This window comes from Eleutherodactylus coqui, chromosome 2, assembly GCF_035609145.1.
Source record: "Eleutherodactylus coqui strain aEleCoq1 chromosome 2, aEleCoq1.hap1, whole genome shotgun sequence".
NCBI lineage: Eukaryota > Metazoa > Chordata > Amphibia > Anura > Eleutherodactylidae > Eleutherodactylus > Eleutherodactylus coqui.
In genome coordinates this window covers 282,875,827-283,020,005 of record NC_089838.1, presented here as the reverse complement: position 1 = coordinate 283,020,005, position 144,179 = coordinate 282,875,827, and the positions used below count along the sequence as shown (strand labels likewise).

General features: G+C 45.3%; 3 protein-coding genes across 4 annotated transcripts in view; 2 read left to right on the top strand and 1 right to left on the bottom strand.

Annotated features, from left to right (window-relative positions):
* NEURL3 (neuralized E3 ubiquitin protein ligase 3) overlaps positions 1-2,528 on the top strand; it is a 14,198-nt gene extending 11,670 nt beyond the window's left edge. The window contains exon 4 of the mRNA XM_066593093.1: positions 377-2,528. Coding sequence (XP_066449190.1) covers positions 377-717 — 341 coding nt within the window. The 3' untranslated portion in view covers positions 718-2,528. The remainder of the gene's footprint in view (positions 1-376) is intronic.
* A 43,681-nt stretch (positions 2,529-46,209) lies between these two features.
* LOC136612618 (STE20-like serine/threonine-protein kinase) lies at positions 46,210-93,904 on the top strand. 2 transcript variants are annotated; one of them, XM_066593091.1, is made up of 18 exons: positions 46,210-46,608; positions 63,913-64,077; positions 65,156-65,204; positions 65,297-65,446; positions 66,791-66,863; positions 67,085-67,279; positions 67,880-67,961; positions 68,425-68,520; positions 68,807-70,486; positions 72,906-73,069; positions 76,989-77,112; positions 77,420-77,599; positions 82,198-82,324; positions 82,938-83,062; positions 84,935-85,120; positions 91,974-92,099; positions 93,486-93,599; positions 93,683-93,904. In XM_066593091.1, exons 1-18 carry the CDS (start codon positions 46,462-46,464, stop codon positions 93,785-93,787), a joined length of 3,888 nt encoding a protein of 1,295 aa, XP_066449188.1. In that variant the 5' UTR covers positions 46,210-46,461; the 3' UTR covers positions 93,788-93,904. The 2 variants fall into 2 exon arrangements, with proteins under 2 accessions (XP_066449188.1, XP_066449187.1); XM_066593090.1 differs by having other exon boundaries at positions 68,407-68,520.
* NCAPH (non-SMC condensin I complex subunit H) lies at positions 93,504-132,183 on the bottom strand. Its single transcript, XM_066593092.1, has 18 exons — positions 132,129-132,183; positions 123,993-124,233; positions 119,513-119,603; positions 117,138-117,230; positions 116,915-117,053; positions 115,495-115,610; positions 113,045-113,234; positions 112,752-112,843; positions 112,324-112,520; positions 111,829-111,977; positions 111,631-111,734; positions 101,407-101,529; positions 101,214-101,318; positions 100,776-100,904; positions 100,584-100,694; positions 96,625-96,707; positions 96,479-96,554; positions 93,504-94,120 (listed from the first exon to the last, which is right to left on the bottom strand). Exons 1-18 carry the CDS (start codon positions 132,136-132,138, stop codon positions 94,061-94,063), a joined length of 2,109 nt encoding a protein of 702 aa, XP_066449189.1. The 5' UTR covers positions 132,139-132,183; the 3' UTR covers positions 93,504-94,060.
* Positions 132,184-144,179: the final 11,996 nt, after the last annotated feature.

Here is a 144,179-nt window from a genome sequence, read left to right as displayed (position 1 = left end):
TTTTCACATGAAAACGCCTTGTATCTTCTGGGCTTTCACATGGATGGCGAGGGCGATATTGGGCCGTGATTTCCAACCCGATATCGCCCTCGCCAGTGTGACGTTAGTGTGATAAGGATAAAATCCACATCGAACATTTGCAGCAGAGATTGACTTGTTTAAAACAACAGCCACCATGAGTCAATTGCTAAACTTTTCCACAGCACATGGATGCCATTTGTTAAAGTCCCTTCCTCATTGCTGTTACTGTATTCCACTGCTTATAATGTGCTTATTATGAGCTGACAGACTTTCTTGACCTGAAGAAGATATCTTGGTAGTTGATATATATCATATTATATGAAACTAATATTTCCCTAATGTATTTCTTCAACAGAACCTCAAAATTTGGGTTCAGGTCACCCTGAAACAACTGTGACAAAAGACAAAGCTTTGCACCCTCCTCAACCTGAACAACGTATGGAAGATTGTACAAAACTGGACCTAAGAACAGAAGCTATGGACATACAACTGTTCAAAGAAGAAAGGCCTGACTGTGTGATCTGTCAGGACAGAATAGCGGACACTTTGCTTCTACCCTGCAGACATTGCTCTTTCTGCAAACAATGTGTACTAAAAATCAGAGGACAGAACAATACCTGCCCGTTGTGCCGTCAACGTATCTTCATAACCCAAGGAGTTAGAGAAGGACGTCTGCTCACCAACTATGATAGCTGATACATGTTGCTGCTTTATGAGCCACAGTGTTCCTAATTATGCCTTATCATCTATGTACTTTCTTTCCATACCAGCCAAATTGTAGGAACCTTTATTACAGCCGACATAATGGTGGCTACCTGGCTATAATTTTGGCAACCATATTTTTGGAGGTTGTAGAGCACTTTGGATTTATTCATAAAAATTCAGCCATTATTCAAGAAACGGTACAAAATGAAGAAAAAAGTATAAGTAATAAGGCTCCTGGCATACTTTATTTGATTTTTATGTTGGAAATATATGCATATATGTCAGGAAGATTTCCTCACATATACATTTGACAGAAGGCTGCAACATATTCCAGTGTATGAGCATACAGTGGTATGTCACCCACAGGATCCAATAGTACAAAATGTATCTCACGCAGTATACAGTACGTTTTTGATTGTATGTCTCTGTAAAAGCATAGTCTACTATTGCACTGTGAAAAAAACGGTATGGTAATATATACTAGGTTGGCGTATGTCAAAAAGGAAATTCTACTAGCAAACGCCGGTTGAATGTCGCCCTATGAATACATTTAGATATGCAACAGAAGCTTTACGAAAGCATATGCTGAACATAGTTCACTAGCAAAGTGTGAACAGAGCACAAAGCCTTATGCACATGACCGTAAGTGGGATCCGTATCACACAGATCTAGAATACAAGATCGTAGTGTATTTCAATGAGATACTGTGTATCAGACCACACCAGTAAAATGCTATATAGAGTATAGAACCTCACAGAAAAACGCCCAAGTTCTGCATTGTACACCATATTATGGGCCAAAATATATAATGTTGCTTGAGGACTAACCAAGGGTAAGAACTTGACATACTTTATGGAATATATGTAATAGGGAACTAAATGTAGAATGTGATAAAAGGAAAACCAGAACATTACTTATACTTGTATACAGTGAACACTGGTAGCATCCACACACCTTGTGGTTCAGATTACGGGTTAAAAAATGTAAATATAGGTGGAATGACTCCGGAAGAGAACAAAGGGCACGCACGTAGGTTGCAAAGAAAGTTGTAAATAGTAAATCAGGGAAACAAAACTGAAAGGTATAGAAGAAAATCTGCTATTGAGCAAGAGGGTAAGAGATAAGTAGAGATGGCAGAAGGGCAGGCAAGTGATGAGAAGAAAGAAGGTCAGGGAAAGGAATCGAAACAAAAGAGAAGTAGGCAGTTATATGGGTGGCATAAAGAAGGACAGAGACATGTTGAATTGAGGAAAGTTAATCAGAGGCATAACATGAAGTTCCTGGGCCTCAATGCAAAATTTGTAACAGGCCCCACCAACCAGGTTTTTCATTTGTGATACTGGTCTTCTTATGCTGCAGACTGGCCTTGGGTCTCCTATGATACCAGGGTTCAAGTGTGATTGCTGCCCCTGTAGATAGACCCTGGACACAGTGGAAAGAAGGTCAGAGAAAAGTGAGCCAAGTGCAGGAGACATTAGAATATGAGTATGGTACAAGTAGATATGAAGATGGAAGAAAGGTGTGAAAAATTAGACAATGAAGGTAAATTAAGAAAGTTGCAGAATGGACAAAAAGTGAATAATCAAAACGGGTAATTAGGCAGGTATCTAAGCCGTGAATACAGAACCTATATTGTGGGGAATGTGCAAACCTGAAATATCCAGAATGTGATTTTTATATTTTTGTATTACTAAACTTTGTACTATAATAATTCCATGTTACCTTATTTTGTATTACAAAATAATCAGCTGCTGTGTAAATGTTCCTAGACATGATTTTTATAGACAGACAAATAAAGATTTTTATACAAAAAAATGTATATTATTTTAATAGAAAGCAAACTTTACATTAATATTGTTTTTGTATAAAATATCACTGATCTCCTCTAAAATCCTAATGCCAGTAACATATTTTCATTCTCAAAGCATTGGAAGTTGTAGACAATAGAGATGAGCGAACGTACTCGGTAAGGGCGATTTCGCAATCGAGCACCGCGATTTTCGAGTACTTCACTACTCAGGTGAAAAGTACTCAGGTGCGCTGTGGGTGAGCGGGGGGTTGCAGCGGGGAGTGGGGGAGCGAGAGGGAGAGAGAGAGGGCTCCCCCCTGTTCCCCGCTGCTACCCCCCACTCCCATCTGCAACCCCCCGCCCCACAGCGCACCCAAGTACTTTTCACCCGAGTAGTGAAGTACTCGAAAATCGCGGTGCTCGATCGTGAAATCGCCCTTACCGAGTACGTTCGCTCATCTCTAATAGACAACCTTTCTTTTATGTACCACACATCAGATGTGCAAATTAAGGTCTTGGACCTCAATGAAAAATCCATAACAGGTACCCACTTACATGTGCCACTTATAATACTGGTGCTTTCTTATGTGGTAGAGGTGCCTTTGTGGGTGCTTTGGCACCAGGGTTAGTGGCATTTCACGATTAAGTCAATAAGATTGGTCACTCAGCTATTAAGGAGTATCTGTCATTTCACATTTTTCCCATAAACCAATAGTTCGAGCTGTGATAAGAAATGCTGTAATATACAGTATCTTAGAAACACTTTTTTTTCTCCTTAGGGAGAGCACCTAGACTGTGAGTGAGGATACTTAAAAGGCCATTTATGCTCCTCTGGGTAATATGCAAATAAAGGAGATGGAACAGTACCCCCACAGTGCCACCTATTGGAAAGCAGCATTACTTCCAGTCAATGTTAGGCTCTTTATAAAAGCCTTGTAACAATGACCGGGAATTGAAAGCAAAGCCAGACTCCATGCACATACAGCTGTTTCGGGGTGTTTGCCCCTCATCAGTGTGCAGCAGGATTCTGGCTTTGTTAGAGAGAGGCCTGTGACATGGGTCAGAAACGCTATCTTTTCTCCTCAAGGAGAGCATCTAGACAGTGAGTGAGGAGACTTAAAAAGGCCATTCATACTCCTCTGGGTAATATGCAAATAAGGGAGATGGAACAGTACCACACAGTGCCTTATTACAGTATCTTATTACAGAATGCTGCTTTCTCTAGTTTTTTGATCCCCCTTCCTCACAGATGGACAGATCACTCACTTTTAAAATCTATCCCTGGAGAGGCAAATATGAATATATATGGTCAAATGACTGAGGGATCGGGTTACATACTGCCTAAAGAAGTCTATGAAGAATGAAGGGGGAGAAGGAAAAAGGAACTGCTGATTAGATAACTAGAGAAGAATAGACAAGCAGAAATGTTGCTGCATCTTCTAGTAAGTGTTTTTTCTCATCCTAGTGCTGGATTCATAGCTACATTAGTCTCATGAGCCAAGCCAGATACCTACTGCACACTGATGAGTTGCAAAAATCCTGAAATGGCTATATGCGTATGTTTGGTTTTTTTGGCTTTTGATTTCCATTCCCAATCATTGTTATAAAGAAAAGACTTGTATAAAGAGTCTGACAACAATTTGCAGGAATGCAGCCATCCAATAGGTGGCGCTGCAGTGTTAATGATCTATCTTTCTTATTTGCATATATTTCCCAGAACAGCTTGCATGGCCTTATAAGTCTTCTCATTCACGTCCTAGGAGCTTTCCTTAAGGAGAGATGATACCCTTTAGTCCCTCAGTACTGCTATATAATGTCTTCCAGGCTGCTGCTACTAGCACTGAGAAAACTAGGATTAATATTATTGTTAATCCCTTTTCCATGAGTCCATCATGACCTCACTTGGACAGAAAGAGGAGAGTTCAAAAGGCCACCTTCCACCACCATTCTCCAGTGACTTCAAATTACCACATTGGATATGTGGCCCAATCTTTTATTGTTGCTGAAAAAACAACATATTGTTATGTGAAGTGCATAGTATACAGTAATCTATAAGGGTTGGTAAGTATGTGCTGTCATGATGGACTCCTGGAAAAGGGAGTAACGGTAAGATTTATCCTGGTTTTACCATTCCGTCCATTCTGATAGCACACAGGGAGGCAATACCAGATTATAATGCTACCATCAGTGGGGAACACGGCCTGAAGGACCTTCTGCCCAAAGGCCAGCTTCCTACCAGAATGGAAATCCAAGCGATAATGCTTAGAAAATGTGTGGATACTAGGCCACGTTGTGACTTGCAGTTTGGTCTACTGAGGCTTTGCTGTGTTCGGCCCATAAAAAGGCGAGAGCCCTTGTGGAGTGGGCTTTCATCCCCTCAGGGGGAAGCAGGTCCTTATTTCAGCCCTGAAACTGGAGAAATAAGTTATTAAATCTTCTAAAGGTCTATGAGACCTGTAAGTAGGTTAAGACCGCACATCTGACGCCTAGTTTATGCAGGCGCTGTTCCCTGTCATTTTTATGGTCCTTATAGAAGGAAGGCCAAATTATTTCCCGTTCCCTGTGGAACAGTGATACCACTTTAGGAAAGAAGGAGGGATCTGGTCTCATGACTATTCTATCATCAAACACTTTTAAATAGGGTTCTCTATAGAATAATGCCTGTATCTCCCCAATCCATCTGGCAGTTGTAATTGCTATCAAAAGGGCATTTTGATGTTCAGGGTCTTTAGCGATACTGTGTTACGATCGTGTGGGCAAACTAAGCACGGGGCCCACACGATCGTGACCCAAGAGAGGCGGATATCCACAGGTTTCACATGGGTTTCAGACAACTGACCCTGTGCCACAAGGGAGGATGGCATGGCCCTACCTAAGTGGGGGATTCGCCCCAATAAAGGGCTGCCCAGTGGTCTTCGGATCTGGGCCCTAGCTGATCCTAGGAACCACGCACCAGAACAGGACAAACAAACATGCCACAGGCAGAGACAGAACAACAGGACACACAGAGCCAGCATACACAGAATACAGCAGCCAAAATGCAAACACTAATAGCAGATGATAAGTTGAATATAAATACCAGGTATTAGTTGACATTTGTACAAATCATGGAAGCTAGCAGGCCAACTTCACGGCTCCTGGTTATACCGCTAGTCCCTACACTAACCAGGAGTCCAGCAGAACCGGATACAGTTCACACCGCAAGCTGCAACAGGACAGGACACAGATCGCAGGTCATACAGCAAGCTAAGAAAAAAATGACAGAAAATAAACGTACATGAACCAGCAAGGCACAGATCACACCGCAAGCTGCATCAGGAACAGGACAAAGCACAGATCACATAGCCAGCTGCAACAGGAACAGGACAGACAACAGGATACCTGCTTACAGGCACAGGCTAACAGCAGACTACAACACATAAAGCAACCACACAGACTCCACCCAGAACTCACTTGCACACAGATAAAACTCACAGCAAGTCTATGTGTCCTTATACCGGGGGAATAGACAATCAACCACTGAGCTGACATAGGGAACTGTGTCAGGGATCCACCAACTGACATACAGAGAGAGACATAAGATGTTTGGAGGCCGCACCTGTAAAGGGGGAAGGAAAGGGGAGCTGCTTGAGTTGCAGACCAGGACTACACGTGTCCAAACCATCTTGAGGGAAGCAGAGAGACACAACCAGACCTACTTACAACCACAGATCTAAGTGGGAACATAACAGATACATCCGAACAGTACAAGACCAGCTTCAGACTGACAAGAGCTGGGTTTATATGTGCTGAAGGCTAAAGGCGATTGGCTGCTGGAGATTACCACACCCAGCCAGCTCAACTAACCCTCAACCACCTGTAGCTGTGCTGCTAGAAAGCTTAGAACTACACATCCTAGCAGCACACGTAAAAACTGATTGTATGGGCTCAAAAGGAGGTTCGCAGAGACTGTCTAACACTGGGCTAAGGTCCCAGGAGGGAACCAATTTACTAATCAAAGGTTAGAACTACAATGCTGATATATTTACTATGTATACAAATTTTAGGTTCTTAGTGCACATTTTGATCAAATTGTGAGAGCCCATCTTCCAGCAACAAGGTGGCCTATTTAGATGGGACCCTTTACTAACAGATTAACCTCTCTTTGGGCCTAGGGCCTCTAAACATGGGGTTTTATATAGGATCTAAGCTTCTAATGAAAATCAGCCTTGGACAAAAGGGAGAAGGTGCATGTCTTAAGCCCAAAAAAAGCCAGACTGTTATTATGGGGTTCTATCTGAAGAGGTCTCATTGTCACTAGCAAATCAGTAATTAGAATTTGATCACAATGTGCACTAAGAATCTCACGTTTATACACACAATAAATAGAGCTGCAATGCAGTTCTAAAAAATATCACAGAGGTGAGGGAAAAAAAACAAAACAAAAACACATTATTCACAGAAAAAGCCAAAAATACAATACCTGAAGGTCTGCAAAGCAGACACGGTCGCCATAGGCACGATCGCCATAAGGCAGGCACAATCGCCACCGGCACAATCGCCGTAGGGCAGGCGCAATGGCCATAAGCCCTGAAGATATGCAGTTAGCCAGACAATAATGTAGAGGAGCAGCTTGTTCCTGGCAGGCTAATATGCAGTCACCCACTCAACCCAGCCCAGATTGGGGAGGAGTGACTGCATATACTAATAGCCTGCACATGTGAACGATACCAAAGATGCCAGCCATAGATGGGTGGTGACCCACCATACAGGATATCAACCCTGGCTGATATAACAGCTGGTTGCCCTGTATCTCTAAAATGGGCCACACTGGCTGACATCTTGGGCTCCCCCACCAACTAGCAAACTACATACAAAAGTACTAATGCATACTAATAAAATGCGGGTGTTGGTACTGCATTTTGGCCAAAACGCATAGGCTGACGGGCCGCGCCGAGGCCACACCGCTTCCGTCAGTACCTACACTAACTCACGATAAATTACATAAAATCACAGAGGTGAGGAAAATTGTCTGGCTAACTGCATATCTTCAGGGCTTATGGCCATTGCGCCTGCCCTACGGCGATTGTGCCGGTGGCGATTGTACCTGCCTTATGGCGATCGTGCCCATGGCGACCGTGTCTGCTTTGCAGACCTTCAGGTATTGTATTTTTGGCTTTTTCTGTGTGCAATGCAGTTCTAAAATCATATTAAATGTTTGTATGTTTCTTTGCACTTGTGGTACGCCTTTTTCGTATGTTCGCTTTTTTTTATTGCATCCACATTATTATGCACCTACATACATTTATTTCATTTTGGATGTTCTGTCTAACTTTAGCTTTTTTTCTTTATCATAGCAGCTAGTTTCCACCCACTTGCTTGGGAATACCGACAATTAGATCAAGTATACATATGACAGCTTAAAAAGTCACCTGAAATTCTATTTATTTATTTAACACAGTATTAACAGACACAGTAAGTGTTTAAGGGAGTGTAAAGTTAAAGTAAGTGTGTAAAGAGAAGTGCTTACTGCTTCCTCCAGTGGAAAAATGATCGGCCCTTGTCACTCCAACAGGTTTCGGCAGTGAATACCTTTGTGATGCAGATGGAGAAAGCCCTGACCCCTGCTGTGATGTTGGCTTGATGCATCTAGCACTTCAGGGCTCAACAGCCTTGTCAGGGAAGCGCCTGCCTTACCTGGAGATGCAGCAGTGACATGCAAGAGTACAAGAGGCTTATATATAAAAAAAAACAGACAGGCGCCATTTTGCACAAAATGTGCAACAAATGATAAATGAGCATCTGCATCCATCTGCTGGAGAGAAGAAAAGGGCTCTTGGGGTGTTCTAGGCCAATGGTCCTGCAAAGGTCTTCTACAGGTGAAGATAAGAAGAGATGCCAAGTGACCAAAGGGCTAGAGTAAGGAGCCCTAGTGAAGAGTCAGAGTACAGTCAAGTGAGCCTGAGACCCCTCAGTGACCAGTGGAAAATCTAACCAAGTGGGGCTACGGTAAACTAGCAATAGCTGTGGGTGATCACGCAGCCAGGCCCAGCATGAGAGTACCAGCGCTTGGGAGGAGAGGGAGACTCCCTCTCCGCAATGACCTGGATGGCGATAACTGTGGTGATAACCAGGCTGTAACTGAGCATGTATGTAAGCGAGCCTGAAAGAAGATGGGTGAGACAAAGTGATGTGCTAGTCGGTGGCACAGCAAACCAGTCTGGCCTGAGACTGACACAGATGTTGGAGAGCCAGAATAGCTTTGTGTTGTCAACCCTGATAAGTGCCAGTCCATGAGGCAGAGAGCGAGAGTCTAGAGTTCCACCCACAAAAGAGAGTGCCTGGGAGACTAGAAGTAGCCACAAGCACCATACTATGTAAGCAAGGAATAAAGATTCAAGGAACCGTTGCCAGAGTGTCACCGCCATCGACCCTGTATCAGGGAGGTACCCTTATGGACTGAAGATTGATGAGGGACTGTCTTCTTTATAGTTGACCGCTGCAGGCCATAAGGTCTGTGTAAAAACTCTTTTGTATTTGCCAAGGAATACTAAGTATTGTGCCCTCCTTTGGAGTCATCAACTGCAAATAACATGTGCAGTAAATTTTTTGCTTAAATACACTCTTTGTAAAAAAAACAAAAACACCTAGGAGTTGTCATTTTATTGCAAAACTCTGCATGCATTTACGTCTCAGGCAGATATCCTAATGGTTAGACTTGTGGTGTGACTAGATGAACGGTATTGCCACCTGAGGTCCTAAAAGTGGTTTCACCCTTAGCCTATAAAAAGGCCTCAAAGGCTACTTGTGTGTAGGTTTAGTTTGGGCACTAACAATGGCCATGTTCCTATCTAGAGACCTACTGGTGAGCGCCTCAAACCTGCCTTTGCTGTGGAGCGGCCCACTGCCCCCACTGCTGATGTGGTGGTCTGGGGGACCATCGCATATGACCTAAAAGTAGTACAAAGGACAATGACAGCTCAGCAATATGATCAGGACATCCTGGAGCCACATGTGTTCCTCTCGTGATTTGCAATGGTTTCATTCACAATTGAGATGTTTTCACTCATGTGATGTTAAGGGAAAAAAAATTGCGACATGTCCTATCTTTGTGCATTTTCTGTTTTTTAATCTCCCATGTTTCTCTATGGAGCCTCCTTTTCTCCTTTTTATTGCATCGCAAAGTACGAACTTGCAATTTTTGCGCTATGTGATGCGGTTTTAACATCGGAAAGTCCTATTGACTTTTGCGCTAAAAGATAGCTGAAAAATCCTGCGAACAAAAAGGGGGTATTAAAAGCAAGTGTCAGTAATGTGATTGTGAAAAAAAGCAGTGCTGACCCTCAAAAATCGCAGGAAAAAAGACGTGATTTTGCCGCGATTGTCTTGCGGCAAAATTGCAATCGCTGATGTGAAACTAGCCTACGGGTAGTTCCACACTAAGGGCTAATGCCCATGGCCAGATTTCTGCCGCATAAAACGGAAATCCGCGGCGTTACTCCGCAGCTATCAGGTTCTATTGAACCTAATAGCTCAATGTTCACGCTGCGGAATTCTGCAGCGTGAAATAACCCGTGGCATGTCCTATTTGCTGCGGCAATACGCGCGGCAAAATTGTAGTCAATGGAAGCCGGCCGTCACGCTATACTTCTGCTGTAGCACAGAGAAAGTATCGAGTGAATACGCGGCCACGCGCACCACCAGCCGCGTCATCTGATGCTGCCGGCGCAGCATGCACTGTACTGCGCATGCGCGCCGGCCCTCCACACGGGACGCCGACGGAGGATCCAGAGTGGTAAGCATGGGGGATTGGGGGAGTGTAGTGGCAGACTCCGCTGCGATATTCCGCTGGCGAAGTCCGTCGCGGCCGTGGGCGCGAGCCCTAAATCGCAGCGAAATTGTGTCTTTGTTTCTGTGAGTTTTGAGCGTCAGCAATGCTTTTTTTTTAGAATAATCCTGCACTGCATCGCATCGCTGCCGCCCGCAGCCTTAAAATCATTACGCAACGCAAGTTTGTGCGTTGCAATACGATAAAAAGGAGGCTCTATAGGGAAACATGGGAGATTTAAAAAAAAAAAATCGCACATCGCAGAAATTGAAAATCATTGGTTTCATAAATCTGCTTTTTTTACTGACTCTATCATTTTATCCTCAATGTGAAACCACCCTTATATGGATACCCCACAGATGGCTTAGCAGACTTTTGACATCTCTTTGGAGCTTACCAGCCTCCTTGCAAGTGTCCTTCCCCCAGTCCCTTACAGCAAAACAACTGCTTTCTAGACGCATACACTCCCTGCCTGGCTCATATGCTCAGTGTGGTAACGCAGCATATTTTTGCAGGCTTATCTGGGCATGAAAAATGTGCTATCAGCGTGTAAGAACATCAGCTCTCATTCTGGTATGAAAGCTCTCCTGCATATGAAGCAGCAGATCGGGTTTCCCCAGGCGCTGCAGATGTGCACAGGATCTACATTCCCTTCTTTTATTTCCTTATGGCTTTATGGATAGTAATTTTTCATCAATAGAACCATTTAAGTGCTTCCAATGACAGCTGCAATGTCTGAGATCACACCAGAGATAGGTTTTCATTACCAAAAAAATCACATAAAGTAATGCATTCTGAAAAATCATACCATGTAAAGTTAGCCTTCAACACGTCCAAGCAGGTCGGGAGGCATAGCTGCTAAGACATCTGTCACATTGTGCTCCTGGGATCTGTAGTACTATGTATTTCCAGGAGCACACTGCTGCATGTGTGGTTGATTTGGTTGGCTGATGGTCCAGTCAATCACCTGGAGTCTGTATATATAAATACCAGCCCCTTTTAGTAGGATGGTGGTTATTTTCCATTCCTCATGCTTCCCTCTTAGAACTCTGGTGTATAGAGTGATACAAACTGTATGGCTCCCCTATTCTCCTTGTCATTCTCCCCTATTCTCCCTGAAGATGGTCTGGACACCTGATTTCCCTGTTTGCATGTTATGCAGGCCCTTGCTCCCTTACCCTTCTGTCAGGTGTGATTCCAGACATTGGATGTCCTTTATGCTGTCCGATGGGTGATGTCTGACATGTTGTCCCTTCTCCATCAGATGGTTGATGTCTGACGCTCTGCCCCTTACATGTGTGAAGTGGATGTTTAAACTATGTCTGTTTCAGTGTATGTATGCATAAGTTTCTGGGAGGGATTCCTCTGTGTCTGTAGGTGTGCAGACACCTAGTGTCAACAATATCTTGTTCAATGTATGTCTGTGTATTGTCCCAGAGTTGGGCACTACATAAGTAATGTCACTTTTATTCAAATATCTGTGTACTACTTTAAAAATGTTAAATGTTTGTTTTTCCACTCATATGCTGCTTGGTAATTGACTTTGTACCTTACTGGCTAGTCAGATAGCAAGAAAATAGTTGTTCTGTGATTGGAGGATGAGTTTTCCGCACAGGTTGGCTGAAAAAAGTCAGTTAAAAGAGAGAGTTAAGTGGCAGTAGTCAATGAACTGAGTCTAGAGTTGAGCTTTTGTAGAGAGAGGAAGCAAAAAGCAAGACCAGGAGAGAGATAAGCCAATTTTTTATTATTGATTTGTCTGGAACGAGTTTTAACCTTTATACAGACTGGCATCATGAACTTGACAACAGTTAATACTATCATACCCTGCCCAACTGACGGGTAGCACAAAACGTCATATGTAGTCTTTATTTTGCATTTGTTGGTTGCTGATGCCATCCGTGAGGGAAGCTGTGGAGCCACCGCCATCACAGCCACCAACCGCTTTGCGGTTCCGTGCACCACATCTGTTTGTAGGTGTGAAGACGCCTGTTGTGTTATGTCCTTGTCTGGTGTTCCTGATTAGTTTTTTCTAGGTTAAGACAGGTGGTCCCTAGGTTCCAATGTACGGCTATCCTAACATACCGAGATATTTGGGACGATCGCCCTGTTTGTAGGCAACGTTCACTTTCCTGGGTTTAGTTATCTTGTTAGTGTAGGGACTGAAAAGACAACGGGGACCCTTGATGTGGGCTTGTGAGCTTATGTACTTCAGCCGAGCTACTGATGCCTCATACTTATTTATATTCCATCTGTCTTGTTGTTGTAGAACTTTTGGTAAGTATTTGGCCAGCTGGTGTTGGTGTAGAGTCAATGTCCCTGTTTTCCCTTTGTTACTTGCACATTCGGTTGATGTTTGGTGTTAACGGTGTCTGACTTTCTATATATCTCTCCATTTCAGCCATACTTATATTGTTTTTGTGTAATACAATAAATATTAGCCTCCACGTTCAATGATACAAAGTACTAAGGGAGAACTATAGCTGCTCAAATGCTCATACACACAGGCAGAGATAAGAAGCAGATAGATATTAGAGAGTCGTGAGGGGCAGCACATGCTGACAGAAATAGGCCTGAAGGGGTATTGGTTCTTCTTTTGGACATGGCCAAGGATGACGTAGGAAGATGTATAGGTCATGCAGTGCTCCTGGGAAATAGGGCAAACAAATCAGGCATGAAAATCACGTCCGCAAAACGGGACAAAACCAAACCATTGATTTCAATGGTGTAGTTTTCACTGTCGGGATTCTTGCGCGTTAATACTACGCACGAGAAAACATAGGACTTGCCCTATCTTTCTCGCATGTAGTTTTTCTATGTGCACAAAAGATAGGGCAGGACCTATCTTCCCCTTTTTTTTTTTTGGAATACTCAAAAATAAAAACCTGGTTGATGCACTAATAGGCTCCATAGCGGTAAAAGTATTAGCGCATGCACTTATCTGTTTAAGCCCTAAGGGCTTAGTCACACATCAGTATTTTTATCAGTATTTTGTGAGCCAAAACCAGGAGTGGAGCGTTCAGAGAGAAAGTACTCTTCTGTATTTTGGACCGTTCCTAGTTTTGGCTCACAAAATGCTGATGAAAAGTACGCCCGTGTGAATAACCAATAAGATTGGAGATACGCAGGGAAGAAATTCCTGTATATGTGAAGAAACCATGGACCAGATGTCAAGGTTCACTCCTACAATTGATCATGTGGTTTAAACACTATTTGAGAATTGTCAAGAAAAAAAGTGTGGGTAAGAAAAGAAGTACAATCTATGAATGAAGTGCATCAGTCCTGAAGTGGCATGAGCAAAGGTATCATACATACCTAATAGGGATGAGCGAGTATACTCGCTAAGGCACTACTCGCTCGAGTAATGTGCCTTAGCCGAGTATCTCCCTGCTCGTCCCTAAAGATTCGGGGGCCACCGCAGCTGACAGGTGAGTTGCGGCGGGGAGCAGGGGAGAGCGGGCGGGAGAGAGGGAGAGAGAGATCTTCCCTCCGTTCCTGCCCGCTCTCCCCCGCAGCTCCCCGCCCCGCGCCAGCCCCCGAATCTTTAGGGATGAGCCGGGAGATACTCGGCTAAGGCACATTACTCGAGCGAGTAGTGCCTTAGCGAGTATACTCGCTCATCCCTAATACCTAACGTACATACAAATTTATTAGGGATGAGCGAGTATACTCGCTAAGGCACTACTCGCTCGAGTAATGTGCCTTAGCCGAGTATCTCCCCGCTCGTCCCTGAAGATTCGGGGGGCGGCGCGGGGCGGGGAGCTGCGGGGGAGAGCGGGCAGGAACGGAGGGGAGATCTCTTCCTCTCTCCCGCCTGCTCCCCCCCGCTCCCCGCTGCGACTCACCTGTCAGCTGCGGCGGCTCCCGAATCTTCAGGGACGAGCAGGGAGATACTCGGCTAAAGCACATAACTCGAGCGAGTAGTGCCTTAGCGAGTATACTTGCTCATCCCTAAAATTTATCATATTATGTGTACCATATTTCTGCATATTTTGGAACATTTTGTGCCATTTTCAGCATCTCTTAAGTGTACATTTCCACATTGCTTGCTTGGTCTTCTTATGGAATGAGCTCCTCATCTATTTGTTATAGGATATAAGTACTTATTAATATTTTTTTTAAAAACTGGCCTGAAAATCACTTTTACATTTTGGGTTTGTTTTGTTTCTTTTTACAATTTTCACAATTTTTCACCTGCAGCTCGCAGGTGTTACTGTACATAGCAAGCCACTTGATCTTATTCTATGCTCTTTTCATCAGGTAGGCTTTGTGATGGCTAGGTCTCCAGCCCCCTCCTGTGTTCTCCTGAACCATCATCTAAGCTCAGTTCTGATCCAATCAAAGTGGATCAACTTTAATTTGATCAAAACTGAAACTAGATGATGGAGCAACTTGTAATGTATTCTAAAAAATGCAAGCTGCAAGAGAAGAACAGTGCAAAATTTAAAAAAACAAAAAAAACGCAAAAGTGATTTTTAACCCATAATACAACCAATGCACTAGAATCAGCAGAGCTCAGTAGGTCGCACAGTGGCCTGGAATAGTATTACAAGCTCAGATTCCTTTACTTGAATGCGACTGAGCTTGCAGCACGGTTCACAGGCGCTACACAATGTGTGGAGCTGTGTGCGTTCTAGTGCTCAGTGGCTCTATGAAGAACTGATTATCAGATATCAGACCCCAGCCAATTTCGTGAAGATGACCTAAAAAAATTCCCAGAATACCCCTTTAACTTGTCATTTTCTCATTGAGTTACATTATGTCTGTAGTGTTGATTCACTTCATCATTGCTAAGTTGTAGAACTTGCTTCAATTTACAAATATCTCGGTATGTAGCAATTACAGGTTTGTCAGCATTGTTGATATTTTCATAACTTTTGGTTTCTAGACGTAAAATGTAATTAAGAATTAGTAACACTTAATTAACAAAGTGTGTTCACTGAACGTCATAAAATAGGGTCACCCATCCTATAATCTGCGATATCACTCTAGAAGGGAACTATATATATGAAGGCACTCTGGTTGGACAGTATTACATAGTATTAATAATACTGGCACAAAGTGGCTGCTTCTACTATGTAATGTAAGAACAATTGACCTTTCAGCAACAGTTCAGTCATTGTTGCCCTCTTATCCACAAGTTGTGTATAGAAGGTGGTGCCAAATCAGGCATACATAACTGTAAATGAGATCACTCTTGGCTAATCATAAAAAGCTAAGTATTTACTGTCATAGAGGCTGACTATGCGATTAACCCCTTAAAGGAGATGTCTCGAGGAAGCAGTGAATTTTTTTTTTTGCCCAGTCCCCCTAATTAAACATACATTACTAATTACCCCTGTAAATTACTTTCCTAGCTGGTTTCTACTTACCGTTCCAGCGTTTCAGCAACTTATAAAACTTTTTCCCAAGATGGCCGCCAGCTCTTTTCGCATCGCTTGCTGTAGCCCGACGTGCGCGCTCCCGAGACGCTACCAGCTGTGTCTCCATGGCAACCAGACGCCCCGCAGCCGCCGACCGGACCCCTGGAGTGAACACGGCCGACCTGTCACCCACCGCCAGGCAGAAGGTAACCGGCGCAGCCCCCCCCCATCACAGCGGCAGCCCCCCCGGCCCAGCGACAGCCCCCCCCCCCCCCCGGCCCAGCGCTAGTTCCCCCCCCATCACAGCGGCAGCCCCCCCGGCGCAGCGACAGCCCCCCCCATCACAGCGGCAGCCCCCCCGGCCTAGCGCTAGTTCCCCCATCACAGCGGCAGCCCCCCCGGCGCAGCGACAGCCCCCCCCCCCCGGCCTAGCGCTAGTTCCCCCATCACAGCGGCAGCCCCCCCGGCGCAGCGGCAGCCCCCCTGGCCTAGCGCTAGTTCCCCCATCACAGCGACAGCCCCCCCCGACCCAGCGACAGCCCCCCCCGGCGCAGCGACAGCCCCCCCCCGGCGCAGCCCGGCGCAGCGGCAGCCCCCCCGGCCCATCACTTACCAGGACAGCTGGACGGCGGGACAGCTGGGCGGCTTCTCCTCTAACAGAGGAAGGTACAGAATGGCCGCTCCAGCGCGCTCCCGAGCAGTGACAGCTCGTCTGCGCATGCGCAGAAGAGCTGTAGCGGGGAGCACACTGAAGCAGCTCGTGCTGAATGGAGAAGACCGGACTGCGCAAGCGCGTCTAAAAAAGCAAGCTGCCGGCGAATTTAGACGGAACCATGGAGACGAGGACGCTAGCAACGGAGCAGGTAAGTGAATAACTTCTGTATGGCTCATATTTAATGCACGATGTATATTACAAAGTGCTTTAATATGGCCATACGGAAGTGTATAACCCCACTTTGTTTCGCGAGACCACCCCTTTAAGGACCAGTCATTTTTTGATTTGTAATTGTTGAATCACACAGCCATTGTTTCAAGTGCCATAGCTTTGTTTATTTTTCCTTCAACATATCAATATTTGGGCTTTTTTTTGCAAGATAGATTGTATTTTTCATTGCTACCATTTAATATACCATATAATGTACTGAAAAGCTTTTAAAAATGTTTAAAGGGGTTGTCCCGCGAAAGCAAGTGGGTCTATACACTTCTGTATGGCCATATTAATGCACTTTGTAATATACATTGTGCATTAATTATGAGCCATACAGAAGTTATAAGAAATTTTTCACTTACCTGTTCCGTTGCTGGCGTCCTCGTTTCCATGGAGCCGTCTAATTTTCAGCGTCTAATCGCCAGATTAGACGCGCTTGCGCAGTCCAGGTCTTCTTCTTTTATGAATAGGGTCGCTCGTGCCGGAGAGCAGCTCCATGTAGCTCCGCCCCGTCACGTGCCGATTCCAGCCAATCAGGAGGCTGGAATCGGCAATGGACCGCACAGAAGCCCTGCGGTCCACCGAGGGAGAAGATCCCGGCGGCCATCTTCAGCAGGTAAGTAAGAAGTCACCGGAGCGCGGGGATTCAGGTAAGCGCTGTCCGGTGTTCTTGTTTAACCCCTGCATCGGGGTTGTCTCGCGCCGAACGGGGGGGGGGGTTGAAAAAAAAAAAAACCGTTTCGGCGCGGGACAACCCCTTTAAGGCTTGATTCACACCATTGTAAGCGTATTTACGTGCACATTAACGGAATGGGCATAATGTACTTGCACTTGCAAGTGCGTTTTTTCTGTAGGAGAGAAGAGGACACGGCCGCCCTCTTTCGGGATTGGTGGGAGTCCCAGTCTATTTTTCAATCTTAAGCCACCACCATAGCGGTTTGGGGCACATTTAAGAAATTGTAGACATATGTGTGTAAAAACTAAAGTGTGAACAGGCACACAAATATAATGTTTGTGTGCCCGTTCAGTCGGAATGGGACCGGCGCATATGCGCCGAGCCCGCAATGCGGTCGGGCAGGGGAAGAGTTTTGATCTGCTAAGCTGTCTCCCCCTTCCCTCACCCTTGCGAGCTTTCTGCAAGAGAAGGGAGTGCGACAGGGTGGGAGCTAGTGTGCTCCCGGCAACCAGCAATGGGAAGGGGCGGGATGGGTGGAGCTTAGAAACTAGCTCTCGCCCCCATCCCGCCCCCTCCCATTGCAAACAGCTAGCAAGGGGCTGCTAAACTCCCTGCCACCTCCCTTCTCTGGCAGCTGCCATAGGCTCTCATAGGAGTCTGTGCAGCCGCCGGCCAGGCACTTTTACACCTTGGAAATACGCCCATGTGAACTGATGCATTGTAAACCAATGCATCAGAGGGGCAGTGTATATCAGTCTTAGTGCAAAAACTTCATTTTAGTTCATGGGGCTCTGTATGCAAATTGACCCGCCTTGAGTCACAAAGGCGGGCCGCTGGAGCTCTAAGTTACTTCGTCCTCTAATTATGCATGCCCCTCCCTGTGCACGTAATACGCAGAAAATAGAACCCAGTAGAACCCTCATTACTCTTTTTTGCGCACGCATTTCGCATGCAGAAAAAAAAGCATGCTCTATTTTTGCAGGCATTTGCACACCAAAGGTTCCTATAGAAGTCTATGTGAGGTGCACAAATGCACACTCAATGCCAGCGCAATTGCGGAATACATTGTGCAATTCCATGATGGGGGGGGGGAACACATCTGGAAATCATTAGGCTAAATAGCCTTTAAAATCACAGCTGGTGGGTGTCTTGCGCCCATGTGAACTGGCCCTGCAAGCACATGACATATGTGCAGAAACATGCACAAAAGTGTATCGTTCATTCAGTAAACAGGCTGCGCTTACGCAAGTGACTTTGCCCATACACTCATTTGAAGGGGTCCTAAGACCCTCTGATGTGTTTTCTAGCCCCGTTGAAAACAATGGGCGAGGCGGTCTGAGGGAAGGCCCAAAGATAGGACATGCCGCTCATGTATATGACCCCATTCAAATGAATGGGGTTCATATTCGTGTGAGATTTGTGTATCTCGCATCGCACAAATCTTGCGCTGTTTTCACGTCCGTGTGAAAGCGGCCTTAGGCATTAGCTATAGTTTGATAAGGCCAGCTTCACAATGCATTTGGGCTCTATTTTTAGTGTATACATCAGGGAATTCTAACTTATATGTCTTAGGCCTCATGTCAATGGGCGGATTGCATTCCGCATGCAGGAGCCCGCAGCAGAATCCGACCCTGTCCGTGACCGAGGTATATACAAACACAATAGTTCAGACAGCGCCAACGGATATTGAGCAGGCTTCCCAATGTGCTTTTTTCCTATCCTCCGTGAAGGAGGAGAGCTGCAATGACAGTAAGGGGGGACTCTCACCAGGAGAGTGGACCCCTAATAAGAAAACAAACAGTAGGTTTTAAGTAAAAAGGTTATGCGCTCGTGGAAAAAGCAGTTAGGTCGAGCAGAATGTAGAAAGAATCCGTCCTGTGAGGGACAGAAGAAATATAAAGTAGAATGGCACTTACTCGGAAGGAGGGGGGTGTATAAAACAAGAAGCCCCCTCCTTTGTGTGCTGACTCCTCTAAGTCCTCTCAGTCGCCGATGGTAATTGCAGAAAGCAAGTTGATTTGTCCAGTTTTATTTATATAAAATCAAGTTTACAGGAAGGCAACGCGTTTCGGTGCGACATGCACCTTTCTCAAGCCTATGCGTACATATACAGAAAGGCAGATTTACTCACATTTATAGGTATCAGAGTATCACTTTCATTCTGTGTGTAGCGCCATTCTGTGGGTGGAGCTATGTAATTCCAGAGGGAGGAATCTATGGTGATAGGTTGGTGTATGTCACATGGTTCGTTTGGTGACGTGGCCGCACAATCCGGATGTATTACGTGGCATTGTATGCTTTAGTTTCACTTTGGAGTTGCGTGGTCACGCTACTTGTGCGTGCCACGTCATCACGGAGGGTCCTTGGTCATGTGACCTGATGATGCGATCGCGCTGTCAGTGCGTGCCGCGTCATACTAGAAGAACTAGTGGATAGATGATGCGGCCACGTTGGGCGTGCGTGCCGCTCGTAATGTGAGTCACATGGTTATAAGTTGCAATTGCTTTGTCTAAGCATCATGCGTTACTATGGAGAGCGGCGTGCGTGTTACGTCATGTACTCGGTCACGTGGTTGTTGGATGTAGTGACGCTATTCAAGCGTTCTCTGTCTCTATGGAGACTGTGTAGTTCAGTCATATGGTCATTGGAGAAAGTATATGAGTCTTTTGTGAGGCAAATAGGTATTATTTGCATAACAGAATAAAACCATTAAACTTAGGTCTAATGGTTTTATTCTGTTATGTTTTAACTCCTGCTTTCCTGCGGAATCCGCAGCCCATCCACAATTAAATTGCGGATCGGCTGTAGATTGGATGGCTTCCACTGATTTCAATGGAATCCGTCCGTGCAAGAACTGCACTGAAATGGAGCATGCTGTGATTTGTTTTCCGGACCAAAAGGTCCAGATAAGAAATCCACATGCTTTAATTCAGCTGCGGAAGCCCATGTTTCTCTATAGGCGGCTTGAACTGTAGATCGTTTCGCGCGGGGGCCCCACGCGGTTTCCGCATTTCGAGTCGGCCTGTGGACATTGGGCCTAACATGCTCATAAGCATCATTATTCCATCATATGTCAATAAAGTGTGCTTTTGGCTTATAATTGGGTGGCATATGTCAGGATGCCTTTGTCTCAACTGTTTCTCTCTGTGTTTAGGGTTCATTGGTGTGAACGAGGCCATGTAAATGTTTCTGGTAAAAGCTCTACTGTGTTCACGCTCTGTAATAGTAGTGGAGTCTATTGTAACACTTCCATTACCTCACTTTATTTTCCACTAAATATGGAGGTATTAGCTGGAAATTTCCATTTCCTTTCCAGGAGTTTCCTACTGAATCATTTGCATTGATCCTATTGAATCATTACCATCAAATATACTCTAATAGTTTGTATGTTCACATGTAGCATATGCATAGCATACTTTCTGCAACAGATTTACGTATAGAATATATGCAAAGCATTCAATGTGAAAAACATTTTAAAAAATCATATCCCTATGCTATAGAAAAAAAAAATCTGCAGCGTGAATTGACCTGCAGTGCAAATTTTACATATCTCATGAAAACTAATAGTCTCTATGTGATTTCTTTTCTCCTATCAGACAAAGGACCCTGTTCTAGTGAATAATGGAGGTCCTAACAGACAAATTGCTGCTGTTCAGTGGGTAGCTGTCAACATTAGCTCATAGAATAATTTGCATAGGCGCACTCTAATGATTGATAGAGCGCCTTCACCCTAAAGCAATTAGTGAGGGCCAGAGGGCACAGGAAACCTACCAATACAAATATATGATGTTTCACAGATATGCAGAAGTTTTAAAAAAATCTTAGGATGCACTAACAGGTATATTCCTGGTGGTCCAAGGTAGTGAAGGAGTTGGCGGCACATCAGTGGTAATCTTCAATAGCAAAGATGTTAATAGTAACATCCCTGGCAGTCCATGGAAGTGAAGGCCTAAATGGGCTCCTACCTAGTGATCTAGGACATTAGAGGTATGAATGATACATCCCTGGTGGTCTAGAGCAGTGAAGAGGATAATGGGCACATTCCCAGTGGACAAGGCAATGAGGAAGGTAATTGGCAAATCTCTAGTGCTCTAGAGCAGTGAGGAGGTTAGTAGATCCCTGCTGATCTAAGACATCACAGGTGCAGCGTCCCGTAGGGTGACTCTGGAAACAGGGCATACATTAAGGAGCTGGGAGGGTAGAGTGGTCACCTGTCACCGTGGCACATACCAGGCTCCCTCCCGGAGGGACACACGTAGCCTCGGCCAGAGCAGTGCTGGGCCTCTTCCGGACTCCCCTTGGAGAGGGATGGCCAATAAACATAGGGACAGGAGATAACGTTGTCACAGGTGATGCCACCGTTCTGTTACCCACCAGAGTGACCCTCAGCGATAAATAAAGGAGCCGCAGACTGTGTAATGTACCTCAGGTCCCTGGGAATGGTCAGGGCCTGGCAAAACTTTACTTGATAAATGTGATACACGGCACAAATGCAAAAGATGGCCGTGCAGGCAAAACAGCAGATTTGAGGTCAGGGAGGAAACACAGGATGACACCGGTCCAGCAGTCTCAGTTATCTGACAGGAACCGTTCCTGGCAGGGGAATTCTCCAGAGGAGGATAGGGGTAGGGTCACTCTACAGACACTCTTAAAGTACAGTACCTCTGAATAGGAATCTCTGTCTTTTCTGGACACACTCACTCTCAAACTCTCTCTCTCTCTCTTACTTCTCTTGCTCTCTATTGGCCCCTAGCATTGGGGTCCTCAGAATACCTTTCTTTCTCTTCTATTCTTCACCACATGAGGGTTGAAGGTACCCCCATGTGGCTGGCACTCTCTAACAGGAACCCAGAAGAACCCAACTGAACTCTCACTCACATTTATAATCTCTCACATACCATGTGACAGGACATAAATTGATACATTTGCAGGCATCCCAGTCTTATGCAAACATTAACCTCTCATTTGCTGCACCTGTACAATACACTTAACAAGATGACTAGACAACTTTGCACAGCGCATCTACAAAATACATGATATGTATGACATTTATGGAGGGGCCAGGAATATATATTGTGGGCCACTACACAAGCTCATTCCTGGTAGTCTATGACATTGAATATGATAATGCACAATCCTCAGTGGTCAAGTCAATGAAGAAGCAAATGGGCATATCCCATTTGTGCTGCGGAATAAGTTGGCGCTATACAAATAAAGATTATTATTATATTATTATTATATCCCTAGTGCTCTACAGTTGTATAGAGCTTAATGGGCAGATCTGTGGTGATCTAAGGCAGTGAAGAGATTAATAGACACATTCCTGGGTTACATATCTTAAGTTCAGGGGTCCTCTCCCCTTTACAAACTCTAATATATCTTCTAATGAGATATGAATGACCCACAGTGAAAACAGTAGAAATCGTATGCCGTGAACGGAGTTAAGAAAACGGCATGTGACTGGGGACAGGCATAGGAGGGGTTAAGAAAAGCGAGCTTAGAGGGGGTGGAGCTAGGACAGGAAGCGAAGAGGGAGGGGGAGCGGAAGTAGACCAGAGAGGAGACACACGAGGAGAAGAAGGAAGATAGGAGCCGAGAAGACAGCAGCAGAAGAACAGCAGAGAAAAGTCAGCGTTAGAGGACATTAAGGTGGAGAAGAACAGCAAAGAACAGGACAGGAAGAAAAGCGAATTGTCGCCGCAAGTGGAGACAACAAGCGGGAAGAAGGAGAGAGCGTCGGAGGGTCCGCGGAAGCCAGAAGCCCCAAGACGGAGGTTGGAAGACCTACGGTCGCAGATCCAGGCAGCGATCCAGCGGGATGGCGCCGAGTGGCTTGAGGATCTTATCGCCAGCTGCAGGTCGGGATCGGAGTCAGGGAGGCCCCTCGGGCCGGCAGCAGGGGAACTGGAAGCCAGAGGAGGAGCGGCGCACCTGGGGGATGCCGGGCGAGGACGCCCGAAGCGAAGTAAGAACCCCCCAGTGCGACTCAGTCCGAGTCCCGCCGCAAAGAGAGGCAGCCGCAGGAGCAGTCGCGGCAGCGAGAGTCCGCAAGGAGCGGGACGCGTCACGAGGCTTTCGGCGGGAAATTCAAACCGCGCGGCGGCGAGAGCGCCCGCAGAGGAGCAGCGGGTACAGCCGGCCGGCAGTCCGCAAAACAGCAGGAGCAAAGCGGCAGCATCGAGTGGATGCTCCGCCACACGGAGCCAGCGCACAGCAGGGCGCACGGTAATGGATCCAAGCCGCGGCACCGAGCTGCCAGGAAGGCGCGAAGCGCGGAGGTGCGCGGCGGGAACGGAGGCCCTCTCAAGATGGCGGCAACCTACAGCAGCAGCGTCAGGTAGCGGGTAGAAGGGTGGGAGGAAAAGCGCTGGCGAGGCAGGTGGCTGGGGACTTAAATCCCTTTTCTGGTAGTGCAAACGCAGCTGGGGGGGAGGGAGAGGGGGTACAGCCCGGCCACCAGCTCTGTGAGTAGCGCAGGCTCTAGGGCAGGGAGCGCACAGGGCAGTATAGATAGCGGGGAGATGTCAGGAGGGAGTAGGAGCCCGTTGTCGGTCCACACACCGGAGGGACCCTTGACAAAAGACTATTCCGGTCACCCCACACCCAGTCAGGGTCATAGCCAATATGCCCCTATCTTCCACCTGCTGGCACCGGGTACTCATACAGCCCCCAGGGACGCGAGCATAGCAGTCACGCGGCTCGCAGACAACCCTACCCGCAGCAGCAAGTGATCGCGGGCCCAAGCACCCATAGACGCTGCTATGTCAATCCACGTTTTGTGGGGGCCCCCTCGTCCGGGGGTTGCGAATCTTCACAAGTGTATGCCAGTCGCACAAGCAGCAATGGACAAGGCTTGGGCGCAAAACGTAGACAGAGAGAGAGAGATAGGAGAGAGAGATACCAGCGAAAGCGCGACAGCGAGCTCGCTAGGCTAGTGGCGGATGCAAGCGAAAGCAGGAGGAGGTCAAGTAGAGAGAATGAGGGCGACGGGTTTAGTGGTCCAGGGTAACGGTACCACCGGGAAACCTACCGCCAGGCAGCACTTCCGCCAACTCCCCCTGCAAACAGGGACAGTATACGCCACACACGGCGGGATACACCGCAAGAACGGCCAGAGCTGGGCCACCTTGGAATAGTGAAGGGAACAAAGGCGCGAGTGGCTCCGCATGAGAGTGCGCGGCAGCCACTGCTCGGCAGGGGCAGGAGCCCGGGAGGAAGACTGGCAGGGACCTTGCCCTTGGCAACGCTGGAGGTCGTTCAGGCCGGTGAGTCCGATTGTTTAAGTGCGTGGAAAAATGTGATGGATCTGGTGGTGGTGTTAAAAATCGCTGTTGAGCAAGGTGGATCAAAAAGAGGTTTTGTCAGTGTCCTGTGGACCCCAAGGGGGCGCAGGCCCGCCTGCGGGGCAGGAAGGTGGTTGCTCAACAGCCGGTGGTGACGTGTGATGGATCCCGCTAAGGCGGCGGAAAGAAATGATTTGGTGTTGGTGTTGAAATCGCTGTTGAGCAAGGTGGATCAAAAAGATGCGTGGTCAGTGTCCTGTGGATCCCCAGGGGGCTCGGGCCCGCCTGTGGGGCAGGAGGGTGGTTGCTCAACAGCCGATGGTGATGCGGACTCGCTTGGTGATGTGGACCCTCTAGAAGGGTTACGACATGCAGACTCATTGTTCTGCGGTGTTGCCCCGTTAGGGGTCGGTGTGTCAGAGGAGTTATTGGATAAGATTCGCAAAGGTGGTATGTGGATAGTTGGTCCTTGCTATCGGCGGACCACGTGATGGTGGATAAGGAGCGAATATCAGAGCGCGAAGAGATGCTAGTGTATCTTGATACGATATTCAGCGCATATAAATTGCACGGAGGCACCGCATGGCGCTATGATGAATACTTTTTCGGGTATTGGTCATATAAGTTGGGCGTCAAAAGCTACTGACGTTTTGTTACAACTTATTTTAGCGTAGCGTCCGCAAAAAACGACTTTTTAGCCCCTGCGGCTTCACCAAGATCGAATGGCTCCGGTTGGCTCTACAACGAGGGCCATTGCAGGTTTTACTCCACATGCAAGTTTCAGACATGAGTGTTCTGTCTGTGGGGGCCAGCGTGGCACAGTACGGTGTTTGTTTGTTTTTTAGGAAGCAAGGCAAAAATCCTTAGACTAGGTTTTTTCGGTTTCGTTATCCCGTTTACGTGTCAGCCCGTCTCCACGATGTGCCCAAATGTAAAATCAGCGACGGGCAACATAGATTTAGTGAAAAGAAAAGTTCAGAAAAAGGTAGCAGCGGGTCGCATGGCGGGCCCTTTTCGAGGAACCGCCCTTTGTTAATTTTGTGGGTCCCCCCATTGGGGCTAGTCCCAAGAAGGAAGTAGTGTCGCCTGATACATCATTTATCCTTCCCAAAAGGGGAGCCGGTTAATGACGGTATTTTCAAAGGGGCAAGCGTCAGTAGTTTACGCTTCTTTGGACCAGGCAGTGTCACTAGTTAGAATGGCTGGTAAGCGACTGAGTTAGCATAAGCGGATATCGAGTCTGCCTCCCGGCTGCTGCCAATTCACCCTGAGTGTTTTCATCTGCTGGGGTGTAAAATAGACAACCAATTTTTCCTCGATATGTTGCTTACCGATGGGTTGTTCTATTTCATGTTATTACTTTGAGCGGGTCAGCTCCTTCCTGGAAGGGATGCTCAGGTACGAGACGGGCATCACATCGGTTACGCATTATCTTGATGATTTTCTGTTCACGGGAACGGAGACATCAGGCTCGGCGGTTTTTGTTGCACACTTTCCGGACAATGATATATAAAAAAAAAAAAGCGGGAGTCCCATTGTCTGAAGAGAAGACTATGGGACCTGTAAGCAGGCTGACATTTCTGGGGATCGAGATTGACACCGAGGAAATGGTATTCAGGTTGCCGGCAGATAAAATAGCTCGCCTGCGAAAAAGGGTTAAAGACGTTGCGAGTCGGTAGAAGGCCACGCTGCGCCATGTCCAGGTTCTGATGAGTTTGTGAAACTTCGCCTGCAAAGTGATACCCATAGGCCGCGTTTTGCCAGAAGGCTATCGCTGGCAATGGCGGGAGTAAAGGAGCCCCACCATTTTGTGAGGATCACGCAAGGAATTCGTGGTGCTCTGCATATCTGGAGAATCTTTCTGGAATTTTTCAATGGGCAAGTGGTGTGCCACAAGGAGGAATGGTCGGGACCCGAGCTCTGCTTGTTTGCTGACGCAACAGGGTCGGCCGGTTTTGGTGTAATTTTCCGGAACCACTGGTGCAGGGAACCCTGGCCAGTATCCTGGATGCAAAAACAATGGAATAAAAACATTACGCTTTTGGAGTTTTTCCCACTGGTGGCTGCTCGGAAGTTATGGGGTGCAGAGCTCCAGGACCATAAGTTGTGTTTTTTGGTCCAATAATGTTTCGGTGGTGCAAATTATTAACGGGCAGCCTTCTGCTTCCCCGACGGTGTTGGCGTTGCCGAGGCACGTGGTGTTACGATGTTTGCAACGGAATATATATCTGCGTGCAAAACACGTACCGGGTTATGGAAATCTGGCAGCCGATGCACTCTCTCGTTCGCAGATGGAGCGGTTCAGGGAGCGGCACCCGCAGGCGGACGGCGAGGGGGTACGCTGCCCGCATTTCTTGTGGAATCTGGCAGAGCAGAGCTGCTGAAGCTAGTCGAGACATCTGTGGCGGTTGGCACGTGAAAAAGAAAAAATTACAATGTGGTTTGGCGGAAATGGTTGATTTTTGCCGGGGGTTTGCATGGATAGGGTCGATAAGGCCCGTTCAGCAACGCTGGATATGTTAGCGTCTTTGCGGAAAAAACGGTCATCGGTTGATGCAGTTAAAAGCAACCGGCGGGTGTAGCATTCAGGATTGAAATGGCATGGTTTCGAGGATATTACAAAAGTATTCGTTTTTCGCCAGATCGTGCGGGGTTGGAAGATAGAGAAGGTCCGGGGGACAATCGATGCCCGATCACCTATCCAGTGCTGAGCAAGTTATTAGATACGTTAGAAAACACGTGTTTTGAACAGTTCGGAAACTTTGTTGTTTAGGTTGGCCCCCTTTTTTGCTCGCGTTCGTTTTTTGCGGCCTTGTGGATTGCAAAGCTTGTTCCCGCCAGTAAGTTTAGGGTGGGCGGGCTACTTTGGAAGGATGTGATCATGGTAGACGGGTCGGCACATGTTAGGATAAGGAAATCGAAACGGCGTTAAGGTCAGCGGGTTTTTGAACCGGCGGAATTCGGGACTCACTCCTTTAGAATTGGGGCTGCCACATCGACAGATGCGGGAGGTATGAACGAAGATGGCTTAAAAAGACTGGGTAGATGGAAATCCCAAGCATATAAAATGTACGTGAGACCCGACCGGATAGTGGGGTGAGGTTAGTTTGTAGTTTCCTCAGCGTTTTTGTTTTCCTCAGCGGTTTTTGTTGGGTATGTTTGTGCTAGTGCGGGTTTTTTTCCCTCGTATTTCCCCTTTTGTTTTTTCTCAGCCGCGGAGCCAGGGAAGGTGTGCATCGTGGGTCACTCTTACGTTTATTGGGCACATAGGAGGGCAGCGGTGCGCCCATCGGGAGTGGACTTAGGCCTGTCCGGAACATCCGTAACCTGGCATGGAGTACGGGGGCTAGTATGGTGCAACATGTGGAAGCTCGTAACGGACATATCCAGGCGTAACCCCCGGAGAGTGGTTTTGGTCGTTCACGCTGGGGAGGAACGACCTGGGGTGGATGAAGACGCGCGACCTGTTGGTTATTATGAAGCAGGACATTTGGCGTGTCCGCGAGTGCTTTCAAGGATTTATTATCGTTTGATTGGACATAGTCGCGCAAAGACACTGGAGAGGGGCGAGAAATTTGGAAGCCATAGATAGAGCTAGGAGGTTAGTCAATATGAAGATGTCTCAGTTCGTTCGGTCCATTGGGGGGGGTGACGGTTCGTCACTGGGAGCTAGAAGATAGGGATGAGAGGGGCGTTGAGTGAGGACGGGGTCCACCTCCATGACGTAGGGTTGGATACTTTTTATCCGGCTTGCAGGATAGTGTAGAGGCAGCTCTTTCTTGGGTCGGTGGGGTGGGACGGAATGAGTCGCAGTAACGCGGCACATCCCGTGTGGCCCGGAATTTGTCCATGCTGGTTAGGGAATAGAGGAAGATTTGCAAGGCGAAGGACCGGAGCTTACGAACATCCTCGGAGGACGGTTTACGGACTGATAAAGTTGATCTGCGGACAGCATGGATAGGTCTTGATCGTTAAAAGTTATTATTAATGTTGTTTTAATTAATAAAGCTGTGGCCTACCCCACGTTTATACAGCAAGAAGTGGTAGACATTCGTTTATTTATTAGGTAAGTGAGCTGGTAAGTAAGGTAATGTCCCCAGTCTCGTATGCCGTGAACTGAGTTAAGAAAACGGCATGTGACTGGGGACAGGCATAGGAGGGGTTAAGAAAAGCGAGCTTAGAGGGGGTGGAGCTAGGACAGGAAGCGAAGAGGGAGCGGAAGTAGACCAGAGAGGAGACACACGAGGAGAAGAAGGAAGATAAGAGCCGAGAAGACACCCGCCCGGAAGGTCTGGGTAGGAGAGGAGAAAGGACTGTAACAAATGGCAGTTGTTGGAAGTTGTCACAGCTTGTGTTTGGCCCGGAATTTGTCCATGCTGGTTAGGGAATAGAGGAAGGTTTGCAAGCCGAAGGACCGGGGCTTACGAACGTCCTCGGGGGACGGTTTACGGACTGATAAAGTTGATCTGCGGACAGCATGGATAGGTCTTGATCGTTAAAAGTTATTATTAATGTTGTTTTAATTAATAAAGCTGTGGCCTACCCCACGTTTATACAGCAAGAAGTGGTAGACATTCGTTTATTTATTAGGTAAGTGAGCTGGTAAGTAAGGTAATGTCCCCAGTCAAGGGTGTGCAGGTAGCTTTTCACTGTTTGAGAGAACATCCTGAACACCACACAACACCACAGGACAGCTGTATTATAAGTCAATTGCTGTGAAAAGACTTCCTGCTTTAAGCAATGCATAGTATAAGGCTGACAGCATCATTCCAATTTGCCTTTGAAAACTGCAGACAGGGAAGAGCACCACCTAGGTGCAGGTTCTCACTTGACATCATGAATGGTGCACCTTGTTGTCTGTGTCATGCCCTTTTACCCTGTTTCCTCGAAAATAAGACAGGGTCTTATATTAATTTTTGCTCCAAAAGATTTTACTTTTTTACATGTATAGCTGCCTGGACACTGTTTACATTGACTTACTTACAATTAACTTTAATTAGGCCTTATTTTTGGAGTAGGACTTATAGTTCAGGCATCCTCAGAAATCCTGAAAAATCATTCAGCATCCTTAAAGATCCTGAAGGATCATGCTAGGGCTTATTTTTAGGGTAGGTCTTATTTTCAGGGAAACAGGGTACTCATGTGTATATGTGTGTATGTATATATGTGTGTGTGTGTGTGTAAATCTGCTCTAGTTTATTAGTGCAGTGTTTCTTAAAACTATGTGTGTGTGATTAGAATAAAAGAACTGTGTCTTTTCCAGCAGCGCTGCCACTCTTTTTCCACGGGTGTTTTCTGGTATTGCATCACAACCTAATTTACCTGATAGAGGGGCTACACAGTAAAACATCGATATTTGCATACGATACAAAACTATACAAGGTAATTAATATAACGGAGGACAAGTGCGGCTACAAACAGACTTAAATAAGCTGGGGGCTTGGGTAGAAAAATGTCAAATGAAGTTCAATATTGATAAATGTAAGGTTATGCACATGAGCAGGAGAAACGGATGTCACCAATATACACTAAATGGGGTACTGATAGGGAAAAGGGATATGGAAAAAGACCTGGGGGTACTAGTGGACTGTAGACTTAACTGCAGCAATCAATGCCAGTCAGCTGCTGCAAAAGCTAATAGAATCTTGGGGTGCACTAAAAGAGGTTTAGGGGCGAGGGGCGAGAACATTATTCTTCCACTATATAAGGCACTTGTCAGGCCTCACATGGAATTCTGCGTACAGTTCTGGATACCGCTGCTCAGGAAAGATGTTGCAGTGCTTGAGGGGGTTCAAAGACAGGCAACCAAAGTATTAAAGGGGTTGTCCCGCAGCGAAATCAAAATTTTTTTTTCTACCTACCCCCACATTGTGCCCTGTTAAAAACAATCCCTTTGTTTTTTTGTTTTTTTTTAATCGCTTACCTGCATCTTCGTTTGGGCAGTTTCTTCTTTTCTTCTTTTAAAGATGGCCGCCGGTCCTTTCCCAATGATGCACCGCGGTTTTCTCCCATGGTGCACCGCGGGTCTTCTCCCATGGTGCACCGTGGATGTCTGGCGTTCCACTGCCGATTACAGCCACCTAATTGGCTGATCGGCACCACATGACGGAGGCGGAGCTACGATGACGCGGAGAAGACCAGCTCTCCGGCGCGAGCACGCCGGAGCGGCCCCATTCAACAGAGCAGAAGACCCGACAGCGCAAGCGCGTCTAAAGAAGCCAGAAGATGCAGAAATTAGTCGGAGCCATGGAGACGGGGACGCCAGCAATGGAGTGGGTAAGTAAATAACTTCTGTATGGCTCATATTTAATGCACGATGTATATTACAAAGTGCATTAATATGGCCATACAGAAGTGTATAACCCCACTTGATTTCACGGGACAACCCCTTTAAGGAGAATGGGAGGACTGGAATACCCAGAGAGGCTATCAAAATTGGGATTATTCACCCTGGAAAAAAGATAGTTAAGGGGCGACCAAATAGCTATGTATAAATACCTTAGGGGACAATACAAGGATCTCTGCCATGATCTGTTTATACCCAGGACTGCGAAGGTAACAAGAGGACATCCGCTACGACTAGAGGAAAGAAACTTTCATCACCAACACTGAAGGAGGTTTTTTTACTGTAAGAGCAGTGAGACTGTGGAACTCTCTGCCTGAGGACGTGGTGATGGCAAAATCAACAGAAGACTTTAAGAGGGGACTAGATGCCTTCCTAGAGCACAATGGTATTAGAGGATATAGACATTAGGTGATCAGCTGGGTTGTTGGTCCGGGTCTTGGAGTGAGGTTTGAACTTTCAAAACGTTGATACAGGGATCATTCTGACTGCCATTATGGAGTCAGGGAGGAATTTTCTTGACCCCCCAAATGAGCTAATTTGGCTTCTGCCTCATTGGGTTTTTTTTTTGCCTTCCTCTGGATCAACAAGAGGGGTGGAAACAGGCTGAACTGGATGGACATACTTACAGCTTAACATACTATGTTACTATGTGCAAATGCGCATGCCTAAATGCAATGTATTCGCACTGTGAACGAGGATGATTTGTGCGTGCATTTAAATGTATTTTTGCGCATGCAGAGCCTGTTCATTTGCACCCAGCAGATGAACATGCTTTGATTTAAATGGCTATTAAGCCTAATGAGGTCCAGATGTGTTTCATGGAATTGTGCAGCGTATTGTGAATTTGCATGCTGAATCACAGGGAGCCCAGCAAGGACAGTGTCAGCAGGGCTGCAGTTAGAGCTGTGTTGGTGGCAGTGGTGGGCGGGAGCGGAGATGCGAGCGCAGTTGCATGAGAGGGAGGCAAGCAAGGACAGTGACAGGGGGGACAAGAGTGGAGATGCGAGACCGGCTGGGACATGTGTGGTATCCCAATGACAACCAAGACACGAGGCCCACACTAAGGAGCTGGCGGGGTAGAGTTGGCACATGTCACGGTGACTCTACCAGACTCCTCCCCAGAAGAAAACACAGAACCTCGGACAAGGCACCGCTAGGCCTCATCTAGGCAATGCTGGGACAGCGGTTACCTGTATAAGTGTTGTGGACGTGAAGTTGTCACATGTGACGCCACCGTTCCTTTCTCACCGTAGATTATCCGGCGGATGAATAAAGAGAGCCCACACACTGATAAGCTTGAATATCTCAGTCACTGGGAACGGAGAATGACTGGAAACTTAACTTTAGAAGATTCAGTAGAATACAGCTTACTTGCACGTGCAGGAAAGACAAGTTGCTAGTGCTAGGTCAGGGAGGAGAACTCAGGATGATACTGTTACGGTATCCTACTCGATGATACACCCTAGAACTTACCCGCAGCCCCTGTCCCTGCCTACTTGCCTCCACTCCTGGCTAACCCGAGGCGGGCAACTGGGCGGCTGTACTTACACTCACTAGGGACAGAGAGGGAGGACGGGCTTACCAAGATGGAACAGGGTAGAGTACCGACAAGACGGGCAGATGAACTAACCCAACATAAAATAACTGCAGACCAAGGCAGATGGGATGACCTGGCAGAACTAGAAAAAAAGCTGAAAACCAGGAGACTGCCAGAGGCAGGATGCAAGCACGCTGACAGAAACAAATAACTGGCAGTGAATGCACCTCACTGTCAGCCTTATAAACAGAAGCATCCGCCCGGGGCAGAGAGAGGGAGGTGCTACCTCCCAGCAGGATCTGATATACAGGAGCTAGTGCACAGATCCTGCATTCACAGGCGCGCACTGCGCGACCAGCCACCCGTGCCCCCGACAGCTGGACAACCAGCCGGGGGGACCCGCAGCCGCTGCATGGTAACAGATACCAGGCCTGTAGTCTCGGTTATCTGCAGTGCTCTGCTCCTGGACAGGGAGCACTCCGGAGAAGGACTGGGGAAGGGAACGCTCTACTGACACTCACTCTGTACTCTTGTAGACAGCTCTGCATGGCGGACTCCTTACTCCATTCTCTCTTCAGAGGTGGTTCCTAGCATAGCAGGCCTAAGGTTACCTTTCCTCCTCTTCCATCACTTCACGACATGATGATTGAATACACATAACAGCAGACAGGACACTTTGCACAGTGCATCCACATAAAAGACATCACATGTATGACATTTATGGAGGGGCCAGAAATAGGTGTTTTGGGCTACTACACGTGTGTCAGCTGTCATGGGGATGGTCAGTACATTTGTGTCTGGGGAGGTGTATGTAAGGCAGCCAATCCGCAGCTGTGGCCATCACCTGGGTGTTCCGTGTAACTGAGCCCAGCCAACCCATGTCTCCACCCATAATTCCAGTGGAGACATATGACACCAGTACTATTAACAGACTGTGTTGAAGTGTAATTTTTACTTATTGCAAGTATGTGTTGATAACGTTGTGATTATCTAACCCGAAGGGTGAGCAACTATCATTTATTGGTGTGCATAGCATAGCAGTTGCAGGCCATAGTTAGAGCCGTTTTACAGCAGTCGATAAATTCTTGTTCATTGTAAATACATACCTCGACTGAACGACAAACAATAATTCGTTCATTTCTCGCTCATTATTCAGTTTCTGCATGCATAAAGCTGAACGACGGATCAGCTTGTGTAAACAGGCAGCCATTCATTTTTGAACAACTGCCTGTTTACTGCGAATGGAGGCAGGCGGGCCAAATCCAGCTCCCTTTACTCAGCAACGCGTAAAAGCAAAGAAAGGATTATCGCTGTGAGGACATGTCAGGCATCTGCGACCGACAGGTCATTCTGTATAAAAGGGTTCTTAGTCGCAGTCAGGATTACGTATGCTGCTAGGATAGTTATTGGTTTTCTCTCCATTGTTCCCTAAGTTGCATAGCAACGATTTTTAAGTTATTTGTTTCTAATACAAGCTCCTATATTTGTAACTTTGTCGTTTGCATCGTATCCTGTAACCTATGTCGCATACATCACCCACAGCACCTTAATGCTTCCACTTCACAATAATAGAACCTACAGTTTAGGGCTCATGTCCACAAACGTATCGGTAAAACATATCGGTTTTACTGATTTTGTAAACAGCGGCTCTGCCTGCAGAGATGCGTGTGGCCGTGTAACACATGCACATGGACATGCGCAGTGTGACTTTTTTATTAATTCCCCGCTCTTTTTTAGAGTATAGATGGATATTAAAATGCAGCCCATATGCAATGTTTTGTGTATGCATCACATTTCATATGCTGCCTATAGCAGTATATAGGGCTCCCGTTGCCTGGTACACAAAGAAGTAGAGCATGCTGCGATCTATTTCTCATGCATATCAATGCACAGTGTATATCCCTGAAAATAAGACCTACCCTGACAATAAGCCCTATCCTGATTTTAGGGGGGTTGAAATATAAGACATACCCCAAAAATAAGCCCTAGCTGCATTATATAAAAATAAAAAAATGTATACTTACGTAGCAGGTTGGGTCCGGTTCCCCCCGCTGCTCTTTGGAGCTCCACCATGTGTCCTGCAGTCCTCGTTCGCCCACAGAAGATCACTTCCTGGTTATGGGATTCATAAATCCTACCTACAAGAAGCGATGGCTCTGATTGGTTCTCGAGCGTTGCATTGATTGGCTGAGCAGTGGTCAAAGAACGAATCACAGCCATCGTGTTGTGGAAGGGGGATTTATGAATTGGCCATTCAATGAGACTCAGCCTGCTAGGCAAGTATAATAAGAAATCCCCCGAAAACAAGACCTAGTGTCTCTTTTGGGGCAAAAATTATTATAAGACAGGATCTTATTTTTGGGGAAACACAGTATGTGCACATCTGCATTGACTCCATTCACCACATATCACACGTCAATGCAACGCACATATAATACATTGTGAAAACACGGTTGTGGACTTGAGCCCTTACCTGGGCTAAGTTAATCGGTCAGAAATTTCATAAACTGATTTCAAACAAAGGTGAAATCTTTAAAACCTTTGCGCTGCAGCCCTTTTAGTTTATATTTTTTTCTTTTCTCTTTCAAAAAATTACAACTTTTTTTTATTTTTCCAGTGACATTGCTATAGGAGGGCTAACAGTTTTTTGCAGGAACAAGTTATACTTTTCAGTGGTACCATTTAATATACTATATAATGTATTGGAAAATGTTTAAAAATTTCTAAGTCTGGCAGGCAAAATGGAAAAAACGCAATTCTACCATTTTTGGGGTAGGTTGTTTCTACACCTTTCAGGTTGCAGTAAACATAGTAACATAGTATGTAAGGCTGAATGAAGACATTGTCCATCTAGTCCAGCCTGTCTATCCTACTTTGTTGATCCAGAGGAAGGCAAAAAACCCCAAGGCCAGAAACCAATTAGCCCTTTCGGGGAAAAAATTCCTTCCCGACTCCCTAATGGCAATCAGACTGTTCCCTGGATCAACCCCTAATAGTTCCTACCTGCCTATATACCCGGATTAACAATTAACCTAAGATTTATATCCTGTAATATCCTTCTTCTCCAGAAAGACATCAAGTCCCCTTTTAAACGCCTCTGTGGATTTTGCCATCACCACTTCCTCCGGTAGAGAGTTCCATAGTCTCACTGCTCTTACAGTAAAGAATCCCCTTCTATGTTGGTGATGAAACCTACTTTCCTCTAATCGTAGCGGATGTCCTCTTGTTACCGTCGTGGTCCTGGGTGTAAACAGATCGCGGGAGAGATCCATGTGTTGTCCCCTCATGTACTTATACATAGTTAATTGGTCCCCTCTTAACCTTCTTTTTTTTAGAGTAAATAGACCCAATTTGGATAGCCTCTCTGGGTATTCCAGTCCCGTCATTCCATGTATTAGTTTAGTTGCCCTTCTTTGAACCCCCTCCAGTACCGCAACATCCCTCCTGAGCACCGGTGTCCAGAATTGTACGCAGTATTCCATGTGAGGCCTGACAAGTGCCTTATATAATGGAAGGATAATGTTCTCATCCTTCGCCCCTATACCTCTTTTAATGCACCCCAAGACTTTATTTGCCTTTGCAGCAGCTGACTGGCATTGGTTACTCCAGTTTAGTCTATTATCCACTAATACCCCCAGATCCTTTTCCATATCACTTTTCCCTAGTGGTACCCCAATAAGTGAATATTGGTTTCTCCTGCCCATGTGCATAGTCTTACATTTTTCAACATTGAACTTCATTTGCCATTTTTCTGCCCAAGCCCCCAGCTTGTCCAGGTCCGTTTGCAGCCGCACATTGTCCTCCGTTGTATTAATTATATTGTATAATTTTGTGTCATCTGCAAATATTGATATTTTGCTGTGCAGCCCCTCTACCAGTTCATTGATAAATATGTTGAACAGAGTGGGGCCCAAAACTGAACCCTGTGGCACCCCACTAGCGACTATGGTCCAATCAGAGTATGCACCATTTATTACCACCCTCTGCTTTCTATCGTTGAGCCAATTTTTTACCCACTTACACACGTTTTCGCCCAGTCCGAGCTGCCTCATTTTGTATATTAGCCTATTATGTGGCACGGTGTCAAAGGCTTTAGAGAAGTCCAGATATACAAGATCAATAGATTCTCCTTTTTCTGTGTGTCAGTTCGATTACGGTAATACCAAATTTAGATATTTTTTAAAATTATACTACTGTAAATAAAGAAAATAATATATATATATATATATATATATATATATATATATATATATATATATATATATATATATATATATTAATTAATTGCTTTCTGTCACTACCTTTAGGCCCCCATTGGTAGAATTTGGGCATACATACAACTTTTTCTTGGTGGAAGGGTGTGCAAAAAAAGAGCTATTCTGGCATTGCATAATTTATTTGCTGGTGGCATCCACCATGCGAGATTGTTAACATGATATTTGAATAAACGTTTCCAGATGCAGCTATACCAACTTTAATTCATTTTTATTTTTTTGATGCAATAACTTCTGTTTTTAACTTTAATATTTTTATTCTATTCTAATAAATAAAACATCTTTATTTTACTTATTTTTATATTTTTTTAGCCTTCATAGAGAACTTGAACTTGTAATCGTTTGATTATTCATACAGAATACTGCAATACCACAGTATTGCGTTATAATGTATTTTTATTGGCAACCATTAATGACAGTCCTGAGGGCCTTCAAAAATCCCCTGGCTGTCATGGGACACTGACAGCAACCTGCAATCTCATTGAGGGGGGGATGAACGTTTGGGACATTTCAGTACCAATCAAGGCATTTAACGGGTTAACAGCTGTGATCACAGTTATCTCCCATCACAGCTGTTGTGGGCCGATGTTGACTGTCAAAGATGGCTGACACCTGCTGTGTATGGAGTGGACTAAGCTCCCAATCTGCTCCATATAATAACACCTGTCGTGCACTGGACAAGGAACTGCCGGAGCCGAAAAACCCAGGGTGTAGGCGGGAGGCAGGCATGACGGGGTTAACGGGGAGTGAAAGGGTTAATTGTAGAAAGCTGGGAGTAAGAGAAGGAGGGGTGAGTGGGGAGAGAAAAGAGCGGCAAGAAAGAGGAAGGGGAGGGGTTAAAATTCAAAGAGGAGCAGTTGGAGCCGAGACGTGGAAGAGTGAAGAAGCAAGAAGAACAGCGACGACCAGACCAAGAGGGAAGAAAAAGGTAAAAAGGTGAAGAGGGAAGACCGGGAAGGGAAGACCAGGAAGAAAAGGAGAAGACTAGGAAGGGAGAAGAGGGAAGACCAAGAAAGGTGAAGAGGGAAGACCAAGAAAGGTGAAGAGAGAAGACCAGGAGCCGGGAAGAGGCAGCGGGAAGTGAGAAGAGAAGCCATAGAAGAGGAGCGGAATATCGGCGGGGAGAGAAGAAAGGCAGCGGGGCGAAGATTGTAGAAGAGAGTCCCGACGTCCACTTACCGGGTGAAGAAATGGAAGAGATGCTGAGGAGGATCCGGGCTGAAGCGGAGGAGAGGGACCTCACCTGGCTGGTGAGGCTGATTGACGGACCCGCGGGAGAGGCTGCGCCGGCCCCGGCTGCAGCTCCGATGTTTCCAATGCCGGAGGAATGCGGGAGAAGACCGAGGAGGGCTCGGGTGCCGGTCAGGTTGAGCCCGGAGCAGGCGCCTGCTCGGCGGCGCCGCGTGCGGAGCCCCTCCCCCGCCCCACCACGAGATGTTCCTCCTGCAACCCCTACGGGCAGGGGAAGGAGGCCGGGGGGGGCGGCTGCACGCCGGAACATCAGAGCAGCTCCGGATGTAAGGGAGCAGGAGAGGGCGACTGAGCAGCAAACAGCGGCAGCATCGGAGAGGAGGCAGGGAGCGGGGGGAGGTGCACCCGGACATGTGCCGGTCGGGGCACCCACCAGACGCAGCAACAGGCCAGACAATGGGGGCAGCAGACAGCGCCCCATCAGGCAACAGCAGGCCGAAGATGGGGGCAGCAGGCAGCGCCCCAGCATCACAGAGGCGGCCAAGCGCGCATCGGCGCCACGAAAAGCGGCTGGGCCCAGAACAGAGCGGTTTCAGCCAGGAGGAGAGCTACCAACAGCAAGGATCGACGACCCGGAGGACAATGAGAGTCAGCAGCAGGACGTGGGAGCAGCGGCTGGTGGGTACACAGCCCCCTCGCAGCCAGGTGAGAGATCTATGTCGGTATTGTCCAATGCGTTCAGCCATGTGGCGCGTACGGGAGTTAGGTCAGGGGCGCAAGCAGGCGGTGGCGCAGCGACGGTTAACGTGCCGGGCGGAGGCGATATGGGAGCGTTGCTGGGTGTGTTGTGTGGGTTACTTATGCGTCGGGGGGGAGGGAGTAGGGCAAGCCACGCCGCCTGTGGCGGCGGACATAGCGCCGTGTAGAGCGTCATCCAGCGTCACGAGCGGCCCAAGCGGGAGCTCGTCTGGGGGGACTGGGGGTGAACAGGCGGTGTGGGGAGCCATAGAACAGCCCTCCCCTTCAGTGGTGTCAGCATGGAGCTCGGACATAGGCTCGCAGGGGGACAGGAGACAGGCAGCAAGCGGGGGTGCGGGCGTTAACCAGTCAGTAACGGTAGCGGTGCAGACGGAAAAAGATGGGGACGGGGTTAGATTGGATGATAGAGCCAGGGGGGAGGTGTACGTCTGCTTCGAGGGCCCCCTGGGGGCCCATCTGAAGAAAGAAGTTAGAGAGAAAATATGGAGGGACGAATATGTCGAAATATTCTCCCTCCTCCCCTTGGAGAAATTTAACCTTGACAAGGGGAAGAGAACCGAATTCAAAAAGGAGGAAGAGGAGAAGCGGAGGTGGCGTCTGATCCCACAGACGTTCACTAACTGGCTCCAAGCGTTCGCCATTCTGGCAAGCGTGATTGGGGAAAAAGCGCCGGAAAATTGTTCCGGCCTTTTTTGCTACCTAGACTCGATTGGCGAAGCCTATCGGGTTTACGGTGGACAGACCTGGCTGCGATACGACGAGCAGTTCAGGCAACGTAAGGCGGTGCGTCCCTCCATTCGGTGGGACCAAAAAGATATCGGGCTGTGGCTGAGGGTGATGGCCCCGGCACGGCTAGGACATCCCTTTCAAGGAGGCGCCGGGTCTTCGGGCTCGGCCTCTACTTCCGGATCAGGACAAGGAGGGCAGGCTGGAGGGAATCGGCCCAGATTTTGTTGGCAATTCAATGAAGGCCAATGTAAATTCGGGGCGACATGCAAGTTCAAACATGCATGTTCCCATTGTAGCGCCCAGTCCCACGGGGCGGTCAGATGTTTCAAAAAAGGTCGGGGTAGAGGTGCAGGGGGTGTTCCAAAAAGGGATGACCCCAGTGAGGGTGGCAGAGATGGCACCCTTTCTAAATAAATATCTAGATAGGGAAAAGGCGGAATTACTGTTGAACGGTTTTTTAGACGGTTTTGTTATCCCACCCCCGGCTCACGCGGTCCCCTTTTCGGTTAAAAATTTGCGTTCGGCGCGGGAGCACCCGGGGGTGGTGGGGAAGAAGCTCGCGAAGGAAGTGAGGCTAGGCCGCATGGCCGGCCCCTTTTCCGAACCCCCTGTTCCAGATTTGGTGGTGTCGCCACTTGGCGTGGTGCCGAAAAAAGAGCCGAATGAGTTTCGGCTAATTCACCACCTATCCTATCCAAAAGGGTCCTCGGTGAATGACGGAATTGACCATGACATTTGTTCAGTAGTTTATACGTCATTCGATGCGGCCGTTCGGTGGGTTAGAAAATACGGTAGGGGGGCTTTGTTGGCAAAGGTCGATATCGAATCGGCTTTTCGCCTACTGCCAGTGGCGCCTGAGAGCATTAGACTACTGGGGTGTTTTTGGGAGGGAGAATTCTTCGCGGATCGCTGTTTGCCTATGGGATGTTCCATCTCATGCGCATACTTCGAGGCCTTTAGCACATTCCTCGAATGGGTGGTAAGGGATACCGCGGCAGTACAATCGGTCATCCATTATCTGGATGACTTCTTGTGCGTTGGTCCCGGGGGGTCGCCACTTTGTGCGACCCTACTGGGTACGGTCCAGTGGGTGGCAGAGCGGTTTGGTGTACCGCTGGCCCCGGAAAAAACGGAGGGCCCCACAACCTGCCTTAGTTTTTTGGGCATTTCCATCGATACAGATGCAATGGAGTGCCGACTGCCGGAAAATAAATTGCGCGATTTGCAGGGGGAGGTGCAGTTTGCGCGTTCCGCCAAAAAAGTCACGTTGCGACGTTTGCAATCCTTGCTGGGCAAGCTTAACTTTGCCTGCAGAATCATGCCTATGGGCCGGGTCTTCTGCAGGCGGATGGCGGCAGCGACGGCAGGGGTGAGCGCTCCCCATCATTTTATTAGGTTAGGATCAGGACACAAAAACGATCTGGCGGTTTGGGACGCTTTTTTGAAGCGTTACAACGGCAGGTCGGTTATGATGGCCGAAGTCAGCGAAAACGCAGACTGGGAGCTGTTCACGGACGCAGCTGGGGGGGCAGGTTTTGGGGCCTATTTTCAGGGCAAGTGGTGTGTTGGCGAATGGCCAGAACAGTGGAAGCGAGAGGGCCTGGTTCGGAACCTGGTGCTATTGGAGCTATTTCCAATAGTTGTAGCGGTGGCGCTTTGGGGGGCTCACTTTCGGGATCGAAAGGTGAGGTTTCACTGCGACAACTTGGGGGTTGTGCAGGTCATCAATAATATGACGGCCTCATCTCCCCCAGTTGTTAATTTATTGCGGCACTTAGTACTTGAAGCGCTGGCACTGAACATCTGGATAGTAGCGGTTCACGTTCCAGGAGTCCATAATTCAATTGCGGATGCTCTCTCTCGCTTTCAGTGGGAGCGGTTCCGGACGCTGGCGCCAGGAGCGGAGCAGACGGGGAGGCGGTGCCCTCAACAGCTCTGGAACGTGGTAAGCGAGCAGTGGGGGACTTGATTTCACAATCACTGGCTCGGGGGACGAGAGCGGCGTATAGCGCTGCGTGGACGGAGTGGGAGGATTGGATGGATCAATGTGGGGGGGCTTATTCGACGGATGATAGGGTAGGAATGTTATTGAGTTGGTTGGGAAGGGGTTCCAGGGAAGGGTGGACACTGGGGCGGGTTAACAGGTTTATGGCCGGGGTAGCATTTGGGTGTAAACTAAAAGGGGTAGTAGACGTGACAAAAAACTTTATTGTAAGACAGGCGTTAAAGGGTTTTAGGAGAGGGAAGGGGCGGCCAGATACGAGAAGGCCAGTGTCTTTTGGCATCTTAGAAAGGTTGGGGGGGGGGCCATAGACTCGGTTTGCGGGGAAAATTTTGAGCGTTTGTTGTTTAAAGCGTTTTTTTCCCTGGCATTTTTTGGGGCTTTTCGGGTGGGAGAATTAGTTTCACCAAGCAAGGCGGTAGGGGGAGGAGTGCAGAGGGAGGACGTTAGGTTGGTGAAGGATCGACTGGAAATTTTTGTGCGACGGTCTAAGACAGATCAGGAGGGGAGGGGACAACTGGTACGGTTGGGAAAGGTCGCAGGGGCTGTTATGTGCCCGATTAGAGCTTTCAATAACTATAGTCAAGTTGCAGGGGGGGGTAGCGGTCCATTGTTTCGACACCGGGACGGGCAATTTTTGTCGCGTTTCCAATTCACGGCGGTTTTTAAGAGAGCGTTAGAGGAGGCGGGTTTTGATAGCTCGCAGTTTGGGTCCCATTCCTTCAGAATCGGGGCAGCGACGGAGGCCACGGTTCAGGGTATGGATGAGCAGGCGGTGAGAAGGATAGGGCGTTGGGACTCGGCACGATTTAGGTCATATGTATGACCACACCTGTTATAATTAAGAGTTGTAAGGTATTTAACCCCTTAATGACATGGCCTATTTTGGCGTTGAGGACCAAGCGATTTTTTGGTATTTTTCCATCTCCATTTTTCAAAAGCCATAACTTTTTTATTTTTCCGTGGACGCGGCCGTGTAAGGGCTTGTTTTTTGCGTGGCGATCTGTAGTTTTTATCGGTGCCACTTTTGGGTATATAGACAATATCGTAAATTTTTTTTTTTTTTTTTTTAATGATAACAGGGAGAGAAAACGCATCAATTCTGCCATAGATTTTTTTTTTTTTTTTACAGCGTTAATCATGCAGCATAAATGACACACTAAAATTTTTCTGCGGGTCGGTACGGTAACAACGATACCAAAATGGTTATATTTTTTTTAGGTTTTTACACTTTTTTGCAATAAAACCCCCTTTTTTTGGAAATCTTTTTTTTTTCTCTATAGCTGCATTCAAAGTCCTGTAACTTTTTTATTTTTCTATGTACGGAGCTCTATGAGGGCTTATTTTTTGCGAGACGAGCTGTAGTTTTTATTGGTACCATTTTGGGAAATGTACGGCTTTTTTGATCACTTTTATTGCATTTTTTGTGAGGCAAAATGCTAAATATTAGCATTTTGCCTCTGTTTTTTAGCGTTTTTTTTTACGCTTTTTGTCGTACAAAATAAAAAGCGTGTTCAACTTTTTGTACACGTCGTTACGGACGCGTCAATACCCAATATGTGGGGTTTTAGTTTTTTTTCCCTTTTTTTATGCTAATATTAGAAAAAGCATAAAAAAGGGGTTTTTTACATTTTTTTTTTTACATTTTTTTTTTTTTTACACTTTTCTTTTCTTTTTTTTAATACTATTTGAGTCCCTCTGAGGGACTTACATCACTGTGCCTATGATCGCTGTCATAAGGCATGGCAGAGCTACTGCTCTGCCATGCCTTATCGCTTGTACAGCGATAATAGGCACAGGCAATACAGGACGCCAGTGTCTGGCGTCCTGTTGCCATGGTGACAGGCCGGGCTCTCGCGATAACATCGCGAGTTCCGGCCGGAGACACACAGGGATCGCGATCCCTCTGTGAACTCTTTCCCTGCCGCGATCTACTTAGATCGCGGCAGGGAAGGGGTTAACAGCGGCGGGCGCATCTCCGATGCCCCCCCGCTGTTGGAGCGGGACGCCGGCTGTGACTGACAGCCGGCTCCCGCTGCGGGATAGCGCGGGATCACATGTGATCCCGTGCTATCTCCAGGACGTACCAGGTACGTCATGTTGCGGGAAGTACCAGGCTGCCATGACGTACCAGGTACGTCCAGGAGCGGGAAGGGGTTAAAGAAATTAATATTTAAAAAAAAATAAATAAATAAAAAAATAAATAAATAAAAATTAAAAAAAAAATTAAAAAAAATAAATTTTTGTTTATTAATAAAAAAGTGGATTTATTTTGTCTGTGATTGGTTCTGTTTTGTTTTCTTTCAGGTTGTCCTCAAGCTTTAGTGTGGATATTAGGACATTCTTTTGTTTTTTGGGGGGCTGAGCGGGCTAGGGTTAGGTCTAACGGGAGACAGCTTCGGTTTGCTAGGAGTGAGGCGTTACTCAGGTGGATTGGGATTAGGGGGATGCTGTGGGGTAGGGTGATAGAAGAAGTGGAAAGAGGAATAGAGTTGGATAGAGTGCCGGACGTACTGGTCCTGCACGCCGGGGGGAATGATTTGGGGCAGAGACCGTTTAGAGACTTATCTAGGGACATTAGGTATGACATACTTAGATTGATGTCGTCATACCCGGGATTAAAAATAGTCTGGTCGGAGATAGTCCCCAGAAAAACGTGGAGGGGGGTGAGATCAATTAAGGGGTTAGACAAAGCCAGAATCAAATTGAACAGGGAAGTTTCACACTTCGTTGGGCAGCGAGGGGGTTTGGCCATTAGGCATATTGATTTGGAACGGGGTATAGGCAACTACTGGAGGTCGGATGGGGTCCATCTGAACGCGATAGGGACAGATTTATGGATGGAGGGGATTCAGGAAGGAATCGAGCGAGCGTTGTTGTTGTAGCGGGCGGCGCAGGCTTGAGGGGGTCAAGCCGTGCTGGCTGTGGAGGGGTCCCGTGGAGTCAGAAAGTGGGGGTAGTAGGGGGTAACAGGGAGCTGGATAGCTTCCGTTCCCCTCGGTAAACTGTTTGTTAGAACTGTCGCCTATGGGAGTAGCAAGGCGGTGCCTTGCAGTGGTTTTGGGATGGGTTAGCCAGGTTATGGCTAGCCGTCCTCAGGGTCCGGATGAGGCGACCTGAGACGAAGTGGAGAGTGCCGGGCCCCCGTGTCTGTCGACTTGCGGCCGGGGCACTTGTAGGGAAGTAGTGTTGCCCGAGTCCGCCATGCGACGGGTGACAGGCACAACTACTTCCAGTTTTTCTGGTAAGGCGACAGTCCGGGGGTAGGGCTCCATGGGATCCCTTCCCAGGTTATCTGCGGTTAAAATTGGTTATTTTACTGTTGATGTTTGTTGTTTAAATAAATGTGGCTGCTGTGGCCATTAATTAATCCAATATTGGTGTTGCGTGGTTTGTAAGGTATGGAGGTAAAGGGAGGTGGGGATAGGTCACAGTGCCCGGCGACTCCGTAATACCCTAGTCAAGGAACTGCCGGAGCCGAAAAACCCAGGGTGTAGGCGGGAGGCAGGCATGACGGGGTTAACGGGGAGTGAAAGGGTTAATTGTAGAAAGCTGGGAGTAAGAGAAGGAGGGGTGAGTGGGGAGAGAAAAGAGCGGCAAGAAAGAGGAAGGGGAGGGGTTAAAATTCAAAGAGGAGCAGTTGGAGCCGAGACGTGGAAGAGTCCCACCCGCCCGCCCTGGAAGATAGGGGTTGGGGAAGGGGGGGGGGGGGCAAACTGTCATGGCAGCAGGGGGATGGAGGGGTCCCGTGGAGTCAGAAAGTGGGGGTAGTAGGGGGTAACAGGGAGCTGGATAGCTTCCGTTCCCCTCGGTAAACTGTTTGTTAGAACTGTCGCCTATGGGAGTAGCAAGGCGGTGCCTTGCAGTGGTTTTGGGATGGGTTAGCCAGGTTATGGCTAGCCGTCCTCAGGGTCCGGATGAGGCGACCTGAGACGAAGTGGAGAGTGCCGGGCCCCCGTGTCTGTCGACTTGCGGCCGGGGCACTTGTAGGGAAGTAGTGTTGCCCGAGTCCGCCATGCGACGGGTGACAGGCACAACTACTTCCAGTTTTTCTGGTAAGGCGACAGTCCGGGGGTAGGGCTCCATGGGATCCCTTCCCAGGTTATCTGCGGTTAAAATTGGTTATTTTACTGTTGATGTTTGTTGTTTAAATAAATGTGGCTGCTGTGGCCATTAATTAATCCAATATTGGTGTTGCGTGGTTTGTAAGGTATGGAGGTAAAGGGAGGTGGGGATAGGTCACAGTGCCCGGCGACTCCGTAATACCCTAGTCATGTACAGCACACGTTGGGAAGGAGTTATGTCGCCAAGCTCGTCAAGATGAGCTCAATTAGGAGGGGTGTCTACATACATTTGGCCATATAGTGTAAGTAATGATTTGGTCACGTATGACCCAGGTAAATCAATGTTTTTGTTTATTCACTTTTATTACATAATTTTACTTTATTTAATTGAGGAGATTTGTTTGGATAGCAGAGCATCTCATTTTATATAAAACTATTTTCCAAGTATAGCAATAAAGTTATGTTTGGTGATCTCGCATGTAACCAGGTCCATCTGTGTCGGTAACCATGCAAAAACAGAAGAAATTTGCGTACTGCATACTACACCTGCATAATCCGTCGGTTTTATCACCCTAAAATGTCAGAGCAGCTGTGTATCTCAGTAATAAATGTGTGGTTAGGAGGAGGAGGTAGCATTTAGTTTCCTTCGTGCAGCGCTCTACTTCCTGTTCATCATATTCTAGTGAGATGTTGAGCATCCTCCATTATCAGTTCATTCTCTCCTCTACTAAACGTTACTTATGGTGCTGACTGAAATATTACTTGATGATGAACACATCTCACTTCTCTCTGTATTTTATCTCATCCCTGTCACACTCTGTACTATATAGACAGTTGTAATTATCTGTCAGTACATTGCTCTTCAACTTTCTTTCCATTCCCTCAGCTAATTTTTTTTTGCCTATATTTCGCCTACTGTCGGGCATCAATTAATCCATCGTGAACCATAAGGGCCAATAATTGCTTCTCAAATGTTCAGCAATTTCAATCATGGCCTTTATCTTGAAGCTCCTTGGGTATGGAGGGGAAAAGAAGCACTTGGTGGAATGTCGGTGGCTCCATCGAGATATTAACCCTGAAGAGAACTGGGAAATCTTAACTGAGCTTGGAGATGGAGCATTTGGAAAAGTCTACAAGGTAAATAATACAACATAATGAATACCAGAAGAATATATGGGTCTCGATGATCCTGTGTAAAGTCGTTTTTATCCAGGGCTGGTTTGAAGATTTATTAACTAGGCACTTTTAAAGGTCCTCTATTTTCTAGAGGGAACCACTTAAGATGGAACCCCGAAGAGCAATCTGACGATGGAGTACTTAGTCATTGAATGGCAGTATTGTGCAGCCAATATATGGTAGTGTTATGTAGGCATTGTCTGCTAGTATTATTTGAATACTTTATGGTTGTATTATTTTGGTATTGGATAGCTGTATTATGTGGACACTGTGGAGAAGCACTATGTGGCATCATATGACAGTATTTGGATATAAACATTTAGGTAAATAGTGCATATATATGTCTGTGAAAGATTGGTCTTGACAGTTTGTCTCTTGTTCCCAACCATATACTGATTTAAACTACACAACATTACGCTTTGCATGGTAGATTGGTTGCTTAACTAAAGGGTCAATTGACCAGGATCCGTGTTATCACTGATGCTGGCCATTGCAGCAGGATGTCAGGTGTATAATACAGCCAACACCGACTACTGTTGGAAAGGGTACAGCTCTTCTGTTGGGGCTGCCCCCATGGTGCACATGTTCAGCACATTGCAAAAAACTACCCCCAAGTATATAACAAGTGAGAGAACAAATAAAATAGCATTTTCTAAGATACATTGTACAGTAAAAGTCCTTACATCAACCTTTTAGTCATGTTGATAAAATTATATTCAGCCATTTTCGTTTCTACGCTCAACATTTGTGTAAAACAGTAGCAACAGATGATGGCTTCCATTTTAGCTCCCATGGGGGTTTTGAAGATTCATGAAAAGTATATTTGCTTATTTATTAGTATCAGAGTACTGAAATGTGTAAACTTTAATTACGAGTTCTTGTATAGAGAACCAAAGAAACTAATACCCTAGTATTTTTAGAGTATTTTGAACTAATAGAGAGGTCCTCCATCAAGAAATACTCTGTAGAACCATCAGAAGCAGAGACATAACTATAGAGGATGCAGGGGATGCGGTTGCACCCGGGCCCAGGAGCCTTGGGGGGCCCATAAGGTCTCTCTTTTCCATATAGGGAGCCCAGTACTATGAATAAAGCATTATAGTTGGGGGCCCCATTCCAGGTTTTGCATTGGGGCCCTGGAGCTTCAAGTTACGCCTCTGATCAGAAGACATTTAAAGAGGATGGGTTCAGCTCTTATAACATGTCTAGAAAATGCATTCTTGGGACTCTGCTTTGTGATGTTCCTCTGCTTTTCCTGCTAGAAATGTACTAATATATCCATAGGATAGGGGATAATTTGCTGATCGGTGGGGGTCTCACTGGTGAGACCCTCACTGATCTTGAGAACAGGGTCCCGTGTCCACCTTCCTCCTCACTGCGGGGTGTACCCTGCCTGCAGTGAGAAGGAGACTGAATATAGTGTTGCTTGCGCAAGCGCACCAGCACTCCATTCACTTTTATTGGGACTGCCGAGATACCCAAGCAGCACCAGCCAGTGCTCCATTCAGAGTGACGTCACTGTGGGGGAAGAAGTGACCCCTGCATTAATTAGAGAGCGGGACACTGGAGTCCTATTCTTGAGAAAGAAGGGAGTGTTAGTAGTGAGACCCCCACTGATCAGCAAGTTACTCTCTATCCTGTGGATAAAGCATAACTTGAAGTACAACCCCTTTAAATGATGAATCATATTTCCTCATTGTCGATGTATTTAGACACTTACACAAGGAACTATTCAATTCAAAGTTTTAGGAAAAGATGCTCCAGAATTGTTATTTTATGGGGAATGCATGCAAGTATCTAATAAAGCAGACATGGGAGATAAGAGTCAGGAGAGCTAGCAGGTCCCTTTTAAAGGGTTATCCTCATCTGGGATGTTTATGGAAAATCCATGGTATATGTCATAAAAGTCCAAAACATGAGGATCTAATCTTTGGAATCCGCACCTATCTTGAGTTTGGGCCCCTACCTCTCTTAGGCCGCCTGCAGACGGCCAAATCAGATCCCCTGTGAGAAATCTTGCAGCGGGACCTGAGCTGCACCCCTGCAGGGACCAGTGCAGCTCTCGCCTTCTCCTGCGGCTCCGGCTCTGTGATGTGCCAGCTGCTGGCCAGCCGGTGCATGCGCAGAGCAGAGGCGGGGCGCCAGAAATGACATTTCTGTGAGGGCCTCTGCGAGACCCGCACAAATATAGAACACGCCACGATTTGTTTTCCGCGTGTGTTTTCATGCGGACAAATCGCGGCTGTGTACATAGGATTTCGTTTTTCAATGCAATCCTATACAGGCGGGCACAGGCGGAAATTCTGTGGGAAATCCCACCGTGGAATTTTTGCCCATGTGCAGTGGGCCTTACCCAGGCTGAATTCAGTAGCTGGTAGTTCTTGGTATTTATGGAAACAACCAAGCAGGCATTGCTACATTGTTTCCAAGGCTCCCATCGACGTGAATGGAAGTTACAGAAAAAAGTCTAGCACGCGGCACAGCACTGCTTCCTTAACTGGGGAGCTGTGGAAACAGTGCAGTTCCCTGTGCTATGCTGTTTCCATAACTTTTATTGACTTCTATGGTAGGTGGGACCCACATCTATCAGACTTTTATTTATCCCTTGGATATTCCATAACAGTCCTAGATGGGAATACCCCTTTAAATGGATGGTGGGTGCCATTTAATTCTTCAGATTGGTATGCCTAGCAATAAGAGCTAATCATAGGGGTCACAGCAGCAGGATGAAGTGGGCAACTTTCCCTTAGTGAACTTGCAATATGAAAAAGTTTTATGATTTTTCAAACAGGATTACTGTTTTAAGCAAACGTTAATGAATTTTTCTTTAAAAAAGAATTAAGGATGACGAAATCTAGAATAAAGCTGATGTCTCACATTTTATTCATTAAATCTTCTACTTGAATTTTTACAGTGTCACACTATTGCACTCACGTGTCATCTTTATGTGTAACCGGTGGGTAATCTCAGGAGATTTAGTTTCCTCTTTCTTGCTCACATTACTGTGATTTAAAATTAGACAACTGAGATCATTTAAGTGTATCATGTACATTTTTTACTAATTTAAACCAGGTAATTGTACATACTCGTTTTCTAAGCCATCATTTAGAATTCATTTACTTTTCATTTGTCGCTTACTTTCAACCAGCCTAAAAATCATTAGTGGTTCGCTCACCTCTCGCTGCATCTAAACACTCCTCACTCAGCGCTTAACATTCTGTATGCAGCGCTGAGCGGGAAGTCATTGAGGAGTGAGCGATACTCAGAGGTGATCTGCCTGTCTAAACACACTGCACGAGCGCTAACAACTAGTGATGACGTCATCAGATCTTACAAATTGCTTTGCTGACAGTCGTTCCGTGTAAACCTACCATTAGCAGGCAGAGTGAAAACTGCAAGATAGTAGTAGTTATACTTCAAACTGACATGGGAAATATAAAAAAAAAAATCACCAAAAATTCTAAAAAACTTAATATAAACGATAGATCATTTTCCGATGACACATTCCCTTTAGGGACACAGCTATTTTGAAGTTCTCCCACCAAGCAAGTTGTTCCTTGGGTTTCGTAGTGTCCTATAATGAAGGCAGCGACAGTCTCAAATGCACACCACTTTACAAGCCATGTCAAAATGCCGCATCGCTATCATCCAACCTCATGATCTCCACCACAAGGAGTTAATCTTCAAATGCAATTGATTCATATAATACACAACCATTTAAAGATTCCCAGCTGGTTACCAATCCCATCATATTACTCTTCTTTTTCTAGGACAGTCTGCAATACAGCTATGCAGTAGGGACATGGTAGGTTGTACTCAGAAATAGACTATTTGAATGATTCAGAGGATAAATTTAGAATTTGTCACCCCCTCTTTCATTACTTTTAGTGATATACAGGTGTTAGTCCTGAGCAAAGGGTTGTACTTTGTTCCCACCTGCCCTTGATCACTTTGAAATTCTTGAAGACCTCTTAGAGGAGAACAAAACTGGTATTCCTAACATGTAAGCCCCCTTTACTTCTTTAAGGCCTAGATCAAGGATGACACTGTGGTTTTCCCAGTTTACGAATATTGATGCTTTTGTCAAGTTGGTTTGTAATTAGAGATGAGTGAACCTACTCGGCCACGCCCCTTTTTCGCCTGAGCGCCGCGATTTTCGAGTACTTCCGTACTCCGGCGAAAAGATTCGGGGGGCGCTGTGGGTGAGTGAGGGGGTTGCAGCGCGGAGTGGGGGGGAGAGGGAGAGAGAGAGGACTCCCCCCTGTTCCCCGCTGCTACCCCCCGCTTCGCCACGCCTCCCCCCGCCCCCCGGCGCCCCCCGAATCTTTTCATCCGAGTACGGAAGTACTCGAAAATCGCGGTGCTCGATCGAGTAATTACTCGAAACAAGTAGGTTCGCTCATCTCTATTTGTAATGATATCAAGAAAATCTATCCACACAAAAGTAAGATTTTTTCCAACCTTAGTTTGAGCTGGAAGCCTTGAAAGAGTTACATGAGAATAAAGACATAGTAATAAAACCGTCAGATAAAAGTGTTAATGTAGTCATCATAGATAAGCTGTACGATGTCGCTATAGTTGAAAGGTTTCTTTAAGATGTGAGCACATATGAATTGCTTTTGTGAGATCCAGCGGTGTTATATTTGGCAGAATTATATACAGTATTATCACAGACGAAGGAAGAGGGGTTACACTCAATAGAGGAGTTTGATTTTATCTTTTATTCATTAGTGGTTGATCCAGTAGTCAGAAACTTCTATGCTCTTCCTAAGATTCATAACAGAACCATTCACATTCCTGGGAGACCTACATATACGTTGATAAGATTTTAGCCCCATTTGTGGAAACAATTCCATCTTCCCTCAACAACACCAAAGGCACTATGAAAAAAAATTACAAAATCCAAGTTTCCAATAATATTCTTTTAGCAAACATCAATGTTAAGAGCCTTTATAGTAATAGAACATGAACTCTCTTCTTCACCCCCTACAGTTCAACTTCCACTCTCTACAGTCGATAGAAACCGCCCTGACTAAAGTGTCAAATGACCTCCTCATGGCCAAGTCGAGAGTCGATTACTCCCTACTGATCCTCCACGACCTCTTCACAGTGCTTGACACTGTTGACCACAAACTCCTCCTTAATATGCTTTGCTCCATCGGCCTAAAGGATACTGCTCTTTCCTGGTTCTCCTCCTACCTATCTGATCGCTCATTCAGCATATCCTTTACAGGCTCTAGCTCCTTTCGTTTTCCCCTTGCTGTTGAGGTCCCCCAGGGCTCGGTCCTACCTAAAACTAAACCTCTCAACAAGTGACCTACTGGTGTTCCCGCCCTATACTAACCAACCTCATACTGACATCTCCATCTCAGTGTGTGGCACCACCATAACTCCCAGACAGCACGCCCACTGTCTTGGGGTTATATATTTGACTCTGATCTCTCCTTCACCCCCTACATCCAATCTCTTGCCCTAACATGTCAGTTGCACTTCAAGAACCTCGCAAGAATCCACCCTTTTCTCACTGTGGACATGGACACGCTAAAAATGCTCACTGTTACCCTCATCCACTCTCAGTTCGATTATTGGAACTCACTGTTGATCGGCCTCCCCCACCCCAGACTCTCCCTTCTCCAATCCATCTTGAATGCAGCAGCCAGGGTCATCTTCCTGTCCAGCCGCTATACGGATGCCTCTGCCCTGTGCCAGTCACTGCACTGGCTGCCCGTCAAATACAGAATTCAATTTAAACTCATCACCCTCATCCACAAAACTCTCCACAGCACTGCGGCACACTATATTGGTTCCCGCATCTCAATCCAGCACTCAGCCCGTGCCCTCCACTGCGCTAACAACATCAGATTAAGCACCCCTTTTACCTGAACCTCTCATTTCTGCCTCCAAGACTTCTCCAGAGCAGCACCAGTCCTCTGGAATGCACTACCACAAACTATCCAAGCAATATCCGACACACAGATCTTTAGGCATACTCTAAAAACGCACCTCTTCAGGGAGACATACCATATCCTCTAAACCAAACCTCTCTTTACTCTGCCTGATAACATGCTCTCTGTACTACTAATAGCAATCTCTGCCAGCTGCAATCAACCACCGCCTGCAGTCATACCAATTCAGCCACTATACGGCTCCATTCTAACCGTTGTCTGTGTATAGCATCCCTCACTCTCCACCTCGCCATACCGTGCGCATCTCCAGCCCTTTACCTTCTGTATCAACCCATTATTTGTAGTATGTAAGCTTATTGGAGCAGGACCCTCACCCCTACTGCTTCCATCAATTGATTACTACATGTAACCGTGGTTTTGTTTCTGTTCCCCCTGTTTTGTAGGCACTGCAGAATATGTTGGCGCTATATAAATAAAGATTATTATTATTAGGATTTAGAGCTTTAGGCAGTTGAATATTATTTAAGCAGGACGGGAACTAAATTTCAGTTTATACAATAATTGTTTCCTTGTACTACTTTGTTCTACCTTTACACAAAATTATTTTTTATTTAACATTTCACCAAATATGTGGTACCGCAATAGGTACAACCCATGTGCCATTGTATGCAAATCTAATTTAGGGGTGTTGGGAGGCAACAACTGTTTTTTCAGAAACCACACCACACCAACCACATGTTATTTGGGGGCAGATTTATAGATGACAACTTGATTTTTAGGATGGTGATAGGGACTGCAATTCATTTCCTGTGGATAGAAGATAACTTGTTTTCACGGGACAACCCCTTTAGGCTGGCTTCACACTTGCAAGGGCGATATCGGACCGTGATTCACAGCCCGATATCGCCCTCGCAATCCATGTGAAACCCCTAAATGCAAGGCGTTTCATGTGAAAACAGCCTCACATCATTGCAGAGAATCCATAAATCTTTCAAATCCATATAAATGGCAGCAGAATAGCTTTGGTGCATAAAACAGGCTTCTTTATTTCACCCTTGAAAAGATACACGCAACGTTTCGACCAGTACAACTGGTCTTTATCAAGCATACATTACCTTTAAACTACCCCCCTTGACTGGAGCAAAATATGGGCCCTTACACATAAGATCTCCACAGCAGGCAAAGTACAGGACCTTAACTACAAGATAGTCTCAAGGTGGTATAGGACCCCAGACCAATTACAGAGAATTTTCCCCCAGTCCTCCCCGGCATGCTGGCGATGCAGAGGGAGCAGAGGTACAATGATACACATCTGGTGGGAATGCCACCTAGTGGCCGACCTCTGGAAGGAAGTGACAACCCTGTATAATCATATCAGTCGCTCAGACGTGACTACGACCCCTAAACTTGCCCTGCTCTCCCTGTTCCCAGGTGCTACGAGAATAGCTAAGACAAGTTTACTAAAACACTTTATTATCGCAGTGAGAAGACTCATCCCAAGACTCTGGCGCACCACGACTGCCCTGACTAGAGGTATGTGGGTGGAAGAGCTCCACACTCTCATGAGATTTGACGAGCTGGGGGCTGATGAGCCGAAACTGTGGGAAACCTACTATAAGACGTGGCAGTCGTGGGTCGCCTTTAGGGGATCAGACGCCCTGAAATATTGGATTGAACAAGGAACGATTGATTGATCGGCCACTACCCTGACGAGTACCGAGACAACAATCGCTACAGTCTCGCTTGTCTATAAGTACCGAGTCTCCACCCCTCCACTTCCCCCACCCACCCCCCTTTTCCCCCCCTCACCCCCCCTTCTCCTATGTACGTCTTAGAATAAGAAAAGTTAAGTTAAGTAATTACAATTGGAAGAAAGGAAAAGGTTTATCGAGTATTTAGATTAGGTCCGGGTTGATTACCCAATCCCTAACCTTAGTCACCATCACAGGGAGGGAGCGGCCGGGAACAAACCACCAAGAGCAGGGCCACCAGGCAGCCCCCGAACAATCTACATGATTCAACGTCTCATCCGCTCAGTCTTCCCCCCTCTCCATTTCCTCTCTATCCCCCATATTTACAACTGTCTAAGTAGAAGTTAACAGAACTGCATTGCTAAAAGTTTCCCTCTTTTCTGTTAATTGATCAAGATATAAGCAAATAACCATGACAAAGTTGTATTCAATAAAATTTATTTGAACCTAAACTACCCCCCTTAAATAGTAAAACATAAGTGCTTCTAAGCAGCCATTGGTCACAATCAAACTTCCCCTTCATTGGTTATACATACAGCTGTAACAGATACCTGTTTAATCAGATCTTAACATATGGGGCGGTACACTTCCTCCAATTCCTCGTGCTCTGTGCGGGCATCCAAGACATCCAAGACATCCTTAGGGACGCCAGGAATGATAATGGATGTCTTGGATGCCCGCACAGAGCACGAGGAATTGGAGGAAGTGTACTGCCCCATATGTTAAGATCTGATTAAACAGATATTTGTTACAGCTGTATGTATAACCAATGAAGGGGAAGTTTGATTGTGACCAATGGCTGCTTAGAAGCACTTATGTTTTACTATTTAAGGGGGGGAGTTTAAAGGTAATGTATGCTTGATAAAGACCAGTTGTACTGGTCGAAACGTCGTGTGTATCTTTTCAAGGGTGAAATAAAGAAGCCTGTTTTATGCACCAAAGCTATTCTGCTGCCATTTATATGGATTTGGAAGATTTATGGTGATTGGAAAAGTGGAGTTCGTTTTCTGGAAGTGGCTGTGCAGTTTTATGCCTCCCCCAAATAGTGGTACATCACTTGTGCTGCGGGTATCTTCATTTATTTGGGATATTGCAGAGAATCCATTCATCCCCACAGGGAATCCCTTCACCCCTGCCACAGGCACGGCAGAGGATCGTGTAGTGTGGCATTTATATGCAACATGGCTAAGTGACAAAGCGGGAAATGTAAAAAAAAATTAAGCCAGTAAGACTGTGCATTACATAACAGCAATAATATAGACAAGAAACCCCTATATATGGCCGTGTGAATCCAGGTTTTACTGCTGTGATGAACTAAGATAAACTGTATACAGCCAAAAACACAATGATTGAATTCCTTTCAACAAACAAACAAGTTAATAGGGCACACAGGCCCCTAGGCAGAGAAAACAGGAATCAACATTCCATAAAAAATATAAAACTTCAATTGTTATCCGCATGAATTGGCACATTAGGATTATTTAATTTAATTTACCTTTAAATTAATTCACCCAGAATACCTTTCATATCCTCTACCATTCCTGAGAGTAAAGCGTATCCTTAATTGCCTTATCTCCTCACCATTAAAAAAAGTATTATAAGGGTTTTCCACTTATTAAAGAAATGTTTTGTGTGTCTGTCTTTACTGCACATCGTCTGTATCTACTCTAGTTGCTGCAATTTCTTGAGGTAATCTATTGCCACTGGAAGAGAAGGCATTCTAGGCTGCAACCATAGCTGTAAAATACACATTTTGGCAACAGGACAGATAGAATGGAAGAGCATCTGAATCTTCTCCCTTTCACCAACCTCATTCCCATCACAGTAATGGAAAATTCAGGTTATTGGGATAAGTGACGCTATAAGACCCCACAATTGACAAATCATTTGTTAGATTTGGTCCCAAAATCACCTAGCCATACTACAGCAATAAAGCAAAAGCCATAAAGCAAATCAGTTTTATATTCCTGGCGTTTCACACAATTTACCAGTCTGTCTGAGCTTCTGAGGGCACTCTGGTTGTTTAAACCTAAGATCGCCCTATGCATGATTCCAAAGTAGGTATCCCTCAACACCTCTTACAGTATATGTCAACGTATTACCCCCCCCCCCCAACCCTACACACACACACACACACACCCTTGTCTTGCTATATTATCCTCCAATTGCTTAGCCTAAATGGTGAAAAATTGTTCAGGAGAACCAGGTAACAGGGAGTCTCTCTACTGGATAGTGTTGTTATGGAGGTAGCACCCGGCGCTATGAGCAAAACTTTATCTAAATTGTTTGTCACTGTTGCCTTTCTCATGTCATGTAGGTGTATCATAAACACATTCTTAATTTGGACATATTGTATGGTCTGGAAAGGTCCCAGGTTATATTTAGCAATTAACTCCATCATGGTCATCCAATGGGCTTCAGTATCATGCAAGAGTTGTTTGACCATTCTAGTCCTCTTCATTTTGCATTCCTCAAAAGGTTTGACCTCTCTACCTTGTAGAAACCCTGCAGAGTTGGAGGGGAGGGGGTTGTGATATGGACATATTGATAAAGTGTCCCTCAACTACCCATAGCAATTTGCTGCTCAGGCTACTGGTAAAGATAAATTCAATATTTTAATCTCCCCTTCCTCCCTCACATCTGAGAGGCCTCTGATATGCATTGGGCTTCAGGAAGTCTTTTGATCATAATGGCAATAAAATTAGCCAGTGACAGGTAGATGTTAATTGACCCCTCCTGCCAGTGAGGAGCGACACCTCTGTTATTTCCCATAGACCAGTCGACTCCGAGGCAGATTAATGGGAAAATCTTTTAATAAGGGTTATTAGTCATCTGAAGTTCCTATCCCGATATTAGGGGCACCAAGATAGGGGATTGGCGGCACGCAGCAAGCATGCATGTCATTGTCATCCGGTCGTGTGAGCCCAGGCTTGTATGATTTATTCAATTAAATTAGATTTTATATTTTTGTTAATTTTTGGCATACAGGCCTTCTTATATCTTGGTTTATTGTATTTTAGAAGGTTATGGTTTTATGGGGTTTTTTTGAGGTTTTGTGTACGTGTGTTATATTTTTTGGATTGGGTGGGCCAGCTGAATGAAACGCAACTACCCAAGTTGCAATACGAGCACAGTATGCTTCTCTGAATGGTGTAGCCGCGTATCTGGTTATAACTGACGTGTCATGCTTGATGTCGCTGAATAGATAGAATCATGACCAGAAATATGCCGGGCCTATATTCCTGATTGAAGGGCCTCCTGCCGAGACATGGGAAAAATGGGGAATCATGATTTTTCCACAAAGGATGCATTCCCCACCCCAACCTCCTGAATGACATCAGAGGGGTAGGGAAGGTTTGTTCTGAGGAATCCTTTATAATTTGGGGCTCCACAGACCCCTGTTGTCAGACTTCAGAGATACGCCTTGGCATAAGGCTGCTCCGATTACTTCAGCGACTCTGAAAGGATCAGAATCTTGGGCATGACAAATCCCAAATCTGGTATCTTTTGTCCGTTTTAAAATGAACCATAAACTTTGAAGATAATGTTCATAATTCATAGTCTGGGTCCCAGCTTCCCTGAACAACTGGTGGTGGCAGCGTGTGTATGTGTGCGGCATCGTAGAGCGCTGGAGTTCGTTAGGCCGGATCAGGGGGTGATTTGTGCTTTCAGTATGAATGTGGCAGAACCCCGTGAAATACACCTGTAGTCTGGCGACTCCACACTCGCAATCTTGCCAGAGTGATCGATCGAGGCTCATCCGTAACACGTGGTCCCAGCGGCGAGGCATTTGGAACAGTAGATCTATGACAAATCGGTGATAAAAGCAGGATCTATCAGATCTATCCATCCATGACAGGGTCCATAGGGAGACATGTTAGATATGGAGAGAGAAAGTGTAAACTTTTTCTATAGAGCTTTCCAGGTCATTTTCGTGTCCCTAAATAGGATTATCAAATTTTATTGAATTAAATTTTATTCATTTTATTGAATTTTGTGCCAGACACACCATGAAATGTAATGCTTTTTCTGTTTGTGTGTGTGCTTGGCATCTTGAGAATCACCATTATAAGTCAGGGTAGGCATGCAGTTTTGGCTGTAGTGATTGATCTACAGCTTCTACTTTTGGAAATTCCGTGAGTCTTTTTCTAAGGGGTGATTTACATATGATAGAGTCCATGTTGTGATGATTACTAGATGTACCACACTGATGTTTTATATGTTTGATTTATTGCATAATTGTCTAATTATTAGCAGTGATTCTCGTGTCAAGAAATTATTGATTGGTGATTATTCCTCATTTACGTGTCCACACGGCTTCCTGCTGCTTGTGCTTACATCATGTACTGTCTTAGGCCACTCTCACCAGGGCGTACTGTCATTGCATATTTTACCGCGCAGGACACACAATGCCAATAGCCCATTGATTTGTTTGGGACACTCCCGCACCAGCTTTTTTTTTTTTTTGCGCGCGTATTACTCATGTGAAAAAAATCACAGCACGCTCGATCTTGGCACATATTCTGTGCGCATATACACCAAGATAGGGGATTGGCGGCACGCATGTCATTGTCATCCGATCGTGTGAGCCGAGCCTTGTATGTATGATTTATTCAATTAAATTTTATTTTGGTATTTTTGTTAACTTTGTTGGCCATACAGTCCTTCTTATATCTTGGTTTATTGTATTTTAGGAGGTTATGGTTTTATGTATTTTTCTTTGAGGTTTTGTGTAGGTGTAACTCACTGCTACAATAGTAGATTTTAAAAAGTGTAATCTCTAAATTTAAGTTTCTTTGACCATAGTGAAAATTATTATACATAAATCTACTTCCATTTATGTGACTTTCAATATGTAACTGCTAGATATAGCATAAAAATGTCAATATATTAACACAGAGTGTTGTACAACCTTTTAAAATATGTGTAATATGATCACCGTTATCTGTACAGAGCATGCATATCACACAGCACTTTACATCACTTGATACTGCATTCTGTCCCCATTGGGGTTCGCAAACTATATTCACCTATCTGTGTGTTTTTGAATTATGGGAGGAAAAAAGTACCCAGAGAAAGAGAACATACAAACTCCGTGCAGATGATGTCCTTTGTGGGATTTCAATCCAGGACCCTAGTGCTGCAGGGCAACGGGCCCCGGAGCTGCCCGGTAAATGGCCAAACCCAATGAACAACACAATAATCCTTGAATTGTCAGGCCAACTGGTACTGTCGTTTTTACCTGTAAAGGGGGCCAGTGATTGATGCAGAAAACTTAAGTAACTTAACTTAAGATAATTACATGTGTACTGAGTCTGAGTGGATTATTTGGGCATTTCCTTTCAGAATATACTTATGAGGTAGAAGAAAAACCACACAGACTTCCGACATCAGATGAGAGGTGAAGATATGTCTGCCCTTTTGTGTTCATTCTGACACATAGTATCTGTACAAGAGGAGCTGCACATTCAAATGTATACATGGTAGTTAAAAAAGGCTTAAAGTTAAAGGGTTGTCCAAGAATATTTTTAGAAATACCACCAGACTTGTCTACGGGATGTGCCTGGTCTAGCCAATGAGCCCCATTTATTTAAACAGACATCTTCATACTAGTCCATTATAGTTAAGTTATAAAGCCTATCAAGACAGTCTATATCAGGTTCTAATGAACTTCTGAGTCTATAAAAGGTCTACTTTAAAAGATCTTTTGTATAGACTAATGGCCCATTTAGACAACGGTTATCGCTCAAAATTTGCTCAAAAGCCGTCTTTTGAGCGATTATCGTTGTGTGTAACTGCACTTACATTGTACAGTTTTCGTTAAGCCGTTGCTCATCGTTGTCTTTCAGCGTGCTGAAAGACGACGATGAGCCTTATCAGGGATTCACAGCGGGATACAGCGGATACTATTGTTTCAGTTGTATCCCGTCCCTGATAACAGGCTGAGTATGAAGAACAGAGCGGTCCAGCTGCATTCTCCATACCTGGCACGGAGCGCTCGGCTGTATAACAGCTGGACGCTCCATGCAGAAAACATCTGGATGCAGAAGACAAGCGGGCACACTCCGCTTGTCTTCTGCATCCTCCGCTCTGAGCGCTCGGCTGTATAACACCTGGGCGCTGGAGTGGGAGAACAGCTGTATGCAGAATACAAGCGAGGACACCCCGCTTATCTTCTGCATCCTCCACTGGCAGCGCAAGGTGATCGCTCATCTTGAGCGATCATCTTGCGCTGTAAATGACACAGCGATGATCGCTCAAAAGTCACTTGAGCAACATCTATTGAGCAATTATCGTTGTGTCTAAATGGGCCTTAAGGCAATCCTTGTGCCTTTCTAAACAAGCGCCGATTGACAATGTATTGAAAATGCATGCCGAGCTGTACTTGTTTATGCTGTTCATACATGGCGGATGAACTGTATGGATACCTACAATCATTAATGGGATCGTTCACCCTAACACAGCAGTCAGTGGTTATTGACTCATCTATGTAAGCATTAAAATGCTTGCTTGTTGGCTGCACATCTTCCCTATTTACATGTGGAGATGTGCAGCCAACGAGTGGGCATTTTCATGCTCGCGTAGATGAGCCAATCACGCGATGAATGAGCGTTTGCCCATTTGTTGGCATATTGTTAGTCCTTTTACATGAGCAGATGTTTATGCTCGATCGTTGGCCCCTGTAGAGGAGCTCTAAGAAGGCAAATCTGCTATCATTACTGTGAATACTATGAAAAATGGCACTTTTTAATTTATCACAAGATTTTACCCAGCAACATACAGGACAGAACTGAATCAAGCAAAGCACCCGGCATTTTTTTAATTTGAGAAACTGCACTTTTCTCCCACATGCCATAAAAATACTGACTGATTAACTGGCTGTGAGGCTGTGTGAGACTGCGATTAGAAAAATAGATTGTGATGACTGAGGACAGGAAATGATATGAGTCATAACACTCTATGAGCAATGCTACAGAATACAATGGTGCACTGCTAGATAAGCTATGTGAGGTAAAAAAAAATCATAATATACCAATTGTTAATGCCAAGATAAGTGTTGGGACGGACGGCTACAAGTGTGTTCAGGCTGTGATTGACACGTTGCAGGCAGATGTCAATGAAGAATGAAGTTATGTGGCAATATAGTTTGGGTTTGCCTTGCTTTTTAAATATACACTATCCTATCAAAAGTAATTGAACACCTGAACAAGAATCAATACTTAGCAGAGCTTTCTCTGATACTCCCCATGGCATACTTTTTGCTAACCTCCGATTCATTTCAGCTGGTATTACCCTATATTCATCCTGAAAATGTCTGGCAAGTTCTCAAAGAAGATGGACTGTTCATATTTCCTGACCTGACGTCCCAGTTCATCCCAAAGAGGTTCAGTAGAGCTCAGGTCAGGACTCCGTGCAGGCCAGTGCAATGATGGAACATCCCTATCCTCAAACCAACATAAAACAGTGTTGGATTTGTGACAAGGCGCGTTGTCTTGTTGGACGTATTGCTGACCATTTCCAGAGTATTGTTACATTGTCGGCAGCATATTATTGGCTAGAGCGGGGGTGACAAACTCATTTTTACTGAGGGCCACATCAGCCTTATGGTTGTCGTCGAAGGGTCGATTGTAATTGCAAGACTGTATGATAATAGTGACCCCTATAATGGCCGCAGTAGTAATAATGTACTCCTAGTGCTCCCAGTAGTAATAATGTACTCATAGTGGCCCCAGTAGTAACATTGCTCCCATTGGGGTGCACTAAAAGAGGTATACGGGCGAGGGACGAGAACATTATTCTTCCCCTATATAAAGCACTTGTCAGGCCTCACATGGAATACTGCGTACAGTTCTGGACACCGGTGCTCAGGAAAAATGTTGCAGTGCTTGAAGGGGTTCAAAGAAGGGCAACTAAATTAATAAATGGAATGAGAGGACTGGAATACCCAGAGAGGCTAACAAAATTGGGATTATTCACCCTGGAAAAAAACAGCTAAGGGGCGATCAAATACCTATGTATAAATACATTAGGGGACAATACAGAGATCTCTCCGATGATCTGTTTATACCCAAGACTGCAACGGTAACAAGAGGGCATCCTCTACGTCTAGAAGAAAGCAGGTTTTATAAGTAACACAGAAGGGGGTTCTTTACTGTAAGAGCAGTGAGACTGTGAAACTCTCTGCCTGAGGACGTGGTGATGGCAAAATCCATAGAGGAGTTTAGGAGGGGACTAGATGCCTTCCTAGAGCGCTATGATATTACAGGATATAGACATTAGGTGACCAGTGGGGTTGTTGATCTCAAATGTTGATCCAGGGATTACTCTGGCTGCCATTATGGAGTCAGGAGGAATTTTTTTTCCTCCAAATGAGCTAAATTGACACTTTTTTTTTTACCTTCCTCTGGACCAAGAAAGGGGGGCTAAAACAGGCTGAACTAGATGGACATTGTCTTCATTCTGCCTAACATACTATGTTACTATGTTTTGACTGCAGCCATTCTTTCACATATAGCATGCCCAGACATTCAAATCGTCCCAAAAGGATTTTTTAAAATGATGACCGTGATACTTTGTGGGAACCACAATCAAGTCTCTTTATAGATAGGGAAGTGACTGTCCTGGGCACTTTTCTAGTCTACAGGCTGTTAATTAATTACAATGCAGGTTAAGGCTAGTTTAGGCACAACGATTATCGCTCAAAAAATCTTTTGAGCGATAATCGTCGGGGGCTTTTTTACAGCGCAAGGTGATTGCTCAAACATTCAAGCACCTTGCGCTCCAAGTGGGGGGTGCAGAAGACAAGCGAGGCTGCTTGTCTTCTGCCTTCAGCTGTTCTCTGCTCGGAGCGCCCAGCTATTATACAGCTGAGCACTCCAAGTGGGGGATGAAGAACACAGCTGGACAACTGTGTTCTTCATACCCCTTATGTCTTCAGGGAGCGGGATACAGCTGAAACAATAGTATCAGCTGTATCCCCCTGTGAATTCCTGATAACTGATCACTGATCTTAAAAAGATCAGCGATGAGCGACGGCTTAACGAAAACTGCAAGATGTCAGTGCAGTTAGACACGATTATCGCTCAAAAGATGGCTTTGAGTGATCTTTCAGCGAAAATCGTTGTGTCTAAAGGGGCCTTTAGGTCCTGATACTATGCAGCACCATGCTTCAATATGGTACTGTGTGGTACTCTATTACAGTCATTCTGCTCTAAAGGCAGCGATTTTAGGAGAGAATAACTCCATAATACAGCATCAGATGAATCATGCCACCATTTTTCAAGTAGAATCCTACAGAAATAAATCTTAATAAGATGCCGTATTCCAGCATATGGATGCCATATTTCAGCTGTGAAGTCAGAATATGGCCATATACATACGGCCTGTAGCTTACATTGATCAGAAATACCTTAAAATAAGGGGATTGTAACTGCCTGACTCAGAAGGTTTTGTAACACTAAGATGTAAATGTTGTGGTCGAAACTAATCGTCTAAGTCTGCTGGCTTCTGTCACATAAGGCAACTACATTTTGTACCAGTCTCATGGGAACGTCAGGCTACGCTTCTGCAGAATGTTAATTTATCATTACATAATTCTATTTTTTCAGACACATCATAAGAAGAGACAGGAGCTGGCTGCAGTAAAGATTCTTGAAATTTCATCTGAAGAAGACTTGGAGGATCATGTGTCTGAGATTAATATCCTGGGGAAATGCCAGCATCCCAACATCCTAAAACTCCTAGAGGCAATTTTTTGGGATAGACAGCTCTGGGTAAGACAATATGATGATGAACGCAGTGCTCGCCTAAAGTTAGATTGCACCCTGCGTAAAATTTAATTTGTCCCCACACCCCCCTATCATAAAAAACAATATATATTGCATTGACAGGCAACCTGCCTGTATTCGTTTTGTGCAGAAAGCAGCATGGTAGTAGCATAGAACAGATCAGTGAATAAAAACAGCACCAGGACCAAGCTAATAACATAAATACAGAACCAAGGTCATGCAATAAATACAGCACCAGAACCAAGCTCAGTACCTAATTATAGGATAACCAACCTCAGTACATAGATCCAAGGCCATAACCAAGCATATAACGCAAATACAGCCCCAGAACCAAGGTTATAACATAAATACAGTAGGAGATCTAAGCAATTGTGTTGCAGGGATGCCAATAGGTTGGCAGTGGCACCTCAGAACATCAGAGGGAGGAAGATAGAGCCAGAAGGATGATGATTCATGTAGCACCATAAGACACTGCAGCACGGAGAAAGATCATCTGACCAGGTGGACTTAAGGGGGCAATTGCTCCTAGCCTACATCTGCCTGGTGCAGGGGCGTAACTAAAGGCTCAGGGGCCCTGATGCAAAATGTGAGCTGGGGCCCCCCCTCTATCTGTATTTGTACCCGTACCCATACCTAAACCATGCTGCACAGAGAAAAAACTTGAAGCTTCTGGGCCCCAATGCAAAACCTGTAACAGAGCCCCCAACTATAATGCTTTATTCATAGTACTGGGCTCCCTATATGGAGAAGAGAGGCCTTATGGGCCCCCTAAGGCTCCTGGGCCTGGGTGCAACCGCATCCCTCGCACCCTCTATAGTTACGCCCCTGGCCTGGTGCCCTTCCCACAAGCTGGTTGCCGGTGCCCTGTGCGACCATACAGGTCGCATGTAGCTGAGAGCGACCATGGATAAATGTACAGTACTTTTCTTTTTAAATGCATTTTTGGGTATAGTACAATCAGCAGAGAGTAGGGGGGAGTATATAGTAGAACTCACAAAATGCTGGTCACTGTTGGGTAGAAAGGATGTTATACATGTATAACTAGTGGCTCTCTCTTTCTCAGATCGTATTGGAGTTCTGTCCTGGAGGAGCACTTGATGGGGTTATGCTGGGTCAGTAAATAAAAGCTATTTTTTTTTCCATGTAACTCTTAATATGTTTAAAATGGAAGTCTGATTTCTATATGACCACCTTTTCTATGCAGAGCTGGGACATGGCCTGGCTGAGGGCCAGATCCGGGTGGTCTGTTACCAAACTCTTCTTGGTCTGCAGCATTTACATTCACAGAAAATCATCCATAGAGACTTGAAGGCTGGAAATATCCTGCTTACACAACCAGGAGACATCCGCCTGGGTAAGAGTTGTTCTGTATTTCCAGGAAGTCAAAAATATGTATATTGATTAGTTTACTAACCAATATGTACATAAAAATATTATTCTATTGCAGTAATGAAGATCACCAAAAGTGTAGGCCTTAGGCGTCATGTAAACACTGTTATATTACGGATTCATAGTGTACAGTTCTGTAATACAACAGTTATGGGGCCATATTGTATCTGGACTACTACCAAGGTTTCAGAAAAACTGTAGCGTGTTCCAATTTTCTATGATGGCAGTATTCTGGGCTAGAAGTATCGTTTCTAAAGGTGAATATGGTGCCATAAAGTGGTGCGCAGAAATTCTACGTGACGTCCTTAACGCCCTAAAGAGCCGCCATTTATGACCCCTTAGTAAATGGTCTTTGATGCATTTCTCCATCTCTAGACAACTTGAGAAACGTAACTTCAGAGGCTATTGTAGTTAGCACCATTGCATCTATGTGTTGTAGCAATGGAGCTGCATGACATGCAACCACAGACAGAATATGATTGAAGAGTTTGGCTACTGTTCATATTCACTGGATGACACAATGCAAAAGATACAAAGATAAACCCCTTGAAAAAAGATGAATGCAAAATTTGATTAACCATGAACAGTAGCAAACATTTTTTAAAGATGTAGTCAGAGTTTAGAGAAAGTATTTGCAACCTACTACTGCTAAGAATTAGGACAATAGAAACTTTCAAGTTAGCTTTATTAGAGATGGTAGATAATGTATTTTCATGCCACCTACTGGTCTGGCAAATGAATTGTGACCATTGGTTTGTTGCCTCCTTACTTGGTCTACATGGGAGGAGTTGTGAGGGCTATAAATGAGTCTATTTAGTATGAAATTGGGTTTGCTGTTGTGAGAACTGTTGGCAAAAGGTGGACTGTGTCAGAAGGCATGGAGAAGTTGGGTGTGTTGAGAAATAAGGTGGTGGAACAACTGTAAGTGGACCTTGGAACTTCCCAGTTGGGGAGAGGGGGTGCTTTGGATCAGTATGATCTAACTGGACAACCAAGAGAGCACTTGGATGCCTCATAGTGTTAAACTGATTGGATGTTGAATGCTAGTGTACAAGTACCACTTCCGGACTCAATCTTCTGTTGTTAGAACTGTTTTCTGATGCCAGTAGGCCATGAGGTCATATTCACAAATTCTGTGTACCCCCAACAAACAACCACCTGCTCAAAAAGAATGAAGTCCTTTCTAGTCATAGTTTCTTATATTGACACTAAGTGTATCAAGGCACGATATTTTACCTTCTTGCTTAGTGACTTGAATGTTGGCTATATATGTATAAAACTCATTATCATCTACTGTCGTCTCTGTTAGCGGATTTTGGTGTCTCTGCGGTGAACAGTCAGACCCTGCAACGTCGGAGCTCGTTCATTGGAACTCCTTATTGGTGAGAGAGTGAGGTTTTCTTTTTGCTCCTTATTAATATTAACTATTATAGTACTGGAAATGGCAGATGAGCTATGCTGACTTACATTTGTGCATAAGACTGGAGTAAAACTTATGCTATAAGAAGAAAATGCAATTGACCAATTCAGTATGTAGTTCAAGTACAATTTAATGTTTTCCTTACTCTGAATTACAACATATGTTCTCCATGAATGCTTGTAGGATGGCCCCTGAAGTTGTAATGTGTGAAACATGCAAAGAGGCCCCATATGACTACAAAGCTGATGTCTGGTCTCTAGGCATTACTCTTATTGAGCTAGCTGAAGCTCAACCTCCAAACCATGAAATGAATCCCACTCGTGTCTTGCTCAAGGTTCTTAAGTCTCAACCACCAAATCTGAAGTATCGGCAGTTGTGGTAAGTCAGGTTTTCTGCAATTCTATTTATTATGCCACTTAACATGAAGATAGCTACACATGCATTGAGAGAAAATTGAACCAAACTCATGACAAATATTTTCTTAAGGCCCATATACATGCAAAAACAATCTTTCAAACGATTGAAAGGTTGAGAGTTTTAGTGCTCATTTTGCATAAAGTGTTAATGGACACTAATGTCCATTAACACTTTATTAGCTTCATTTGCATGTAAAAGGGCCTCTGGAAGCTGTTTGGTCTGAGCTCTGCATACAGCTTGTTTGTTCCTGCACAGGCTGTCAGCAGAATACAATGTAATCTCCTACTCCTGTGGAGAACACAGCATGCGGTCCCTGTTATTTTTTCTCAAGCTGAACAATGGATTTTAAGCTCACCTTAAAATCATCGCTCAGCCGAAAAGTAAACGATGGCAGCGTATATATGCAATGATGATTGCTCATCTGCGGTCATTTGACCGAAATTTGAGTGATAATCGTTGCATGTATATGGGCCTATTAGCTGTATACTTCTAATCTTGGTCAATTATCATTTAACATATTTACTGCAATGTGACTTCTTTTCCATTCTATATCTTAATTAGGTCTCAAGACTTTAATGACTTTCTAAACAAATGTTTACAAAGGAATCCCCAAGAGAGATTCTCAACCAGCGAGCTTCTTGAGGTTTGTAACACTAAAGACCCTGGAAAAGGCTTAAGTATGACACAAGACAGCTGTCTTAAAGGGGTTAACCTAAAATGTAAAGTTATCCCCTATCCACGGGGCTATAATGTTATGATCTGTGCAGGCCTTAACGCTGAGACTCCCACTGATCCTGAGAAAGGGGGATCCCATGTCCTTTGTGTCCCTTCCCCTACTGACTGCAGGCTCATCCCCCTCAGTGGGGAGGGGACTGAATGAAGCCGCAGCCATGCATGTGTGGCCACCGCTCCATTCACTTTCAATGATTGCAGATGGGAAAAGTGACCCCACAATGACCCCACATTCTCAATATTAGTAGGATTCTCAACCGTGAGACCCCCACTAATCATTAAGTTATCCCCTATCCTGTGGACAGGGATAACTTTAGATTTTCAGATAACCTTTTTAGCTTATCTTTTTTATCTAGCAACCCTTTGTGTCCAAGGATATTGATAATACTCCACTACGAGAACTAGTGGCTGAAGTTTTGGCAGAAATTACAGAAGAAGAAGACGGGAGTCTAAAAGAATGTGACTTTGTGGTAAAAAAAAAATAATAATTTCTTCCATTTACCTTTATCTTGAAGAATTTAAGTAGTAGGATTGCAACTGTGAGATAGCATACAGTTTCACATGATATAGCACACGTAAACAACACATAGGCGATATGGCCAGTGGTAAGTGCTCCATGTTGCACTTAAATGTTTTGAGTGCTCTATTAGTTCAACGTTTTTCTCACTTAAAGTATATTGAAACACAACCTGCTCTTTTCCAGATATTCAATGTTTAAATCAAAACCTAATTAGAGAAAATTACTTTGAATTTCAGAACGATGCTCCATGCAGTGGGCAAAGCCAAGAGGTCATGCTCAGAGACACTCAGTCTCCTGAACATAATTGCTCTGTAAAAACAGAAAATGGCCTGCAAGAAACGCAGAAAAGGAATTCTATTAAAAACACAGACCAAAAACCAACAATGAGACTGCAAAAAAGAACAAGTTTCTTGAAAGAGATGCGTAGACGTTCTGCTCCTTCATTTTCAAGGGAAGCCAGAGCATCTGTTAAATGGAGGGTTGACAATGCGTACCTTGAAACAAAGAATAGTGAACATGTCAAAAAGCAACACCTTCTTCCAATGGATGTTCCTGCTAACATACAAAACTCGAAATTAGGATTATGTCAGTCTTCTGGACGTTCAGAAGAAACAGAGGACACAGCTAAGGTCATTGGCTTATTTGATATGCACCATATGAATTCAGATACAGCCAGTCTTCGGCTTGCTAATGAAGATTCTAAAAAGAAGGTTAATATAGAACTTCAGCAGACTCCAAAATTAGTCCCAGAAAATCAGTGTGATGCCATAACTACTGTAAATCAATCACCTAACATCTGCCAAGCTGTGGACTTCCATAGTTCTCTAACAACTGCTCCTCAGAGGTGGAGAAGTAATGAAAGTCTTAGTTCTTCAACCAGGATATTATCTAAGACATGGTCAGTGCCATGCACTAATAAGAGACATTCCACTGTTGTTTGGAGAACCTTGGAAGCAGAATTACCTGAAGGACAAAAAAACATAATAAAAAACTTTAATGAAACGTCACATTCTGACAGAAATGATAAACAACCAATGCAAATCGAGCCAGACTGTAAGGAGGATGAAGAGCAAAGGACTAAAGACCGAAGAATCTCTCGACCTATGAATGATGGACTCCAGGTCACTTTTAGATGTTCTTGGTCTGTACCTCAAAAGGAGAAACATATTGGAATACAGAAACATTCACGCTCATTTTCACATGGGAATAAAGCATCAGTAAAATGGGTTGCTGGAAAACAGCAGGATGGAACCAAAGAAAACGTTCTTACAGGGCAGAAGAAAACGGCATCTTTAGAACTGATTGTAAGTGCTACTTCTGGAAACACGGTAGGACTTGGTAGACATGGAGTATGTCATTTTGACAAGGAGAGAGACCACACAAATGTGGTTGGACATCTACCAAATTCCAAAGAAACTATCTGTAAGAACAGTGAAGACTTTCATATGGAGCAATACAGCAACCATACATCAGAAAATTCTAAACATGCATACAGACCTATCTCACCAGTTATGGGTACTGTAAGTAATAATCATTCTGCCAGGAGATTGTCAAGACGATGGACAATGATAAGTTCAGGGAAAGAAATACTCTTAGAATCACAGTTCAGTTTAACAGAAACAGAGCTGAAATCCAAAGTAAGAGAGCGGACTGAACACTTCAAAACACATTTACTCAATAACGAAGATAGGAAAAAATCTGATGAAGATGCTAAAGCTGATCACATCAGTGACAGAAGTGTGCCCATAGGTGAGAGTAATAGGAAAAATGATGCTTCTCAGGATATTGGAGCCAAAAAGAGGTTGAACTTTGCCCGATGCTCATGGAGTGTTGATCCTACTGAAGTCAATGGTGAATTCAATATACAAAATGAAAGCATGACAAGCATAATGGAGGATGAAACTCCAACAGAGGAGGTAAGAAGCCTAATATACATACTCAGCATAGCAAAAGGTATTGCTTGCGGTGTCAGGGCAGCATAAAATATCCTATGTGAATTATACTTGAAAAGTCCCAAGGACGGGGTCATCCTGACGCCAAGTAACAATTTGAGTAATATAATATACATACACATGGTTTCTCTTGAAACTGATTCAATGCAATATTGCGACATTAACAATGTATCTTTAATCCAGTATTCCCTGTTTAAAGGGGTTGTCTGATTGCCAGACGAATTTTTAAGCATAGCTGCTGATGTGTTACAATAACAGAAGCAGCAGTTCTTACCCAACCTCTCCCACGGTGATCCAGTGCTGCAGCCCTGCGGTCCTCTCGGTCTTTGTTTAGAAATGACTACCAGGTGACCGCTGCAACCAATCACAGACTGCAGCGGTCAGGTGCTGTTCTACTTCCATCTTGGGTGCCCCTCATCCTCTTTTTAATTATCAGGTCTGAGCAGTTTTTTTATACTTTGTCCTATGTGCCCCTTGTCTGCAGCTTGGGGTTTCCTTGGATATTGTGGATCTGATATATGTAATCCAATATATGCTCAAAGGAATTCATATCTATATATTTGTGAATAGGACACACTTCTCTGTGTCAATATGTTTAATAGCGCAGCTCAGTAGACCAGGGTGTTTAATTCAGGCCCTGTGAGTTTAAAGTGATATCAATAAAGTTTATTATGGTGGGAGAGATCAGGAGGACAAGGAGCAGTGCAGAGAATACTATTATTACAGAGGACTGCAATTAACTCTGGGTGAATTTTCTGCACTTAGCAGTGATGAGGAACAGACCAGCAGCTACTCAGACAGAGGATGAGACAGCTGTGCAGTATTGAGTGGGTGTGGTTATGCTACACAACCTCTAAAAGAGGAGAGAGAAAGGGGAGCTGAGCTTATGCACATTCATGAGAGAGACCAGCTGATTAGTGCTGGGAACAACCCAGAGCCAAAAACTTGAATGTAGGAGAGGCTGCAAACCAGGTATGAGGCTTTCTAAATGCATGAGATGAAAAATAAAATGCAAAAAGCAGATAAGTGCATAATTTTTTCTGCAGTGAGATATGCATGTACCAATTTTTCATGCACAAATATTTTCACAGCCTTTGGGCTTATTCAGATGGGCATATATCAGTCAGATTTCACGCCCAGATGATATACGCTGCCCTTCTCTGCAAGGGGAAGAGGTGGGACGGGACAGGAGCTAGTGCACTGAGTACCTGCCCTCTCTCTGCCCCTCGCCACTGTTTGCAATGGGAGGGGGCGGAGCTTAGCTCCGCCCCATCTCTCCTATTGCAAACAGTGGTGAGGGGCAGAGAGAGGGCGGGTGCTCAGTGCACTAGCTCACATCCAGTACTGCCTCCTCCCCTTGCAGAGAGGGGCAGCGTATATCAGCCAGGCGTGAAAACCCGACTGATATACACCTGTCTAAATAAGCCCTTTAAGTGATATTCCTATCAACTTCAATGGGGTATTCTGGCAAAGGAATTTTTTTTTTCAGTTTTCACCCATCCACTGGATGGGTGAAAACTGATAGATCAGTGGGGGTCTGACCGCTAGGACCCCCACTGATCTTGAGAATGGGGACCCTACATTCCATTGATTTCAACGGGGCAGATAGATGGCCAAGCACAGTGCCTGGATATCTGTCTTCGCCATTGGCACTATTGAGAGAAATGGAGCCACTGCTGTGCATGAGCTACCAGTGGCTCCATTCCTCACTAACCTACAGAAATGGGAGACTGTAACTTGAACTGTAAAATATGGGGACACAATTCTTGAGATTGTTGAGGGTCCCTGTGGTCAGACCCATACCAATCTACCAGTTTTCACCTATTCCATTGCCGAAATACCCCTTTCAACACACAAGGACTTCCATCTATACTGGGTGTAATTTCTAAAGATTACTTTGAGAGCTACGCATTTTGAGTCATTTACTGGAATATGCCTCAAACACAGTAATAGCTTATATCATTGTAGGTAGATAATATAGTCACCTGAAAATAATTAAATCATCTGCAAAAGAGGGAAGCTTTGGCTACTGAAATTACCAATAGATTTACCTTGAAGGATATAATGTCCTCCAGGTATCTGGCTAGGGGATGGAGGGCAATATGGAAAGTAGGGGTATCAATGATCAAACCTGCCTTGTGGTCTTTTGTAAGGGGAATTCGAGGAGAGGATTCCCAGTAAAAACTCTCACCCTATCCCAATCATGACTAGTGCTACTCCACTGCAACCAGCGCCAAAGAATGTTATTAGATGTTTTTTAACATCCCTAAGCTAGGTTTTTTTTTACGTTTATGGTACCTTGATAAATATGTATGACTTCTATCTAGCATCTACAAACTTTTATATATGGGATAACGTACCTCAGTGAACTCCCCTTTACAAGGTACAATGTGAAGATTCAAAAGCAGATGACGAGGACATTGGTTCTCTGGAAACCCAAAGAACTGTTCGTATCACCAGAAGATTCATAGTGGATGGAAAAGAAGTATCCTCATGTAAACGCAAACCTCAGCCAAGCAATAAAGATATCAAAGAACGTACAGTTAGGTAAGAATGGCAGAAGTGTGCGACTTCCTATGTATGATTTGGGCTAACATTGATAAATATGCTAATTTTTGTACTAAGCAGATATTCAGATAAAAGAGGATAGAACGTAGTGTGGTCAGCATTCTCAGTTGTCTCTTGTTCTTGTCTACAATCTGAGATCTCTGTGTATTTCCTTTGCGTTTTGTAGCGCTCATATACTTTTTAGCACTTAATAAATTCTGTCACATATGAACAAAGCAAGAAGATGTTTTACATACTAAGCTAATATATTAATGTGAATGCAGTTTTTCAATTTCTAGTTACTTAGTTTTCTTGAAAGAAAACCCACATGTCCATCAAGTTCAACCAGAAAACTACAAAAAAAACATGAAGTAACCCTGAATGATCTAGAAGGCAATATATCCTTACAAACTATGGTCTAAACTGTCCTAACCATCAAAACAACTCCTTTCCAAGTGCCATAGTACAATATACTAGCACCATTGTATCTGGTGGCGCAATGCGCCACTTACTAGTATAATGTAGTGAAATGGATTGGAGGTCACAGGTCCTAAACCAAAAGAGACGGACAGCAGCCATGTGCTTACAGGAGCTGTGATAATGTCACCGTCATGTGATCAATCACCAGGGCTCTGAGCTCTGCCCCTGATCACATGACAGTGACATCATCCCAGGTCCTAAACCAGCAGAGTTGTTCAGAAGCCTTGTGCTTACAGGATGCATATATCTATATTACTCCCTAAATCTGCACCATTTGCAACCTGATTGGTTGTTTGAATTTACTCATTCCTGGTGATTGGTTATTTGGGTTGGCTGATTCACAGTGATTGGTTATTTGAGTTGGCTGATTCACAGTGATTGGTTATTTGGTTTGGCTGATTCATGGTGATTGATTGTTTAGGTTGGCTCTTGTAGATGTGGGGAGTAAAAGGTTAATATGCGGCTCGCATATTAGCCTTTTACTTCCCACGTCTACACGAGCCAACCTAAACAACCAATCACCGTGAATCAGCCAAACCAAATAACCAATCACCGTGAATCAGACAACTCAAATAACCAATCACCGGCAATGAGTAAATCCAAACAACCAATCAGGTTGGGAATGGTGTGGATTTGGGGAGTATTAAAGATATATGCGTCAGGCTCTGCATGTTTTAGGACCTGTGATGATGTCACAGTCATGTGATCAGGGCGCTCAGAGCCCCCATGACTGATCACACAATGGTGACATCATCACATGTAACTCACAGACAGGTGGTCATTAGTATTTTGATAAACATCATAAAGGGGTCCCGACTTGGAATTCATATCATAAATTACGACGGAGAGCTGCTACAAAGAGTGTAACACATGCTGGTAGGCTTGGCATGATTATGCATTACACGATTGTGCATTCATTTAAATAGTAACCATGTAATATCTCATTTCTCTGTGGGTTTTAGTTGTAGAATATACACTGAATGGCCACTTTATTAGTGACCCCCATCTAGTAGTGGGTTGGCCCTCCTTTGGCCTTCAGAAGCACAGCAATTCTTTGTGACATAAATTCCACTGGCACATGTGGACAGGAAGCTTCTTGCAGTGGCTCCAAATAAGATGGAGGTGCTGACATGTTCTGAACAGCTGACAGGAAGGGTTCATCGACTCATGCTACTTGCGCTAAATTCTGAATCTCCAATCAGATTGATGCAACAGAAATCTGCATTCATCTGAGCAGACAATGTTTTTCCACTGCTCAGTGTTCTACGTTATGTGCCACTGGAGTCTTGTCTTTCGGTTTCTCTTAAGGTACGTTCACATGTAGCAGAATTGGTGCAAAATTTCCACAGCAGAAAATCTGCATCAAAATGTGCACCACTTGTACAGCTTTTGATGCAGATCCACAGCAGACTTCACCTCTTCAGTTGAAAGGGTGAAATCTGCTACAGATATTCACCACCTTCCACTTCAATACCCAACCCAAATGGAGCTGATTTTGATGTGGTTTTTGGTAAAAGCACCAAAATTTGCAGCACTAAATATGTTGCGAATTTTGGAGTGGATCCGCACCAAATTCCACTACATGTGCATGTAATCTTAGACAGCAATGAGACTGGAACTGTTATAGCCCATCCATGCTAAGGAATGACAAGCTGTGCATTCAGGCACATTAGTTGGAGCACCAGTGTTGTATTTGGCTGCAGTTTGCTTGACTGTGCATCAACAGTTCATAAGAATGATTCTTGACATCCTCCTCTGACCCCTTTCTTTGGCGAGTTGTTTACTCCCACAGGATCCCCTTTTGCTGAATATTTTTCCTTAATCGCTCCATTCTCAGTATATTCTCAACATGATTGCATAAGAAAACCCCCACAAGTTTGTCAGTGTATGAAATACTAGCCCCGATGACCAGACCTTGTTGCTCAGATCACTCAATTTTCCCTTACTAATGTGTATTCACACTGAAACTGACCAATAGAAAACTTGCTCCTTTTATTTTATGCTGTACTCTTGTCTAATTTCCATACAAGAAAGCTCCAATCATGAAAGAGTCGGTGTGTCTAATAAAGTGACCAGTGTACCTTTGCAAACAATGTTGATTAGGGGCTCCTTCCACAACCATATGCACAAATGCGCACACTTTGGTGCATTTGCTTGTGCATCGGCCCATTGGAATGTACTTTTTGCGCACAGACAAAGAAGAGCCCATTTAAATGGCCAATTAGCCTAATAAGGTCTAGATGTGTTCTTTTTCCAGCCGAATTGGTCAGCGCATTGTGCATTTGCGCACCTCCTACAGACTTCTATGGGAACCTTTGCTGCGCTCCTGCAGAAATAGCAGAGGTCTTGCAACGCACAAAACCGTCCTTACAGGGGTTTTAGTTGTTTTCCACATTTCGGATAACCCCTTTAAAGCATGCCACCCTCCGCTCCTAGACAGACAAAAACGGCCGCGCCGCTTCTCTACTTGAGGCACACTGTGTATGAGCATGCATCATTAGTCTAAGACACTACACCTGCTTTGATTGGTCACTGCTGCCCATATGAGCAGCGCTGGCCAATAAGAGTAGCATGCAATATCTTAGACTACCCATGCTTACATGTAGTCAGAGAAGCGATGCGGCCATTTTGTTTGCCCAGGGTCGCTTTAAGTTGTTTTCGCTATTCCTCCATATCATCCAAACCTTTTTTCAAGCCCTCTGCTATTTCTACTAAAACCATTTTCCATGAAAAAAAGCCTCTGCCTTTCAGTTGACCTTCAAGAACAATTCAGTAAGAGAATGTATTTGTACTCCCCCTCCGGTTGTGATGACGGAGGATGCCCTGCTATCCTTAAGGGTAAACTTGAACTTAAGAAGATACGTTTTTCCACTTCGTCCACTGAATTGGTCATTCATATATATGTAAATTGATGCCTCCCTTCCTGCCTTCACACTAAAGTTAAAAATTCCCAAGATGGCCATTTATATTAACAAATCAACATTTAATAATGAAATGACATATAGCATTTTTTTTTATAGTGTTCCGGACCATAAAATGGCTGACTTCATTGTATGTAAGCGACAGGTGCATTGTTTAATGCACTTGGCAATTAAATAGTAAAGCCGTCGGCTAAATGAATATTCATGAGATTGCAGTCTATAAATTCTTTAGAAACTAATGACGTCACAGATGTTTCCTTTAACGGTAACGTTTCCAAGGGAATTATTAATCTGCACTTGTCGGGAAAAAAAATTGGTTTAGTCCACAAAATGGCTGCTTCCACTGTGTAGGGGTACACGCTCATCACGATTAGACGCGTCGAACCTGTAGATCTATAGGTATTGTCTGATTGCAGCTCATCACATGCTGCCTGATGCCAGCCTGTAGCATTTCTGCACTAGTTGGCAGCAGAATGTTAACCCAGCACATGAACTGTTCTCGTTAATGTATTCCGCAGGCGCCAGGAGCTACAGCAGCTGAGAGTGCTGCAGAAGGAAGAGATGAAAGCACAGAGCCAGCTGGAGCAGCGAATGCAAAGAGAGAGGGAGATCATGTTCCGACACATTGAACAGGAGATTATAGTAAGTGGGGTGACAAGACAAAGCTGTGGGGTGGGGTGGGCTGGGTCACTCCGGAGGACAAGCACAAACTGTTGACATGCACCTTCTACTGGAGGCCATGCATCTACTGTTCCCCGGCATCGCCTCTATTACTTATTGATAGCAGCAGAGATCTAATATGGATGACAAGGGATACATGCTTGCAATGTTAATGTCTAATGCATGTCCTATTTGCTAGGGACAAATTGCTCAGGATACATTATAGATGTTCTTTCATCAAGGCTTGACCTAGCATGTATCCACGTCGAGGTTCTTCTATGTTTTTCAGAGTAAAAAGCAGTATTATGAGCGAGAGATCGAGGCCTTCGAAAGACAGATGGAACAGGGACGAGTAAGAAGAGAGCAGGAGCACACCAACCGCCTGCAGCAAGATGCCCTTCGTATCAAGGCTCAGCACCAGAAAGAGAGGAACAAGAAGAAACTCGAGTTGAGGGACAAAAGGCAAGAGGTAAGTAAATGAGCTTTATCTACTCGGCCATAGCTTAAAACTAAATAATGACATATATTATACTTTCGTGTAGTAGTTTAAGATCACGAGGCGTTGATACACGCTATCTGTCAATTCACGTCAGTCAACTCTTGTAGAGTATAATACAAATTGGCTGTTAGAAAGGGGTGTGGGTGGATAATGTCAACTTCCCAGAAGGCACCATATGGAGAGAAGAAGAAAATGTGTCAATGTATTAGAAGTATAAAATATCTGAATATTAATTGACATGGTTCAGGCTTTCCCTTCATGCTGTTACATGATTCTTTGAAGATGGGGTTGCACTGTGATTTATTATGCATAAATCTCCTATGCCATACTACTGGGAAAATCAGTGGTAAGGAATGATAAGGCAGGAAGAGAGATTGGGCGGGGTGGTGAGGAATGGGTTCATCCGTAAACCATCATAATATGTGCAATAGGGATTTAGGCTGGGGAAGGTGCAGTACTTGCCCAAAATATGTGGATATCCAACATCACATCGCATATTGGCCCCCATCTGTAATTGGAGACAGAACCTGGAGATCCACAGATATTTAGGCACAAGAACATTAGTGAGCTTGACCTCTAAGGTTGTATGATAAGGACAGGATCACTGTTGGCACTCAGAAGGATGAAAAATGTATTTATTGGGTCGGGGCTTTTTGTCAATCCTGCTTTTCCACACAGGGACTTGTCACTCCAAAACATGGAAAGGACTTCTATAAATTGTTGTCACAAAGTTGGAGGTACATACTTCCTTTTTTGTACTGTATCAAGTCAATGGGAGATTTATCAAAACTGGTGCAAATTAAAAATGAAGCATTTGCTCCGCAGCAAACAAACAGATCGCAGCTCTCAACTTTCAGAAAGCTTATGGAGATGCAAGGGTGACTGTGATTGGTTTTCTCTGGGCAACTGCTGCACTTTTCGTTGCACCAGTCTGGATACATCTGCCCCAAGGAGCTGTCTCTTTTTGCCAAGTTTACCCTGTGTCCATGGCCGCCATCAGATAATTAAGGCCATATGCAGTTAAATAGTTTGAGGTCAGAGACTCCTATCAGTCTCGAACGGGGGTCCTATGTCCCACTGGGGGTCCACAGTGAAGTCAGAATAAATGGAGCTTATGGAAAGACACGGATCTCAGGCAGTCCCCCTTGAAAGTGAAGAGAGCTGCAGCACACAGGCAACCATCACTCCATTTATTCTTTTCTTCACTGCAGGGGGTGCAGTAAGCCAACAGTGAAGTGGGCACAGGACAACGCATCTTGGTATTGGTGGGGGTCTCAGCAGTGAGACCCCAGCAATCAGCAAGGTTTTCTCTATCGTGGGGTAGGAGATAATTTGTGATCCTAGTACAACCCCTGTAGTTGAGCTCTTCTACATCTCTCATATTTATCCCCAACTATGATGATGTACAGAACAAATAGGTAATAAATTCAGCTTTTCTACATCTCTTCATAACCTGTATATCTAATATTATATCAATTTTAGATGCAAGAAACTATACTCATCCAGCCCATATGTTCAAACATGAATGGAATCCAATACCATACTATGGACCTTTTGGCCAAAAACTTGGCCCTTGTAAATGTAATGATCCTTTTACACAGATCCGAGGGTTCGCCCAAATATCAAGCTATGTAAAGAACTAATGATTAGCTGACAAGCAAATACTCATTCATTCATCGGCTGATTGGCGGTACTTCTCCCCATGTGAACAGGGAACTGTACAGCCGGCCTATCGGGACAAACAGTCATAGTAACAAACATTCGTCCCATGAGCCAATTCCCAGCCCATGTAAAAGAGAATTAAATGAGCACTGTTCGATATGCATGTCAACCGGTGTTCGTTAGATTGGGGCAAGAATTTGGCCCATGTCAAAGGGTCATGACAAGCGCCAATCAACACACGTTTTTTACACGGGTTGAGAAGCAGGTTATGAAAACAAAAAATTACTACTTCCATCATTCATCCCCATAGGCCAGCTGTACATCTCCCTGTTCACAATGCAAGATGTACCGCCGACTAGTAGGCGAGCTGATCGGCCAATGAGCGAGTGCTTGTTTGTTGGCTGATCTTTGGTCCATTCACATAGCCTGATTGTGGGGGGAAGGAGCATTTGGAGGACCGTTCAAGCCGATAATTGCCAGTATATAAGGAGCATTAGTTTTGTGGTTGGATGGATGCTGGCTTCAATGGTAGCAATCAGGATAAGAGAAGGAAATTCCAGCACAGGAAGGCAAAATCCATAAGTTTATTCGTGTTGTCAATTTCAGTTCTTTTTCATGGCACCATGGATCTCTTGTCATACACATTCAGCTGGAATTTCCACCCCTTACATTATATACTGTATATAAAGCTACCATAGATGTAAAAACTAAGGGAACATTCACAGTGTAACAATCTGGGACTCCGCTCATGACAGCTGCTGAAAACAGCGCAGTGACGGAATCCCCGCAAAGAAAAGGAACCATTCACTTCTATTGTGAAACGGACACTTGTTGGGAGTCTGTTTTATAAGATTTACATTTGTTTCAACTTTACTTGGAGTACAGAACAACATCGTTGACTAAGCTAGACTATACTCCAAATAAAAGTAGAAACAAATGGGAACCATGTAAAACAGATAACAAAGAGCTGTCCGTTTCACAATAGAAGTGAATGGTTCCTCTTCTTACCGTTCGGGGATTGCCATTTACTGATGAGTGTACATTCACGACTGTAAAAACTGTGTTGTCATTACTGAGCATGCCTGACCAGTGGAGCATAAGGGTCGTAACCATTGTTCAAGTGAATGGGATTGAGCTGCAATTTTAACCACAGCCACTATAGAATGCACTTCGCTGTGCCTGGTATGGAATGGTAACATTGGGGCTCACTCAAGCACCGCTGTCACTTCAAATCAGCTGATCGTCGGGGATCCCAAGCGGCAGATGCCTGTCAATCAACTATTGATGACCCAACCTGATCATCAATAGCTTAGTTCTAGAAAATCCCTTTAAATCAGGAGTGTCCAACCCATGGCCCGCATGTGTTCTAGGATGGCTATGAATGTGGCCAAAAGTTGAGGGGGAGGGCATGCAGGTTGAAGCTGTAGGAGGCAAGGCCGCAGCTGATACATGGCAGCGGCAGGCTATGAGCTTCTGCTCACAGACAGGCCATATAAATGATGGGCAGCAAGTGGCACTTGCAGCTCTGTGACTGTCTTACTCGCTGACAGCGTGTGGCGGTGATTCTCCTTGCTGTCCTCTCGAATCCAGTATCAAGGTGAGAGCAAGAGACAGTGGTCTCATCTTGGTCAGCTGACACGGTATGCCCTTTCCCTGGTGTCAGAAACAGGCCCATGGCCCGAAGTGCATGTGAACCCGGACAGGTTTGTGTGTCCAGGCTTGCATACAGAAAAAGGCACCGACTCCAGACTAGAATTCATATTGCTTGGTGGGAATTGTTTGGTGAGTTGTGGGCTGGACAGACTTCTGTCTGGGAGGATTATTGATCCTGCTTTGAGCAGGGGGTTGGACCCGATGACCCTGGAGGTCCCTTCCAACTCTACCATTCTATGAGGATTCTTCTTCCAATGTGGCCCAAGGATACCAAAAGGTTGGATACAGCTGCTTTAAATTTACAACTCTGGCTGCAGAAAGCCACCACTAGGGGGTGCTTCCTGCATATGGATTTATACAGCTCTTCCTTTTCTACTGCAACAGTATTGGACTGTAGTTCCTTAGGGCGAACCGTTAATTCCGAGGGCCCATCCTCCATCTATACAGAACATACGCACGCTGTTAACTTGCAAGTCGAAAAGTTGTCTGCATTTTCTGTCCTCTGGGAGGAATAAAGAGGACTTTTAAACGGAACCATTGAAACAGTCACACCTGCTTCCCATGTTATTTTTAGTCTATGTCTTACCTGCAAATTTCAGAAAGGTTTCCGTACTCTTCTGCACTAGGATCCTTTCTTATGTAGACATAGATCTTAGAGGGTACAGTTTCTCCTTGTGGAGATCCACTGATGTTGGGAGTCTTAGGCCCAATGTCCACATGCGGATTTGATTTATTAAATCCACGTGGGAGATCCAAAGTTCTGGCCCCTGCATAGGAAACAATGGAGCTTCCGCAGCTGAATTAAACCCTGCGGATTTGATTTCTAGGTGCTTTGCGGATGCCCTGTGCGGATCTAAAAAAATTGCAGAATGCTCCATTTTATCGCGAATCCCGTGCGGATGTTGCTCCATTCATCTCTATGGGAGATGAAAACACAGGATCCGCGATCATCCGCAAGCCATTGAAAAAAAATAAAAAACTTTTAAGATGACCCGCTGCGGATATCCACATTGAAAATCCACACATGCCCTGGACATTGGGCCTTACAGGCAATGGCCCCTGGGAAACAAATATGCTAAAGAGAATTGTCTCTCTAGCGCTACCCACCGGTAAAGTATTAACATAGAACATGGATAAAACACACCGTAGTGGATGCATAATGAGAAGCAGATTATAAGCATTACTCTCAGTTTCTTACTGACCCTCTTCAATAAAACATGCATTGCACTACAGAAAGGTTCCTCTCATTACAGGAGAAATTTCTTCTAGAGCAACAGCAGGAGCTGAACTCGGCGTTACAGAAAGTAGTAAATGAACATAAGAAGAAGGTCTTGAGCATAGAGAAAGAAAACCTCTGCAAAATCCACAGCCTCAAGAGTGGTAAGTGCCCGCTAGTGAGGCCAGAGAGCCTCTTCTCTAGTGGCTACATATAGGATTAAATAGAGTACAAGATGTGTCAAAATCTGGGCTCCAATAGTGGAAGGACCTTGGTTCTGGAAAATGGGCTTGGTTCTCATTTAGATGCTTTTGAGAGTCAATTCATACAGTATAGGAGCGTCTAAACAATCAGCTTCTTTATGCATAGCTGGAGCTTCACAAGGCGTCCGTTGAGACCTCATGTTACAATGTTTGAGTGTATTTACCCCTTTAACTCTATATGTTGAATGCATCGATAAGGGTATTTGCAAATGACAATTTTTCTGTCCAAGAATCAGACAGGAACAGCACCCCTTAATTTGAAGGGGTGTATGCACATGGACTTTTTTTTTTTTTTTTTTTTACAGGAATGGATAGTCCAAGTAAAAATAAACAAAAAACACAGCATGTCCTGTCCCTGTGTAATTTTCGGATGAGGATAGCACATGACAATGTGCAGGGCTCAGCACACAGACGGGATGGCTTAGTGCTGTCTGATGCAAGTTGTGCCCACAAATCTCGGGCACAACTTTTAAATCCCTCATGTGCATGTACTCTAAATGTGTTTTTTCCGCAGCTCGTGATTCAGTGCTTCTCAGGCTCGAAGAGCGACACCTACAGGAGAAATATCAACTCTTTCGACATCAGGTGATAGAACAATACGCTCTGCAGAAGCATCAGCTGCGCAAAAGGCATGAGAAGGTAAAAAATTAATTATTGCTCACGGACTGATAAAAATGACTGCTGCTACTTTGTGTTGTGCTGATGCCAGGCTGGCATGATTTACAGTCTTCTAACAAATGGGTTTGCACAGGGACTCCGATGTCAGTCACAGACAAGAGGAGACTTTAACGTGTAGCCGATTAGGTTCTGCCTGGTAAGCATATAGCTATGTGGTCCATGTGAAAAGCACTCATGGGTATAGCCTATGGTTCAAGGTTCAGTCTGTGAGATACATAGCACACGGACAGAAAAACCATCCGCCGAAACAAAGCCTGAAGAATCCTGGTCTATGATGATTAGAAAAGGGAGTCATCAAAGTTATTACAAAATTGCTGATTTTTCCAAAATTCTAAAACAAAAAGTTCAACTTTGTCACTCTTTTATAAGTCACCTATCATCTAGAGTAAAGAATAATAACTGTTCAGTGGTCCCTCAAGTTACAATGTTTTCAACGCTCATTGGTCTTTCCAGGGGCATTCTAACTTGAAGCCATATTCAACATCAATGTCACAGACCACACCTCAAACTCAAGGCCCACGCACCTAATGCTGCCCTCCACCTCATTTTAGGTTGTGGCATAGCCGGCGGGCCACATAACAGGTATTCCATTCACCCAACCTGCAGTTTAGATCTGGTAGCAACAGTGCAGAGTCTGTGAACCTCTCCCAATCCCTGTATGCAGCACAGACACTGAGGGGAGAGGTCAGCCATCACAAACTCTGCACTACTGCCGCCGCCAGACCGGAGCTGCAGGCTGGGCGAGTGGATTGCCTGTAGGGATGCTTTACGACCAGAGGCCAACAGTAGGTTTGTTATTACTACTGCCACTACTATGGGGGACACTATTATTACTGGGCCAATATTGGGGACACTTACTACTGGGCCCACCATATTGGAAAGTGGGGGGGGAGCACTTATTGGGGTCACTATTAGTACTCGGTCCACTATGGGGGCACACTATTACAAACGTCCCTTTGAAGGTAACTATAAGGCTGATACGGCCCTCTGTGAGAATGAGCCTGACACCACTGTCATAAACAATCTAGCCAACCAGCACAGGCATTTCATCGGTACAACCGCTCTATTACCGAAGTACATGCAGTAATTGGTTGTCTAGTAGCTCCTCTCCACAATACGGTACTACATATTCTGTACTACTGTTCACCTGTGCCAGTATACGCTACTCCTTTGGAGCCGGCCTCACCTGGTAGCCATGTTATTTTTTTGGTATGCCATGTGTAGACCCCAAAGAGACTTGTGTCCTCTAGCTAGTAAGTGATTTACAGCTTCCAGCCTATTTCTAACTTGTATATGTAAGGACTTGCATTTACTTGACTCTTATTTTGGTTGACATTTTGGGTTTCTGAACCGTTGTCAGTTTTGCATAGAGTGAGGCGAATTCAGAAAAATGCAAGGTGAAGCGTTTGTGTCAAAAATGTTTCGCATCACTTCGGGGAAGTAGCGATCTTCCGATGTGGCTGACATGCGCGGCGGAGGATCCTGGAGCTTCTCTCATAGTTCTCAATGGGGAAACCATGCATTGAACTGCGTACACTTAGCAACGTGCGTTGCATTGAACTGTGTACACCTGCCGCCGCCCTCATTGAAAACACTGGGAAATGTGAGGGCATGCCCAAAGATAGGACGTGCCGCGTTTTGTTTCACGCATTGCGTCGTCATGCGGGAATGGGGTTAATATTCGTATGAGATTTGTGCGTCTCAACGCAAAAATCTCACCCGTGTGAAAACAGCCTTAGAGTTAGAGGTTACAGTAGTTTCAACTTACAATGGTCATTCTGGGACTAATCAATATCATAAATTGATGGGCAGCTGTATTTACATCCACCCCAGGAAATGGAACGGCTTAAACACTATCAGGGAATCTTGCTGGAAGAGTTGAAGAGTCAGCAGCTGCAAGAAAAAGTACGGAATCAAAAGGGCCAGCGTACGGAAGCAAGAAATCGCCAGACAATGTTCAAAGAGCGGCTGAAAAACCAAGGACTCAGCGCTTCAGTACAGAAGGAACGGAACAAGCAGGTAAATAGCTCAAAATAATGATTTTTGCAAAGTCGTTAATTCTTTTCAGATTCTATTTCTGGTCAAGCTGTGTGAGCGCCGGAGGGTCGTCATCTTGTCTACTCAGACCTGGCTGGGGACACAGTGAAACATTACTTGCTCTGTTACATATGCAAGCAAAGTGTGCTATTCAGGACTGTGGGAAAGTGTGACGGCACAGCACGGGTGGGACCCATATTGCATAGAATTGTTTCTTCCCAACATTTGATATAACTGGAATCGCAAAATAGAATTTCTAGGTAATAAGGATTTAATGTGTGCATGTACCCCAGTAAAGTCAATGACAGCTTAAGGCGTCGTTCACACTAGTGTTTTTTTATTAAAAACCAGAAATGAAAGGATCTGTAAACTTTTAGCTTACATCCATCTTTCAGCATCAGGGCTGTGGCAGCAGCTCTTCAATGAATGTGGCTCAGGGGTTAGCATTAACGTTTCACACAACTTCTGCCCAAACAGCCTATATGTGTGTCATCAGTCTAGTAATACAGTTGTATTTATTCTTTTCTTTAGGCCGCCTGCAGACGAGCGGGTGGGATCCGGCAGCGAGAATTCTCGCCGCGCGATCCGACCCGAGCGCCTGCAGGGACGAGCGCGTACTCACCCGCGCCTGGCGGCCCCGGCTCTTTCATGTGCCGGCTGCTGCGCAGCCAGCGCATGCGCAGACCGGAGCCGGCGGCCAGGTGAGTGTGTGCCCCGCAGAAAATTAGAACATGCCGCGGTTTGTTTGCCGCGCGAGATTTCGCGCGGCCAAACCGCGGCCGTCTGCATAGGAGTGCGTATTTTAATGCACTCCTATGCAAACTTTCAGCTGCGGAAATCCCGCGGCGGGATTTCCGCTCGTGTGCAGGCGGCCTTACCCCTGAAAATCAAGTTTGAAGTGGTTGTTACTAAGGTTTTTCCTTTCAGCAGCTTTGTAATCCACTGCATGTTAGGCATTTGGCTTCTCTAGTAACAGGGACATGGGGACATTGCTAGTTACTACATGCATCAGGGGATGTGCATTCAGATGCTGCCTTGTAGCTGATTGGAGCAGGGCTATGAGAGACAGCATGGAAAGAGTGGGAGAGGAAGTCCCAGCACGCACAGTACTGGCACAATGGTTGGCTTAGGGTATGTCTCCACTTGCAAGTGGATTGCAGACAGCGGGAAAACTACATGGAAAACTCAATTGATAAAACTCAAACTGGGTGCAACAGCAGCCAATGAACTGGGTTGCTTTTAAAAACTCAGGTACACTTTAAGTACTACAATAACTGTACATAATGGTACTTACAGGATACATTTTTCAGATGTTTTCATTATGCAAGCCCCATGTTTTTGTCAGTTCTTTATGAGCTGAGCATCAGCATGGACAGCTATTATCTGCTGCAATGTTCTCCCATATTGATAATGGCAAATATAAAAACTGGTAGGCAATTTTTACATAAGGGGAGGGATGGGGACTGCTTTGTGTATATTTACAAGGGTATTCAAAATCAGAATATAGGCAACTCAGGGGCATAGCTGAGGGGCATGTGCCCCGGGTGCAAAGGGTAGCAGGCACCAGACCAGCCTATAGTCCAAGGAGTCAATCAGCTGCTTGTTGCAGGAAAGCAGAGATAGAGCTATCTTAAGGCTAAAAGGACCTTTGATGTGATGATCAAGTGACTAGTCACTTGTATAAGAGGGCTGCTGGAGAAACTGAAGGAACTTGGTGGTGTTATGAGCATGAATAGGAAGAGTCAGACTACAGGCTATGCTGTTGGGAACGTCTTACAGCCTTTCCTGCAGTAGAGGAAATTAAGATCCTCATGAGCAGGTGAGAGAGATCTAACATGGTGATGACACAAAGAGGGATTACTGTATGGGAGAAGGATGGGGGAACATAAGTCTGGGGCCATGTGCCCTTCATCTCTAAACCCTTACCAAAGCACACTGATGGTTCACTTCAAAGCGGTATTCCCATCTTTGGGATCCTATTTCAATATGTTTGAAGTCACAAAACAATGCACTCAGCCAAAAGATATTTATTTCCAAACTGCTCTGTTCTCTATGAAAAGAAGAAGCAGAGGAGGCCGATGCTTGTGTACTACTTTTACCTAGATCTATTGGTCAGCATCTCAGACATGCATGCGCACCAGCTACGGCTGTGATCCGCTATTTTTTTCCCATAGAAGAGGTGGTCTGTTTCCCTACCAACAAACAGTAAATAAACAGAGGAATCAATATCTATATCATCTGGAGAACAAGGCACTTTGCATTTACCCATTAGATGTTTATTTCCATTGTCTTGCAATTTCCAACACGAAGTAGGATTCCTGAGATGGGATTACCCCTTTAAGACCATGTTCACATAGCATTTTTTCTTGGATTTAAAGCAGAATCTGCGCTAGTTCCACATCAAATCCACACCGCAGTTTTCATAAGACAGTTATACTGTGTGAAGCTTTTCTGCACACAAACCTGAAATCCACATGTGGCATTAAGTAGTGAGGTCACTTCTTAATTGGAAGAAATCGCACACAGACTTTTCCCCATTGACTGTGCAAAATCTGCATGTGGATCTACACCCCTCTCACATTGAAAATCCATGTGAAAAATCTGCAGTAACCGCTTGGATTTCAGATGTGGTTTTTCATTTAAATTTACTCTGTCTGAACAGCCTGAGAGACTCAGCATACAGCGGAAAGTTAGATGGAATACCGCGAGCAGCCATGAAAAGACATTATGCAGAAGGACCCCAAACTGAGTTTTTGCACCACAGTCCCTGATCCCTTAGCACCCCAGTGTAGCTTAGGCCTTATTCACACAACCCTATATACGCGGCTAGTTTAGCCGTATCAAAAAGAACCAGGGCCATCTGAAGCTCTGCATTCCAATGTATTCATTAAAATAAGCTATTTTTAGGCGCGTAAAAAAAATTGCGCTGGTAAAAAAATAGGACAGTGACCGATTTTTATATGACTTGTGAAAAGATGGGAAACGATAGGGCAGGACCTGAGATGCGCTGGCAGCTCCTATAGACTCCTAAGAGAGCTGAAAAAAAGAGATTTTCGCACTGCAGCGTATTTTTTCGCCGATACACCGCAGCCGCCCGTGTGAATGGACAAGAAAGAGCCAATTAAGGTGGCGACTTGATCACAGATTTTTCTTCTTTTATGCGATTTTTTTGCCATGATGCTGTGAGTGTAAAAAGGCATACAGTCAAACAAAAGAGGCCTTCGAGTTAGGGCCACAGAGCCGCACGTACAGCAGAGAAATGTGCCGAGACACTGTTTGGTGCAGTTTCAAATTGATTGTTAAAAGATTAGAGCCTTGCCTGCAAGACAGCAAAATTGTGCACTGTGAATAACAATCAATTTACAAACTGTGCCAGCATGCTGTTCAGCACATATTTCTGCTGCATCACAGATGCTTCAAAGTCACGCTGTGAAGTCTGACCCTCAGATGTCTAGATACTCACTGCACAATGTAGGGGAAAAAGAAGGAAGTTTTTGTAAAAGTTACACTTGATTAGTTGTGGTGCTTACATCGGTATTCATAAGCTGTGGTGCTCACCTTGACCTCCTGCAGCAGACAATTTTCTCCTTAGGGACAAATCTATCAATCAGTGGCTGGAGAGCAGGGTTAAGGCCCTTTTAGACACAATGATTTTCGCTCAAAAATCGCTCAAAGCCGTCTTTTGAGCGATAATCGTTGCGTCTAACTGCACTGACATCGTGCAGTTTTCGTTAGATCAGCAACCAGTTATCAGGAATTCACAGTGGGATACAGCTGATACTATTGTTTCAGCTGTATCCCACTCCCTGATGAAAGGCTGGGTATGAAGAACAGAGCGGTCCATCTCTGTTCTCCATACCCTGGTCGAAGCGCTCGGCTGTATAACAGCCGGGCGCTGCAAGCGGGGAACAGCTGGATGCAGAAGACAAGCGGGGACACCCCGTTTGTCTTCTGCATCCACCGCTTGGAGCGCAAGGTGATCGCTCAACATTTGAGCGATAATCGTTGTGCCTAAACCAGCCTTTCGTCATGGCTCAAAAATTCCAAGCACTCTAGAGCTTCTGCACATTATTGAGAGGACTTGTTCCTCATGGCGTGGCAGAACTAAAAATGTAAAATTGCACAAAAACCTACATTACGGGCAGACGTAAGGGATCCTACGATGAAACCTGCATAATCTCAGTGCCCTACGATGACAGATTGATAAACACTAGATAGATTGCTTCTTCCAATTTCATGCAGCGTGCAAACAAAAAAGGACACACCAGAGAGCTCTTCCCTCATGTTAAAAAGGCTTATGCTCCTTTTTGCATCGCCTCAATTTTTGATGAGAATGGCCAGGAATTATACGATCCTGAACAAAGCAAGCATAGATGGTGGGAATATACAGAAGAACTATATATAAACGATTTCAGAAACCATCAACCACAAACAGAAGAACATAATTAGAACCAGATATCCTGAAGCATTAAGTTGAGTCGACACAATCAGCTACCAAATCAGAAAACCCCTGGAATTGATTGCATACTTGCTGAACTGCTCAAGCCCAGCCAGTCCAGATGCTAACAGCACTCTGTCGCAAGATTTGGGAAACCAAATCGTGACCAAAAAGACATGGGCAAGGTCAGTTTTCGTGCTGCTTCCCAAAAATGGTGGCCTGAGAGAATGCTCAAAATACTGCATGATAGCTCTAATATCACATGCAAGCAAAATTATACAAGAACGCATGGTGCACTCTTTGATGCATAAGCTGGTTTTCATAAAGGAGGAACAAGAGACCAAATTGCAAATTTTCGGTGGATCATGGAAAAGGCTCGGGAATGCCAGGTGTACATACCCTAAACAAATGGGAAGCCCAGGACATCTAGAGCAACTCATACAGTCATTATATGCAAACCAAAAGGCTACGGTCATGACCTGCAACGGTAACCCGGAATGGTTCAGAATCGGGAAAGTCATATGCCAAGACTTCATCTTACTCCCTGCATTGTTCAACCTGTATGCAGCGGCGATCTTGAGGCAATGCAATTTAGACAAATGCAACATCGGAGTCAAGACTGGTGGAAGAAACAACAATCTCAGATATGCAGATGATACAACTTTGCTGGCAGATAGTCAGGAAGATCTTGAACTGACACTAAAAGTTAAAAGGAGGAAGTGGAAAAGTTGACCTATATTTGAAGATCGAGAAAACTAAGATCAATAAGATCGCAATATTATAAGTGTGGACAAGATCTGAAAAAACAAAAGACCTAAGCATTGCAACGAAATGCTGGAGAGTCAATGCAATCATCTTCCCAATCACAACTTATGGCTGCGAAACTTGGGCACTATAGAAAACGGATCGAAGGAAGATTGATGGCTTTGAATTTTGGTGCTGCAGGAAACTCCTACAAATTCCTTGGACCGCCAAGATCAAGAATAAAAACCGTCCTAGACCACATCAAATCAACGTTTTCTTTGGATGGTAAAATTACAAAATAGAGACTCTCGTACTGCGGCCACAAGGCAAGCTAAATTCATTAGGCACATCGATAATGCATGGAGTGGTGAGCAACAAAAGACCGGGCTGCTAAAATGCGCTGCTCTGATATTGTCAAAGCCAACAGTAACATGCAAATAATTGAACTGAAAGAAGCCGTACAAAACAGAACCATGTGGGGAGAGACGATCCATAAAGTGTCTGAGAACCGGGTAAGCATCTTCTCCTCCCTGATCGTCTCCATTGCCCGGGGTCACCTCACCACAAGCTGCCGGCTTGTTATAAAGCCTGCATTGCTCACATTCTTCCTCCTGCAGGTCAGTGAAGGTTATGTCCCTGTGACGTGGCGTTCACTGGCTAGAAAGGAATGCTGATCTATTGCAGAGACAGCACACATGCGCAGTCTCTGCAATAGCTCGGCACTGCTTGCTATGCTGTGAACTAGTGACATAGCGTACATTGCCGGGCAGGAAGAAGAATGCCTGTGAATATACGCAACATCACAGGAAGCAGAAGAATCAGCCAGCTGGGGGTGAGGAGAGTCTCCCCCCACCCCCAGGACTGCAGGAGACAGAAGATCAGTGAGGAGAAGATACGATAAGTAGATTGACGGGGGAGGAATAGGTGAGTATTGATTTTATTTCATTTTTTTTAAATGACAGAATCCCTCTAATGTATGGCTGTGTTGGCAATGCAATGTATATGGCCATTTTAATCTTCCTGATTCTATTTGCAGCCTAGAAGAGGAGATCAAAACTGAAAGTCTCGCCGCCTCCCTACAGGAATAAACATATAGATAGCTAGTGCTGAGCGCCATCACAGTAAATGACTTTTCTAGCTTTTTTTTTTTTTTTTTTTTACTCCCAAGGTAACGCATTGAAGAGAGAACAGAACTTAACAAAAGGAGTCAAACAAAAAGAAGACAGGGACTATAAATTTCTATGACAACTATAACTAGATTATATCTGAACAAAAGGAGTTTGCATCATAGCTGTGTAGATGTCCCAGGGGAAGCTGTGCCTGACTAGCTACGTCCCCTGCAGCAAAACCGGAGCAAGACAGTCTTTCAAATGAATGGCTGCCCATGTACTGCATGGATGGTCATAACTGACAGAGCGGCTCTTTGTTCTGGATCAGCAGGAATACCCCCCAATAATGTTCATATTCCACAGGGCACAGAAAGAAAAATAAAACTCCATTCCCAGTGTTACAATATTTGTGCTTCTTTGCTATAACGCATAGACCTAAATGCTAATGTTTGTACAGTGTGTGTAAGGGAGAAAATCTATCTTATGTACAGAAAGCACCAAGGCCAATGTGCACTATTATTCAAGACATTTGCTTGCTTTTTAGTTCTTGCAACAAGAAACAATGCGACAAAAGGAAGATTCTCAGAAATTGCAGCAGAAGCAAGAACAAGAGCTTCAGAAGTTCAAGGAACATCTAGAGGAGACGTCTAGAGAGCTGGTGCAGATACAGGTTAAGCAGCATGACTCCTATTCACAGAAGTCCTACAAAGCTTCCTCCTTTGTGCGCCGTTCAGACGATTACCTGTGCAAGTGACAGGTTGTGTCTAGTATTGGTTTAATCTCCGTGTCATTGGACTCCTTCTGGGCATTTGGTACTATGATGCTTCCTCTTCAACTATTTTGATTATTGGTATATTAAAACTCATAAGCCGCATTAAGTGCAGAATCTCCAGAACATGTAGCACACTTATTTTTAACCAATTCATTATCAAGTTGCCACTACTAGAGGGGCTCACTAAACTTCCACGCGACCCAACAGAAATTAATGTCAGATGTGAGCAGGTTTAGTATGGAGCAGGGTCGGCTTTGACACCCAGCTGTAATCGGAGATCAGTCTGATTGCGACAGTCAACAATTTAAATGCTGCAGTCACTTTTGCAAGCGGCATTTAAATAGTCCAACACAGAGAGGAGTTTCCTGTCTCAGAAACAAGCCCCACAATGAGATTGCGGGGTGATGTTTGGGCATCATGGTTGGCGCGTATCTCTGGCATGGCTTACTAGAATAGAATGTCTACAAAAATACAATATACTGCAATAAGTCCGCATTGCTGTATGTATTGTTTAAGTGATCAAACGATTGCCAGTTCATGTCAACATAGGGACTAAGGCTTCGTGTCCACGGGCAGGTCAGATTCTGCCTGCGGGAATAAGACAGCGGGATCAGACCCTGCCCGCTGCAGAACCTTTTTTTTTTTTTTTAACCCGTCCAGGTCTTCTGCGGACTGGTACGGATCTTCTCCCTTCCAGGCCTGATCTTCTTTCTCCTTCACTGGGGATGCGTCCAGCACGCCACATGCATGTGCAGTGCAAATTTAATTATTTTTTTTTAAACTCCCCCTTTCCCGCGAGATCTGCGGCACGTCCGCAGTCTCAGCTGTGAGTGTGCTGCGGATCAGAAGGCTTCCAAAAAGGTCCACAAAACAAATCTGCATGCTTAAATTCAGCTGCGGGCGCCCATGTCTCCCTATGGGCGGCTTGATTTGCGGATCTCCCGTGCAAGTTCCACAAATCAAACCCGCCTGTGGTCATTGGGCCTAAACGTTAATGCTGTAACGATTATGGTAAAAAAAAAAAGATATTAAATGTTTAAACCCCTCTTTTCCAATTTTAGCATAAAATACACTTGATAGTAACTTTTTTCCCTCCCGTTAAAGTTGTACATCTGACAAAAAAAAAAAAAAAATACCTTTAGTTCCTTTGTTAGTAATGAAAGGCATGAAAGTAGCGCTGCTTGATGCCCATAGGACCCATAACAGAGCTCCCATAAGTCAACACTTGGGGTGGAGTTAAACCGTACATATTCTCATTCATTGATGTGTTTCTTCCACAAACAGGAAGAGAAAATGCGAACGTTGCATGAACAGGAAGTCAAAAAGTTACAAAGGTTGGACGCGGAACACAGGATGGAATCAGAGCAGTGGCAGGAGCGCCTGCGGCTTAGTAAAGAGGTACACGGCCGTATATATTTTTGGTAGACACAAGCTGTATATCTAGGGTCCTTCCTGATGACCTTTTTTTGTGCCGCTTTCAGAGCCTTGATACAGAATTTGCTTCCAGGCAGCAGCAAATCATAGGGACCGGAAAGCAGAAGTACAAAAGCGCGGACAGGTTCACGTCCTGGTTTTCCCCTTCCTGACAGCTGAAGAACCCAAAATGAGGAAAAACAAAACCATCACTCTCCCAATACAGTTCCCTCTTGTAAATGTTTCTGTTGGTGTCAAATATTAAATTCTGTTTGGATTTTGGCTGATAAGGGTTTTATTTTCTTTTACCATGTAGAGTAATATTAAAAAATGTAAAAATGTCACATAAATACATTATTTACAGACGTGTTCCTGCCAGCAGCAGTTGATATGAAGAGGACGGTGCAATCCTAAAACATTTATGTGATGCATTTCAGTACGTGAGGTCATTCTCCTTGCATTATTATCACATCAGACAAATCATCCACTTCTTGCAGCTTTAAATTCTAGAGATGAAGGGAAAAAGCACAAAAACAATGAGGATTGTGGATCCTAATCGTATAAAGGGGTCCTATGCTCAGGATATGTCATCAGTAGCAGATCGACGGGGATCTGCTGCTTGGGATCCCTGCTGATCAGCTGATCTCTGGGACTGTTCACTGTCAGTACGGAGCTGTGTTTGTTGACAGAAGCAGACGGCTCCATACAGTGGCATGGCTTGCATTACACGCCGAGTCCTACTGAAGTGAATAAGACTCAGCATGCAATACCAGCTGTGGCCACTGTATATTGTATAGAGCTGTCTGCTTCCACTAACAGGCAGTGATCGGACCCAGGGATATACCGCTCAGGATCCTCACCAATCTGCTATTGATAACTTATCCTGTGCATAGGTCATTCATAGTAAACAGTGGGACAACTCCTTCAAGCACAATCTCTGATCGGTACCTGTACAACAGACAGCTCTGCCAAAAATATCTTTTTTTTTTTTTTAACCCATTTTATTGAAAAGTAAATAAATTACATCTTTTGTAGCCTTGTAAAACGTCAAAAGGCATGACAGATTAGAAATATCTATTTTAGTATAGAACTGCACACTCTTTTGGAGCATCTTTTCTTCTGCATGGCATCATCCCTCTGTTATTTCTCCTGTAAAGTGTATGAATAAGTTGACCACTGCAAAGTACTATTCTGCTTGTCGATGGGGATTATCACTACACACTATGGCACGGATAGCACTGAATGGATAGCTCTAAAGCAAGTTCACACAAAAGTGGATTTGCTGAGTAATTTTGGCTTCAGATTTCATGCCAAAACTCCACAGCAATGTACAGTGCAGAGTGAAAGGGGTTTTAAGAAACACCCAAGAATAGGACCTGCAGTGTACAGTCTCCCGCACAGCACACGGACGGGGTGTGGGTGTGCTGTGTGATGCAAGTTGGGCTGAGAATCTCAAGTACAACTCGCTCTTGGCTGAGTGAATACGGCTTCTGTCACAGGTCGGATACACCTTGTTCACAAGGAAAATGGTAACACCAAGCTGTCTATTCATTCTTACATTGACATGAGGAGTAACAGAGGAATGGCACGATACAGAGTTCTATTAAAAAAAGCTCAGGTAGTGTTATTTCATGGGGAATTGAAGTATTTACTAAATCACCACCTGCAAGAGAGCCGAGTGGTGCCCTTTAAATGGATATTGTGTTTCTAGCAAATTGCTATTATCCTTTGCATCATAAATTTTTTTTTAATTCCCATCATAATAATAGGTACAATTTCCCAATATACTTTCTACAGCCATTTCTCACAGTCTAAGAGTTCTGCTTGCTGTCATTCAGTAGTATCCGTCCGTTTCCTTCAAGCGAATAAATATCAGTCCTGATTACGTGATGGGGGCAGAGGTATATGGCGGGTTACAAGACCGAAGCCTCGATAACTACAACCCTAAAGTGCAAACGACCTGCACAGCCAGGACACATTTATCCAGACAATGAAAGCTCCTATTAAATGACAGCAAGCAGAGATCAGAAATTGAGTAACTTTTCATTATGCAATGAATAACCTATTTGCTGAAACTGGAATACGCCTTACTAAAAACCAAAAACAGTGGACTAATTAAGGTCCTTCTAAAAACTCAAGACTTTACATTAATCCAAAGCTGATTTTTAATTTTTTTTTTTTTTAAACAGCACAACAAAAAAAGCCATTAAAAAAAATAAACAAACAATTAGATGCCTGGAGCCATTGTCTACCTAACTCTTTAGCCAGCTCTTCTTTTATTATGAAAAGGCCTGCTCCACAATGAGAATATTCATCACTGAGTCAACTGTATGACCGCAGTGCGGAGGAGTTTGAATGGAGAGACCCATGTGACCACGGCTCCATTCAATATCTCAATGCTGACTGAGATAGCTGTAAGCTGACAGTTTCCGTCGGCCCCGCAGACACAGAATGCGCTAAAACTGCACGTGACCAGCACTCCATTCAAACTCCTCAGCAGTGTGGAGGAAGGGGGGGGGGGGGAAGCTTGCGGCCCCCGTGCCAACATCATCGTGGATTATTACCTCCCTGTGTTTTTGTGTGGGTTTCCTCCCGTTTCCTCCCACACTCCAAAAACATATCAATATGTGAACTTAGGCTATGAGCCCCAATGGGGACATCAAGTGATGTACAGTGCTATAGAATAGGCATGTGCTGTATAAAATAGTGATTGGTGGAGTTGGCAGCAACTGTGCCTCCAGCGATCTGACATTTATGTCCGTTGAGGGACAAGCCAGTTAAATTGCAATTCATTAAGTTGTGCAGCACGTTATTAAACTTTACTGTGGTGCTGGAATTAGGAGCCGACTTGTCTGTTTACTAACCTTTTCGTTAGCGAGATGCAAAAGGCAAGCAAAGGCCAAGGGAACGGAGAGGTTCTGAGCCATAATAGTGGGTAACCTACAAGCAAACACATTGTCAGGGACAGCATACAGGTCTCACTGCCAATCTTTTTTTTGTTTTTCAATACCTTTTCTGAAGATCGTGTGTGATGTTGCTGAAAACTCTCTTATCCTTCACAACGGCAGCTTCCACTTCATTCTTAGATGCTGACTGCAATTGGATAAAAAGAACTAGTTGACTACTAAAAGATGGTATACACATCATATACTTGGTCTCTATATTCAGTGTAAACATCCAACATGCCCTTAGACAATCGTTAGGCAAATGGAGGCCTTTTGGAGTATATTTGGATGGTACGCCATATACCTTTCGTTCACTAGTGCTAAAAAGTGTATTCGACTACATCCGCTTTTTAGTGGAAGTCAATGGCAAACATATCCAACTGTACATAGAATTACATAACTGTAGGGGTGTGTGTACATATATATATAGTGAGACGGTGACCGGCAAGGTGCTGGAGGGCAGGTATGTGTCGCCTAGGATGCTCTCCTATGCTGCCTTGGGGAGCGCTTGGGCAGATACGTGCCACCGAGCAGCCTGGGCTCGGTGGAGGAAGCCGGCAGTATGGTGTCAGTAACATTAAGTTACTGACACGTTGTAGTGTGTAAGTGGCTCCAAGCCACATAATCCGGGCCGGCTTTTCCTGGAGTAACCAAAGCGAAGGGTGGGATGGTCACTCCCACATACCAGGTGAGGCTGGTACCAGGCCTTATAAAGCCTGGGCCTACAGGGCCTAGAGGAGAGCTGAGACCTTTGCCGGTCTGAGAGTTCTGGCTGGCTGTGGGCAGGAGCCATTTTGGTTACCAGTGTGTAGACAGGAACGCTACATGTTTAGTAAGTGCTCGGACTAGCAGGATTTACTTTATGTTTGCCTGATGTTAAGGCCTGTATTTTGCTTTGTTTGCTTGGAAATAAACCCAGGCAAAGCCTGGACTAAAGACTTTATCGCAAGTGTCACTGTCTGACTGCTTATGCCCAGGTTGCTACCGATCCTAAACGCTAATCCCTCACATATGGTGTTTGGATGCGGGCAGCGGTCTTAAAGAGACATACACGAGTTAATGGACATTCTGCTGCAGAAGCTGGAGAACCGTTGCTAAGGGCAACCGCCCAAGAGAGATTGACTGGAGAGTGCTGTAACCCCCATGTCCTGGGTGAAAGCTGCAACGGCACAGCAACTAGACACTGCCAAGATGGAAGAACTGATAAAGCAGCTGGTGCAAGTTACCGTGCAACAACAACAAGCGTTTGCTCAGCAACAGCAAGCGTTTGCTCAGCAGCAACAAGTGACGGCAACCCAGCAAAAGGTCCATGAGGAGGCCATGAGAGCTCAGGCCGAGACTAATGCTCTCCTGGCGGAAGCCAATCGGTTAGCCTTGCAGGAGCAACAGCGGGTTAACCAGCAGCTGCAAGAGCAAATCCTGGCGGTGGCGCAAAGTGTGCAGAGGACGTCTGGTTCGCTTCCCACTACCCGTACCACGGTGCAGGCGGCCTTACAAAAGATGACACCCACCGATGACATCGAGGCCTATCTCGCGGTCTTTGAGAGAGTGGCCGAGAGGGAGAAATTACCGGCGCTGGATTGTGGGGGGCAACGAGCGGATGAATTTGTCCAGAACAACTTTTTGCACAATCTCCGCTGGGGTCGACTCCTCCGGTTGCAGCCACTTTCTAGGGTCTTATTAAATCTCAACCAGACCATCCATTTGTGGGTGGTACACAGACGTCCGTAAGTGCTTAATATTCAGCAGCTTACACAATTCCTTCATGACTTTTGACATAAAGGGGGTTCCTTGGTCCGTCAGGATCTCTTTTGGTATGCCCGTGCGGGAGAACATGTGAAATAGTTCCTTTGCAATACCCTTGGATGACGTATTGCGTAAAGGAACGGCTTCGGGGTAACGGGTGGCGTAGTCTACAACCACCAATATATGTTGGTAACCCCGGGCAGACTTTACCAAGAACAGTAAGTCAGTCATGGTCAAGTGGAACCCTGACGCAGAAAAGGCGTTCCAAGAATTAAAACGGGCCCTCTGTAAACGTCCAGTGTTGGTCACACCCAATTTTAAAAGGGAATTTATTGTCCAAACGGACGCGTCCGATGTGGGACTGGGAGCAGTTCTGTCCCAGGAAGTAGAAGGAGAGGAACATCCCGTAATTTATCTGAGCAGGAAGCTCACGCCACCGGAAAAAAATTACAGTATCGTTGAGCGGGAGTGCCTAGCCATCAAGTGGGCCCTGGAATCCCTAAAATACTACCTGCTAGGTCGGCACTTCAGGCTGATCACAGACCACTCCCCCTTAACCTGGATGTGACAGGCAAAAGAAAGAAATGCCAGAGTCACTAGATGGTTCCTGACCCTTCAAAATTTTAGTTTTTCGGTAGAGCACAGGGCCGGAAAGCTACAGGGCAATGCCGATGCCTTATCAAGGACGCATTGCATGACAGCGAAAGGTGTCCCACCCCACAGGCTCGAACAGAGGGGGAGGGTATGTGAGACGGTGACCGGCAAGGTGCTGGAGGGCAGGTATGTGTCGCCTAGGATGCTCTCCTATGCTGCCTTGGGGAGCGCTTGGGCAGATACGTGCCACCGAGCAGCCTGGGCTCGGTGGAGGAAGCCGGCAGTATGGTGTCAGTAACATTAAGTTACTGACACGTTGTAGTGTGTAAGTGGCTCCAAGCCACATAATCCGGGCCAGCTTTTCCTGGAGTGACCAAAGCGAAGGGTGGGATGGTCACTCCCACGTACCAGGTGAGGCTGGTACCAGGCCTTATAAAGCCTGGGCCTACAGGGCCTAGAGAGAGAGCTGAGACCTTTGCAGGTCTGAGTGTCCTGGCTGGCTGTGGGCAGGAGCCATTTTGGTTATCAGTGTGTAGACAGGGACGCTCCATGTATAGTAAGTGCTCAGACGAGCAGGATTTACTTTATGTTTGCCTGATGTTAAGGCCTGTATTTTGCTTTGTTTGCTTGGAAATAAACACAGGCAAAGCCTGGACTAAAGATTTTATCACAAGTGTCACCGTCTGACTGCTTATGCCCAGGTTGCTACCGATCCTAAACGCTAATCCCTCACAATATATTATATATATATATATATTTGGGGAAATGTTGGAAACACAATGCATGAAATTTAGTGTGAAACTAGACTAAGAGAATATGTACAGCGATTGGCAAAAGTGTGATGTATGTGAGAAATGCTGCTCACTCCATAAGCCTGGCCAACATAGCTGTAGGTTATTCACCACCAATTGTAGGGAACCACAGAGAATTGGGGCGAAGCAGGTGGAGATCTCTTCTGGCCACGCGCCTCCATTCACAGTAAACAGGAGACAGCCAAAGCCTTAATGACCCCCGTTTACATAAAGAAAGAAGTTGCTCGGTAGTCATTCATTTTCAGTGAGCTGAAGCAGAACGAGCAGTGACAACTGAGCAACTTCTCGCAGGAGCCCTGTTGGGGGCCGTGTGTAAATGGGCCGATAGTTCCCTATAATCACTCATGTGAGCAATCATTTGGGTGACTATTGGCCCATGTAAATGTCACCATTTCTGCAAAAGGTTACATAAAACTACCAACCTTTTCAGTCCATTAAAGAACCGTATCCTATATTTTTAACCAGTCTTCCTCTCTGCAGGCTCCATATCTAATTTTTAGTTTTCCCTTAGCTGGTGGGTATAGACTAGATGCTAGGATGTCTCCATAGATGGCAGACATAGTATAGCAGGATATATTCTTCTCCATCTCTCCTAAGCACACCCGCAGGAGCACAAGCAGCATGAAGGGCATTATACACTAGTACCGAGCAGTATAGATGCGAAGTTAGGACTGGAGTGAAATGACACACTTAGGTGAAAGGCACATGGCTGTTTTTTTGGGTCATGTGCTGTCCAGGTATTTCATAGACTGCAAATGGCAACATTATGACCAGACTCTCTAGTGCCATCTATAGGAAACTACCCTCTACATTAATGTCTGACCCTTTATGAACTTTTTAAGAACTACACTAACATTGCCAAGCCTGCTTACCTCATCATTTTTTTGTGGATCGTTGGTTAGTAGCCCCCACATACTTGTTTTCAGATGCTTCATATCCATCTTTTTGGCTGTTTTAGCATAATTTATTTCTATCCTGTTTACCTGCAAGAAATGTTGAAAATTGTGACAAAATGCAACCCCATTCCTTCCAAATCGTACTTTCATTATTAGTATAGTCCTCACCTTCTGCGGCTCTGCAATAAGGTTGTATTCACCATCTAAATTTAATCCGTTTTCGCTTGGCCCATTGCACACCGTAAAATCATCATTGGCTTCCATGAATGCCCCATCTTCATCATAGTCGTCATCGGCCTAGAATAAGAGGCGCATAGACTCAGTAAAGCAATATTTTGCTGACTACAACGATTCAATGACAACCAGTCATTAAGCACTAGAGATGCTCATACACAAAAGAGCGGTCTTCCAAAAACCTAGAACATCTGTGAGTTAAAAGGAGACTTTTATATTGATGGACAATCCTTAGGACAGGTCATCAATATCAAATCACTGGGGGTCCAGCTCCAGTTCGATTGAGATTGCCCTGTTATTATGCCATTTAGTGGTGAAGTAGCCTGACCATTATAGCCGTAATAAGAGATTTGTCAAGGCAGCAGTACTTGCCTGCAAGGCTGGGCAGAAGTTTGAGGTATCATTGGGGTTGTTATAATCATACTCTCCAATATCTTCTTGCTCAGAAATTGCATTCCTAGGAGTCATCTTTTTAATCTGTGGGAAGGGGGGGGGGGGGAAATGAATGGTTAATTTGCATCCACTCTGCTACAAAAGAGAAAAGTACGAGATGCTGGAGTCTCACCCGATCTGCAGGCCTTAAGTTCAACTTTGCAATGTTGTCTGGATCATAGTGGAAGTCAGCTGGCAGTGTGGTGGACTTCTTATTTTGGTTCTCCAGCGTAATCTTTGCCAATGTCGTAGCTGCCTATTTAAAGAACAAATATGATTAAGATCGGAATACCCTTTGCTCCCATTAGCCATAAACATTGGTGGCAATTTCTTCCGGCACATTTCTTTTATTAGAAACCTTTTACATGGATGAATGTGTTCCAGTAGAGGAGCGCCAAACAGCAAGAGTGGCACTCGTCATTGGTTGGCTGCACATCTCCCACTTTCTATGCTCCCATGCAGTAAGCCGAAGAACAAATGTTTGCTCTTTTTACACAGTCCACCGATAGGCGATCGTTCTTGCTTTATAATTGGTCTAGGCATGAAAGATCCACCAGATCACAACAGACATTGCCGAATACTGTACTATTTTCCAGCACTGACTATCCTGGGTAGTGATCGGTCTTTAAATTATGAGCAATGTGGCCCAATGCCCTCTGCAGCAGGTACTGAGAGCAAACTATCAGGGCTCCCATGCTGCGACATTATGGTAGTCAGTCAGTCAAATAGAAAGTGAATTGAGCAGCACAACCAGTGATCCCAAATAGTACTTCTTTATTGATCCATAAGGGGCAGAGCAGCAACGTTTCAACTCCTTCTGGAATCTTTGTGAAGGAAGGAGTTGAAACGTTGCTGCTCTGCCCCTTAAGGATCAATAAAGAAGTACTATTTGGGATCACTGGTTGTGCTGCTCAATTCACTTTCTATTTGGATAACGTTGTTAGTCCTTGGAGTGAGGACTTGCTGAGCTTTGCACACCAGACCCGCACTTCTCACCTAATGGTGCATTCCAGTGGAGTGCTGCTGCACCTATTTGCTTATTATGGTAGTTGGTGACAGACAAGACGTAACGGTGCGATTTAAAAAAAAAAAAGTAAAAAAAATCTTGGAGGTCCTACCTGTCACATGCTGCCCTCAGATTGCTAGCCATTAAAAAAAAAAAAAAAAAAACACACAGGCATGACATTCTGCAGCACTGTATGCCAAATTTAATCATTCAGCCTGTAGAGAATAATGACTGACCTTCCCATCTCAGGCACACACTGGGCTCAGTTTCATGGAAAGTCAGTAATTATCAGTATGCTGCTGGACTGCGAGACTCACTAACACCCCGAATGACCATGTGCAAACGTAGTAAGTACACAACGCAGTACTAGTCCCTGCCAGATGCAAACCAAGATCCCAGGATCAGGGCGGCCAACAGTCTGAATTACTGTATGAAGAATATTAAAAAAATAAAAACAGATGCACCTGTGATCTTTTGTGAAATAGCAGAATCTTGCGTACGGGCGCCTTCACACTGGTGAGAATATTGGGCGAGATTTGTGCGTTGCGAGATGCACAAATACGAAACCCGTTTTTTTGAATGGGTTCACTTACACTTGAGACGTTTCCCTGCATGGCACCGCGATGCATGAAAGAAATCCCAAGCATGGCCAATGTTTTAGCACCAGCCCCATTGAAAGCAATGAGAGAGCTTTGCGATCCTCCGCAACTGCTGTGACAGCAGTGGCAGGGGATTCCTTCATCCCCGTGGGGAGTCCCATCATCACTAAACACAGTGCTCAATGATGATGGGACTCCCCGTGGGGATGAAGGATTCCCCTGCCATTGCTGTCACAATGGCAATAATTCGTTATTGTTCTACAATTAACCTATTTAAAAAAAAAAAAAGTTTGCCATCCATGATTTTTGGATAACTTGGATAACCCAGGGCTATAAAGCATGTGTCCACTATGCCACAAAACAAGCCCACATAGAGCTATGGCAGCAAGCTATGGCTCTTGCAATGCGACGATGATCGCTTGGGCCCTTTAACGAAAAAAAAAAAAGGCTTGTCACTAGAGATTAAACATGGGAGATGTCAGGCAATGTCCATATATACAAGGCTCCTGGGCACAAGGGTTTTATTTCTGAATGACATGATGGGTGCCCAAATTCCTGACTCTCAAACTCTGCTAATTGATCACCCCCAATACCCTCCACCTCAGCCTCAGCCACTACATGAAACTTTCCCAAGCTTGGAAACGAATCTCACGTAACTGGATGAATGATACTTTTCCAACACTTTCGCAATAGGCTGGCAGCGGAAATGTGTCCCAGCCATGTAATTTTGCAGATACTTTAGTTTTATTAGGCTTGCGGGGAGATTATTTTTATGCTGGGATTTGCTCCTCTGCCATCTGTGTATTTTGTATAACACACACTGGATTGTACTGGATTCGTTTTTGCTCGTCTTTGTTCAGTAAAGTATTTTTCTGAATTACATATGGGATACATTTTGAAATACAAGATTGTAATATAATGTTGACAGAAGATGTTGGAAATTGCATCCCCATTGGCTACTATTGAAGCACGATAGGATAGAACAAGCTGTCCTATCTGCCCCATACAACATGTCCCCCATCGCTCCTGGCTACTTGGTATGACAATACAACTCTTGTCCGTTACCATGTGATAAAACCCAGATATTAGAGCATTGACTGATGAAGCTACGCTTTATACGGACGGCATCCCATAACCATAAATTGTTTGCTGTAACATAACTAGTGGTGGGATCATAGCTTGTGGTGGGATCCCTACAGCAATATTTACTATAATGGGGATAAGTTTTAGGTCACTTTCAGACAAGTGCATATTAGCTTGGTATTTGGTCCGTGTTCTGCAGACAGTAATACGGAGCTAATATACATCTCAGTATCTAGTCACATGGCCGTATTTCACACACTTTTTTTGGCATGACCCATTTTTTTATGTATTTGCAGTTCACATTGCTATTATTTTCTATTGGGTAAATACAGATCGGTATTTGTCCAGTAGAAACTATATGGAGACAAATCCCGATCAGTGATAAAATACTGAGGTCATCTGTAACACAAATTATGGACGGGTTATAATATGTTCATCTGAAACTGGCCTTATGTATACTATTAAGTTTAAAGAGACTGACACCATCCTTTGGCAGCACAAGGTAGCGACAGTCACACGGATTACAGCGATTCTCATTTTACTAGTACGGTAGCAGCCACACATAGCAGGACTACAAGAAGTAGTCCTCCATATTCATCAGCTGCAGGGTAGTCTCTCCCACCAGCCACTGTGACTGCTGTCTGTCCAATACTGTGCATAAAAAGACAGCAGCCAATGGCAGGAGGGTGGGGTCGGTGTGGCTAACCAGCAGCTCATGTATTCCGAGGACTACTTCTGTGTCTGGTTGCTACTAATAAAATGCAAGTTTCTCCCAAACTACTGCACAGACACACACAGCAGACCTGTCACTGTAATCGGTGTGCCTACCACTACCTTATGGTGCTCTCAGGCTGCAAAAAGATGGTGATAGATTTCTTTGAAGGGCTTTTCTGGAAATTAGTTATCGGTTCCCTAAACGGAGCCTGGCCAGGGATGTGAGAGCTCCAGCCGGCTATCCAGATCCTGGGCATTTATTACCTGCTGCAGCCTGTTAAGCATGTGGAGGGGTTCCCCGCAATGTGGGGACCTGCACCGCGCAATTCTTACATGACCTGCAGGACTTCAAGAGGCAGCAGTCTCAGCATTATTAACAGCCAATTCCAGATCAGCAATAGCAAAATCCATTTTCGGCTATTAAATGTAATACTTCAACTACTTGGCATTTGCAAGTTGGCTGCTTAGACACTATTTCCAGAAAATATCAGAACGCAGCACTGTAGGTGGAGGGGCGAATAAGTGAGAGGGAAGATCAAATGGTGCCTTTGCAGAGAGCGGTTTGCAGCCGCGACCAATTAACTGAGAGTTTGTTTAACAAGCTTGATGATTTGGAGAATCAATCACAGCATAATAATGCGAGCAGTGGGACTCCCCGAGCGGGTGGAGGGCTCTCACCCTTTGACATATTTTGAAAAACTTGTCTACTAAATCTTTTTGGCAAGGACTCCACGATGCCCTTATATTCGGTTGAACGAGCAGACGGGTACCTATACGGCCCCCTCCACCAGGCGCTCAATTGTAATCAAACTATTACGAAAAGCTCAGGAGGTGAAAGACGGGACCATGAATGGTGCAAGGGTGTGTTTCTTCCTAGATTGTTAAGGAGAGGCGCAGACATGACGCCTTCATAGCCTACATTTTAGGCAATGAAACTTAGGCCATGTGGACTGCATCTTCCCTGCTCAATGCTAGACCCTCCAAACCTTGTGTAGCAAACGAAATTGCGCAGTTCTTTGAAAGGCACAAGAAGCCACTAGTTAGATCGAAATGAGGGACATTTGCAAGGCATAGAGAGAATTAACCTTTTCCAATCCAATTTCCCTGCCACCCGCATCCTCCCCAGCTCTTATTTATTTTGACTGGAAAAGCGCAATGTGGATTCCTTGGAATTACTCAACAAACATAAAAATAATGCCATGATGACTTTATCATCAATTTTGTGAAAATTATGAGCGTTTCAGATCAGAAAGATTTGTAATAAAACCTGTAAATATATATTGATATAACTTACATTTCTATAATAAGACTAGTCATTTCTAACTTCTCTAATGATAGTGCCATAGAGAGGCATCCTGTAACTGCATACAGTATGTTTCTAACACTATGCAGAGGAGAGCTATGACATCGGAGCACTCTTCTGCATAGTGTTAGCTACATGTCAGACCTCGCTCCAACATGGCAGCTATACAGGGAAATCTCATTCTTGGACGAGGTCCAACACTGGATTGGAAAGGGATGTCGGCTGTTATCTATTATCAAACGATACAGGTTGTGGTGGGCCTCTATATTAACCTCTCTCTAGCCCAGGATCAAAGTATTACTATTGGACTGCTTTAGATGGTATCTAGCCAGTTGGTGAGACGACTTGGAGATCTACTACACATCACAATTTACAGGTTTAGAAAGGTTTACCTGTATTTACGACAAATCTCAGCTCCAACCTGTTAGATTTACATGTTCTATTTGGTTTAATGGGTCTGTTCGCTCTTCTCGATCCCTGACTATTACTGGAAAGTCTAATTTGTCAGATCTATGATTGTGCAGGGAAGTTCTCATCTCGAGAACTTCTCAAACTACAAGAAAACCTGCATATACATATCTATATCACACACACACACACATACATAAAATAGGATATTTGTATGTATGTGCCACTATAACTCATGAACGCCCGAAGCAATTTCAACCAAACTTCATGCATATAACACTCATCCCATACTTGGTGCATATATAACTCATCCCATGGGCACAAATTTGAGGGTTGGAGGGGGATAAGACAGCCCCACTACCCCCGGGGGGAGGGGTGAATGCCAGAATTGCACTTGAGCAGATGGTTTTTATTTCACAGTCTTCTCTAACACAGACGACTTCCTCCTCATCATACACTAATCTATTATACAGACAACCTCCTCCTCAAATACTAATGTATTACACAGATCTCCTGCTCCTCAGATGATAATATCTTACACAGACAACCTCCTCCTCTGCTCCAACTACCACAACAGCTTCCCACCAGCACTGAGCCACTATGTACCACACAGAAATGACTCCAAAAGGAAATCTGTGTTGCCCATAGCAACCAATCACAGCGCACCTTTCATTTTACCCCAGCAGTATAACAAATGAAAGCTGAGCTGTGATTGGTTGCTATGGGTAACAAAAATTACAGGTGAAGTCGGTGAGTTTTTGATTTTTAATAACACCAGGATTACACAGACCTCCTCCTGCTCCTCAGAGAATATCTTACACAGACAACCTCCTCCTCAAATACTAATATGACACAGATGTCCCCCTCCTCATGCAATAAGATATTACACAGATTACCTCTTCCTCCTCATATACTAACATATTAAATCAGTACACACACATGTACATATTATATAAATTAAACACATATATACACAAATTCTTTTCGTGTCTAAAAATAAAATACACGGCCGACACCGGGTAATCAGATAGTTTTTTTTAATAAAATGTATACTGCCGATTCTAACCATTTTTTGTTTCTAGACTATAGCTAATGATATAAAGATTTCTTCCAGTAAAAAAGGTACGCAATATTTCAAGCGGTCCAACAATTTCAACCATTGATTCTGTCTGCATCTCATGCAGGACTCTTTACCTACTAATAACAGGTCTTGGGTGGGACACCGTTATGCTGCCCATACGGGCTACTTGAGGGGAGTTCGTATTTTGATGCAGACAATGATCCCCATTTCAATCTTATTCCAGCACACTAGACTTGGAGGGGCGACCTAGTTTTGTTTGCTCTGCAGGCTTTATACTTCAGACTGTCTCCTGACCTCGTTCGATAATCCACTACCATATAATAATGCAATAAGGCACCTATTTAAGTATATAGTAGGGTTTACAAATGTCCCTGTTCCTATGTGGATTGAAAAAAAGTGGCTTAGAAGCTCAGCAAGGGTCATAAATGCTTAAACTAAAAACAGATGCCAAAGGCATTAACCCCTACACCGAGCTCCCCAAAATATAACGTTAATTAGATATTAATTTAAATTCACTTGCTAAGGGTTAAACATCCAGATTGCAGGCTGCCGGAGACAGACAGACACTCATTAGGTAAATCACTGATATAAGTACAGATTTACCCTATTTCCCAGGGACATGAATGGAAGACTCGAACTTCCTCCCAAGTATAGGAAAATACTTAATATGATCACAATCAGGGGCAAAGGATCACTTATAGGAAAAAGGGAAAAATCATAAGGTGATGCACCCATATGCAGGTGAAAAGCTGCCCTAAGCTCCCAATGAACCAAGAGAAGACAAACTCCCTCCTCCGTATCGGGGGATCATTAATCAAGCAGTAATGACAAAGGGCAAAACACAGGCGAGCAAACTTTTCTAAAATCACTGCTGTTATGGAGTCTTCCACTCATGTCCCTGGGAAATAGGGCGAATCTGTACTCTTACGGGTGATTTACCTAATGAGTGTCTGTCTGTCTCAGGCAGCCTGCAATCTGGATTGTTAACCTTTAGCAAGTGAATTCAAAATGTATACCCAATAAGAGTTATATTTTAGGGACCTGGTATAGGGGTTAATGCCTTTGGCATCTGTTTCAACTTTTAAGCCTGTTCTTATGCTGGGAGATTTTAACTCTGTTCTAGATCCCTCCTGGGATAAGTTTTTAGTAGGAAACATGAGATCAGAAAAGTCCCAACACCTCTGGGACATCTACTTCAGGGAATGCGATTCACTGATCTGCGGAGAGTTAGAAATTTAGGCATCAAGTGATATACCCGTCATTCAAGTATTTATTCTCTATCCTGAATAGGCTTAGGGCTCATGTCCACGGGGAAAAGAAGACTTAAAATCCGCAGCGGATTTTAACTCTTCTCCCGCCCGCGGATCCGCATCCCATAGGGATGCATTGACCACCCGCGGGGTAGATAAATACCCGCGGATCGTCAATAAAAGTGATTTAAAAAAAAATGGAGCATGAAAAAATCTGGACCATGCTCCATTTTCATGCGGGTCTCCCGCGGGGACGGCTCCCGCGGGCTTCTATTGAAGCCTATGGAAGCCGTCCGGATCCGCGGGACACAAAAATCACATTTTACTTACCCGCTCCGGTTCTTCTCTTCGGCGCCGCGCCATCCTCTCTCAGCCGCGGCCGGATCATTTTGCTTCGGCCCGGCGCATGCGCGGGGCACGTCACCGACGTCATCGTGCACATCCGCCGAGCCGAAGAATGAAGATCCGGCCGCGACGAGAGAAGATGACGCCGCCGCGAAGAGAAGAAACGGAGCGGATGGGAGGTGAGTTTATTGTCATTTATTCTCCTTTTCAGCGCTCATGTCCGCGGGGCAGGAGGGACCCGCTGCAGATTCTACATGTAGAATCCGTAGCGGGCCCGATTTTCCCCGTGGACATGAGGCCTTAGTAGTGGCTAACTGTGTAATACTGTCAGCGGTTACCCCATTACCGCACTCTATATCAGACCCTATGCCCATACTAGTGGAATTGAGCTATGCCACAACCAACACCCTTCGCCATACTCCCTGGAAATTGAATCCTTCCTGGCTGAAGGTTATTGAGGTTGCAAAACTTACTAGTGGAATTTATAGCCAGAAATGATGGGTCTATTAATGTGTGTGGAATGGGATGCCATTAAGGCCTACTTACGGGGCATCCTTATTCAAAATATACCCATACTAAAAAAAGGATGCAACTGCTTAGAGAGGAACTCCAGGGCAGATTAGTAGGGACCGAAACTGAATGTATACACATTGGTACCCATGAGGCGCTCAATAATTGGAGAGACACCCGGGAGCCCTTGACACAATTTGATTTGGAAGCAGCTGCCAACAAGGGAGGTTTTCTGAAATTTTTTTTTTTGGAGGAGGGAGAGCGTGGCTGTACTTGTCAGGGCTCAGATGGGTTCTACATAGATTACTGGGTTGAGAAATCCATCTGGGGAAATTGATACTTTTACTACCGATATTGGAGAGACTCCGCTTTCATTTTATACTTCTCCAAGATTCAATATAATACGGAGCAGGTCCATCAATATTTGGCGGGTGTTGCTTTGCTTAACACTAAAGCAGTGGACTACATGGATTCGCAAGAGGCAGTAGAGTCCATGCCTAATAAGAAGGCTCCAGGTTGGATGGCCCACCAGTAGAAATATTCTGCTCCCTAAATTGTTGGCACTGCTCGCGGAAGCGATTAATAGACGAGAACTTCCAGCATCTATGAAAGAAGCCGTAGTTATAGCGTTACCTAAACCAGGGAAGGATCCCCTTGTAGCCGATTCATATAGGCCCATCTCACTTCTAACGAAGGACATTAAGCTTATAGTGAAAGTATTAGCCAGCAGGTTATCCAGTCATTTCCACATTGAATCACCCTGATCAAACTGGTTTTATACCTTCCAGATCCACAATAATGAATGTTTGCCGCTTAGACCTAGATTTGCAGGCGGTATATAATGTATAGGACATAATATTGCGCTAACTGGATACGGCTAAGGCATTTGATGGTGTGGAATGTGTAATTCTCTGGGAGGTTTTAGTGGCAATGGGTTTTGCTCCTACTTTCTTAACTTGGTTTAAATTATTGTACGCTGACCCAAGAGCATGTGTACCAGTTAATGGGAGACGGACCATTTTCCTTCCCATTATACAAGAGAACCAGAGAAGAGCGCCCGCTCTCTCCACTTCTATTTGCTTTAGCAACAGAGCCCCCAGCAAGTCAGGTTAGCTCACACGCAGGTATACAGTTTTTTACGAGGCGCTGTTGTAAAAGAAAATTGCTTTATACGCAGATGACATGCTGTTGTTTCTGGGTCATTCAATTACGTCTTTGGAAACGAATATTGGTCATTAATGAATATGGCAGTTACTCAGGCCTAATGATTAGGAAGGCTTCACACAAGTGTGTTTGCACGCGCAATACGCAGAGAATACAACCCATTGATTTCAATGGGTTCGCTCACATTTGTCTTTGACTGTACAGAAAAGAAAAAAAAAAAAAAAAACACAAAACACAGCATCTTCTATTTTTGTGCATATTCGCGCACCAAAAGATTCTATTGAAAATGCGCACTCAACACGCGCACCTGCCTGCTCGGAAGAGAAGATTCGGCTGCCGGCGGCTGGGGAGAGCGGGGAGGAACGGAGGGGAGATCTCCCTCTCCCCCCTGCCGCAACTCACCTGTCACCCGCGCCGGCAGCCGAACCTTTTCTTCCAAGCGGGCAGGTACTCGCTAAGGACAATGCTCAATCGAGTAATTGTCCTTAGCGAGTATGCTCGCTCATCTCTATTCAGGAGCTATCCTTAACATAAGACATCAATATCAGATTAGTAGGGATCCGACTCCTGGCATCCCCACTGATTAGCAGTTTGAGGGAGCTGTGGCCTCTCTGGATTGTGTTGTCATTTCATTGGTCACATGACGACATTTCTGTAGTTCTGTCCCTTCTCGAGTGAAAGGAATTATGCCACAATAGTAGACACAGTTGCGCTTGATATACGTTGAGGAGAGGGCGGTAGTTGCCTAAATGCAGTCCCTTCAAACAGCTGATCAATCTGATATGGATGATGATCAATACAAGAATCCATAAAATCTAGATATACAACAATAAACGATTTTTAAAAAAGGGGGGGGGGGGGGGGGGAGAGACTCGCGACATTGGTATGACTTACCCTAGTCTTACAAAAAAGAGCTGTAAAATCAAGGTCCTCTTCAAAGTCGAGAACAAAAACTTTCTTCACCTTCCTGACTTTTTGCTTGTCCCCAACGGACTCAACTGGTTAAGGTAAAATAGAGAGCTCAATTACTGACAAAGTTCCCATTTTGTAAGAAGCCTGGAAAAATAAAGCAAAAAACAGGACAGCACATACTTTTCTGTCTAGGTCTGAAACGCCAGTGTTCAGGCCCGGCCCACATGGACATGGTGCGTGGACTGAAGTAGGAATACTCTCCAGGGCAAGAAGACAGCTGAAGGCACATGGTACCAATATCCGCTTCTGATAATTTAGTAACCTGAGACCTGGAAAAATAGTAAGTTGGATTTAATTCAAGGAAACTCTAGCATTGTTACGCTTTTCTCATTACCTCCATCCCATTACAATAGCTGCAGACTAGTCATCAAAATTTTTGTTTTCCTTTGCTGTAACACAGAAGGCTAATGCATAAAATGTAATAAGTAGGGACATGGGCCCTATCATGATATGTAGAAGTTCCTCTGTCTAGGAATAGTCACCGCCTTACTAGAGGGTTGGGCTCATATTAGTTCATATGGGAAAAAGGGTTAAATAAGCCTCATACTATGTCCACTATTCCAGGAAAGAAAAGCAATCAGCATGTTGGCGCCAGGACAAGGAGGTGGTGCGTACCCCTTTCTCTCGGTTCTACAAGCCTCACGCTGTTCTGAGAACTGTCCGAGGTCTTCTACTTCATTCCCATCACACATATCTGCATCAAAGTCATCCATTTCATGACCGGCAGGCTCAGGACCATCATCCTCCACTTCAGCATTTATGTCAAAGGCATGGTTGCTTTCCTTGTATTTATCAGTTACTGTAGCTATGGTCTGCAAAATAAAAGAAGTTTGTGTCCCATGGTGACTAATAAGATTGCTCTAATTTCTTCTATAAAGCGGTCATAATGTGGCCCAAAACTGAGCATATATACGAATATTGTAAAGTCTAAATGAATTTGGCAATATCTGCAATCTGGCTGGGGTCACTATTACAGCTAATGAACCATTGCCAAGAAGATAGAATACTTTTCAGTGGAAGTAGTCCGGATTGGATGGTCATACCTCGTCATTTATATCACCATTCAGCTGCATCAGGCGGAATTTGGAGAGTGAGGGACATAACGGATGCTTTTCTGTGCAATTAACCAGCAGAGCTGCAAGAGGAACAAAAAGAAGTCCATTTTACATTTCTTTAAAATGCAAAAATAAAAGTTTGCTAAATATGTCTATGAACTATTTAAACATTTGCAATTAGGTCTCATCTTTTGATTCCATGCGCACTTAAGAAAAAAAAAAAAAAAGAAACAACATTCAAAGAATCCATATAAGCAGCACATCAAAGTTATTGGACTTACGTCTCAGTTCAGCGGTGTCCACAGAGTCAGGAGCAGGAAGGGTTTCTTCTTCAATAGTGGATAATGGGATCAAGAAATCATCAAAGTGTAACTCACTTCGGCAGTCTGAACAGCGGAGTGCAGTGAGGAATACACCCACGGTACTGCACTCATCAAATGAGGCAGCCGCTTTCTGAAAAAGGGGGTCAACCTGCAGAAAAAAAGAACACACAAAGGGGGAAGTTATTTCAACGCAGTAAGCAAAACAGAAAAAGTAACAGGTCTCACATATAAAAGCCAATACAGATAGATTATCTAGCCACATTGCTTGCGCGCATATTATATATATATATATATATATATATATATATATATATATATATATATATATATACACACATACACACACACACACACATATATATATATACACACTACCGTTCAAAAGTTTGGGGTCACATTGAAATGTCCTTATTTTTGAAGGAAAAGCACTGTACTTTTCAATGAAGATAACTTTAAACTAGTCCTAACTTTAAACAAATGCACTCTATACATTGCTAATGTGGTAAATGACTATTCTAGCTGCAAATGCCTGGTTTTTTTTGTGCAAAATCTACAAAGGTGAATAGAGGCCCATTTCCAGCAACTATCACTCCAGTGTTCTAATGGTACAATGTGTTTGCTCATTGGCTCAGAAGGCTAATTGATGATTAGAAAACCCTTGTGCAATCATGTTCACACATCTGAAAACAGTCTAGCTCGTTACAGAAGCTACAAAACTGACCTTCCTGTGAGCAGATTGAGTTTCTGGAGCATCACATTTGTGGGGTCAATTAAACGCTCAAAATGGCCAGAAAAAGAGAACTTTCATCTGAAACTCGACAGTCTATTCTTGTTCTTAGAAATGAAGGCTATTCCATGCGAGAAATTGCTAAGAAATTGAAGATTTCCTACAACGGTGTGTACTGCTCCCTTCAGAGGACAGCACAAACAGGCTCTTACCAGAGTAGAAAAAGAAGTGGGAGGCCGCGTTGCACGACTAAGCAAGAAGATAAGCACATTAGAGTCTCTAGTTTGAGAAACAGACGCCTCACAGGTACCCAACTGGCATCTTCATTAAATAGTACCCGCAAAACACCAGTGTCAACATCTACAGTGAAGAGGCGGCTGCGGGATTTTGGGCTTCAGGGCAGAGTGGCAAAGAAAAAGCCATATCTGAGACTGGCCAATAAAAGAAAAAGATTAAGATGGGCAAAAGAACACAGACATTGGACAGAGGAAGACTGGAAAAAAGTGTTGTGGACGGATGAATCCAAGTTTGAGGTGTTTGGATCACAAAGAAGAACGTTTGTGAGACGCAGAACAAATGAAAAGATGCAGGAAGAATGCCTGACGCCATCTGTTAAGCATGGTGGAGGTAATGTGATGGTCTGGGGTTGCTTTGGTGCTGGTAAGGTGGGAGATTTGTACAGGGTAAAAGGGATTCTGAATAAGGAAGGCTATCACTTCATTTTGCAACGCCATGCCATACCCAGTGGACAGCGCTTGATTGGAACCAATTTCATCCTACAACAGGACAATGACCCTAAACACACCTCCAAATTGTGCAAGAACTATTTACAGCAGAAGCAGGCAGCTGGTATTCTATCGGTAATGGAGTGGCCAGCGCAGTCACCAGATCTGAACCCCATTGAGCTGTTGTGGGAGCAGCTTGACCGTATGGTACGCCAGAAGTGCCCATCCAACCAATCCAACTTGTGGGAGATGCTTCTAGAAGCGTGGGGTGCAATTTCACAAGCTTACCTCAACAAATTAACAGCTAGAATGTCAAAGGTGTGCAATGCTGTAATTGCTGCAAAAGGAGGATTCTTTGACGAAAGCAAAGTTTGATGTAAAAACAATGTTATTTCAAATACAAATCATTATTTCTAACCTTGTCAATGTCTTGACTATTTTCTATTCATTTCACAACGCATGGTGGTGAATAAGTGTGACTTTTCATGGAAAACACAAAATTGTTTGGGTGACCCCAAACTTTTGAACGGTAGTGTACACACACACACACACACTTCAAAAGAGTGGTGCACCAGAAAATCCGATTACTCACATGTGACATACAACAGCCAGAATAACGTGAAAATAAAGAAAAACTCTTCAAATTTTTAAAGCACCTTATAGATGTTCAACATTGGCGTTCTTGGCAACACCGCGTATGGCAAGATATCCCCCCCTTATCGATTCCTTTGCAGCAGAGATGTGTTGTTTTAGGTGGTCTAGTGTCACTAATGGCGCCATATTGTACATTAGTGCATTAAAACTTCCAATTTTTTCAAGTCATTCTGGCGATTTAAAAAGGCAAACTCAGGCCTCATCACAACCATGATCGCACTAACTGCGGCACCAAACGTTACGTTGTACATGTTCCCGTGAGCTCACGTGTTAAATCTATCATTGTTAATAGCAGCACACACCTGGTCAACTCTGTCTACTGCAGAACGGCTGATGTTGTTAAGATTCTGCTCGATGGTTGCCCCAGAATGTTGCCTTTTCCTTTGCTTTTTATTTTGAGGTTCTTTACTTGCATCTTCTGTCAAAAAGAACACAAACAAGAAAACATAAGTAGATCTATACAACAAAAAAAGGAAGAAACTTTTAGGATCTGTGCAGACATCACAAAGTAAATCTGCACGTGATTGGATGACGATGAATGAAATCCGCAGTGAAAAATTAGTCACTTTTGCGAGACAGCATAGAGCACGCTCCAGAAAAATGTTGCGTGCCATGAGTGAATGGGTCTGGTTTAAGTTCACTTAAAATTGTACTGTACATCGTTGCAGAACGTCAGAGAACATTCAGCAACAGTTACTCACACTTAAACCCCCTTCAGATGCGCGCATTTTAGGTCCATAATACGGAGCTACCGTAAATCAATATAGATATTCAAACGGCCATATTTTTAACAACTTTTTTTTTTTTTTTTGCTTTTAAAAAACGCAGCATAACTTATTTTTTGTGTTTTTTCCTCCATATTGCTATTATTTTCTATTGCGTAGATACGGATCAGTATTTGCGCAGTAGAAAAATATAATATATGGAGACAAAAACCATTCGGTGCACATTCCACCCCTGACATTCAGCAATAATTCCAGTGTGTGAACTTACCCATAAGCTGCTCACGAGGACAACATTTTCTCCAATTAAAGAAGTTTCCAGTTTTAGGGCTCATGTTGACGGGCGTTTTTTCACCGTGTATTTCCCGGTGAATGGGATCAATAAAAGTCAATAAACTTTCATAGATCCATTCACATGTAGACACTGCGTGTAAATATACACGAGGAATAGATCGCAGCATGCTTGATATCTCTGTGTACCACACAGCGCGAGCCCTATACATTTGTATAGGCAGCATACACAACCCGGTCCGTATGCAATGCATTGCGTATGGGCGGTATTTTCATACGCAACTCCGCTATGAAACAGAGCGGGGAATTTTATTAAAAAAAGAAAGTCCCTCTGCATAATCGTGTGATATATGGGTACGCGCAGTACACTCGCAGCCATACACGGTCTATATATATTAACAGACCCGCAGTGTTTCCCCAATATGGCCGCAAAGCTTAATCATTGCATGATGAAAAGTTCTGAAACTGTATTATGCTTTGTTTCAAATTCTCACCATTTTTGAGGTTTGTTGCTGTTGAATGAAAATATTCTTTTTTAGAAAACCCAATCAGATCTAATATAGAGAGCTTGCTACAATTGTATCTAGTCTGGATAATCCTACGACATAAACAGCCTAGGCTTCAGGCTTGTGAATTCTCCCCACACTGATACATAGTAGCATGTATTTAGTTGGAGGAGTGGTGGTGTCACTAATCTATCATTACACACCAGCTCCCTGGTTCTCGGAATCCTCTGGTCCTTGTGCGTCCTTGCCAAGTCCTCCCAATACTTTGTACATATCAGCATGCACTGCATCAACTCGCACAGCATAGATTTTGGCACTTGCATCGAGTGTTCCTGCAGCAACCTGCAATGAAGTAAGAGAAGGCGTTAAAATGCTACAATCAGGAGTTTTGGTGCAGAAGTAGGAACACAAGAAGCTTTTATTCACCTTAAAGTTAGTCAGTTCACTCCCTTTCTCCTTGAGGATGTCTCTCATGTAATCGATCAGGTGCAGCCCAAAAGCATTCTTGGTTGTTATTCTCTGCAGCAGAAATTGGAAAAAGGAAATAAATACTATCAAAATGGAACCCTGTAATATGATCAGGCTCATTCACACGAGCGTAATGTCACTGCGTATTACAGGCACATAACACATGGTGAATGCAGTGAATGAAAGCACAGTGATTTTCCTTGTTCCATTCACACTTGCGTATATTCATTGCGTATAATAGGCGCATAAATAAAGAATGTAACATGTTCTATTCTACCGTGTATTATGTGCGATACAGCCCTATTGTTCTCTATGGTTGCATATAACATTGTGTACATTAAGGTTGGGGCATCGAAAACAGATATATCGAAATATCGCTATGTTTTGGCGAGGCTTTTTATCGATAGTGTTCTGTCCGATATATCGGTAACAGCGATAGTTTAAGGCGATATAATATCGATTTTTGTAAAGAAGAGACATGTCTTGTGATCCGGTGACCAGATTTTCTTTCTTTAGATTCTGCCCTTTCCTTTGTGTTGTACCGGATGTACAGGATGGAGTTTCGCTTGCGGCACTAATGAACTTGCAAACAAGTTCTGGAAACTTTTGGAAAGTGTGAGGTGACTCTTTGTCATCAGGTTTGCTCCAGGCAAAACGACTTTCAGAAAAAGTGGGGTCTTCGGCCCCTTTTCCACATGCGTTTGTTCATCGCGTTGGACGCAGGCTCTGAACGCTTGCGTCTAACACGATGGCTGTGGGCAATGCTTTCTAAATAAAAAGCATTTCCCCTTGCAGATGGAGGGCTGCGCTGAACGCACGAAGGTCGCGTCCAGAGAAGGAGATGCGAAATGTCATGCGTTCAGCATCTAACACGAACGCAGTGCCCATAGAAAAGACAGGAGACCTGTCTAACGCAATTACAATTGCGTTCGGGGCGCTGTGTTTGTGTTACCAGGCCCTGCATTGTTTACAAGTTGCCATGGAGACCGTTGGTCCCTCAGCGGCAACTTGAAAAAAATGCAGGGCACGCATGCCCACAAACACGCACAGAGATCATGCTCACATCCCGTCAGGTCCAGCGGCCATCTTCTGGCTTCCTTGTAGCTGGCAGGATCTTGTTTCAGTGTGTTTGTTGGCTCATTAGATACGATTATTGGGGCCAATGATAAAAAATGTATTTTCATATACCTAATTTTAATTATATGTTTTATCTGTAATTTGTTATTTTCATTTGTAACTTTAATATATTTTCATGTTATTAATAGTTAGAAGTTAATAAGAAATTCAACAGTTTAATGGTTCTAAAAGAAAACTATAATTTTTGTTGCTTGTGTTGCTTTATTAACCCCAGACCTGTTTTATTTTTATAGAACATTTTAAAAAGTCGATCAAAATATTGATAGTTTTCCATCCATATTTCACAATAATCAATAATTTTCTCAGCGATAGTCAATATCGACTATCGATATTTTTGTGTCGATGTCCCAACCCTAGTGTACATAAGCAATTGCAAAGCGTATGTGCAGTGTTTATACACAATGCCGCTAAACAACAGAGCTGGTAATAAAAAAAAAAGAAGAGTAAAAAAAAAAAATAATTTTATTTTATACACACACACACACAGTCCAAAATCACTGCCATATGCAATGATACGCCAGCTCACATTATGCACGCAGCATTTTGTCAATGAGTCCTAATGCAGAAGAAACCCTCTGTATATGCCACTTGCTCTGCTAGGTTCACACACCAGCAGTAAGAGCTCCATGCCGGTTTCCTGCTCCACTATAGAGGAGGGAAAATAGAATTGCTGCCCACAAACATATCAATCTCATGATGGAACCAACCAGATCATATCAGGGGTGTAGCAGCAGGCGCGTGGGCCTGGGTGCAAAAGTTCAGCTTGACTCCCTGGCCACAGTTACTTGGTTGGATCCATGGTAGTGAGACACCCCACTGCCTCTTGTAGTTAAAGTCCCCCTCCCATTCTCGTGCACAAATAGAGCTGCCCCCACTCCAACCATATAGACATTAACCCTTCCTGCTCCATCACACTGGAGCGCTGCGCTCACCCCACCATTTATGCTGCCAGAGTGTATTATGGCTCCTTCCGCTCAATATGTGCTCTTAAGGAGGGGGCGCTTAGAGGCCCGATCGCAGCTGAGACTTCTATTGCACCACGCAGACAATCACGGGGTCCATCCAGCTTTCATCATACTATCCGGCCTTTATACCAGACAAGATAGCATGCTGCACTATTTAATCTGCACAGATTATGCCAGAGCCTTGGATGGAGCCAGTTTAAAATATGTTAAGTGAGAATAAAAAAAACCTACATTCTCCTGAGACAGCTTGATGCAGGTGGAGTAGTGATCCGAGATCTGCGTATTGCTCAGTTTGGGCAGGAGGAGCGATGTTGCCTCAGACCTGTCGAACAAAGATTTGTCATTGTCAGGAAATGTTTTCAATGATCAATAATGGAATAATTGACACAATAAGTTATAGGCCTCATGTCCACGGGGGAAATCAGGCCCACTATGGATTCTCCATGGAGAACCCATAGTGGGTCCCTCCTGCCCCGCGGACATGAGGCATTAAAATAAAAATAAACTCACCTGCTGCGGTCCCTGCAGGTCTTCCCTTCTTCGCGGCCGAATCTTCTCTCTTCAGCCCGGCGGATGTGCTCGGCACGTCGGCCTGCCGTGAAGGAAGGAAGATCTGCATCGCCCGGAGCAGGTGAGTTTAATTCAGGCGCGGGTCTCCTGCGGATCCGGACAGCTTCCATAGGCTTCAATAGAAGCCTGCGGGAGCCATCCCCGCGGGAGACCCGCACCTAAATGGAGCATGCCCATTTTTTTTCATGCTTCAGAAATGTTTAAATTCCCTTTTATTGACCATCCACGGGTATTTATCTACCGCTGCGGATTTTAATTCTTCTTTTCCCCGTGGACATTTACCAATTCTATTCCATATACAGTGCAAGCAGTATCTTAAGATACGACAGGCTCTGCTGGATGATAAATCGGACACTTCTGTCTAGTTTTGTACCAGCCATTAGTTGACTTAGTTTATGCTAGGTTTTGGCGCAGTTTTTTTGTACACAGCAGCACATTAAAGCCACTCGCCTTTCCATGAAACCACACAGGCACTGACAAAAAAAAAAAAAAAATGTTTGAAAGTGTCTAAAATACATAAGAAATGCTGTGCTTAGCATGTAGGAGAGTTCTCTAATGCAGTTTGTGCCACTCTTCCTGTCACAGGCCTCTCACCAACCAAGCAAGAATCTCACGGCACACTGATTAGGGGCAAAACCCCCCAAAACATTATGGATTCTGGCTTGGTTTTCAATTCCCAGTCATTGATACAAGGCTCGTATAAAGAATCCAACATTGACTTGCAGGAATGCTACCTCCCAATAGGTGGCGCTACACTGGTACTTTTCCGTCATAAATTGCCAGAGAACTGGCGTATTTTTATTACCAAGTCTTCCCATTGCATTGATTCATTCTAGAAGTTAATTCAAGGTTAAGGATTCTCGTCAACGAAGCCATACAACAACTCTGCAATTCCCTATGTATCTTATGTGGGAGAACTCTTCTGCACAATCTACATGGAAACTTGATTTCGGACTGGAAGGACATGCTCAGACTACCACTGGAGGCGCCGTTCAAACCTCCGTTCGCAGTTCTGTTGGATTGATGATCAAAATCAGCACAGCGTGCAGCATTATTCTGAACGTCAAGATAGGAGAAACCTGGTGAACCCAAATAGAACACAAATTTGGGCCCGTTAGGCTACCTCATAGGGCAGCAGGATCACGGAACTAAACCGTGTCCGACAGTTCAGTATGCTAACTATTACAACATGCTGGAAAGGTTACTTCCATAAGTTATGTTCACGTGTAGCGGAATAGTTACAGATTTTCCGTAAATCCACTTCAATTTGCGCACCTTTAAAAGGGTGAAATCAGCTGCAGAGCCGCAGCAAAATCCACACCAATGGTGCGCATTATTTAATGCATACTTTGTGACTGCCATTTTTTTGGGAGGAGTCTTCCAGCCGCCGCCTCCATTTACTGCGAACAGCCAGTCAGTCATAGATGGACGACTATGTTTACACGGAGCAATAACTGCTTGATTTTTAGGTGCGCTAAAAACGAGGGGACTCCGACAACTGCCCTGTTGGCGGCAGCGTGTACACGGGGCAACCATCACCTGAATTCGCTATTTCCAGCAATCATTCAGGCGATCATCAACCCGTATAAAAAGTATCTTAAAGGGGTTGTCCCGCGATAGCAAGTGGGGTTATACACTTATGTATGGCCATATTAATGCACTTTGTAATGTACATCGTGCATTAAATATGAGCCATACAGAAGTTATTCACTTACCTGCTCCGTTGCTGGCGTCCCCGTCGCCATGGTGCCGTCTAATTTTAGCATCTAATCACCCGATTAGACGTGCTTGCGCAGATGGGTCTTTTCCCTTCGGCTCGGCAGCAGCGGTCTGGCTCCGCCCCCTTGTACGTGTCATCGCGTAGCTCCGCCCCATCACATGTGCCGATTCCAGCCAATCAGGAGGCTGGAATCGGCACACATCATGGGGCGGAGCTACACGATGACGCGTACAAGGGGGCGGAGCCAGAACGCTGCTGCTGCCGAGCCGAGCGGCATATAAGGTAATACTTACCTAGTCGCTGCGGTCCGGGCCGCTGTTCTCTGCCGTTGATCCGGGCTTCCTCTGCACTCCCAAGTCTATTGCCGTAGGCCAGGTTTGAGAACCCCGCCTCCAGCAATAGAGTGCTGTGATTGGGCATCAAGCCAGCGCCGACAACCAATCACAGCCCTTCATTGACTGTTTCAGCCAATCAGTTTGCCGGCGCTGATTGGCTGAGACAGTCAATGAAGGGCTGTGATTGGACATCGAGCGCGCCGACAGCCAATCACAGCACTCTATTGCTGGAGGCGGGGTTCTCAAACCTGGCCTACAGCAATCGACTTGGGAGTGTTGGAGAAGTCCAGATGAGCGCCAGAGACCAGCGGCCGCGACCCGGACTGCAGCGGCTAGGTGAGTATTAACTTTCTTTTTTTCTTCTAACTAGCTGGGACAGATTTTCGGGGCAGGGCTTCTATTACAAGCCCTCACCCCGAAAATCGGCGAGCGGTTAACGCTGCCAAAAACACGGCACCAAGTGTTGCCGCGTTTTCAGCAGTGCTGAAACCGCTGCCCATTCATTTTAATGGGCGACGTAGGGCTGAAAATGCGCCAAAATAGAACTTGCATCGCTGTCAAAGCGCAGCGTTGGGAGGCGCCGCGTTTTCAGCCCTGTGTAAGCAGCCCCATTGAAATGTATGGGAGCCTTGTACAGCGTTTAGCGCTGGGCTGAAAGGGCAGCGTTAAACGCTGTACAAAACGCCCTGTGTGAGGGAGGCCTAAGGCCGGGCTCACACAACCGTATATTATATGGGACATTTATTGAAACACTGTTTCAATTTTACTTTTGCAATATTAAACTAATTAGCATTTTCTTCTTTGTCTAGAAGGCAAATATCGGTACAAAAGATGGCTGACGTTTTTCATATTTGGGTTTACTCAGCATTGGGACGCAGCTGAGAAACAGAATAACGCCATAAAATACATACCATGTTATCTTCATGATCCAACAACGTTACAGAAGTGTTAGGCTAATTTCACACAGAAACTTGGCCAGATATTGCGCTAACCAAGGAGCGACGCCCTCACGGATAGGAGGCGTTTTTGTGTTTAAACCGCCTCGGATCACTTCAGGAAAGTAGCGATCCTCCACCGCAGCTAGAAGAGGATTGCGGAGTGTTTCCCGTAGTTTTCAATGGGTAAACCTCATACTGCACTCGTGTGCACCTCTGGGAATGCCCAGATAGGACATGCCGCGATGTGGGGACAAAAGGTAGGGCCCTTAGGCTTTATTCATACAAGCATTTTTACGCAGCTTTTTAGCCACGTTTTCACCCCAGCCGAAAATCGCGACCACCTGGGACATTGGATTCCAATGCATTGGTTCACACGGGCGATTTTGCAGCATGTTGCACCATAAAAAAAAAAAGAAAAAGCACATATGCGACCGCAATTATACGCTGCCGGAAAAGCCAGGTCTGGGTCTATCCTTCAACTGATATACGCTGGAAAAATAAGAAGTGGAGGCAGTTTAGCAGCGCCCAACACAGGGAGAAGCTTACAGGCACCGCTATTTCGGCATTTAAATTCATTCCGAGGATTTATGCCGAGCGGGGGATTTCCGGGCTGCGGCGTACTTTTTGCACCCGGTCATGTGAATGGATGAGAAATCGCTACTTAAGCTCGAGACTTGATTGCGTCATTTCTTCATTCACGCGGTTTATTGGCGCGCGTGCGGGCACCCACAAAAATGCATACGCTCATGTGTAGGAGCCCTTAGTGTTACAATTGGAAACCAAACAAAGTGAAAATATCATCAGCCTTCAGTGCGCCTTCAAAACACGAAATCAGCTAAAACAATTAGGGTCTGGGGACTCTCACACGTGCTTTTTTTTTAACCGTGTATTTCGAACGCAGGTTATGCACGTAATTAAGCTTTACATTACTTTCAATTGCGGCTCAGACACACTGTGCAAAACGCATGCACTATATTGGCGTGTATTACGCGCACATACGTGCCAAGATAGTGTATGGGGATTGTCAGCATGCAGCAATATGTAACACATTCAGCACTGCTGCGCGCTCCCACGCAGGAAAAAAAAAATGCTTAAAATCAGTATGTCTGATTGTTTGGGGATTTTGCTTCCAGGGTGCAGGAACTCACCTCTGAGCGGGAGAGATAACCGACGCAGGAGAATCCGCATTACTCAGCTGCAAGTCGATCACCCTGGACCTCCGTCTCTGTTTCCTTTCCAGTTCATCATCATTGCTGGTGAAATTCTGCAGCGTGGGCGTCCCTGCGGCACTGACGGGCTGCGATCTAGTAGCTGGAGACAGGTACACCTCGGTTGGGGACAACGGCTTGTGGCGCCCCCCTGACTGAGGAGTTGATGTGTCCATGGCGCCTGCAAGAAAAAAAAAAAATTTCACTAACCTAAGTATTTGCAGAAATCGGGAAGTTTTTCAATCCATATCAGACAGCAATTACAAACTGTGAATGAATGGAGGAATGGTGGAGCAAGTGCACCGTCACTCCATGAGTGAACCCCAACTAATGGGGGGGGACGCAGTCAGGACACCCCCATATCTAACAGTTATCACCCATCTAATAAAGGGTTTTGGCAGAAATAACCATAAGTCTATCATAAAACCAACATCTTTGGTTCTACTGAGCTAAGCCAATCAAGCGCGCCCAGTTTAAGTAAGGCCACATTCACATTTGCACCCCGGCTTCTATGGGAGCGGTATAGCAAAATCCCTGTCCAAAAAAAATTAGTCCTACAGGGCCAACTTCACCCGGTGTGATTCACAGCCCGATATCGCATTCGCCAACAAGCGATTTTCCCGTATATGCGAGGCATTTCTATACCAAAACCGCCTTGCATCACTTCGGGAAAGGAGCGATCATCTGCTAAATCTAACAATATGCAGCAAGCCAGAGGAGCTATAAACTGTCCACCGCAGACCTATATGCATCACCCACCCATCCCAACCCAGATTGGGGAGGAGCGACTGCATGCAACTAGAGCTGCAATGTGACCGATACCACAGAAGCCACTACATAGGGGGCAGTGCAGCGCTCCTGCTTCGACCTCTGTGTATTCCGACGGGCGCTGCCTGGAAACCCCCTTGGCCGGGTCCAACACAGGATGGATTTGCCACAGAATTTCCACGCAGACCCACCACATCAAAATTCCACCGCATTTACAGCAGCAAAGTGGGTGAGATTGTGAAAATTCCATCTACAAGCTGTAGGCAAGAAAAAAAAAAGGCACAAAACCCGTGTGGGAATAAATAAATAAATAAATTAAATAAATCCCATCTGGTACAGCGCAGCAGGTCAATTTTAGCGCCACGTCTGCTGCTGACTGCACTTCTCAATATATTTTGTTAACATTTTTAAAAGGTATATCTACAAAGTTACTTGGTTTCTCTTGCTGAGAACAACCACCCAACTCTGAAATATAGAACAGACAGGGCTCGAAAATCACAGCGTTACAAAGGACATTCGAGCGCAGGTTTGAGGATGCCCATTAAATCAAGTGGGAGAGTTGAACAGTGGTTAGCATGGCGCTTGGAACGTTAGCGTTCAGCGAAAGCCCTACGGGGGACAAACGATCCCATTACCGATCAGCGACAGCCGCACTACGGGGGACAAACGATCCCATTACCGATCAGCGACAGCCCTACGGGGGACAAACGATCCCATTACCGATCAGCGACAGCCGCACTACGGGGGACAAACGATCCCATTACCGATCAGCGACAGCCCTACGGGGGACAAACGATCCCATTACCGATCAGCGACAGCCGCACTACGGGGGACAAACGATCCCATTACCGATCAGCGACAGCCGCCCTACGGGGGACAAACGATCCCATTACGATCAGCGACAGCCGACCTACGGGGGACAAACGATCCCATTACCGATCAGCGACAGCCGCCCTACGGGGGACAAACGATCCCATTACCGATCAGCGACAGCCGCCCTACGGGGGACAAACGATCCCATTACCGATCAGCGACAGCCGCCCTACGGGGGACAAACGATCCCATTACCGATCAGCGACAGCCGCCCTACGGGGGACAAACGATCCCATTACCGATCAGCGACAGCCGCCCTACGGGGGACAAACGATCCCATTACCGATCAGCGACAGCCGCCCTACGGGGGACAAACGATCCCATTACCGATCAGCGACAGCCGCCCTACGGTGGACAAACGATCCCATTACCGATCAGCGACAGCCGCCCTACGGGGGACAAACGATCCCATTACCGATCAGCGACAGCCGCCCTACGGTGGACAAACGATCCCATTACCGATCAGCGACAGCCGCACTACGGGGGACAAACGATCCCATTACCGATCAGCGACAGCCGCACTACGGGGGACAAACGATCCCATTACCGATCAGCGACAGCCGCACTACGGGGGACAAACGATCCCATTACCGATCAGCGACAGCCGCACTACGGGGGACAAACGATCCCATTACCGATCAGCGACAGCCGCACTACGGGGGGCAAACGATCCCATTACCGATCAGCGACAGCCGCACTACGGGGGACAAACGATCCCATTACCGATCAGCGACAGCCGCACTATGGGGGGCAAACGATCCCATTACCAAGTAGTGACAGCCGTACGGGGGCAAACGATCCCATTACCAAGTAGTGACAGCCGTACGGGGGCAAACGATCCCATTACCAAGTAGTGACAGCCGTACGGGGGCAAACGATCCCATTACCGAGTAGTGACAGCCGTACGGGGGCAAACGATCCCATTACCGAGTAGTGACAGCCGTACGGGGGCAAACAATCCCATTACAGAGTAGTGACAGCCGTACGGGGGCAAACAATCCCATTACAGAGTAGTGACAGCCGCACGGGGGCAAACGATCCCATTACCGATCAGCGACAGCCGCACTACGGGGGACAAACGATCCCATTACCGATCAGCGACAGCCGCACTACGGGGGACAAACGATCCCATTACCGATCAGCGACAGCCGCACTACGGGGGGCAAACGATCCCATTACCGATCAGCGACAGCCGCACTACGGGGGGCAAACGATCCCATTACCGATCAGCGACAGCCGCACTACGGGGGGCAAACGATCCCATTACCAAGTAGTGACAGCCGTACGGGGGCAAACGATCCCATTACTGAGTAGTGACAGCCGTACGGGGGCAAACGATCCCATTACCGAGTAGTGACAGCCGTACGGGGGCAAACGATCCCATTACCGAGTAGTGACAGCCGTACGGGGGCAAACAATCCCATTACCGAGTAGTGACAGCCGTACGGGGGCAAACAATCCCATTACAGAGTAGTGACAGCCGTACGGGGGCAAACAATCCCATTACAGAGTAGTGACAGCCGCACGGGGGCAAACGATCCCATTACCGATCAGCGACAGCCGCACTACGGGGGACAAACGATCCCATTACCGATCAGCGACAGCCGCACTACGGGGGACAAACGATCCCATTAACGATCAGCGACAGCCGCCCTACGGGGGACAAGCGATCCCATTACCGATCAGCGACAGCCGCACTACGGGGGGCAAACGATCCCATTACCGATCAGCGACAGCCGCACTACGGGGGACAAACGATCCCATTACCGATCAGCGACAGCCGCACTACGGGGGGCAAACGATCCCATTACCAAGTAGTGACAGCCGTACGGGGGCAAACGATCCCATTACTGAGTAGTGACAGCCGTACGGGGGCAAACGATCCCATTACCGAGTAGTGACAGCCGTACGGCGGCAAACGATCCCATTACCGAGTAGTGACAGCCGTACGGGGGCAAACGATCCCATTACCGAGTAGTGACAGCCGCACGGGGGCAAACGATCCCATTACCGAGTAGTGACAGCCGCACGGGGGCAAACGATCCCATTACCGATCAGCGGCAGCCCTACGGGACAAACGATCCCATTGCCGATCAGCGACTGCCCTACGGGGACAAACGATTCCATTACCGATCAGCGACTGCCCTACGGGGACAAACGATCCCATTACCGTTCAGCGACAGCCCTACAGGGACAAACGATCCCATTACCGTTCAGCGACAGCCCTACGGGGACAAACGATCCCATTACCGTTCAGCGACAGCCCTACGGGGACAAACGATCCCATTACCGTTCAGCGACAGCCCTACGGGGACAAACGATCCCATTACCGATCAGCGACAGTCGTCCGGGGGCAAACGATCCTACTACTGACCGGTTGTCCTCATAGAGCAGATAATGATTCCACGGGTACGGAGGGAGCCTTCTGTGTCCTGAGAATAGGTCGTCGGTAGTAAAAGCCTGGAATACCCCTTTAGGCCTTTTTCACATTAGCAGCAGTGATATCCCAGCAGTTTCGTGGCGCTACAAAGTCACAGTTCAATGCAATAGCTGTGATTGGTTCATTGAGCGGTCGCTCAACCAATCAGAGCCAGCACTTCCTGGAGGCGTTTTCGTATGATGCAACATAAAGCAAGGCTCCATAGGGAAACATGGGCTATAAAACATCACAAACCGCAGCTGTATGGAGCCCCCCCCCCCCCCCCCTGCAATGTAACAGCCTACAAAACATCGCTCATGTGAAGGAACCAATTGGAAAGCATGGGCTTCACATACATGTGACGTGTAGCGCTGTCACACTGCGAGAAAAAAAATTTAAATAATCACACAGTTTTGTCGCCCATGTGAAGGTGACCTTTTTACATCTACACAATAAATAGTGATTCCCAGCTGTTGTGGAACTACAAGTCCCATCATGCCAGATTATGCTGGGAGTTGTACAACATTGTTCTGATCTGTGATTCAGTTCTTCGGGCTCCTCCCCATCTGTGAGCCTCATTGCATGCTGAACGAGGCTATTTTGTGTGCGCACACTTCACTGTACGCTTCCTGCCCGCAGGACATATTTATTTGCGCACGATAAACAAGACGCACAACTTGTTACGGCAAACTTAGTCTAATGAGTCCCAGATGTGTATTCTCTCCAGGAAAATTACGCAGTGTAATACGCATCGCATTTGCACCCCCCTATCCATAACTTCTTTGGGGACCTTTGGTGCGTAAATGTGCAGAAATGTAGTGCATGCTGCGTTTGTTTATTTTGTGCAACTGAAATGGACGTGTAAAACACAGAAATGTGAACAAACAATCAAATTAGCGGGTTCTATTCTCTGCGTATTGCGCACGTAAATTTTACGCGCACTAATAGTAGAGTAGCTGCACTTTCAGTAAAGTTTTGCAGTGTCAGAGACATGTTGAAAATATTGATCAGTGGGGGTCCTGCTGCTGAGACCCCCGCTGATCACTAGGATTTGGGGGCTGCAGAGCTCACCCGGGGACCGTGCCCCCACTGCTGAGACCCCCGCTGATCACTAGGATGTGGGGTCTGCAGAGCTCACCCTACAACTGTGTCCCCACTGCTGAGACCCCCGCTGATCACTAGGATGTGGGGTCTGCAGAGCTCACCCGGAGACCGTGCCCCCACTGCTGACACCTCAGGTGATCACTAGGATGTGGGGGCTGCAGCGCTCACGCGAGGAACGTGCCCCCACTGCTGAGACCCCCACTGATCACTAGGATGTGGGGGCTGCAGCGCTCACGCGAGGAACGTGCCCCCACTGCTGAGACCCCCACTGATCACTAGGATGTGGGGGCTGCAGAGCTTACCTGAGGACCATGCCCCCACTGATCACTAGGATGTGGGGTCTGCAGAGCTCCCCCTACGACTGTGCCCCCACTGCTGAGACCTCATCTGATCACTAGGATGTGGGGGCGGCAGCGCTCACCCGAGGAACGTGCCCCCACTGCTGAGACCCCCGCTGATCACCAGGATGTGCGGGCTGCAGAGCTTACCCGAGGACCGTGCCCGAACTGCTGAGACCCCCGCTGATCATTAGGATGGGGGGTCTGCAGAGCTCACCCTACGACCGTGCCCCCACTGTTGAGACCTCAGCTGATCACTAGGATGTGGCGGCTGCAGAGCTCACCCGAGGACCGTGCCCCACTGCTGAGACCCCCGCTGATCACTAGGATGTGGGGGCTGCAGAGCTCACCCTAGGACTGTGCCCCCACTGATCACTAGGATGTGGGGCCTGCAGAGCTCACCCGAGGACCATGCCCCCACTGATCACTAGGATGTGGGGTCTGCAGAGCTCACCCTACGACCGTGCCCCCACTGCGGAGACCTCAGCTGATCACCAGGATGTGGGGGCTGCAGAGCTCACCCGAGGACTGTGCCCCACTGCTGAGACCCCCGCTAATCACTAGGATGTGGGGTCTGCAGAGCTCACCCTACAACTGTGTCCCCACTGCTGAGACCCCCGCTGATCATTAGGATGTGGGGGCTGCAAAGCTCACCCGAGGACCGTGCCCCACTGCTGAGACCCCCGCTGATCACTAGGATGTAAGGCGGCAGAGCTCACCCTACAACTGTGTCCCCACTGCTGAGACCCCCGCTGATCACTAAGATGTGGGGTCTGCAGAGCTCACCCGGAGACCGTGCCCCCACTGCTGACACCTCAGGTGATCACTAGGATGTGGGGGCTGCAGCGCTCACGCGAGGAACGTGCCCCCACTGCTGAGACCCCCACTGATCACTAGGATGTGGGGGCTGCAGAGCTCACCCTACGACTGTGCCCCCACTGCTGAGACCTCAGCTGATCACCAGGATGTGGGGGCTGCAGAGCTCACCCGAGGACCGTGCCCCACTGCTGAGACCCCCGCTAATCACTAGGGTGTGGGGGCTGCAGCGCTCACCCGAGGACCGTGCCCCCACAGCTGAGACACCCGCTCATCACTAGAATGTGGGGTCTGCAGAGCTCACCCTACGACTGTGCCCCCACTGCTGAGACCCCCGCTGATCACTAGGATGTGGGGGCTGCAGAGCTCACCCGAGGACCGTGCCCCACTGCTGAGACCCCCGCTGATCACTAGGATGTGGGGGGCTGTAGAGCTCACCCGAGGACCGTGCCCCACTGCTGAGACCCCCGCTGATCACTAGGATGTGGGGGGCTGTAGAGCTCACCCTACAACTGTGTCCCCACTGCTGAGACCCCCACTGATCACTAGGATGTGGGGGCTGCAGAGCTCACCCTACGACTGTGCCCCCACTGCTGAGACCTCAGCTGATCACCAGGATGTGGGGGCTGCAGAGCTCACCCGAGGACCGTGCCCCACTGCTGAGACCCCCGCTAATCACTAGGGTGTGGGGGCTGCAGCGCTCACCCGAGGACCGTGCCCCCACAGCTGAGACACCCGCTCATCACTAGAATGTGGGGTCTGCAGAGCTCACCCTACGACTGTGCCCCCACTGCTGAGACCCCCGCTGATCACTAGGATGTGGGGGCTGCAGAGCTCACCCGAGGACCGTGCCCCACTGCTGAGACCCCCGCTGATCACTAGGATGTGGGGGGCTGTAGAGCTCACCCGAGGACCGTGCCCCACTGCTGAGACCCCCGCTGATCACTAGGATGTGGGGGGCTGTAGAGCTCACCCTACAACTGTGTCCCCACTGCTGAGACCCCCACTGATCACTAGGATGTGGGGGCTGCAGAGCTCACCCTACGACTGTGCCCCCACTGCTGAGACCTCAGCTGATCACCAGGATGTGGGGGCTGCAGAGCTCACCCTACGACTGTGCCCCCACTGCTGAGACCTCAGCTGATCACCAGGATGTGGGGGCTGCAGAGCTCACCCGAGGACCGTGCCCCACTGCTGAGACCCCCGCAGCAGGCAGGTGACTTCCACAACAATCACTACGGGCATCATTGCAGGACGCCCCCGCGGCAGAGCAAGCACTGCGCTGAGGGTTAGTACAGATATGGTTCCCGGTATCCAGACATCAGCTGTCAGATGTTTCTGCAGGCAGAATATAATACACTGCAGTACTTGGGATTGTTCACTACGGGGGCAAAAAAAATAGATTTAAAAAAAAATGTTAAATAGTCACAAAAAGATAAAATAAGTTTAAACGCTCCCTTTCCTCCATTATTAATATGGAAACACCCGGCATCCCTAAAGGGCAGGCTAGCAAAATAGCGTTTCCTCCACAAGGTGAAAGAAAAATGACAGAATTGTGTATCTTCAGTAATTTATGGTCAGGAGGCCCTGGCTGGAAGGGGAGGGGGGTGTCACACTCCTTCTGTTCCAGATCAGGACGACTGCGACTTGTATAAACAGAGGGGCTCGGACATCCCTAACACATGAACGCACAGACAAGACTCCGAGGCGGACTACTAGTCCCAGCAAGCGTCGTTAAGAACACAGAGCGGCACATACCTCCCGGCATCCGGCCTGCTGCGCTTTCAAATATTCCGCGCCTTCCTCCAGCGTGGTGACGTCACACGGATAACGGCTCGGGGAGGATGAATGTGTGGAGCGAGCGGTGGGAGGGGCACGTAGGCAAACGCTTCGTACGTGTGGGCGGAGTCTGAGACGCTCGGCGCCATATTTGTTTTGACCAATTGCCCTCTTTGCTATTAGCGTTCTTTTTATGTAATTGCTAGTAACTAGGACTGAGTTTGTATGTAGTGTATTGTATGCCAGCGATTTGTTTGACCTTCTAAATATAATATATCTTCTGTTTCTAAACATCATGATTCTATTTTGTCCAATTATACCAGTCACTCAATACTGTGGAATCAAAAACTACCTAATATAGGGCTCCTTCACACGTACGTGCAATATACAGAGAATAGGTCACATTGATTTCAATGGGTTCGTTCACGCGCGCAAATTTACTCTGTGCATTTCGGTCACACAAAAAAAACGCAGCGTGCTCTATTTTACTTGCGCACCAAAAGTTCCCATAGAAGTCAATCAGGGGGGGGGGGGGGGGCGCAAATGTGTGCTAAATAGAGATGAGCGAGTATACTCGCTAAAGGCAATTGCTCGAGCGAGCATTGCCTTTAGCGAGTACCTGCCCGCTCGAGACCAAAGGTTCGGGTGCCCGCGCGGGGGAGCGGTGAGTAGCGGCAGTCAGCAGGAGGGAGCGGGGGGGGGGGGGGGGAGAGAGATCTGCCCTCCGTTCCGCCCTGCTCTCTCCCACAGCTCTCCGCCCGCCGCCGGCACCCGAACCTTTGGTCTCGAGCGGGCAGGTACTCACTAACGGCAATGCTCACTCGAGCAATTGCCTTTAGCGAGTATACTCGCTCATCTCTAGTGCTAAATATACTAGGAGATGCGTGAAACACTGCGTAATTGCGCCGGAAGAAGAACACATTTTGAACTCAGTAGACTAATAAGCCATTTTAAATCACTGCGCATTTGTTTACCACGCGTAAATGAACATGTCTTGCAGGTGCTAAAAGTACAGTAGACTATGCTGATGTGCGTGCAAAGAAGCCTAGTTCATTCCACAAATATGGCGCACTCAGGCGCACAAACATGAATACGCTTGTATAAAAGGGGGGCCTTAGGGGTTTCAATGGATTTTCGCGCAATATTCCTACACACCCGGATAAATAGTGAACTGGATCATATTTTCCTCCAGCAGGTTTCGGGGTATTCTGTAGCTTCCAAATTGTATAGTGTGCACACATCATCGACCAGATCAGACACAAGTGCTGGTCTAAAACTGGGAGAGTCTCTACCCAAATGTGTAGAGTCTCAGGCTTTTATTGTAACACATGATAACCGCCCTTTTATGGGCGTGAAACAGATTACATCAGTGACATACATATATTCTTATTCGCTAGGTTATATAGAATCCTCCCCTCCTTCCTGCCCACCTTCTCTCAAGTCCCGTGTAGTTTGGACTTTGTCCTCTTTAGCATGCAGTTTAGACATAGGAATTTCTGTGTACGTGACAAGTCATTGTTTGAGAGGTCTCTGTGTTATTTAAGAAGTTTCTGTGTGGGGGCAGGGCTGGGGAAACATCCAAGATGAACACAAGCAATATATATAGCACTGTGATTTAACTCTTTCCTTATGCAGCAGAGTTCCACATTAGGCTGAAGTCACAAAACACACATCTTTTCACCATGCCATTGTCCAGCAACTATGATAATGAGATTATGCAGTCGTTAGCCTCTAAGAGTTAAAGTCACTACAGCTGCGTAATACATCTAGTTTAGTACAAATCAATAGACATTTTACACTGACTAATCATCATGTCTATCACAATAGGCCTTACCCTATCTTTCTCGCACATACTTTTTTTATGTACGAGGAAACATTGGTTTATACGCAAATACACTCCATAGCGGCGACCGTATTTACACATACGCTTGTCTGGAGATGCCCTAACTGTGTTTTTTGGGTCCACAGTGATTTTTGCTAATCACAGCATGCTTTGGGTCTGGCATTTTTTCTGGTGTTTTTCTAGAGACTTCTCTATAGGTAAAAAAAACAACAAAGAAAAAATGCATATGTGAATAAAAATGACAAAAAAAACGCAGGCATTTTTCAAAATGTGACAGCTCCTAGAACTGCCATATTGTACGAGTGAGCGCAAGTTCAAGTCCCCTAGTGGTCCCACGAAAATGAAAGAAAAAACAAGTTTAATAAATTTTTAAAATAGTACAAATAAAATTGAAAAATAACTTTCTCCCATTTTTTTTATACAACATAAATAAACATAATTGGTATTGCCATGTCCGTAGAATTCTGAACTAGTAAAATATTACAGACTTCCGGGGGGCCAGGACGGTCACCTTCTATCAAGGCTCTCGCCAGCACCATAAAATTGGGGCTGCTACACATACCTGTCCCAGTGTGATCAAGAGCAGACCTTCCATTTCCAGCTGCCATGCCCCTGGTGGTTGTGGCAGTGTTGGACAAAACCCTGGGAGTAAGGCTGTGATGGGCCAGACAATGGATGGCAGTGTGCAGGCCAAGCCAGACAATGGATGACAGTGTGCAGGCCGCATCGCAAAGCCTCCTGCAGTGACAATGACTGGAGTGGGGGTGCCATGGCCCACAGAGAGAGTTGCGGCGGTGCGCTGAGTGCAGGAGTGACCCTGAGACCAGGCCTGGCTTCTACTAAGAGCTCTTTATGCCCATTGTTGCCATGTTGAGGAAGGAGGATGGCACCATCTGGAAAGCCAGGAGTTGCCTACAAAAACAGCTCCATAGGAACTGGTGCAGTGTATGCGACGGGTGGCTGCTGCTACCTGTGGCACACCTCTGATCTAAGCGGAGCAATGAAAGTCCATGAGGAGACAGAGAGGACTTGGATACACTTTGTGAGGCCGAACATTGTATTCTGCTGCTCCATCCATAGAACAATATTTATTTTCTTTTTACAAGAAATTCCAAATATGGTTTAAAAAATGTATTTTCTCCAATCTGAAGTTTCACCGCCCTTTTCAGATACACTTATTATATACGGGACTTACAGGGTTAACACACATAAATTCCCTCAAAGGCAGCTAATACTTAATTTACCACCAGAGGATGCTGGTGATCCAAAAAGAGATCTAATTCTGCAGTTAAAGCATTCCCGCCTGGTGGTTAATATGTGTATTATTTGCTGGAGAGCAATGCTTAACTTTTGATGTAATCATTTAAAGGGTTTTCCATGGAGAATACTATTGATGACCTATCCGCAGGATAGGTCATCAATAGTTGATCGGTTGAGGTCCGTCACTCTGGACCCTGACTGATCAGCTGAGCGGGCACATGCTGTCAGTGCCGCAAATACACAGGGGTCGGAACAAAGCATCGGAAGTTGAAGAACTTCTCTTTGCCAGCCCAGAAGAGGCATTTCCGCATAGGGAACGATAACAAACCTGGATAAAAACATGAACAGGGAGGCTTAGCTTCAACATAATTTCCGTTTGACCCTTTTTTTTGAAGATCCAACTTTTTTTCTCTTCCGTAACAACCAAGGTCTGAACACGGACCGAAGTCACAAATGTTTATGAGGCTGTAGTGAATGTTAATGTCTTTAGGACCATGCACAGTAAATCTACGATGCTTGATTGTGAGCTTTAAACCCGTCCGATTACAAAAATACGGTGTGGGATTAAATCTCCTGCTCCTGCAATGTAGCAGGAGCAGGTTGGGTATTACAGGAGCAGGTCGGGTAGTCGGCTGTTAGCCACAGACGAGGACCCAGAGGAGAAGACAGAAGTGTTTGTTAACCGCTTCTGCCTTCTCTTAGATTACAGTATACGTAGCACTCATTGAGTGTAGAGGGAAAGCGAAATTGTTACTTCCGCTATTCGACCTGGCGATCACGTAACTGCTGGGTGCCCCCTGCCACAGCAGAGCTGCAGGGTCTTAGCAGACTTAGATCAGCTCTGTTATTGACTACTGTCACTACAGGGGGATGTTTTTCCCTGTAACTGGTGCTCCTATGGATACCTAAATTACAGTGAAATAGTGAGAAATATATTAAAAAAAAAGCAATACAATGTGAATGAACACCCCCACCCCCCTCCCCCAAAGGTTTTAGATGATGTCTTGGGGGATGTAAATCTTAGGAGACTTGATCTGATGCTGGGGGTTCCGCTCATCACCATATATGTTTGACTTTACTTAGCGAAGCTTTTCGCTGAGTCCGGCAGCCCTATAAGAACAAGGGAGATAGAGACAATGTTGCTCCTGTGGTGGTTTGGAAGCATAAGTATGAACAAAAGTTGACATGTTGCTTTTCTTTAAATTTATCCTTAATTCCACCCCACACCTTTCTCTCGACCAGAGCACAGTACTAGAGATGAGCGAACGTACTCGGTAAGGCCGATTTCGCAATCGAGCACTGCGACTTTCGAGTACTTCACTACTCGGATGAAAAGTACTCGAGGGCGCTGTTGGTGAGCGGGGGGTTGCAGAGGGGAGTGGGGGGAGAGGGAGAGAGAGAGCTCCCACCTGTTCCGCGCTGCTACCCCCCGCTCCACCACGCCCCGCCCCACAGCGCCCCCGAGTACTTTTCACCCGAGTAGTGAAGTACTCGAAAATCGCGGTGCTCGATTGCGAAATCGGCCTTACCGAGTACGTTCGCTCATCTCTACACAGTACGCTTTAGCTTATCGAGTGCCATGGGCTAACTTAAGATGTATTATAGATTTCCTCCTAAGGACCTGTTCACACGGGCGGATTTTAAATGTAGGTTTTGTGCGAGTTTCCAACTGAGCAAACTCGGACAGAACTCAGACCTATTAAAATTTATGGTGCTTTTCAGACCAGCAATTTTTTTTTCATGGACCGATTTATGGATGATAGTAGCACATGTAATGTCCTCTCCTCCTTACAATGGACAGCACACAGATGGGCTGTCCGCGCATCGCGGCTGCAACTCACACTCGGCTGTCTGATTGCGGCCTTAGCCTTTGAATGTCAACTATTGTTGCCAACTTGGTCTCTAATGAACACGGTTTTGGAAAACAAGTTGGACTGGTGATATATATTGACCACATCTGTTTTGTATCTGCATATGGGAATAATACAAACAGTATTTTTGGTGTATACCAGGCAGTAGGCAATCTGCGATACCAGTTTTGCGGTTGCATATGTGGAGACTGGTGATGCATATCTAATATAAATAGGCCCCCATGCTTTTTCTTGCACCACACTTTGACCCCTTTGCTGTAACTTTGGTGGATGATGTTGGTGTCATTAGATGACGCACATGATCACCGGTGCCGTAAAATCATCAAATGTGAGTTTAACTCTTTCCAATCCACTGTCTGACATCTTCCAACATTCTTAATGAAGCCTGTACAGCTCCGATACCGGAAGACGTCCGGCAGGGTATTCTTACTGTATAATACAGGCCGCTCTGTTGTCAGGGGCCTCTCTGGCATGTCACATAATGCAGTACTGGACCTAGCCAGCAGATGGTGCCATTGTAAAATGGCAGAAAGAGAAAGCCCCCTAGGAAACCTTGAATCCAAAATTGGATTGCAAAGAGTTAAGTCTATAGGCGGCGCTGCTGTGCTTCAGGCATGCGCTGGAATGAGTGAAGCATTGCTAAGCAACACAGCATACACTGCTAAGCTGCATCTTACACTGCCCAACCAAGAGTGATAGAGAGACAGAGAGAGACAGTGATAGAGCAATAGAGAGACAGAGTGAGAGAGCGATAGAGACAGAGAAAACAAGACAGTAAGAGAAAGAGCGATAGAGAGACATAAAAAAACAGACAGAGAGAGCGAAAGAGAGAGAGAAACATAGAGAGAAAGCGATAGAGAAACGAAGGGAGAGCGATAGACAGAAAGAGAGAGAGCAATAGAGAGACCGAGAGCGATAGATAGACAGTGAGAGAAAGAGTGATAGAGACAGAGAGAGATAGCAATAGAGAGACAGAAAGAAACAAACAGAGAGAGCGAGAGAAAAAGAAACACAGAAAGAAAGTCATATACAGACAGAGAGAGAGCAATATACAGAAAGAGAGAGAGAAATAAAGAGATAGTGAGACAGACAGAGCAATAGAGATACAGAGTTGATAGACAGACAGAGAGAGCAATACAAAGACAGACAGATAGAGAGAGCAATAGAGGGACAGAAAGAGAGCAATAGAGAGACAGAAAGAGAGCGCAATAGAGAAACAGACAGAGTGATATAAAAATGGACAGAGGAAGAGTGATAGAGAAACAGAGAGAGAGCAATAGAGAGACAGACAGAGATAACGATAGAGAGACAGAGATAGCGATAGAGAGACAGAAACAGATAGAGAGTGATAGAGAGACAGAGAAACACAGAGAGAGAGTGTAGAGAGACAGAGAGAGTGATAGACAGAGAGAGAGAGTACTAGAGAGACAAATAGAGAGAGATAGAAATAGACAGAGAGTGATAGACGGACAGAATGAGAGCGACAGACAAAACGAGAGTGATAGACAGAACAAGAGTGATAGACAGACAGAGAGAGCGATAGAAAGACAGACAGAGAGAGCAATAGAGAGACAGAGAGATCAATAGACAGAAAGAGACAGCGCTAGAGAGTGAAAAACAGACAACAAAAGAGACAGAAAAAGAACAAAAGAGACAGAGAGACAGAGCGATACATAAACAGAAATAGTGAGATGGACAGACAGAAACAAACAGAGAGAGAGACAGACAACAAAAGAGACAGATAGAGAGAGGCAGAAAGAGAGAACGACAGACAGATAGACAAACAGAGAGAGACAGACAATGAGAGAGACAAACAGAGAGAAAGAAACAGACAGGGTTAGAGAAAGACAGACAAACTGAGAGAGACATGTAGGCTTTTTTATATTAGATATCTGCTCCAAATACAAAGTGACGCTCTAAATAATCACCTAACCAAGCAGATTTAGAAGTTCACAACCAGCACTCTGGAAACATTTTATGTTCGCGCAGCGCACACCGGGTCAGTCTAGTCTAAGATATAGAACAACAAGAAACAGGTAGTTCTATAGACAAGGAGCCATTGGGGGAGTTTGTGCAGGCACATAGGATTAAGAGACAGGTAAAGGTGATGAGGTGAGTTAGATTCATATGGCGGTTAGGGGGTCATGGTTATACGATCCCTTGTCCAGGAGCAAAGGGCTCATGAGAGGGACAGCCAAGGGGAGGGGGTAAAACTGAAGAAGTGAAAAGTGGTCAGGCATCTCCTAAGGGGTTAAAAGCAGTTGTCTGATGTCGGGAAACGGGCAAGGCAGTCAGAGTTGGTACTGCCAATGAAGCAGGGTCATGACGGGGTACAAGCGGGGTCCCGGCCGGCCATAGGAAATGCTGTGCGTGGGGTGGTACGCACAATAGTTGGGTGGCAGGCTGAGGCCCAACTCGTCTAGGCTCAAGGTAGATTGAGACCCAGCCATTTGCTATGGGAGGTATAGTACCGTGATTGGCGTTGAGCTCCCCAATTTATTTTTATTTTTTTAAACAAATGTTTTATTCATTTTCCCAGTGGAAATAAAGTACATTATAAAACAAGCATAGAGATTTTGATACATACAGATGTGCATATCTGCCCATAATATTGATAAACATTGAATGAACATTTCCATTATAACTATGTACTTAAAGGTGGGTCTAACATGTACCCAGTTGTGACAGGACATGAAAAATGTCTTGTTTGGGTTCTTTTCTGTTGTTTTCTGTGTCGTCTTTGTCGGACACAAGAACAAATGGGGGAAATTTACTAAGCCCAGCATTTCTGATGCCGGGCTTAGTACAATTTCCCTCGGCACACACGTCATGCGCCTTCTCAGAAATGCACGTCACGTCCAACCTGGCGTACATTTCAGGTATCATTTATGCCAGTTTCTAGCATAAATTAGACATAAATCTATCGGTCTGGAGCAGCCATGCCCCCTCCTGACAAACCCCACACACTTTTCAAAAAAGTGGCGGGGATGGTGCAGAAAAAAAAAGTTGCAAATTTTGCCAAATACCCCATTGTGCAAAAAATTGCTACTTTTTCACGTCAGTAACTGGCATGAACACATTTGTAAATGTGCCCCAATGTGAGTAGCAAGTCCTCCTCTTACCGTTTCTGCCCCTAAATATGGGATTGATATGAGGCAGGACTGAATTGGCTCTTGTTAAATTCTTGGTATTTTCCTAGTTTCCTCTCAAAGGCTTTTCTCTTTAGATCCATTGCCCTCTAGATCCTGCATGGAGTATATTCAATCTGCATATATTCCTTTCTTGGTCCATGGTTTGATTTAGGCTATCTGATGTAGCAACGTCATCAAGTATGCAGTAATTTTGATTTGTGGACTATATTGGTGGATACTTTTGTGCCATTTGTGGTTTTTAATGACCTACTCCAAGTTATAATGTAGTTTGCCCTCTCAGTGATGCTGCGCTGTGATTGGTTGCACATGGGCAACAAAGACAGTTGTGATGAGTCTCCCGCCATGTGTTAATCGGATGGCTGAGTTTCTGCTGGGTATTGAATTTAAGGAGGAAACAAGATGGATGGTGTGTATTATACTACATGTTCTTAGAGCACATTGCTTGAGATACTATATGAGGTGACACATTACGTATGACATATCTGTAATGGTGGAGACCGGTAAAGATAACCAGTGCCTAGATTACCAACTGACTCTACTGGCTTTTGAGTTTCTGTCTCTATTCTCTTGCAAATCCATGCCCGTGTGTTTCGCTGAACGTCGCTGGTCTTTTTCTTCATACATCACTAGGAGAAGTTGGCAATAGAGGCACAGGCCAACTTTTAACGACCCACTTACTGCCATTACACATTCAGTAAAGCGGAAATGAGTCGCGTGGTGGCTACCTGCCAGCGTCTTCATGCCTGGATTGGCTAAATTGTCAGGTCACTCCTAATTTATGCATATAGAGAGACCTTTTCCATCTATCCAATGTGTGTGCCCGTTTGGGATTTTACATTGCCCGTGGTCCTGGCAGCATAAAACTCCTGATAGGTGCCCTTTAAAGACTGTGAACATTCAAAGTCCCAGAAGAACATTTAAAGTTAGCAGTGTGACTTAGGCCACATTCACACGAGTGAGCGTGATATCTGGCTGGAAAACTTCAGACCGATATCGCATTTGTGAACATGATCATTTCGACAAGCGGCGATGTATTTTTGCTTAAAATTCGTATCACCGCGTGTTGAAAAGATAGCGACTGCTTCCCATTGTCTTCAGTGGAAAAAAATTGCATCACACTCCCATGCACATCACATGGTGTGCGAGTGCCAAGGGATTTCTTTTAAGATCCTATTGAAAACAATGGGCGACGAACGCCCAAATGTGGAACATGCTGAGATTTTTTGCCGTTTACATAAATTCATTCAAAAGAATGTATTTCATATTCATGTGAGCTTTGTGCGCATCGCATTGCAAAAACTCACATGCAATAATCTCGTTTGTGTAAATAAGCCCTAAGGGAGAGTAATATTATCTAGGACCCTCCGTTTGCACCATGTGAATCCAATCTTCTGTCTTCTAAGATGGCCGCAGAGCTTTCCTGACTACCCACCCAATGCACACTGTGAATTAGTATTGCATCCGGACATTTTGCGCTGCTCTCAGATTGGCCAACGCTGCCCATGCAAGCAGCATTGATCAACCCAAAAGCACCAATGAAATACTGTATCAGGTAGCAGAAGTAGCACTGAGACCATCTTTGAAGAAGACAGAAGAGCGTCTGGGAACCAGTGGATGCGCAGCAGAACATCTCAAATGAAGGGCACCAGGTAATATTACCCCCTTCAGTCTAACTTCAAATTATAACCCTGAGATAGAGGGTTACGGTAGTTTCTTTCATATTCCTAAAACCTGTCTAGGCTGATATTGACACACTTTGGAAACAGAAGTCACCCTTATTAATTTCTTTAGGTTTTGAGAATAAAGAGAAATATACAGTATTTAATTTTGTGAGTGGTTAACAATTTTGGGGACATCCAGACTTGTTTCTTGTGTTAACTGGGTTTTCCAGGACTTCAATAGATGATTGGCAGGGGTCCACTATTGGGAATCCCTGCCGATTCCCAGCAATGCTGTTAGTACCGACAGTGCAGTAGGCAGATTGTTTCGTCTGTATTGCAGCTGCCTGGGTTGAGCGTTCAGACGCAGCTCCTGCCAACATGAGAAAAGGTCAGCTAGGAAAAAAAATCCCGAAGTCCCGGATAACCCCTTAATGACGCGGCCCCTTTTTCTTTTTCCATTTTCGTTTTTTCCTCCCCCCTTCAAAAAAAATCGCAACTCCTTTATTTATCCATCTATGTCGCTGTATGAGGGCTTGTTTTTTGCGGGACAAGTTGTATTTTTCAATGGTGCTATTTAAAGTACCATATAATGTACTGAAAAACTTTAAAAAAATTCTAAGTGGAGTAAAATGAAAAAAAAAAAATGACATTTCGCCATCTTTTAGTGCGTCTTGTTTCTACGGCGCACAAATGGCAACAAAAGCGACATGATAACTTTATTCTATGAGTCGGTACGATTACTAAAATATCAAACTTGTATTTATTTTTTTTTTACTATACTACTCTTTTTTTTTTTTCAAAGACATTTAATTTTTTTCAATTATTTTCTGTGGTCATTTTGTGCGCGCGATAACTTTTTTATTTTTCCGTCAACGTAGTTGTGCAAGGGCTCATTTTTTGTGGGATGCTCTGTAGTTTCTGTTAGTACCAATTTGGAATACATACAACTTTTTGATCGCTTTTTGTTGCGTTTTTTCTGGGAGACAAGGTAACTAAAAAAGTGCATTTCTGGCGTTCTTTATTTTATTTTTTGGACGACATTTACCGTGCGGGAAAAATAATGCCCTACTTTGATAGATCGGACTTTTACGGACGCGGCGATAGCAAATACATATTTTTATTGTATGATTTAAATTTTTTAATAATTGATATGGCAAAAGGGGGGTGATTTAAACTTTTACAACTTTTTTTTTACAATTAAAAAAACTTTATTGATTTTTTTTTTTACATTACTTTGAGGTCCCCCTGGGGGACCTTAACATGTGATGCTTTGATCGCACCTGCAGTATGACATAATGCTATAGCATTACGTCATACTGCTTTTTGACAGGCAGTCTATCAAGCCACCCCACAGGGATGGCTTGATAGGCAGTCTGGTAAGGCAGCCCTGGGGCCTTTCATTAGGCCCCCGGCTGCCATGACACCTGCACGGCTCCCCCGATCTCACCACGGGGGCAGTGTGGGACCCCCGAACATCGTTTGGGGGATTTAAATGCTGCTGTCAGAATTGATAGCGGCATTTAAATGGTTAATACGCGGCTATTGCCCGTGGGTGTCAGCTGTTACCATGCAACCTCTCTTTATACATACCCCGCCGCTCTATGATGTACCGGTACGTCATGGAGCGGGAAGGGGTTAATATATATACACAGGCATATTCGCAGTGAATAGAATACATTAATTTCGATGGGTTCATTCACGTGTGTGTACTTTACCTGCGCATTTCAGTCGCTCAAAAAAATAACGCAGCATGCTCTATTTTCCTGCGCATTTGCAAACCAGAAGTCCCTATAGAAGTCAATGGAGATGTGCAAAATACACTAGGAATGTAAACTCAACTAAAAATCATCGTTCGGATGGAAAGCAAATGCTAATTATAACATACAGATGCAGAGGGGAAGAGAACACATTCCTCTTTATCTATATAAATGTTCACACACAGAAATTTGAGACTTGAAAAAACACAAGACCGTCTGAGCAGAGAGACAAACACTAAATCAGTCCACTGAGCTGAGGAATGCAACAGTTTTATGATGTCTGTTATCACTAATTCACACATAAGAAGATAGAAATACTACCTCAACAGCACCACCTATTGAATGGATACATTCTTACAAACAATTTCTGAATTCTTATGAGAAAAACAAAAAACAATGGTGAAACATTTTTCTAGTCACAGACATGGCATAGAGCAGATGAGAGTTATCATACTGAAGGGCAACTTCAAGTAACAGCATCACAGA

Excerpts from the sequence above, each read along its gene's own strand:
- NCAPH (XM_066593092.1), bottom strand. Across the intron at positions 119,604-123,992 it reads GTTATCTCTCCCGCTCAGAG|GTCTGAGGCAACATCGCTCC; the intron begins GTGAGTTCCTGC and ends TTTGTTCGACAG. Across the intron at positions 117,231-119,512 it reads TCAAGCTGTCTCAGGAGAAT|AGAATAACAACCAAGAATGC; the intron begins GTAGGTTTTTTT and ends TTTCTGCTGCAG.
- LOC136612618 (XM_066593090.1), top strand. The coding sequence starts at position 46,462 with ATGGCCTTTATCTTGAAGCTCCTTGGGTATGGAGGGGAAAAGAAGCAC. Across the intron at positions 64,078-65,155 it reads TTTGGGATAGACAGCTCTGG|ATCGTATTGGAGTTCTGTCC; the intron begins GTAAGACAATAT and ends TCTCTTTCTCAG. Across the intron at positions 67,280-67,879 it reads CTGAAGTATCGGCAGTTGTG|GTCTCAAGACTTTAATGACT; the intron begins GTAAGTCAGGTT and ends TATCTTAATTAG.